This window comes from Amblyomma mixtum, chromosome 6, assembly GCF_055824585.1.
Source record: "Amblyomma mixtum isolate Tamu chromosome 6, ASM5582458v1, whole genome shotgun sequence".
NCBI classification, from domain to species: Eukaryota; Metazoa; Arthropoda; class Arachnida; order Ixodida; family Ixodidae; genus Amblyomma; species Amblyomma mixtum.
Genome location: NC_143017.1, coordinates 146,510,187 through 146,654,365, shown reverse-complemented (window position 1 = coordinate 146,654,365; position 144,179 = coordinate 146,510,187). Strand labels below are relative to the sequence as shown.

At 46.6% G+C, this 144,179-nt stretch overlaps 2 protein-coding genes and 1 pseudogene across 5 annotated transcripts; 1 reads left to right on the top strand and 2 right to left on the bottom strand.

Moving 5' to 3' along the window:
• Positions 1 to 12,465: 12,465 nt before the first annotated feature.
• LOC149340696 (uncharacterized) lies at positions 12,466 to 19,791 on the bottom strand (annotated as a pseudogene). The gene is made up of 2 exons (XR_016283642.1): positions 18,210 to 19,791; positions 12,466 to 15,520 (listed from the first exon to the last, which is right to left on the bottom strand). The product of XR_016283642.1 is annotated as an uncharacterized LOC149340696 (transcript).
• A 5,105-nt stretch (positions 19,792 to 24,896) lies between these two features.
• LOC149340695 (uncharacterized) lies at positions 24,897 to 39,737 on the top strand. The gene is made up of 6 exons (XM_089549531.1): positions 24,897 to 25,862; positions 30,926 to 31,367; positions 32,213 to 32,482; positions 36,268 to 36,460; positions 37,446 to 37,852; positions 39,242 to 39,737. The coding sequence occupies exons 1-6, from the start codon at positions 25,819 to 25,821 to the stop codon at positions 39,563 to 39,565; spliced, it is 1,680 nt and encodes a 559-aa protein (XP_089405657.1). The 5' UTR covers positions 24,897 to 25,818; the 3' UTR covers positions 39,566 to 39,737.
• A 4,105-nt stretch (positions 39,738 to 43,842) lies between these two features.
• Positions 43,843 to 140,601, bottom strand: LOC149340694 (ATP-binding cassette subfamily G member 4-like). Of its 3 annotated transcripts, XM_089549515.1 has the most exons (15): positions 140,516 to 140,601; positions 132,312 to 132,352; positions 120,921 to 121,127; positions 82,256 to 82,516; positions 81,071 to 81,188; positions 76,986 to 77,172; positions 75,140 to 75,285; positions 72,481 to 72,604; positions 71,505 to 71,619; positions 70,670 to 70,815; positions 67,681 to 67,782; positions 64,131 to 64,299; positions 61,642 to 61,742; positions 57,318 to 57,473; positions 43,843 to 53,507 (listed from the first exon to the last, which is right to left on the bottom strand). In XM_089549515.1, exons 1-15 carry the CDS (start codon positions 140,539 to 140,541, stop codon positions 53,160 to 53,162), a joined length of 2,247 nt encoding a protein of 748 aa, XP_089405641.1. In that variant the 5' UTR covers positions 140,542 to 140,601; the 3' UTR covers positions 43,843 to 53,159. The 3 variants fall into 3 exon arrangements, with proteins under 3 accessions (XP_089405641.1, XP_089405642.1, XP_089405643.1); XM_089549516.1 differs by lacking the exons at positions 132,312 to 132,352; positions 140,516 to 140,601 and adding an exon at positions 121,620 to 121,844; XM_089549517.1 differs by lacking the exons at positions 132,312 to 132,352; positions 140,516 to 140,601 and adding an exon at positions 121,530 to 121,621.
• Between the last annotated feature and the right edge of the window lie 3,578 nt (positions 140,602 to 144,179).

Genomic DNA, 144,179 nt, shown 5'->3' with positions numbered 1-144,179 from the left:
CGCGAGGCGTCGCGACCAATGTGTTTCCTTCTTCTGCCGCTAGGTGCGCTGTAGTGAACACGTGATGCTGGAGCGGCGGTATACAAGGGGGTGCGCCTGCCTCTGCTAGGCGTACACGGGATAGAGATGCCTCCTGGAGACAGGGCTGCTCGTTGGAATGAGAAGCAAAAGTTGCGGCGTGCTATAGACTGATGAAGAGCGTGAAGAACGTCTAGCCAAGCGGCGTGCTCGATATGCAACTCGGCGACAATATGCTTCGCATCTGACTAGGCTTAACCTAAGCTAAGCCTCAGCCATTTTTTTTGAGCAGCGTCCGCTCCGGCGGACGCAGTTGTTGCTGCGACGCGCGTCTTTTCTTTCCTTTTTCTCTTTCCTCTGCTCTTATAACTCTCCTGTATCTGCACGTGGCAGCGGTGGTGGCTTGGCTCGAGCCAGTAGCAGGCCCATGCAATTTCCTTTTCATCCTTCTCTCAGTCACAACAACAATAAAGAGCTTTTTGCGTTGCTGCCACCGAAGCGTCTGTCTGCTGCTTAGAACAGAACATCTGGCGACGAGGATGGGATCCGGCGCGCAGTAAACCGCCGCCGGCCAGCAGCAGTCACGAGGCTGAACCGCCTACGGTGCAAGGCGACACGGAGCCCTTGCAGCCACGATTTCAGCGCAAGAACGCCGGAGGAGCGCAAGAACTCCGGAGGAGGGCAGGAACGCCGGAGGAGCGCAGGAACGCCGGAGGAGCGCAGGAACGCAGATAAGTGAAATTTACTCATTATGACAGAACCTGGGCATGGTCCTCAGCTCGGCAGAATGCCCGAATTCAACCCGAAAATCGACAACATACGCTCGTATTTTGAACGCTTCGAGAACTTCGTAGACACAAATGATGTCTCTGCAGACAAGAAACTGAAGTTGTTTCTGAACGTACTCGGTGCGCAAGCATAAGAAGAGCTAAAGAAGATAATTGTGCCTCATTTGCCTTCTCAGAAGACTTTCTAAGAAGTTAAACAGCTGAAACTCATTTCAGCCCAGCTCATTCAATTATCGCAGAGCGTTGTAAATTTAATCGCCGAATGCAGCAAGAAAATGAAAGCGTCAAAGATTTCATCACTGAACTGAAGCATCTTGCAAGAGATTGCAATTTCGGCACGTTTTTAAATGATGCCTTAAGGGACAGGGTTGTAGCTGGTTTGCGTGACGAGGAAACGCAACTGGCTCTTTTTGCACAGCCTGACTTGACGTTCGAGCTGGCGTGCCAAACGGCGCTAGATAAAGAGCTAGCGGCACAACAGGCGAAGCAAATGCATGAGTTTGACACAAAACAGTGCAGCGTCAGCGTCATTCAGGGCGAACGTCGCCGTAATAAGGAAAAGAAATCGAGGACGGTTGCATGGCCAAAAGATAAACGCGAGGAAGAGCGGCGAAGTGCTTGCAAGCATTGCGGAAAGCGTCATGCGGGAGAAAAATGTTGGTATCGCAACCACACCTGCAGAAATTGCAACAAAAAAGGGCATTTGCAAGCCGTCTGCAAAAGCTGAGCCAAAGCAAAAGCTGTCAGATACGTCGACACTACGGACGACGAATCCGAAGACTTGAGTTGTTAGACAGTGTTCTTCTCGGGCAAAAGTTCAAGGGGCTACAACGTCCACGCCAAACTGAAGGCGTTGGGAGTGGTAAACTCCTATCAGGAGTTGCGGGAGGCCCACCTCGTGAACCAATATACGCGGCTATCGCAGACGGTTCCTGGGCGCCGCCTGCTAAACCGCTTACACATCCAACGCACATGCATACCAGAGGGGACGGAGAACAGCCCGGTGCTGTGGCGCCACATGCTCTTGGTCGCTCCGCTCCCTCGTAACATAGACATGGCTTCACATGAAGGCAGACGACAAACGCGGGTTCGCACGCTTGAGAGGCAGTATGGATATAAAGAGGGCGTCTACTACGTGGACATCACAGGGCCGTCGCCCACGGGATTCTTCACGGCTGCCGTAGTCTACCGGGGTATGAATGTCGATGGCCTATCTTTTCGGGCCCCAAATTCAACGCGAGCGGAGGAAGTCGCAATAGCTCTCGCTGCCGCCGATCCAAAATCGAGAACAGTTATCACGGACTCTCGCCGGGCCTGTGAACATTATCTTGCAGGCGAAATATCCCCTCTTGCCTCCCAAATTCTAAGACGCGCTCCCGCCGATCCAACTCGCACAAAAGTGATCTGGGCTCCTGGCCACCAGGGTCTACGAGGCAATGAGGCCGCTGATGCGGCCGCCCGATCGCGCTCACACACCGGGCTCCTCATCCTAGCTCTCCTGGCTCAGAAGCTCATAAACCGCTTCTGAGGTTCCGCGAAATCCTAATTCATTATTGCGACAGCTACCGTCTCTACCCAGTACCTGCCAAGGGGCTGAGTAAGGCGGAGGAGCGAACTCTGCGGCGCCTGCAGACAGGAACTCTTCTCTGTCCTGCCATAGCAAAACACTTCGATCCGAACACAGATGGGCGCTGCCCGCACTGTGGAGAGATCTGCGATATCTTTCACATGGTGTGGGCATGTACTCGGAATCCTCACCTTCCCCCACCCCCACCCGAGAGGCATGGGAGACTGCCCTCCTCAACTGCTCCACGCTGGAGTCTCAAAGGGCTCTGGTCAAGCGGGCGCGAGACGGGGCCTCGTCGTGCGGTGTCCCGGACTAAGGATACCGACCATGTAGCAGGGTTTCTTGACCCTCAAACTCTCATTTGAAAATTAAAGTTTTTCACCACCACCACCTGAACATTGAAGGGAAGACTGTTTCGATGATAAGTGACACAGGTGCAGCGGTCACGATCGTACCAGAGCAGTTCTATAAGCAGTGTTTCCCGCATGTGTGGAATCCAGTGTGTCGTTGCGCACTTACACCGGAGAAAAGCTGAAGGTAATTGGAAAAGCAAACGTCTTAGTCAAGCAGGACGCAAGCGAAATCTCTTTGCCTGTAGTGGTAGTGAAGGGAAACGGAACGCCGATGCCCGCTCTCATGGGAAGAGACTGGCTGGAAAAACTGCCGATAAACTGGAAATCAGTATACAGCCTGTCCACGGATAAGTCATTGGAGCAGAGGGTAGAAGCCTTACGGAAAAAGTATTCCGAGGTTTTCAAGAGCACCCCGGGAGTCGTCAAAAACTTCGAAGCTCGCATCTTTGTAAAGGAAGGGGCTCAACCAGTGTTCTCAAAAGCACGGCCAATACCATTTGCCATCAAATAGGAAGTAGCAAAGGAGCTGGAAAAGCTCGAGCAAGCCGGAATACTAAAGAGGGTCACGAAAAGTGACTGGGCAACGCCTCTGGTAGTGGTCGCGAAGAAAGGCGGCGCAGGATTAAGGTTATGCGGCGACTACAAAGTCACGGTTAATCCTCTTCTAAAAACTGACCATTACCCTTTGCCATTGCCGGAAGATTTGTATTCCATGCTCGCAGGAGGTAAAATCTTTTGCGTCCTGGATCTATCACAAGCCTATCAGCAAGTGCCGCTTGCTGAAGAAAGCAAAGCGCTGTTAACCGTAAACACTCATCTCGGATTATTCCAGTTTCAGCGCCTACCATTCGGCATCTCTAGCGCACCCGCTATCTTTCAGTCGTTAATGGACGAAGTCTTAAAAGGGATTCCAAAAGTGGGTTGCTATATCGACGTCGTCGTCGTAGGCGACAATACAGACGACTATAAAGAAACTGTGGAAAAGGTACTTCTACGACTGGCAAAGCACAATATCACAAAGAAATGTGAATTTTTCAAGCAGTCCGTCGTTTATCGTGGACACAAAGTGACAGCTGATGGCATTTTCCAACATCAACAAAGATAAAAGCCATCACGGAAGCACCTCAGCCAAGCAACGTAACTGAGCTACGAGCCTTCTTGGGTCTGCTGAATTTCTACGCCAAATTCATCAAAGATTTAGCCATAGTAGCTGCACCAATGTATGATCTGCTAAAAAAAGACGAGTTGGGCGTGGACGGACGAATGTTCAAAATCATCGTGGAAGCCAAGCAGCGTCTCGCAGACAGTCAAGTTCTGACTTTTTACGACGGGAAAAAGCCAATCGGTTTAAGCTTCGACGCGTCGGCCTACGGTCTTGGGGCAGTAATTTTTCACGTCATGCCTGATGGTTCGGAAAGACCCATTTCATTTGCCTCCAGAACATTGGTTGGTTTATGACGTTTAACGTCCCAAAGCGACTAAGGCTATGAGAGACGCCGTAGTGGAGGGCTCCGGAAATTTCGACCACCTGGGGTTCTTTAACGTGCACTGATATCGCACAGTACACGGGCCTCTAGAATTTCTCCTCCAAAGAAATTCAGCCGCCGCGGCCGGGATCGAACCCGCGTCTTTCGGGCCAGCAGCAGAGCACCATAGCCACTGAGCCACCGCGGCGGCCTCCAGAACATTGAGTGCAGCGGAGCGCAACTATGCGCAAGGCGAGAAGGAAGCCCTAGCATTAATTTTTGGTCTGAGCAGGTTTCATAGATACCTGTACGGTCAAATTCATGCTGTATACAGACCACCAACCACTGTTGGGGATCTTGGCATCAGATAAACCAATTCCTTCTTTGGCTGCAGCTAGGATTCAGGGTTGGGCTATCATCTTAGCAGCTTATCAGTACACACTGCGCTACAAGAACGGCAAAAACATGGAGGTTGCCGACGCTCTTTCAAGGCTTCCACTTCTGGTCAAGCATAAAGACGACACTGAAGAATGTCTTGCAGTATTTGAGTCAACACCTCTCACTGCGAGCCAGGTTGCTGCTGCGACTAAAAGGGATCGCATTCTTTCCAAAGTCGTGCAGTTCACCTTATCTGGCTGACCCGCGCACCACGATGATAAATTTCAGCCCTTTTACGTTCGTCGAAACGAACTATCGTATGAGCAAGGCTGCATCACGTGGGGCGAGCGAGTGATCATTCCGGACGAACTTCGAGAAGCAGTATTAACATTGCTACATGAAGAACACCCTGGAATGCAAAGAATGAAAATGCTTGCTAGGTCGTTTGTTTCGTGGCCGTTGATTGACAAGAACATTGAAGACACTGTCCGTCAGTGTACAGTGTGCCAAACGACCATGCCTGCGAAGGCACCAGGGACATTGCATCCATGGACTTATCCAACTCGTGTTTGGCAGAGTCCATGTCGATTTCGCCATGAAGGATGGCTCGAACTTGTTCCTTCTAGTAGACTCTTACTCAAAGTGGATAGAAGTAAAATGCCTCCGCACTACGACGACGTCGAAAATGATCGACTGTCTCATGGAGATATTTTCAGCGTATGGCTACCCGGAGGAACTGACCAGTGATAATGGACCTCAGTTTACTGCGCAGGAGTTCTCCAATTTCCCCTCTTCTCACGGGATTCACCACACGCGTACGCCACCCTACCACGCTTCATCGAACCGGGCAGCAGAAAGGCTAGTTCAGACGACAAAGGCCACTTTACTCAAGCAAGTGCTTCACGATAACATAACAGGGCAGAACAGAACTCTGCACCAACGACTTAACGACTTCTTGCTTGCTTACAGGAACACCCCGAACTCCGTAACAGGAAGAACACCGGCTGAGCTGTTCCTGAAACGACAACCCCTAGTGAAGCTTTCGCTCCTGAAGCCAAGTTTTGTGCAGGACATGCGCAGCCGCCAAGCCAGAGACGCCACTCATCGCAACGAGGGCCAAGGAAGTGACCCTCAGATGGAAGCCGGTGATGCAGTTCTCGTCAAGACTACGAGAGGGGAAACCCTGTCATGGGAGGAAGCGGTCGTAATGCAACGTGTAAGCGACTCTACGTTTGTAGCCAAAGTCGGTGACCAGTTTCGTTTTGTGCATACCGACCACTTGAGACCCAGCTGGACATCGGGTGCAAAGTCATCACTCCATCCGGACGTCGCAAAAGAAGCGCATCCTGAGTCCACTCCAAGTGCCGCTGTTCAGCGAGACTTGCCATCAGCTCCCTCGGAAAAAGATTCCCGTGCTGGCTCCGTGATCAGTGGTCCCACTGCGGACAAGCTTGAGGATGTTCGCTTAGATGACGCCACTTCAAATGAGGAACCGGCATCGCAGCCTGAGGCAAGACACATGGCAGCAGAGCCTTCAAGTTCCACTGCATCAACCATGGCTACACCCGAAGAGGCTCATTCGCGAAGAAGTAATCGAACAAGACGTCCTCCTGATCGCTATCAAGCCTCCAGTTATGAACGCGGAAAGAAACGCGTGTAGCTTTGATTAAGGAGGAAGGAATGTTCTCTATCAGCCAGTCGGTCTGATAACATTGTACCAGAAATGCCGTGTGCCTGACCGGCATGCAGCGTTACCTATAAAAGGACGCTGCTACCTCGAATAAAGAGCTTTTTGCGTTGCTGCTACCGAAGCGTCTGTCTGCTGCTTAGAACAGAACACTTATAATCAGGCGGTTCTTGGCTAGCCATTCATCAGGTTCCATAGTTGGCTCCAAGCTGCATTTTGGGCCTTTCCGCAGCAGTGACGACACCTTGGCCGGGACATGGGCTCCAGCCAGACAGTCCAGGTTATCTTGCTGTGGCTCAGTGGTTCTCTCTTATGAAAGCGTGGTAGCACTTTGTTCAGCGTATGCCTCCACCAGTATTCCGTTGTTTGCGCTGTCTGTCGCCGTATGTCTTGTCATTTGATTGCAGCCAACCATTCCGGGTTCCTTGAGAAGCACAGGACACGAAGCGTGTCCTGATAAAACCAAACCTGACGCCATAGTTGGGATCGCAGAATCTTGCAAATGCGCTCGGCATGTCTAATTGAAGGTCGGGTGAGGCCAAACAAGGCATTAACTTCACCAGGGATGAAGCCTTTCTTCAGGAGTAGGCCCAGAAGTCTTGCACGGCACGATGTACTTACGATACCCGTAATGAGCGCCGTTGCTTGACAGAATTAGTGTGGGCAGAAAAAATAAAAGCTGTTGCTTGACAGGAAGATAGAAGAACACAAAGTGAAGAGCGTGAGGTACACGAAATGTAGTTTGGCAGGATGCATTTTTGGGCAAGTTGGCTAATGGCAATAGAAAGAAGGGTTGCGCACATGGGACATTCTAACCATACAAGAAGACGGGACAGGCACAAACTAACAGCAGGAGTTTATTCAAGGAAACAGACATTCATACATATGCTTGCCAGTAGAAGCACAAAAAGGACAGAATTAGAAACTATTAGTACCCCACTTGGGGGGCCAGTAAGCCCCGAAACTCGGGAAAGCCCGAAGGTCAATAACTAGTAACGGTTAGTACACCTGACAAAATCGCAGCACAACACCTAGCCCTACAAAGGAGGTGGGGGAGGGGCACACGCAAAAAGACCTTGTGGTAACGTGAGGTGTAATCAGCGGATATAGAATGAAACGTCAAGCCTTTGAAGGCTGGATGTAAGCGTCTCACATATTACGTCAGGGGCGAACGCCGGAGGTGCGACGCCGCGAAAATCGTGAAAGGGTTCCCGCTACGGGTGAGTACCTTGGAGTACCTTGGAGTAAGAGCCGAAGCACCAGACGGTAGGCTCGAAAACTCTGTCCTCTTAGTACTGTCGGACAGTAGGGATGGTGGAACCTGGCTTAGGGGAGGGGATCTTGGTCGTCGCCCCTGATAGGTTTTAACCTTTCTCGGAGGGTCGGAGAGTCCGGAAGACGTTCTCTGTAGTGTAGAAGTATGCCTAGAGGCCAAGGGCCACACTATTGGCGAATAGCGAGTGCTCGCACTCTACGGAGGCCTGAAAAGTAGCTCGACTCTCTCAGGATCCTTTCGAAAATCCCACGCTGTCTCCATTCCCGCCCAAAGTCCCCGCAACCTCACCCTGATATCCCACATCTCACCCTTTCCATACTTTACCAGGGCAGATCATGGGGTCTGCCTGGGCCCTCATCCTGGCATATGCTTTTGCTGCTACATGCAGCAATTTTCCCGCATTCTTTTACTTTCGCCTACGGGTGCAAGAGGATTTGTCCTCAATTGGAAGGATTCTTTTATGTTTCGATTGATTTAAGCCTGCTGTGTGCATGTGATGCCGGCTAGGGCATTTATTTTATCATTTTTAGGCCAGACCCAAACTATAAAGGTCAGAATATTTTTGCATCTAGTTCAGTTGAATAACTAAATAAATTGGAAAAATCAACCTCTTAGATATTGCGTTTCCGGACGCAGATTCCAGAGCCAAATTGTAGAGCGTCCCAGAGAACGTCTTATTCATCAGATTTTCTTTTGTTGTGTGCTGCAGATTGGTTTAAGCAAGGAGGTTATATTAATATAACCTCCTTGGGTTTAAGCCTGTTGTGTGCATGTGATGCCGGCTGGGGCATCTATTTTATCATTTTTAGGACAGACCCAAACTGTAAAGGTCAGAATATTTTTGTATCCTGTTCAGTTGAATAACTAAATAAATTGGAAAAATCAACTTCTTAGATATTGCGTTTCCGGGCTCAGATTCCAGAGCCAAATTGTAGAGCGTCCCAGAGAACGTCTTATTCATCAGCTTTTCTTTTGTTGTGTGCTGCATATTTTCCGCGTTGAGAAGAGACAGTAAAAAAATACAACATCCCACGTGACCATGCACTAGTGCACCACGAGATCAGTGCTCTGAAACGCGAAATTTGTTAACGCAGCCGCGTTTGATGGTGCCGCAAATGAAACAATGAAGTGGGCGCTGGCGGAAAAATTGAAAGTAACACCTGTGACTGACCCCCGGCAGCGGTAAACAGTCCGAAACACTACACAGCGTTCCTAGGCGTCGGTACGGCGTTCTGTCTGTCTGGCGGAGAAAAAAATTGGTGTGGTTGAGCTCTAGTTTAAACCTGGTTGGTTGCGAAAGCTTAGCTTCTCATTCTCATCGTTTTCGCAAGAGTTCTTCTCGTTGTTCCTCTGTTTCCCGGGCCCGTTTTTTCCGATTGGCTTCATTCCGTTTAGCTTGCCTAATCCCAGGTTCTGAACTCGATGCAGCTCGTTTAGCTGCTTCGGCTTCTCGTCGTTTCCGCAGTCGTTCTTCTCGTTGTTCTTCCGTTTCTTGGGCACGTTGTAACCTCTTTCTTGCATTCTTCCTAGCTTGCTTGGGTGTCGCCTTAGAGTTGAACTGTTCAGAAGCAGTAGAGCAACTCTTCGTCGGTGACTCCCATGGCGAGACTCCTCGAGGAGCGCGGCACTAGCCGCGCGACTAGGACGGCGGCGCTGGCATCGAGGCACCCTACGCGCGACCGGCTCCTCCTGGTTGCAGTGGAAAGAGCAAGCTGACGTCACGCGTCGCCATAGCAACGGAGAGGTTGACGTCACACCATCTGTTAGGCGCGGCGGCGGCTCCTCGAGGAGCAGAGGTGTCCACAAACCACGCGACGAGCGGTTAGACCTGGCGCAGTATTGCTTTAGCAATAAAACCAACTGAATCCAAGTTCGGTTTATGGTTTGAGGATTTAACGTCCCAAAGTGACTCAGGCATGAGGGCCGCCGTAGTGAAGGGCTCCGGAAATTTCGACCACCTGGGGGTTCTTTAAAGGGAAACTGCATAGGTTTTAGAAATCAACGAGCTTAAGAGGGTCGAATGCGTGAAACTTGCAGATAAAGCATGCAAAGTCTTTTTGGGCTACCACCTGAAATAGTGAAGTAATCGCCGATTAAAATCCGGACGCCCTTCAAGCTTCTCCGCAGCGCACAACGCCAAGTGGGGGGCGCAAGATGACGTCATCGAAGGTATCGGCACATTTCCAACGCACAAACGCCTGTTTAGAAGGAAAAAAACCAACGCCACCGAAGGCGAACCCCGCCGAGAGTTGTTTGGCAGCGTCTAACGAGTCAGGGCAGGGTGTGGCTAACGACAGCGCTAATTTGAAAGCATACCTTCCGTGACGTCACACTGAGTTTCTCTGCACTCCTCCGGTGCATCGAGGAGAAGCGCAAAGTTGAATCCTCAATTACGTCACTATATTTAGTGCTAGTGTAAAAACACTTGACATGCTTTACCTACAGCCTATGTAGATTTGAATTCTTGAATATCCCGAAATTCTCAAAGAAGTGCTGCAGTTGCTCTTTAACGCGCGCTGGCATCAGTACACGGTCCTCTAAAATTTCGCCTTCGTCGAAATTCGACTGCCGTGGCCGGGATCCAACCCGCGTCTTTCCGGTCAGCAGCCGAGCGCCATAACCACTGAGCCACCGCGGCGGCCTCTCGGAAGCAAAGGCGGGGGAGGGGGTATCTGTTACATCCGGCGTCGTCACTTTGGCGAAAGCGGTTGTTGCGAATCTTTCCTCTCAAAACCTTTCATCCTCTGTCTGCATGTGGCAGCGATTGTGGCTCAGCTCGAGACAGTCGGCACGCCCATGTACTTTCCCTTTCATGCTTCCTACAGTCGCAACAACAACCGGGTCGACTCGGTCGAGTTGTTCGACTGAGCAGTGGAGGCGCCGGGCCGCCTCTAGCGATCCCTACCACAGACAGCGTCACGAAGCCGCGAGAAATAAGTCGCGAAAGCGGGCTCGTCTAGTTCATGAAGCCGATGAAGGACGGGAGGTAAGTACGTTTGGCGAAGCAGCGGCCCACAGACAACAAGAGTATCTCAAGCGGAAAAGCGCAGCGGATGCTGCTAACGTCTCCACGTCGACATCAGCCACTGGTTCGGTTGCCTTTCGCTCGTATAACCTGGTGCATCAACCTGGCTCGTATAACCTGGCTCATCGCAGTATCGCTCTCACATATCTCGATGGACACCTGAACCGCGCCGTAAGGTAGAGAAGGAAGGTGGGAGTGAAAGATGAAAGAGAGAAAGAGGTGCCGTAGTGGAGGACTCCGGAATAATTTCGGCCACCTGGGGATCTTTAACGTGCGCTGACATCGCACGCAGAGCATGAACGCGAGTTCTTTGTAGAACGCCGATGCATGTGCTGAACAGAACACTGGTTGTGTTCGATGCAGCGCAGAGTTGCACACATCCAAAGCTCCCAGCCGGGCCTGGTAATAACAAAAATTTGAAACCAGAACGCTCGGTCGGACAAAGCCAAAGCTCCGGCCGGGCATGGTAATAAAACATTGAAGCCAGCGTTGTCATATCACCGGAGCTATCGCTCGACATTCAGTTCAACAGTGTTGAACCCGTTTTCACTCCCTCGATCCTTCCTCCCTTCCCTCAAGTCGTGGTTGTGGTGTCCGCCGTGTAGTGAGACAGTTTATGCGGCATTCCTTCCCACACACAAAAAGAATAAAACTTTCAGATCACTGCCGCGACCCGCACTGGAGGAATGCGAAAGCATAGACGCCTCCTCGACACTCTTTTCTCCACTATATTGAATTGTTTTATGTCTCTACATATATTCTTGTTCGTTTTTGGTGTGATTTTGACATTTGTGGCAGTTTTGACGTACGACCTCCAATTCGGCTTTAACTAATTGCTCCAACATCAACCAAATTTGCTCCATAATGAAATTTTTCATCCTCTATCTGATACAATCAAACTTTTTTCCATATCTCTTTATAGGACAACAGGAACGTGCGGACAAAATTGCGGACACTTTTGGTGATGCGTACATAGCCATATAACACTTTCGCATTAAAAACTAATACCATCAGCGCGCCCTCTGTTTTTCGCACCGAACGCTGCCGAACGCTACTACCTACAGTGGTCAACGTGACTGTTTCCACCTACACTAATGTAAGAGTTTACTCTGCTGGCGAATAACAACAGTAAACGAAACCAACTTTTTTGTACTTTACTATATCAAACTAGCAGAGGCATCCAAATTCTACAAGGTATTCTAGAGGCACGTGTACTGTGCGATATCAGTGCACATTAAAGAACCCCAGGTGGTCGAAATTTCCAGAGCCCTCCACTATGGCGTCTCTTATAGCCTTAAGTCGCTTTGGGACGTTAAACCCCATAAACCAAACCAAACCAAACCATCTTCAAGATATAATTTTATCCTGTGTTATGCTTCTCGTGTAGGTAACAAGAAAAGCTTTAACAGCCTATTTTTTGTCACTGTGTGGTGGTCGCCGCAAACGTATGTTGCATCTGACTATTGTGGTGTGCACTCGACTTAGAGACTCCCTACCTGCTAACTGGAAAGGCAGCAACGTCACACATTCATTATGAACATGCTCTGTAAAGCATGCTCCAACAATTGCACATGTAAAATGTCTGACGGCAGATATACGACCCTCATGCATGCAGTCAGTTGCATAAATTTTTCCCCCTACTTTGTCTTTTTTTTTTCTCCACTCTCTACACAATCCCTCTTATTTCTGCCAGCCACCATTCAGGTACACAACTTGAATCCAGCAATATCCGCAGCTGGTATTATTCTGTTTGCTTTTTTTTAACTAAACCACTACTGCCACCATCACTATTGCCACATACAGAGTGTAGTAAAGCAAATAAATTATCCTCGAAAAGAGAGGTCAAGTGGAAGGCACGTTGCAACTCCTATTACTGAACTATGCAACTGCTCATAACAGGCAGGATGTGCAAGAGTGAACTGATGAAATTTATTGGTGTCAAAGGCACAAAAACATGACATTAGTACAGCAGCAAAAAAGGAACCCAGCTCCTTGGCTGCAATGTCTTAAAAAACTAAAATCTCTTGAAGAATTTGCTATGAAATAAAACTTTCAGAGGTTTGACAATAAAGACCTGTACAGGAACCTGATTAAACAAAATTGAAACTTGCAAAGTTTCATTGTGAAATAAATGCAGCTACTAGCTTCTGAACAAATAACAGCCCTCAGTAACATTTCACTTCATTAAAATTGCAATAATACTGCAGCTTTAGCAGGCCAGATACTGCGCTAAAATAATGAAATATTTTACAGCAACAGCCACAGAAAGCAAACCTTTATCCTGCCATATCATATCATATACAAAAATGTGAGCTATGTTGTACTTTCTAGAACAATGTAACACAATAACACTCCAAAGAATGCAGCTACACACATTGTAGTTCTCTTGGAAAACAAAACATTGTTTATCACATACACAGAAATTCATTCTGTGGATTCAGGAACAAAATGCAATATTGCCCTGACAAATGCAGCTGCTCACACAGGAGTACTTGCTGACCAACAGGTTATTGGTCCTACAAAAAAGAATGTTAAGAATGTGCGAAAACTTCCATGGAAACATCAGAAACTTACCCACACAACCACTTTTCACAAAATATTCTATGCTCCGGGCCGACCAGGTGTACTATTTCAAGTTACTTCTATGGATTCATAAATACAAACTCTATCCAACTTCCTCAGGTAATTCATCTCGCTACTCAATCCGAAACCCTACACTTAGACTACCAGCTATAAGAACAAACTATGGATGACAAACATTAAACTTTCAAACAATTAAGATGTTGAACAGAACCGATTTCAATGTAGATTTCTACAAAAGATTTCCTGTATTCAAAAAAGAGTGTAAAAATGTTTTGGTTTCAAGCCGTTTTTCCTTTGCTGTGTAAATACATTGTGTGTTTTTGCATGCGTATTATCAACTAGAAAGAAGGAAGTCAGATAGAAAAAAAAATATTTTGTGCTTTCTCTGTTCCAAAGTTCATTATTTTAGCCTTGCTACTACCGTGTTTTTATGCATTTATTTACATTTCATTATCAGATGTGCAAATGTTTTGTTTGATTCACAAGTGCAGTGCCGCTTGCCGAAATGTATTAATTAATATTTTTATTTTTTGTGCTGAATTTGTATTGGGGGGCCGAGGCCCCGTCAGGCGTTGTTACGCCTTTAGCTTCGGCCCCCCCTTAGACACGTTCTAAGAAACAAATAAAGGGAAAAAAAAAAAACAAGCATTGTCTACCACACCAAAATGAAACTCATTTAGTGCTTCCAGGAATCAATGCCATACAATAACTGCTGCTTCAACAATGAGCTAGTAAAAACTGCAAGAAAGAAAAAACAAAATGCGAACAATGAAGCGTCCAAATGATCAAGCAGGTTGCATTCACTAATGTCATGTCATCAGGATAGAGATCACAGCATTATGATACTTCAGGTAAAGCACTGAACAATGTAGTCAGCATAGGCTGCATTCACTAATGTCATGTCATCAGGATAGAGATCACAGCATTATGATACTTCAGGTAAAGCACTGAACAATGTAGTCAGCATAGGCTGCATTCACTAATGTCATGTCATCAGGATAGAGATCACAGCATTATGATACGTCAGGTAAAGCACTGAACAATGTAGTCAGCGTCACGGTTGCAACTAAATGGAAATCAAAAGATGGGCAACATGACACTATCACATTCAAAGTGGCCAAAACCACTAATGACAAGCAGTGCAATAAGAATTCAGCAAATGCATGGCTACTGCACTTGAATGAAAAGCCCAAGAACAAAGAATGAAATATAACTGTGTTATTTCAAAGTGTTCAGTTTCTTGAGATCATGAGTTCAATAGCTGTGATTCGGTGCAGTATGAGGTTGACAAAACTGACATTACACTATTTCACAAAGAGTGAGAAGTTGGTGCATGGAGCACACATTCTGCTCTCTCAAAAAAGAATGAAAATCAACACTGATGCAAAGAAAATCGAAGGCAGTGTTGTGTCACTAGGAACGTGAAGGAATTAAGGCAGCAACACATCTGTGAGGTTCAAGTGCCGCACAATCGCACGCCAGCAGTCCCCATTGAGTTTCTCCACCTGTGTGCCATTTCCGGGATGGCACTTCACAGAGTTCTGAATGACTCCAGTAATTATGAGATAATTGTCCAGCAGGAAATGCTCAGCTGAAGCTAGGGCTAGTAATGCTTCAGCTTCTGTTTTCCCAGTAACTTTAATCAAATGAGCAAGCAGGCATGGCTTTCCGAAAAAAAGCTCAAAAGCTTCTGCATATTGCCTATCTGCCCGAGGCAGGATGACAAATTCAACTGCACAATTTAAAAAGCCCTTGTTCCTTCGCAGTGCTTCAAAGACAGTGAAACTGTTTTTGTCACAATGCAAGTTGCGAGTTAGAGCGAATTCCACGATCCGCTTGTTCTGCCACAGACCTTTGGCAAGCTTCTTCACGAATTCATAATTGAAACACACCAAGGAGGACAGAAAAAACTTAGTCGCCACCTTGTTGTGAGCCAGAAAGTAGCAGACATCTTCTGCTGTTTTGTCCTCCCTGATGATCCTGATGCCAATTATCACCTCAATTATGTTCCTATTACCTGCAAGGGCATGCAGAACATTGTGGACAAAATTTCCACTGTCCTTTTCAATATCTAGGTACAAGCATTTAATGGACCGATTGGCCTTCAGCATTTCACAAAGAAGAGTGCCTCTTTCACCAAGGTTCCCTTCAAAACGCGCTCTGAGAGTATGAACGTGCTTGTTGCAGGCGACTGCATCAACGAGTAGCCGAAGGTCCTTCTCTGGAAGGTGCCGAACATCCGGCAGGCACAGCTCTTTAGGGAGCGCTGAAGGGGATGTCAGCGCGGCCAATAAGCCAGGCACATCAGCCGCAACCCAGGGTAGCAGCTGCACACGGTCATAGCACTCGCTTTGCACCAGCTGCTTCGCCAAAGATTCCCTAGAAAAAATTGCAGGAGAAAATTTTAGGCCTCATATGCTCACCAAGCAGAGTGAAAATTCTTACAGGAGATGGAATTCATTTAGTCTCTCTAAATGCCTTCAGACACCACACATATTGGCCATGTTCAACATAGCACTGATGCCACGCTACATGCCAAGCAAAGGCAGCTGAGACATTCCTTACATCACAGAAATGGGTCGATCCGTTACGCCCTTGTCAAACGGGCATTTGTGATCCTGATCAAAGTAATTGGATCAAACTTCCAGCATTGCTAAAGAGCCCATTTCATTCCTGATCCAATCGAACAACACTCGCCAAGAAGCTAGTTCTAAAAATGAAATTTTTTCAGACTTGATGATGGACTTGCACTACTGCATTTGCTGCATTTGCACAGGAAACATTCTAATGCAAACTAATTTGAGGTCAAACTGCTAGGTTGTGCATGGCTTGAAGATTAAACAAATAAACAGACAGTCACAGGCTGGAACCTTGGAAAATGGTGCATTTTAAAATTAGAAACATTTGCACAAAATGCAGGAGATGATGCTGCTCTGTGTTCACGGTTTTCTGTCCTCTCTTCTCTACTTCTATTCCTGTTTGACAGAAAAACACTGACAAAGTGCATTTGTATTACTTTTCCTTGATCAGAAACTCAACTTGTTAGCTACAACTTTTACTACAGGTGAATACAGGACCTCCTGGCATGCAGCAGGTCAAATGAATCAATCAGGATTGAGTGAAGCCACGTACAAGCACACATGTAAAGCGCACTCACAACATCAATTGGTATCACGCTCAGTCAGAACTGAAAGTGCCCGTAGGACAAAGTGTACTAGTGACTCACTTTGTAAACACAAATAATAATTTGCTAATGGTCGTGTCGGCTTAAGTGCCAAGGCAGCCTCCACAAATACCCTATTTACCCAAATGTAATGTGCTTTTTTTTCACTGATAATAAAAGTGAAACGTCAACCCCCAGTGTTATACCAGTATCATTTTGACATGGGTTCGATCCTCGACACGGCGGTTGAATTTCTATGGAGGTGAAATTCTAGGGGCCCGTGTACTGTGCGATGTCAGTGCATATTAAAGAACCCCAGGTGGTCGAAAGAACCCCAGGTGGTTGAATTTCTATGGAGGTGAAATTCTAGGGGCCCGTGTACTGTGCGATGTCAGTGCACATTAAAGAACCCCAGGTGGTCGAAAGAACCCCAGGTGGTTGAAATTCTATGGAGGTGAAATTCTAGGGGCCCGTGTACTGTGCGATGTCAGTGCACATTAAAGAACCCCAGGTGGTCGAAAGAACCCCAGGTGGTTGAATTTCTATGGAGGTGAAATTCTAGGGGCCCGTGTACTGTGCGATGTCAGTGCACATTAAAGAACCCCAGGTGGTCGAAAGAACCCCAGGTGGTTGAATTTCTATGGAGGTGAAATTCTAGGGGCCCGTGTACTGTGCGATGTCAGTGCACATTAAAGAACCCCAGGTGGTCGAAAGAACCCCAGGTGGTTGAATTTCTATGGAGGTGAAATTCTAGGGGCCCGTGTACTGTGCGATGTCAGTGCACATTAAAGAACCCCAGGTGGTCGAAATTTCTGAAGCCCTTCACCACGGCGTCCCTCATAGCCTGAGTTGCTCTGGGACGTTAAACCCCCATAAACCATAAACCATTTTTTCAGTATCCATGCTGGCAAAATGAAACTTCAAGTTGCAATTGCGGTTATACTACACTCAGCTAAGTATGGTGCTAATTCAGTGAACACAGGTAGTGCACTGATAATCTCAAAGCTTAAAAAGCAAAAATCATGAAAGCCATGTGCATTATTAGAGTATTGTTTGCAGTTTTAGATAAAGAAACAAGTTCGTTACCTTTAATAACAGGTTTGGAACATTATCAAAAGTGCCATCCGAAATCTAACTTTTACAGGTTCGGGCTTTTGTGCACTTTGCCACTTCTCTGAAAAAGCACTTCAAAAACATCAAGGTGCAACAGAAAGCACTTTTTCATCATCTTTACTAGCCACTTTTGTTGCACTTTTTTAAGAAGATGTATCGGCATTAGCTTGCTGAACTACTTTTAATCTTGACCCGAACAACATGTCTCTACATCTTTTGTGACTGCACATCACAAAACACATCAAGAATTACTTTTCAATGAATTTTACATCTTTCAGTAAGGTGAAACCTGTGCCATCCAGTAATATCATTCCTGTTTTAAAATGGCATTTACATGTTTACAATACACTAGTAGTAGCCCAATTATTTCTAACTAAGCATAGTTCATAGGTTGGCATGGCATAACAACAAACTTGCACTGTGAAGAGTAATTTTCCCCAGGACAGATGAGACATGTGCACACATCAGAGCACACTTTGTATGTGTGCATACAATGCTGCCCTTGTATGCATTATGCACTTCACAAAGAAAAATATGTTCACATACCACTTAAGTGTGGCTCTCTGGACATCAAGGACCATGAAAGGTAAAAATACACACTGAGGAAAAAGCAATCACTATGCTGAGTTTCACCAAAGTGCCATAAAAATAGGAGAAATGACGTATTTGAACAGTGCCACTCTGCTGTCTAGCTGCCTTTCACCCTAGCTGCACCACCTTTTGACAGTGATAGCTGTCATTCAGTTGCATACCAATCAGAAAACGAAAGCAAATCTGTAAAACTCTCTATACCTTTCTTTTTTTGAAGCTTTGAAGTCTTTAAATGTCAGCTTCTTTAAGGTCTTGTTCGTGGTGAGAACTTTGCAAAGCGCTGAAATTCCACTCATGGGCAACCGCTCGCCTGAGATGTGAAGGTGCTGCAATGTCGTGTTTACCAGTAGAGCTTCTCCCAACTGCTCCATGCTGGCGGAAGAAATAGCAATATTAGCAAGATACAGATCACGAAGGCTGCAGTTTCTGTGCAGTGCTGTTGTCAAAGCTTGTGCACAGCTTGCGTTAATAGTGCACTCCAAGACCCGCAGTTCCTCCAAGGTAGTGCTGACCTCCATAGCAGCAAACAAAGGTTCAGGTGTGCACCTTTTTTTTGCGATGAACATGGTCAGCACTGTCAATGATGCGTTGACCTTGACAGCGTCAGCTATGGCTGAAACCTGCCTCTTATCTGCAATTGGATAGACGCACAGCTCTTTCAGGGCAGTAGACGATCGCAAAAGTTGCGCCACTGAGACCATGCTAGGGAAGTGCACCATGTCATAGTCCAGGCAAAGCTACAGCGACTCGCATTTGCTGAGGCACTGCAAGGCGTAGTTGACGTTTCTAGGCAGCTTCGCTTCGCTGATCTTTAGTGTCTTGAGGGTGCTCGAATTCTGCCGCAACAGCTTTTCCAATTCAGCTGCAAGCTTAAACGTGATTTTCGGGGTGCTGAGCTTGAGCTTTTCAAGGCCACTGATTGCGTCGATCCCTTCCAGTGAGTAGCAATGGGCAGTGAGGTCATCATCTGTCGAATCAGGTCCTAAATATTCCATCGTGAATTGCAGGCAGCGCATATGGCGAACGGGCCCGCTTTTTGGCTGAGGGTGCAAACGGATCGGAAATGACTCGTAGTAAGTTTTTGGGGAAAACACTCTAAACATGTCGATGCACTTGTGATGCTCAAGGAGCCACGACAGTAGAAATGCAGCTTCGCGGGAAGTAGTTCTTACCGACCTCTCAAAGTCGCCATCAGCATGTCGAATTGACTGCAGATGAAGCTTGCCTGGTTCGGGTTCAACAATCTCGAATGCGAGTCCATGCAACACTTTGTTCCACGCACAAAGTTCCGCGCTCAGCCAACACCGCTGCCCCGGTCCCACCGCAGTGCAATCTCGTTCGAAGTCCAACTGGTCCTTCCAAGCGTCTGTTGTCACTTCAGCGTTATTGTGCACACGAAGGTGGACATCGAAGACAATGCCTGACTCGGGTAACGACCCTGAGGAATCGTCATGCATGCTATTCGACGCTGACATTTTCAACGCTTCTGCAGAACCATTCAGCACTTTGTTGCCACACTGAAGACGCACGTGCGTTTTGTCCACGCACAAATTGAGGTGCTGAAGCAGAAGGCGTGCGCTTAGAGCCGCCGAGAGCGACGAGCAAAGCGGCCAGGTTGCGGAGGCAGAGGAACATTGAACGCGAACGATGTGAATCAAATAGCGGACGCCACACAAAACTTACGACGCACCGCAAACTCGAACTTCAACGACTCAGCAAGCAGCTGAGCTTGCCGTACCTCGAAAGCATCATTGTGCGCCACGGGTTTTAATTTTTTTTTGCTCTCCCTTTTCTCCCACTGAACACTGCCTGGCGCTGCCTCTGCTCAATTTCGGTTTCGGTTCCGTTTTCGTCGTTCGGGCACTTATGTTGTCGGTGTTCTGACTTCGTGCCGGAAACAATACTAATTTAACAGATTCCACCAGCACAAAGCAATGTTTACCATGCACTTACCTGTAATAACACGCAAATATTCTTTTTAAAAAATGCCGATGATTACGTTACTTCTATGCGAAAATTTCAGCGTAGCTCATCAGCTGTTTGAGCGTTTCGATAGACTGAGGCAAAGAATTCAGGCAAGACATGTATGTACAGTTACAGACAACTTATTTTTCACACATATTTCTTCTTCAAGAAACACTCCACTAACAGTTCTTGATTGTCATGTGGAAAGCTTTGTGGTCGGAGAAATAGATGGATATATGCTCGACTTGCTGCACCAATGCCTGGTTCTCAAAGACGAGGTCTATGCAGTATTCCGCGAAGTTGTCACAGCCGTGGGAGGCATTACGAGCGAGAGGAACAGGATGTTCTCCCGCATAAGTGGTAAGAAATTCTTGTTTGTCTTTTATACCTTCATTAAAGTCCTCACCTACAATGCCACCGTGGCAGTTAATGGTTGATCACGAGAGTTCGCTCACCGTTGTCAGCGCTAACACATACAGCCCACATCTCTCTCTCATCCCCCCATGTACCTATAAGCGCGATTCAGGCGTCCATTGACCCAGGGAGCCAGTTATGAGCACTTCCTTTAATTAATATGATCGGAGTGTAAAAAATGGCTGAGGCTTAGGTAAGGTTAAGCCTAGTCAGATGCGAAGCATATTGATGGCTAGGCTTGGTAATACATGGCTTTCCTTGGTTGACGTTCATCCCGCTCTTCATCGGTCTTTGTGGCACGCTGAAGCTTTCGCTTCTCGTTCAAATCAGCCCTGCTTCTATAGTAGGATACAACTTAAAAAAACAGCAGTTGCTAACACTGGGCCGCGCTCCGCGGCGTCTTGTATTACTCCGCTGGCCAATTGCAACTGTAAACGAAATCAGCTTTTTAACGTTTGACTATATCAAACAATGCAAGTATCAAAATTCTAGCGCTCATAATTTTTTTATTTTGATAAGCTTTTTGTTTACGTAACAAGAAGCTTTTAAGCAACGGACTACTTTTTTGTCGTGGAGGAATTCTGTACGCGAAGGCTTAATTTGGGCGGAGCTTCACTGCAGACTTAAGTTGTATCCGACTATAGGCGGCATCCCAACACCTGGCCGCCTCGTAAGTGCCCGGAGAGCGAGGCAAGCTCAGCTTTATACCGCTGCTGTAGCGTCACGTGGTCAGCTGCAGCGCCTCTGATGTGGAGCCTCCACTGCCTCCACCGCCGCGGCCGACCGCGCGAGCCGGCAGCCCATCTCTCCTCTGCTGTGACGTCATGTTGTCACGTGGTCAGCCGCCGCGCCTCTGATGTGGAGCCTCCACCGCCGCGGCCGACCGCGCGAGCCGGCAGCCCATCTCTCCGTCATGTTGTCACGTGGTGTCACGTGGTCACGCTAAAGGTCAATGGTAGCTCCACCGCCGCGCTCGACGGGCTGTAGTGTAGCTCTAGTAATATGCTTCGCATAAAACTTCAACGCCAACGCCAATGAACACAATGAACGCCGACGGCTCAGCGCCGCGTTTCTGGCACATCGTTGTCAATGCCAACTGCATGTCACTGCCGCCACGTAGCTTAAAGCACGATTGAGGCGTCCAGTGTTCCAAGAGGGCAGTTATGCTATAGTGTACTATAGTTATACGCCTGTAAAACGTTGTCAACGTCAACGCCAATGAACACAACACCGACGGTCTGTGGCTTCTGTGCCGCGTTTCTAGCACAACGTTGCCGACGCATGCAGCGCACAGCTGTCACTACCGCCACGTACCTTAAAACACGATAGGTGTCCACTGTTCCAAGAGGGCAATTATGCGCCTTCCCTCCGGTTCAGGTGTCCACCGAGATGTGTGAGACAGATACTGCGCCATTTCCTTCCCTCAAAAACCAATTTATCAATTTCACCCTCTGCTTTCCAAGCTCCCGCTCCATTGTCTTCGCAGCAGCGCGACTAAGGTGTCCACTTCTGGTTACAACGGACGACGGCGACGCCGCGATACGTAGAAACGGGCGCCAAAGAGCTGCGCTCTAAAATGCAAAATAAAACAGCTGACCGAGCCTGCATTGGTGAGAGAAAATAGGATGTCCTCTCGGACTAAGCGCCCGTTGTTTCGGGCTCAGATTTCGAACACAGGATGCATCTGGCGGTCAGTTATGTTTTATATTACGTTTGGGCGGAGTACCTGCCTAATTCTGCCAAAGTTGACCGGAAATGTCCATCGGCGGCGACAGCGAACCAAAACAGCGGGCTTTCGCAGCAATGATGCCGGGAGCGCCGTCACGCGCCCTCCGGACGAATGAGTACACTACCGACCGTTTTAACTCTACGGTTATAATGAACTAGAACGTACACCGTACTGCCGTCACGGCCGGCTAGAGGAACGCATAGAGTTAATGAGGAACAGCGGCGGTATACTCTCTAGCGACGGCGCGTGCTTTGTGCGGCCGCGGTCGGACTGGCAGTGGCGAGGCGGCGCCGCGCCTCGAGTCCAGCCCCGAAAGAGCGCGCGCTCCTATCCAGACCGGCCATGGTGCCGTACAATACCTACTGGACTGTTTTATGGTTTGTGCGTAGGTAGGTAGGTAAAAACTTTATTGATGAACCAAGTAAGGGAAGGAAGTAGGGGAGGTTTGGTTGGCTTGGTTCTTAATCCCGACTGGCGGTCATCAGTGCATGACCTCTGGCGACCTTCCCCGCTCATTCCGCCAGCCTCTTCCGTGAGGCCGGCTCTGAGCTAGAGACCGCGATCTCCGAACCTTCTAGGTATGTGAGGTTCCAGCGAGATGGCAGAGGAGGCGCTGCCCGGGTATAATGCAAGATATGCCGATGAAGGAAACGTTCTGGACTGGAGTTGCCTCCATATAGTCTGTTACATCGTGAGGGTAGTATGGTGTGGTGGCGGATATATGAGCATTTTCACTCTGTAGTGTAGCGCGATTTCATTGTAGGTGATTAGTATTTCCCTCGCGCAATCCCTCTCGGCTGTTTGGCCTGCTCGGTTGACGTACGCTCGAGCATCAGAGTGCGCCTCCTCGCTTCCAGAGTTTCCTGCGTGGGCTGGCACCCGGACTATATAGTTGAATCGGTCTGCGGTCGTGGGGGCTTGACTGGAGAATGTTGTAGGTGGCAGAATAGATCTGTCCCTTTGCGAAATTCCTGATTGCGGTTTTGGAGTAGCTCATTATGAGCGTTGCAGTGGAAGATGCTATGGTCAGTGCTATGGCCGCCCCTTAGGCTTGTTTATGTTTGAGGTCGTGTGACACCACGCTTAGGGCGTAGGCTGGGTTGCATGTATATTCTACCGCGTCTACGTACTGGGTCTTCGTTGTCAGGGTGTTTTTATACGACGAGGGTGGAAGTACGGGAGAGTTGGTTGTTCAGTGCAGCATGGTCACAGCGCGAAAACGACATCACGAAAGGGAGAACAGGACACACACAGCGCTGTATGTGTCCTGTTCTCCCTTTAGTGATGTCGTTTTCGCGCTGTGACCGCCTAATATTTTTATACAAGGCTTTGGCGCGTGCTTCGCGTCTTTCCCGGTTGTGGGTATGGGGTACGTTCTTCGGTAGTGGGTGGACGATTAGGTTTTCCTTGATTTGTTTATGAATATTGTGGGTATTGTCCGGAGGGGTGTTCGTTGGTTGAATGTTTAATGCGGCTAGAATGTGTCTGTCCGTGTTTGTGGAGGATAGTCTGTCCAACTGTGCACTGCGGTGGGCTTCAGTCAGTGCTTGTAGAGTCGCTTTGGGATGTTAAACTCCCATAAGACAAACCATAAACCAAACCAGCAGTTATATATTACCGTTTTTTCGGGCCTCACATGACCTAAAGGTTAGCTACACGTCCCAACCATCGCTCGGTTCATGAAACCGAAACAGCATGACAGAAGAAATTTAATATATTTAGCTGTCGTAGGCGAATACCAATGGCTGCTCCATGTGTACCAATATATGACGCATCGTTTGAAAGAAGAAAACACGCAAGTTGGTAGCAGAGACTGACGCTGTTTTATGGTATCGAGAAGAACTGAGTGCATAAGGAGTATTTTAATGTCGAATGAATGGTTGCGAGCGTAAAGACGACTATAGAGAACGCAGAAGAAAACCTGCGTAATTACTTTTCCCAGCCTTAGTTCTCATTTGGCGGTTAAGTTTTGCATCGACTGCATCGAGCTATAAGTTTGAGCTAGATACAAGCCCCTCATAGCCCAAGTACCACTGGTATTATTAATGTAGGAATCCAATAAAAATCTATTTTGCGGCGTCCTCGGTTTTTCTGTCCTGGGACTAAGTCCAAGCTGACCTGCACTAAAGTGCACCAATGTCTTTTAAGCGCAGGCCGGACACATAAAATGCGTAAAAAAAAATCTCTGCCTCTCCCGTAAACGAGAGTAGAGTAAGCATGAAATGTTTACGGGCCTAATGTCATCTCGGTGGACACCCGAACCGCACCGTACAGGAAGGGAGGAACGCCACCACCCGTTCAGCGCGATGCCTTGCCATTTGAACGCAAGGTTTTTTGAGGAAAGGAAATGGCGCAGTAATTCTCTGCCATCTCGGTGGACACCCGAACCGCGCCGTAAAGGAAGGGAGGAACGCCACCACCCGTTCGGCGCGATGCCTTGCTCTTTGAACGCAGCGCTTCTCCCCCGGATCACGTACGACAACGAAGTGCAACATGGCATTTATGTGCTTTTTGCACGCGCTATTAGAAATCGGAAATTATAATTCCGTGCATTATCAAACCCACAGCTCCACTGATATCTTGATAAACATTGAGAAGGCACTGGCAGCAGTTATTTTTTGTCTCGTTTGGCTTGCATGCCGGTCGCGTAGGAGGGCCTAGAGAGTCTCGTTAAATCTCGCTAAGTCTCGTACGGTGCCCGGATGTTCTCGTTTCAGAGCCCGGATGACTGGAATTCAGTGCCCGGATGACTGGAATTCAGTGCCTGGATGACTGGATTTCAGTGCCCGGATGACTGGAATTCAGTGCCCGGATGAGTGGATATCAGTGCCCGGATGAGTGGATTTCAGTGCCCGGATGAGTGGATTTCAGTGCCCGGATGTTGGCGCTCGGTCTCGGCGTGACGTCACCACACTGCCGACAACGGGAGCTAAAAGCATTTCATGCTTAATAGCGTTCACTGACGTGCAGCATACATGGTCGTGTAGGTATGAGGGTTCAACCAACTTACACGCCCCTTCATTATGAAAGGGAGCAATCAGTTTGAACAAAAAGATTAATCTTTTCTTTTCTTTCCCTAAAGCTGAAAATGACTTTAGACATTACACGCCAAGAGGAGAACTATTTAAAAAACAGGAAAAAATGTGCTTGTCGTACATAATTATGAAGTAATCATTAATTGAATGTTCCATTAGATTTTGTTCCCTTTCATATTGGAGGGACCTGTGCGCTGATGTTATCCTAATGTTATCCATGTTGTCCTAGTGGGCTGAGGAGAAGGATAAAGACAGGGAAGTCGTACAGTATCCAAAGGACAAAAAGGTAGCACCGATATAGGAAACAAGGACTTCTGTGGGACTTTATAACGCAATAATGCGTATTCTCTTCCTTTCGATAGCGCAGAAAATCTGACCAGATCGCAGCTCCCATATGTAAGCTCCGGCCGAGTGTCCACAAAATTTGTGAAGATCAGAACGTAATGTGTGTTTCGCACGCGCGCGCACGCAGAACGAGAGCGGCGTGTGCACTACCGAGACTTGCCACCGCGTGGTGGCGTTTGCGGCGCAGAACACGGACGCCGAGTTCAATCCCTGCGTGGACTTCCACAGGCACGCCTGCGGACACTGGTTCGCCGGCAGAACGGCGCGTCGGAGCTACGCCGACGAGAATTGGCTCAACTTCACCGCGGCCGCACACGAGGCCATGGGACAACTGCCGCTCACTGCGCCCCCTGGCCGCCAAGAATCGTGAGCAGGCCCCTGGGCACGAAGTCCTCCATGCCTGATCAGCGAACGGTTCAAATCGCGTCGCCATTGCGCTCTGTCTGTTTGAGTGCAACGCGTTTGCTCCACTGAAATCGATTCAGTTTGCCAGGTAGTCACAGCATGCATGGTTTTCTGGACAAAGTCGCAGCTTTGCAATGACCTAGGATCGAGCCATTACAACGTAGAAGCCTAGAATGAGTTTCGCAGTACAGTCAACACAAAGGGTAAAATAAACGCTTATGTTTGGAAGTAAAGAAAGCACGAGTTGAAGGGGGGGGGGGGGGGGGGGGGCATGGGCTACGAAGGGTGCCGTAGCTGAGAGCTCCGAATTAATTCCGACCCATCTTGGGTTGCCAATGTATCTTAACATCGTGCAGCACACGGGCGCGTTTGCCAGCATATAATATCAATCTACAGAAAATATCGTGGAAAGAGCACTATCTGAAAGGGACGCCTCAAGTACGTATGCAACACGCCTTCAAAATAACAGAACTATGTGGAAATATAACGATAGAGAAAACAAATATTCACGGCGATCCGGGAGTCACAGCAAAAGTAAAAATTCAATCACTAGAAAAAAAGAGGCACTAGCGCTATGAGGTTTTTACAGAAATTCGCAGAAAAGCGCACGAATTTTTCTCCGTTACAAAATTTTCTTGCCAGAGCAGTTACATTTGCCCCCGAAAGGTGGCACTTTAGCTTTTCTCTCGTTTGGTTTGGTTTATTGGGGTTTAACGTCCCAAAGCGACTCAGGCTATGAGGGACGCCGCAGCGAAGGTCTCCGGAAATTTCGACCGCCTGGGGTTCTTTGACGTGCACTGACATCGCACAGTGCACGGACCTCTAGAATTTCGCCTCCATCGAAATTCGGTCGCCGCGGCCGGGATCGAACCCTCGTCTTTCGGGCCAGCAGCCGAGCGCCGTAACCACTGCACCACCGCGGCGAGTCCTTTCTCATGTGTCATGGTTGCGTCAGTACGAATAAATTGCACAGCTCCCGCTTTCGGTGTCAAATGTAATAAAATGTTTTTGTTGCTTAAAAAAATCTCGCATTTTGCTGTGCGTTTCTGTGAAAACCGCATCACGCTGTCGTCTCTACTTGTAGAATTGTTCACGTTTTGCTTCTGTGCCTTTTTAATCACATTTCATACCATGTAGGGAAGGGTCATCATCATCGCCATCAGCCTAGCTACGTCCACTGCAGCACAAAGACATCTCGCATATCCCTCAAATAAACCCAATCCTGCAGTGTGCCAGCTGTGGCCGTCTCATCCTTGCAAATTTCCTAATCTCATCTGCCCACCTGACCCTCTGACGTTTTCTGCTACGCGTGCCCTCTCTTGAAATCCACTCCTTGACCGTTGGTTACCTTGCCTTCGCATTACATGTCCTGCCCATTTCTTCTTCTTGCTTTCGACTAGGACGTGATTAACTAGAGTTTTGTCCGCGACCTATTCTGCTATATTCCTGTCTCTTAACGTTGCGCCTACCGTCTTCCTTTCCACAGTTCGTTCCATAGTTCAATTTAAATTCAACCCTTTTTGTTAGCTTCCATTTTTCTGGCCTTTTTGTGAGCACCGGTGAGGTGCAGCTGTTATATATGTTTCATTGTAGACAATTTGGTTTATAGTTGGTTCATAAATTAATAAGACGCAAACGTGCGAAACGAACAAAGACGACAGAAGGAGACACATGCGCTGACTATTACTAACTTGTAGTAGCGCGTGCGTTGTCTCCCTCTGTCGTCATTGTTCGTTCCGCTGCATTGCCTCCTGTTAATATACATTCCTCTTGCTGACTTGGCATACTGACTTAATTTTCCTGCTACTCTCTTTTCTCCTTCATCTTTATATCCCCTCACCCCTTTGCCCCCGTACAGGGTAGGAAACCGGTTTATTCTTCCGGTTAACGTCCCTGCCTTTCCTATTCCTACTCATCCTCCTCCTCTTGATGGAAATTGGTAAACTACGATTCATCACCCGAGAACGCCTGCTAAGTGCACTCCGCCCCATTCTTATTCTTCTAATTATTTCACTTTCATGGCTCGTATCTGCGTTCGCTACCTATGATAAGTATATGTACTCTCTGACAACTTCCACTGCTTCCCTGCCTATCTTAAACTGGGTTACCCTTCCCAGACTATTGCACATTTCTTTAGACTTCTTCATACTAACCCACCGTTCTGCTTTGCCTGCCTGGATCTTCGATTGCACTTTGCAGTTAGTCCCCTCAGTTACTTAGCAAGGCATCAGCGAATCGAAAATTACTAAGGTATTTTCCATTAGCTTTTATAAAGAAAGCCAGCGGTCACCGAAACCAGGGAAGGTATACGGGATTTTTCTTAATGTGCTTACACTAGGGCTTCCACTCCACCGAAAAGTCTGTGGATGGCAGGTGGGCCACGTAGGTCACGTAGCCTTGTGACGTCCACAACCTGCCCATCGGATTCGAGGCCTCATTGTACTATGGTGACTACTACTATTGCCGAGCGTCCCCACGCTCTGCACTATGCCAGGATGTGCGCACAATATGAAGGGAAGTAAATATAGTGAGACGAAATAGAGGAAACCGCGTGCGCAGTTAAAAGAAATATATGGTTCAATTCACGATACCGAAAAACGTATAGGCTAGCTGAGAACAACTTGACTACGAACGACAGCGCTGCAGAGATTATCGACAGCGCGACAGAGATTAGCGCTACAGCGCTACAAGCGCACAGGATTATCGTCTAGTTCAGACTGGTGGAACTGATGTTCACAGCCCCCCCCTCCCCCCCTTTTACTGGTCCTGTACGCTCATTCTGAGCTTGTGAAGCTCATCAGCACCCTCCGTACAGAACATCGTACTGTATAAGTATATTGCAAAATGACATTTGTTGCGCTAGCATTTCTGTACAGGTGTGATTTACTCCTTATTTTGGTCCAATTTGTGGCGTTAGCGGAGATTGAACTCCACGGAGTGCTCATCCCGAGCTTGATCTCATCGATGCGCTCCATATAGAACGATCTTATTACTGTATAAGTAAATCGCAAAACAATATTTCAAGCGCAAACGTTTCTGTACAGGTGTGGTTGTCACTCTTTATTTTGGTCCTCTTTGTGAGGTTAGTGGAGCATGAATTCCACGGAGAGATATATCGAAGCTTTTTCACACTCTTGCACTCTCCTGCACTTAGCACATGTTTTTAAGCGGAGTTTGCAAGATCTTCGCGTTTGTCATTGCGGTCACTTCAATGATAATGAATGTTAATGCCTACCTTGTATGCATATGCAAATAAAATTGCTTTGTTGAAGAAAAATCAGCCGATGGTAATCAATTTCGAGACCGGAAATGAAGACAATAGGCCGAGCGATGGCTCGATCCCTGGGTACACGCTTTACTATTTTTCTTAAATACCTATTGGGCATCTGTGGACTGCGTTGGATGAAGCTTTTCAAAACTTACTTTTTAAGACGGGAGAGATTTCAGCAGTAGATCGGTGACAGTCCATACCGGACGAGATTTAGCGAGGTTTCCTGAGATTGCGGTAAGTAGCAGAATCTACGAGAATATGCCGGGTATCTGTCACTGTAAGAGGTCGGCTGAAACTAGGTGCTCCAACTAGCTTTCCCTTCTCAGTCAGACCTAATCAGATCAACATATGTCATGCTAAACTGATTCAGACATGCTACTTTCGATAAACTAGCTCATGCACAGCGGACAGTTCGGCGAGCCGCGTTCAATGAAACCAAATTCAGCTGGTTTGCCTCGCAAATGTAGCTTCGTCTATGTGTATATCTGTAGCGTATGTGTGCGCGGTGTGTGTGAGAGAGAGAGAGAGAGAATAAACTTGAATTATATCAAAGATAAACCTGCGAGGGAGAGATGCTCATTCCAGGAGCCATCTATCTGGCCTTCCCCTCCATCCTTGCCCGGTCGATCAGCTTGAGCTGTCACCGCCTCATGCGGTCAGAAGGGAGGTTGAAGTGGGTGAGTGAATGGATGGGACACATGGCATCTTGGCATTCCCGGTTGCAGTGATACAGTATAGCTCCACAGGTGGTAGAGTACGAAGGGAAGAGGGTGGGCTGGAACAAGTGGGCAAACTGAGAAGGGCATACGAATGAGTTCGTTTGAAGTTGTCGCCAATGAGTGCTTTGTTAGTGGGAGTGTGGAGTGGGGAGAAGGGTATACGGTGCGGCTTCTCCTACAGTACTGTCTGACGGTGTGGTAGTCGGCTAATTTGGGTGTGAGCAGACGGTTATTGGTTGGAACGGAAAAGCAAATGCACCTCCCGCACGTCAAGTGTCGAAAAACTGCGGAATTATCCAGCACCGCAATGGGAAAGGAGTGGGGAGGGCGGATAGTGAAATGATCATAATGTGAACAGCCAATGTGAACGCGGGGAAGCTAAGAGGTATGGTTAAGCCCAATACTCTATGGTGTGAGTGGGTCCGACCCCTCGTGTTCTGGTCTGAGGTGTCTCAATACGCGCGAAAAATAACCGTTATGAGGAAAGGAACACGCAGTATCTCTCACTCTCGGTGGACACCTCAACTGTGCCATGAGGGAAGGCATGAAGGAGAGACGGGAAAACATCCGAAGACTGCAGTACCCCCTGCGGTGTGCGAATATGAAACGGGGCGTCAAGAAAGGAGAAATGCAGTCACTGTGTTTGCTTGCACACCTCATTAACGTCCTGTGGGCACTGATGTGGAAGGAAGGCACATAAGAGGACGTTATGAAACGACAAAAGGCATGGAAATCGCCTCACTCTGAGTGACACCACCGTGACACCCGTGCGCTGTACGATGTCGGTGCACGTTAAATATACCAGAGTGGTCGAAATAACTCCGCGCAGCCTTCCACTACGGCACCTCTTTCTCTCTTGTATTGCTCCCTCCTTCCTCCTCTCCCTCAAGGTGCGGTTGAATTCTCTGCCGAGAAGTGAGAATACTGCTCCATTTCCTCCACTTAATTATAATAATTAGGGCCACTATTTAACGGCCCAGGTTCGTGTATTCATTACACCAATTATGCACCGAATGGTCGCCGCGCTTTCGCAGTCCGCACGCCCTGCACGACATCCAGATGGCCCGCTTCTATGCGAGCTGCCTCAGTTTCGCCCGCAAACGCCCAAGCATGCGTTCCTCGGATGTGCTCGCGCGCATGGGCCTCAACGAGAGCTCCTGGATTGGCTTCTCGAGCCTGCAGCAGCTCTTTGACCACGTCATGTCCGCCAGCTTCGATACGGGTCTGGCAGGCGTGGTTCGCGTCGGCAAGAGCGCGGCGGACGGGCGCTTGATCGTGGACGTCGGCGAGAGCCTGTACTCGACGCTCGGGGACCAGACCACCTCGTTTCTGAGTGTCACGCTTCGGGAGCTCGGGTGGCGCAAGAATTCCTCGCTAGTAGCCGCCATCGGGAGCCTGGACGCCGGTGTAGAGGCGGCGAGGAAAGGGGGAAAGGTCAATGTCTCTTCACCTTCCAGCGCCATCAACGTCACGGAGGTACGATACGCAGAGTTCTCGGCAATCTTCACGTCGTGCCGTAAGAAGGCGAACGAATGAATGGAAGAACTAATGACAAGCACAGACAATTTCAAAAGTGGGGTTTAGTGAGTACTGACGAAACGGGCAGGTAAATATAAGATGCCCTACCCGTTGCCATGACTATATACGGTTGTATGCGCACACGTAGTGATGTCACGTGCAATATACCTAACCTACCGTGAACCTCTGCCATTCAGGGGTTCTTCTGCACGCCACTCCAATGTCAAGAACCTTTCAGCCTTCATTGATTTTTGACAACTTACCGGCTGATCAATCGTGGCGATAATATGACCGTAGGGCTGTATTTTTGTTATTCGAAACCTGTACAGTAGGCTCTAATGTATGAAATTTAGGCAAGATCTCAAGATCGCTGATCATTCCTAGACTAAAAATAATGGGCCAACTGCATGATATTTTGCGTCCTTTTTCTATGCTATCGGAAGTACCTAATAAGCGCGTTTCTTAAATTTTGTAGCGCACGTAGTCCTTTCCGATAAACTCGGCCGCAGGTCGAAAAGCGATAGTGTTTCAATTCTGCAATGAGAAGAGCGACTGGTGGCAGTGGTAATTAATGAGAGTAAAATATTTCTTTATGCCAGAAGGTGCCTATTAATGCTTTCTTTCCAGACCAAATTTATAGGTGAAATATCTTCTACCAGTATTAAAGATGTCTCAACTTTCCCTGCGTAAAACAAACTGCGAGCCTAACGTCTTGCTAAATATTGTGTACTGAGAGGGAGATGCATGGAGCTGTCACTGGTCACACTCTTTGCAATCAAGTTTTGTTTTTTGTTGTGTCCAAGAACGGAGCGCCCCTGACTCCAATCCTGACCTGGGCCGACGCTTTGAACCACCCCTTCTCGTCACCCAATGGATCCAACAACACTATGGGTGCCTTTGTCACCGCCCGGGCCCAGGAGGCCATGAAAGGCGTGATTGCCATTCTGGCCCAGGCTGACCTGAAGGTGGCAGGCCTGTACTCGCTGCTGGTGATGCTGGCGCAAGTGATGAAGTACCCCTACCTGCTGGCGACCAACTTCGCCAGCTTCGAGGACGTATCTCTTTGCCTGCAGGTGCGCTCATCCTGGTTCCCGGTGTGGCATAAAATCAGATTCGCTTCCGCAACCTAGCGGTACCAAGTCCTGCTATACGGTGTTTTAAAGAGCGTTTAGCGAGCGGCTACGTCTGTACCGGCACAGTCAATGAAACTTTTTTTTTTACTGCAACAGTCTTACCGTAATGGCGTAGAAGGTTTTCTGGTGTCCGTATTTTTGCCTTAAAAGGGCCCTACGTGCCTAGTAATCACTCAAAGCAAACCACCAGTGCGCCGGATGAATAATTAATTACAAACGATTCTGCCCCGGCACTTTCGCCCTCCCTCCGCGAGTGCTCAAGAGTACCTCGACGTTACGGCCTACCGGCCTACCTGGACTACCCCATTTCTGATGACGGCGGCGTCGCCGGCAAGCACTGTTTGTTCCTGAGGAGAACCAGCGGTTTCGGTGACGTCACAGTAATTGGGGCAAGTCCACCTTGACTTCACTCGATTCAGATTGAAATGCCAAGCGCCTACTCGTACAGTGTTTAAAACTATAATAAATTATGTTCCACTCCACGCCTGTGACTGAAACTTACTAGAAGGCATCTCCATACATCCACGAAACGAATCACATCGTTTCTTTGTCTCTGCCTCTAAGTTTGCGGGGAATAGTGTGGTCGGTGCTTTCGTACCGACCGCCGTCGCTCAGCGACGCATCTTCAGCAGGCTATTCTGTTGAGCGGCTTCTTGTATGGATGACAAGGGAATAGTTATGGAGAAAGCAAAGGTACATTCTTCTCACCAAGGACTCCGGAACATTGTGCGTGCGTGCGTGCGTGCGGGGGAGCAGGACTCCGAGTTTGTTTTCTTATGCATTTATTTTCTTATTTTTTACTGTTCGATTGCGCATTTGTTAATTGTAGAACCTAAACTGAAATGGGCAGCTTTATAAAGATGCACACGCGAGGAGTGATTGACTGCATTAAAAATGTCTGCGTGCAGTCTGTTTCGGCTCTGCTAAACATACTCATGAACAGTGGGTAATCAATCAACGACTTCTGTTGAGACTGGATTTCTTTATGCTGCTCAATTTAAATGCTTTATTACTGGCTACGAAGCCATCTAGCTCAATCACACTGTGCTTTGCATTAAAGGGAAGCTGAAGAGTTTTTCGAATTCATTAAAATGCTCACGTGTGGATGTGGGAACTTTATAAATCATGCGGGTGAATTTTTTTTACAGATTCATAACATAGGAGCGACGTAATCGCCGTTTAAAATTACGCGGTAGCTCCGCCCCCCGAGGTCCGCCGAGCGCTGCTGATGACCCTGACGATGCGAGCAAAAACCGGAAACCGCGGAGTGGTGACGTAAACGTTGGTGTTCCGTCGCCTCGCAGCCTCCGCGGCCGTGCTTGTTTCTGCGTGCGTGCCATCATAAGCTGCCTCGAGCTGCCGTGTGTTTGTTTATTTGTGCGTTTTTATGTTTGTGGTGAGGTACAGAAAGGTGTGCAGCATCGAATGAAGCGGTGGACCGATCATGCCGGCGTTCTGCGCAGCCATCGGCTGCACGAACATCCGCGGCCGCGACGATGTGGTCTTTCATTATTTCCCTAAAAAAAAAAGCTCTCCGCGAAGTGAGTCGCTGCTGTGAAGCGAAGGGATTTCAAGCCGTCAAAGGCAACAGTGCTATGCTCTGGCCACTTTCGTGATTAGAACTATCACCAGAGCCTGTCGACAATGCATTCACTGCGCCTGTCAACAGTCAGCTCGACTGAAACCCGGTGAAATACCGTCTGTTTTCTGATAATTTTATTAATTCCTGGCAGCATCAGCAGTCTTCTTCATTCCCCTCAGGAAAGCAGCGGACGGAGGAACACCTGTTTTGGAAGAAGAATGTTTACAATGACATCACTCAACTGCCAGGAATACATTTCTAATAACGCATGTAGTCGTAAAGAATTACCGACTGCCGCATGGCTTCATACATTAATAACAATATTATATAATTGTGTGCCAAGTGTGCTACAGCCAGCCTTGCGATTCGTCCTGCTCGGTTGCAGCACGAGTCCATCTAGTTAGTGAAAAATCCCTGGCCGCTAGATCTGAGAACAAGCACGATAAAGGCGGCGCAAACGGATGAAAGTATTCTTACAAGGACTTGTAACATGAACCAATTCGCCTAAACAAGGATTTTAATTTACTGTTAGCTCCCATCTTGGCACGCAAAACGGAAGGCGCACGTTTGTCACCTAGACGAGTTTTGTCGCAAAGCGCTGCGAACTTGTATGTTATGAATCGAGCCGGCATGCAGCTACTATGAAGTGGTGCAAGCATAAAATTTGCGTGCGAGCCTGATAGCTTCTTGCGCATGCCAATGATCTTTGTGGATTACAAGCAGATTTGCAGCAGCACTGATAAGCGGCAACACAAAAATGCCGACGATCGCATCCCGCTTACATTGTATTAGGAAAATTACGTCGGGCAGTGCTATACTGCATTTGCTCGCCTCAAAATTCATCCTTTGCATCTCTGAATGTAATTTGTCAAGAAAAGTATACTTACCAAAGTCATTTCCAACACCTGGAGATGCTGACACTTCGCTTTCGTTCGAGTCAAAATCACATCTTGCGCCAGCATCGTTTCTTTCTTGGAGAGGTTTGCTCTTTGCAATCGATTCTAACATGTAGGGGATGACGCCAAGATAATCCGGGTAGTCTTCGATGTGTTCCATCGTCGTATAAGCAAAATAACAACCTCGAACCGCCGAGCGCCGCGGTTCATGTGCAGCGGCGGCGGCCGAGCCGACTGAGCCAGCGCCATTGTTGACGCCACGAGGCGCCCAACCATTCACAGGCGGCAACGAGGCGCGCGAGCTCGCCCGAGGCAGCTGCTGCACTTCTCGCCAAAATAAAATAGGTTTGCGCTTTCCTTTGCCTAATTTCGACGAGAAATTCGAATTACGAGGGTCGAGAACTGTAAAGTGCATCTCTCCACTAAATTTTTCTGGGAAACCTTTCAGCATCCCTTTAATAACGTCCTAGAATTCCCGAAAGACGCGGGTTCGATCCCGGCCGCGGCGGTTGAATTTCTGTGGAGGAGAAATTCAAGAGGCCCGTGTACTGTGCGATGTCACTGCACGTTAAAGAACCCCAGGTGGTCGAAATTTCCGGAGCCCTTCACTATGGCGTCTCTCATAGCCTGAGTCGCTTTGGGACGTTAAACCCCAATAAACCAACCAACCAACCGTCCTAGAATTGAAGCGTTTGTCAGAAATCTGATCTGAATGCAAACAGTTGGAGACTGGGGGGTAGCACTGCGCCCCTCTGGAGATGTTGAGGGAGCGACCGCTGTCCATTGCCCCCCCCCCCCCCCCCCTTTTTTTTTCTGGAGTATCTGCTTCTCACTCACTATGGACACCTGAATCGCACCGAGAACAAATGACGGAGTGAAAGGGGAGCAGGGAGAGACTGTGTAGTAGACAGCTGGGTACTAATTTCAACGACCTGTTGTTCTTTAAAGTGCCGTGACGTCGAATATAGAACCCAAACGGGCGCGTACATATTTCGCCTCCATCGAAATGAGGTCGCAGCAGCTGGTAATCTATCCGTAGACCATGAGTTAGTCACTGAGCCACAGTGACTAACCCAATGCCATAGTGGCAAGATTCCCCAGAAAACCAAAAACCTCTTAGAGACGTCTAGCTAGACGTCTCTGAGAGGTTTTTGGTTTGCTGGTAAGTTCCTTCGCAAGAGTTTGGTGAATAGAGACCCACAATCACAAATAGCACGCTTTCACGTGGTTCTCTGCTGTGTCGACAGGCCACCGGCGAGCACATGGAGGACCACTTCACCTCATGGCTGGCCCGTTCCCTCGAAGACGACGGTGTACCAACTTATTTGGATGCCATGGTTGCCGCTCTAAACCGGGCTATCGAAAGGAGCACGTGGCTCAACGATAACCTCGCAGTGAACCTCGCCGGCGTCTCCGAAAGACTTGTGGTTAAGAGGGCAGGTAATTCAATTCACTTTGTTTTCCAGCTAATATGTGCAAATTCTCCACAGGTGCAATTTGTAGTGTTTCGATGCCTCTGTAACAGTAACACAAGAAAATTGCAAATTGTGTCGGTTAACATCCCGAAGCGGCACATGGGCCAAGAGGGACGCCGTAGTGAAGGGCTCTGGATTAGTTTCGACCACCACGGGTTCTTTAACGTGCGCTGACATCGCAAAGTACATGAGCGCCTTTTGCGTTGCGCGTCCATCGAAACACGTTCGCCACGGCTGGGTTGAACCCGGTTCCTCGGGCAAAGTAGCCGAACTATCTAGCTACTGAGCCACTACAGCCTGAACGCGTATAGTAATGAAAGATAAAACGCGAAGCCGTCCGGAGACGTTCCACAAGTAACTTCTGGAGCTGCATGGCGGTGCGCTAATAGCGCTAAGTTAAAGGCTCGCACTAAATAGCAGCAGCCATAAATGAGAAACGAGGCGCCAATAGGCGGATTTTCTTCGCCTTGAAAGTGTGGTCCAGCCATATACATGCATTTGTTCCAGCGGCTTCCGCCATGTTGGTTCTATATCACGCTATAAGACTTCTTCTTTAATTTCCCTTTTTTACTTCTTGAAGCGGGTTCATACGTTCACGAATTTTGTGAACGTATGAACTTCGCGCGCAAATAGCAACCCTAATTAACGCAGGTAATCTTTTTCAAATAAAATACATGGCCTTCCGAATACGTAAATCGAAGTGGCTATTTTTCCCCGAGAACGCAGTATGTGGAATCAATCTGTCGGTGTACAGTTTTTCTTGCTTTGCATAATTTTCCTGCTGAGAGAATACGCCTTTCTATAAGGGATTCATGATATGCAAGTAGCTACGACTTTCACGTCTGTTTCCAGCCTAGAGGGATCCAAAACGTGTTCCACTTTTCGGGGCACCTTTAGTGTGACCCGTGCAAGAAAGCAGCTGGTTTCTCTCTCTCTCTTTGTTTATAAAGGCATCGTGAGCGGGGACTGTGTGCGTGAAGACGCCGTGGTACCAGGGCAGGCAACCGAAGTAGGTTACGATGACGACTTTTTGGCCAACATCCTACTGGTCCACAAGATGGCGGCATCCTGCCTCCGCGTCGACGCGGTCGCCAATAGAACCGCAGCCTCCATCCTTCCACAGCTGGAAGGACTAATCACGCGTGGGCCTGCGGACGCTCTGGTCGTCCCTACCGCGGTGGCCACGCCGGATTTGCTTTACGCCGATGCCAGGGAGCCGAGCCTGGACTACTCGACCCTGGGCGTGATGCTTCTCATCGAGTGGGCTCACGCTGTCTCCGATCGCAGGCCAGAGCTCAAGAAGCGTCTGCACGAGTACGCCCAGTGCATCCGCAAGGATGCTGCCAGCCTACTCCTGGTGAGCACAGTCGCGTCTTCCAAAGGATGAGAATAGGTAAACAGACCCTAAAACGTCGCCAAAAAGTACATCGTCCCAACATAGTATCCCCCGTGGCACTTCAAACCTCTGAATGACTGAGGAGAAAATCTATCCATATATATTTACCGGATGTTCTGATCAATAATCACTATGCTGCACGGGTTCCACACGAGTTGCACAGCCGCATGTACTCTACGTACATGTACTCTACGTAAGGCTCTCACCTTCCGGCCACGTGTAGCGTCCGAGAGGCGTTTCAAAGCGACTGCCCGCGTCTGACCGCCAGTCCTCTGAAAATGTTGCTTGAAGCGCGTGTCTCTGGGTGCTCAAGTGATCACCGCATGAACGGGGGGTGGTCACGTGATCGCAGACTATCCGAAGGTCCGGCGTAGCGGAAGACGGGCCAGTAACAGCCCTCGTTGTAAAGGTATATGAATAAGCCGAAACTTGCTACCAGGCACGTGCTTAGTAACGGAGGGCTCCAAAATTGTTCAACTTCCTATACAATCCATTAACATGCACTAAAATAGTACGCGAATGCCTTTGCATTTCGCTTCTGCCTAAACGCCCGTAGATTCAATGCATCAGCAGCACCAGCGGCCTGCATGACTACGCCCACTGCAGGACAAAGGCATCTCCCACATCTCGCCAGCGGCGGGTACCTTATATAACCCCACAAACTTCCTAATATAATCATATCGAGACACCTAACTTTCTGCCTCCTGCTAGGCTAGCGTTAACTCTGAATCCAGTTCGTTACCCTTGCTTACCATCGGCCATATTGCCTTTGTATTACATGCCCTGCTCATGCCCATTTTTTCTTCTTCTTGATTTTGGCTACGATGTCACTAACTCTCGTTTGTTCCCTGCTCTCTTCCGATCTCTTAAGGTTACACCTATCATTTTCCTTTCCACAGCTCGCTGCGTTCCTCAGTTTAAGTTAAACATCTTTCTTCAGCCTCCATGCTTCTGCCCCATAAGTGAATACCGATTAGCCACAGCTCATATATTTTTCTTTTGAGGGATGCAGGTAAACTACCATTTATGATCAGAGTCCCCCCCCCCCCCCCGCCCCCAGGTCGGTTATGGGGGCCCACTGCTCCTTTTGCGTCGACCCCACCCCCGTCACCTCGCGGGTGAGAGGTGCGACCTGGGTTCGATCTCCACAGCCGACCCGTATATATATATATATATATATATATATATATATATATATATATATATATATATATATATACCTCCGTCCGAAACTGTTGGTAATAAGTAATAAACAAAGATAATCGGACTGTTGTGAGCCTTTCATTCTATATAGATATCGCAATAATCATCATTTCAGAGGTGACATACGGGTATGTCTGCCTGTTGCAGGCGAATAACGTAACCGACGCCAGCCTTCGCACCATGGTGTTCCTGCCTTGGGCCCTGGACCTAGCCCTGGCCGCTGCCAGGTCTCAGTGGCGGGCCGACAATAAGGCGCGGAACCTCCAAGGCACGACCTCTGCTGGAGATATCCCACTCGTCGAGAACGCCGCCACCGATCGGCTCCGGGTGCAGCTGTTCTTCCGGCGCTTCTGCCAGACCACGTGCGGGGACAAAGAGGCGGCCAAGGTCTGCGCCTACGGCGTGTTGCGCTCGGGCCAGTTCGCCAAGGCCTTCCAGTGCACATGGCCCGACACGGACGCCGACTGCTGATAGGCGCGCGATACGTGTTCACGCGTGGGCTGCATTCGCGTAGGGACCTTATGCGGGCTTCATTGAAGAAAACGCATGGCTGAGAAAGTAAAGCAAACTTTTGATTACGACCGGTATTCTCTACAGACAATGTGAGAAAAAGGGTGTATACGCTCGAACTGATCGAGCGATTATTACTGCGGTGATTGATGAAATGATTGTTTAAATGAAATATGCTTTGAAAAGCAATGTTTTGTTTTGTGGATGTGCGTGCGCATTTAGCACACCTGCCTATAGGGGGCCACGTACGTGGTATGCATAAAGGCTGGGGCTAAACAAAGCTTTGAGACAACAGCCCTTATTGAATTCCTAAACTGTTTTTAACCTCCTTTTTGGCAGCGCATAGATGCAGCTTGAGGTCCGCTTGTAGTAACAGCTGCAACATATAACAGGGAAGTCGATTAGTTTCCCACAGAAGCAAAACTGATATTGTGAACATAGAATTAATGTGCCGTAACCATAATGTATTTACCATGATTTAAAAATTTAGCTGAAATAATTTAATGAAAGAAATATACCAGCGCTTACATTTGCTACAGGTAGGACGCAGAGTTCAGTGATAGCTGTTCTGCGGCCGTTGGCATCTCTTTTCTTTGGGCAACACGAGAGGCAACGACGTGACCGTTGTGTCGCGTGATTGCGCGTTCTCGTCCTGTAGAAATTTCTTCCACCATGATTTCACGTACATATCACGCGATGTGTCAAACCGGATGTGGTAACGCTGCTTTTACTGTAAAACCTGTCTCGATTGACAAGGGCTGCACAGAACAAACTGTCAGACAGTTGGCGCCAGTTATAAGTTTTTACCTGGAGAATGATATGCAGCCAAAACTAGGATATTCCGGATTACTGGCTATATCGAACACGCGTACCTCGAAAATCCTGTGCAAAGTGTACGCAAGTCGCATAGTATATGGAAATCTAATTTTGCCGGTCATTTGATTTTTCCAGGTGAACCTCGTTATAACGAAGTTGGAAGGAGCCCCGCGATTACTTCGTTATAGCCGTAGCCTGTGTTGACCGAGCTTCCAAGGGGAATCGTCATTCCTTTGTTATATCTATTATTTCGTTACAAACCGTTTTGTTATAACCAGGTTCGACTGTTTATCAAAATGTGTGCCGCGCCCCTACAAGTAGCACTTCTAACAGCGCTCCAGCGATCACATCGCGTGCGATGTCTGCGCGGCCTTGGGCACCTGCTGGTAGCGCTATCGCTGTGAAACAGCGTGATGAATAGGGTGGCCTTCGATCTCTTGTACTCTTTTTCCAAGACCCACCATTGTCATGTGGTCAAGCCAATCAAACTGAAGCTTAGCGGCGCACCCCTTGCCTGGCGTACTTTATGCCAGAGGCAGCTTAATTTTTATGTGAATATTCTCTTTATGGTGTACAGGTATACATGATTACACACATATGTCGTGGTAGGCAGTGGTGGCCAGCACCGTTCTCAGTGGCTTTGTTGCGAAGCAGGTTAATTGCGCCTAGCAACGCGAGCGGTGCGGTGCCAGCACGCTGGCGGGCGGCGCGTTGCGACAAGAGTGAATGTCACTAGGTCAGGTGCAATGTGTCATTGCATTTAAGGTATTTCCATTTTTGATAAATCTTTTATTATTGTGCCCGAACTATTTCGCGATCCCGTTCGTTTTCGATATATCCGGTTTCAACTGCAGTAGCTCAGTTTATGCACGCACAGATATTGCGGGGATACAGCGGCCGCAACTGGCAAAGGACAGGGTTAGAAGGAAAGACATGGGAGAGGCCTTTGTCCTGCAGTGGGCGTACTCAGGCTGACGATGATATTGTTTTCATGTGTAAGGCATACACCATAAATGATAGTTCTATAACATTACAGGTGCACAAACCAGGCAATTAAGCCGAATGAATCTCTTTGTAACGAAGTCGACGGGGTTGCGCGGTTTCTTCAGCGGGCGGTACGTGTTCTTGGTTGCATCTGTCGCATATGGCAACCGCCTTATACCTGCCGCTGTTTAAGCAGCTATAGAGGGCAACGTAACTGGCGTTTAGTGTGCCGCAGATTCGCGTTATGGGCGCGCGCCTGTTCCTTCCGCGGCCCGCGTGGACTTCAGCGCCTAGAAAACGGCCTTCGGTTGGTTTATGGGGTTTAACGTCCCAAAGCGACTAAGGCTATGAGAGACGCCGTAGTGGAGGGCTCCGGAAATTTCGACCACCTGGGGTTCTTTAACGTGCACTGACATCGCACAGTACACGGGCCTCGAATTTCTCCTCCAAAGAAATTCAACCGCCTTCGGAGAAATAATGTCGCAGAGCGAATAATGGAAACAGCCATTCAGAATATTTGCCTTTATTTTCTAGATCATGAAGCCGATACGGACAACGGCCGGCGCGGTAGGCTCAGTGGTTATGGCGCTCGGCTGCTGACCCGAAAGTGCGGTTTCGGGATCGATCCCGACCGCGGCGGTCAAATTTCGATGTAGGCGAAATTCTAGAGGCCCGTGTACTATGCGATGTCAGTGCACGTTAAAAAACCCCAAATGGCCGAAATTTACGGCGCCCTTCACTACGGCGTCCCTGCCTGAGTCGCTTTGGGACGTTAAACCCCATAAACCAGACCAGCTTTTAAAAGACGTGCAGCGGCAATTCTGTTGCGAGTATACCCTTTGGTTGGCTTCGCTGCAGAGAACACAGGCATGCGGGCCACAGCACTCCACCGCGAGACAAGAATGTCTTGTGGCGAATGCGCACGCCAACCAAAATGCTTTGATGATGACTGCCTTCTGGTTTGAGGTTTAGTTTTCCGCCGCTTGGCTCTGTGAAACTACAGCAGGACGTCGATACAGTCAAGCACAAAAAGAGCACTGTCGAACGGTTTTAACTGCGTTAAAGGCGGGAAAAGTTGACCCCGCGTTACGCGCGTGCTTGAAAAAGCGCGAGCTGTTCGCGGTAATTTCAGTTTGCTGCTTCGCATATGAGTACCGTACAAATCGAAACACTCGGGGCAAAATGGGAAGTCGGGTTCACTACTGCGGTTCGTTATATAGGAGAATATTACTTCGTAATAGGGGTTTTGTGGGAGCTTCCAAGAGGCCATAATAGCCATACTTCAGCTATATTTGTTTCGTTTAAGGTTTGACTGTGAACCAGTCAAGCAAGTATCTACGCCATAGATACTTGCGCCTTTTTTGCGCTGTTCACCAGTATGAATGCATACCAACTCGCCCAGATCTCAGCCTTCTACGCCATAGGTATCCTAAGAAGTTTGGCAAGCAAATGCACCAGCCATTAAATGGGGACTATAAGGGGAATAAGTTCACCTGCACATAATCACGTGAACTCTTCGCTTGCCACGATTGGCTCGTCTTTAATTTTGTCGTGCAAAGAGCTATTGCGAGGATAAATACAGCGAAATGGGAAATCAAACGGCCAGGGCTTCCCAGCCGGTGTGGGGGAAGTGCCGGAGCGCAGGAATTGAAGAAGCGTCAGCCAATTAAACGCAAGGAATCTGAAAGATGAGGCCACAGTGGTTTCATAGACCGAAGGATGGCAAAGCGGACTTCGTAATAAACTATAGCACCCTACAATAAGTGGTGTGGTGGCGCCATCTGCTGCTACATATTTTATTCAAGGGCCATTTGATTGGCAGGTCGAGCCAGTCATGCAAGCACTTTTGTTCTCATTCGTTTTCTCCAATTCCTATTTCCACTATTTCATTTAAAAAAGAGCCTGAATGCAATGAACAGCTATATGGCAACAGCAGTGTTTTATCTGCTGCTGCCTATGCACAGACAAATATCCTCTGGTGTAACCCGGTCGTGCGCAACTAATTACCTATTTCATTTTGCCATAATTCATTAAGAAAGCTATAGTAGGATAAAACTTTGGTAACCATGCACCATGGCTACTCCGCTTACTAATCACAACAGTAAATGGAAAAAGCTTTTTAATATCTGACTGTGTTTAACGAGCCAGAGGCAACAGAATTCTTGAGGTTGTAATTTTGTCTGGTGGTTACTTCTTGTTTAGGCAACACGAAAAGTTTTAACAACATACTACTTTTTGTTGTGGAGGAATTCTGTGCGGTGATCCTGAATGCGGGCAGAGCCTCACTGCAGACTTAAACTGTATCCGACTCTGTATGGTGGCATTTCATCATAGATCCATCCCATTGGCCAGCAGCGCTACACTTCAGCTTTGTTCCCTTACCCTAAAACTTCCTGTATTCTCTTCAACAAAAATCGATTTTTGCAGAATAGACAAAATGCGATTCAACACCTTTAATAAAACACCACACCAAGCACCCATATAGAAAGCACTATATATACATACAAACACAACATAAGCAACCCATTCGTAAACAAGCGAACTTTTACACTCATTGCGATACTTGTCATTGCTGCGATCCAGCACAGCAGTTTTCTTGATCACAGCCATGAGAATGTCTATAATAACTATAGACAAACAAAAGAGGAACTATAGATGCAGGGCATGAAAGAAAAGGCAACCTTTGGCTGGAGCTAGTCATGATGAGTTTTTCCAATAGTGCTATGCACGAGTGAGAGAGAAAAAAAGCATTTTGGATAAATCTTAACCAGAACCAGAATAAATCTTGGCAGAAGCACCAGCTCATCATGAAGCACTCTTAGAGTGGTGTCTGCAAATGCTGTTTTTATTAGTGCCAAACCGCACCTGTTGAAATATAATGGAAACTGGCACAACACTCCACTTACGACAAACTGTGCACAGTGTACTTAAAACATCCCACAGGCAGGAAAATACAGCCTGAAGTAGGGCTGTGAGAGAAATGTTAGTTGAAAAAGCTCACCACTGAACGGGAATAAAAGCTTAACAAGTGGGCATGGGCACTGACTTAATTTACACCACATGGTAAAGCAGCAATGTGTTGTATGCTATGCATTTTTATGTGGATATACGTTATTTCTTCCACAACATTAGTTTAGGCAACCAAATCTTCAAGTGTCAATTAAATAAAAAGCAAAGAAACAGGTTTACTTCACGGCAAGTATATTTGAAAAATTTCCTAAGCTATGACTACAATGTTCCTTAGTGCTTTCCAATGTTCTGTTTGTTGATTCTTGTTTTTTTTTTTTTATAAGAACAGCACAGCTAATGAATACAAGAATACATGCGCAACCAACCCCTATAGAAAATATGGATGCCTGATCAACAGTTTTTCTCAATGCAAAAGAAAAGCGAGTACCACAAGGACTCATAACGAGGCTGTTTAATGTGTATTACCCTACAGACTGTTAAAAAAAAAAGAAAATGTTACAGGGATCTGAACAAGTTAAAAATTCAGCGCAGGGCATTAGACTGGTGCGAACAGCGTAAAATGTGGTCACAGTTCCAACGTATGCTATGGTACCATTAAGATGCATCAAGCCCGTTATATGCAACATCATTTGACAACAGGCAGAAGTGCCCTTTCTGAAACAGCTGTTACCACAGAACAGGGATACATACACAGCACCATGACAGCAACTTAAACGTAGTATTGCTTCTCAACTGCAGGTTTTTATAAGTCCATGCGCTCAGAGCGATTGCTTTATCATGACCACAGGGCAAAAGCAAAGTTTGTGATGCTTTCACTTCAGCTTTGGTTCTTATAGGTAACCAAGCCTTAGGTTCTAACAGAAGACAAACAAATATGACTTATTTGTTGCTTTTGATGACAGTATTCTCTTGGAACAGGCTACTGGCGCATATGCATCACACCTGCACTCGTTATTAAGGTGAACGACTGAAAAAAAATTGACAGTCGTAATCGTCTCTAAATTTTTTTGGCAGGTGGCAGGTGGTGCTTGCAGGTGTTGTTACGTTGCTAGCCACCCTCAGGGATCTTCCTGTGGCAGCCATCTTCCGGTTGTTCTTTCCTCTGCTCTTGCCATGGCAGGTGGCGTTTTGCTCTGCTACTACCTGCCAACATGCAACCTGTCACCTGGTTTGTTACGTCGACGATGACGTGGAATGGGTGCCTAAGAGCTGCACTCTAAAAACTGGAGAGGACACTTAGGCTCCAAGGGTATGATGCGATAGCGTTAATGATTTAATGTCTATATATGCGACATTGGTAATTCTTGACTTTATATTCCTAGATCACTGGGAGTCCTCATACCCCTCCTGGAGCAGTGGTGCAGCGGTTAAGTGATGTGCCACTGATCTGCGATGGCAGGTGCTCCCAGCGGTGGAGCTTGTGCAATCCAGGTTACTCTTCCTGAGGACCCTATCGCAATCAGTCATTAATTTAACTGGCACTTGCCCCGGTGGTCAGTTTGCTCACAACACAGTGGGCAGGTTGTGATGATGCCACATGGTCACGTGACCTACGTGGCCCATCTAGGTTGCTGGAGAGGCCGGTTGCTCCAGCAGCTCTGGCTAAGAGCTTGAAAGTCGCCAATGCCGGTGCCAACGCTGAACGCACCGGGCTGAAATGCCGGGAAGCCGAGAAAATGGCTGAAATGAAAGCACTCACTTGGATTGCATGACCACAGGTACCATGATCACAGATGGCATCCTCACAGACTGCCTTACCACATACGCATGGCTAAGTATGGCATGGCCACAACCACATACTGCACGACCATATAGAGCACAACCATACGCTTGCCCACAGATGGCACCTAGCCAGTCCCTCATAGGCCAGGCCAGGTCCACTCCCCTAGCCAATCTCGATAACATTTTCATTGACGTCAACGAACCATGACATTTTGCTTACAACATCTATACCATAGACAATGAGATTGTTTACTGCAATGAAAGTCCTATATTAGAATAAACTGCCTCAAACCAATGTACATGTCCAGCCTAATACAGGCTTCAGTAACTATCTTGCTATATATTAGCCATTCAAGCAAGTAGCACAGGCTATGTAGCAATGCAAAAAGGTATACTCTCACCTCTAGTAGCAACAACCTGCGCCCATGCTCACAACCACATAAAATCATGTCACACAGCTACCATGCAAGCACATCCTAATTAACAAGTGGGGAAGACACGTGCACTGGCTTGCAGCAATACAGTGGTGCTGAATCACCGAATGTAAATGACAGCCACCGCAGAGCTGGCCGTGACACACTGCTACAGTGAGTGGGTAAAAAGTTACGAAGTCCGGCTAACTGCAGCCCTACAGAACTCCCCTAGTATTACAGCTGTGCTTTCTGTGTAAAAATAGTCTTCGTTGCTTTGCACGAAGCACTGCTGCAGAACATTTCACAGATATTGTAAAACTATATATGAGTAATAAGCCTATAATTGGACAGACAAAAATGAAATGTTGCGTTCACAAGCACAGCACCTACTCAGAATACTTCCAGAGTAAACAACCACATGTGCCAATACATAAAGCAGTGATGATGACAGCTAGCTGAAAAAAAAAAATGTGCACATGAAACTGAACCTTTGCACAGTTATGCATACAGTAAGATAAACACGATAACAGACCAGACAAGCAATGCACTTCTAAAAACAATTAAACACACTCAATATGTACAGTGCAGTGACAATTAAATGAAATGGGCACAAAATTTCAGCAGGCCCAGCTGTTTCCTACTGTGATACAATAGAGTCAGGACAATGAACGCTAAACAGCAACAAGCGAGAGGGCCAGTGCACATTGCTAAGTCAAGCTCATGAAATGCAGCGAACTAATGTCGGTCAGGAAACTAGCATTAGAATTAAGCTTGCATATTGGATGTATGGAGGCAATGAAAAAAATGCTAACAGAGTGGAGCCTACGTGCCCTGGCGTTCCCATTTCTTTTCATCACGCCTCTACTCTTTCTTTTTTATCACTTCGGTAAAAGCACGTAGGCACCACATTGTTCCCATTTTTTTGCATTGCGATTGTATATAAGTATTATGGGGAACAAAAAAAAAGGTATGATTCACAGAATATTTAAAAATTTAAAAGCTCTTTGGCGCTACCAAGCAAAGAACATACCAGACACCAAAACAAAAATTTCACAGCTTTGACGAAACTATCAGGGAATGTAACTATATTTTGACATAAGAACTGCATTTATGAACAAAGAAAAACTGACATTTCTAAGAACTTTAAACACAACAGACACTCAAAAGTCAAAATGCCAAGTCTGTTTTATAGAACAAAATGAGTAGGGTGCAGAAAATTTGCGGCAATCACTAATGTTTTTATGCACACCCATCTGAGCAGGACCTTGAGATACAAATGGGTTATGCGCTTACCAACTCACTATAGTGAAGAACCTTAGCTCACCTGCCAGTGAAGAGGTTAATTTCGTATTCATAAGAAAACGGCATTTCAGCACTTAAATATGTAGAATCACATGCAGCTGTTGCAGATTCCTCGATTTGTTATTGCTGACTAATATTGAGAAGGCTCTACTAACACGTGTTATGTGACTAGTCATCATATTAAAGAGACACTGAAAGAATTTTCATGGGTTGCTTATTTTCTTTCGGAAGCTTGTTTTCTTCACAAGAAAAGCTTCAGTCTTGGCTGGAAGTTCAAATACAGCCTTGTCTAACTCATCTACAACCGTTAGATAAGTTACACATTGTATTGTCACAGCTGCAGAAATTTGCTTTAGTGTCCCCTGAAAGGACTTATATCGGGTCATTATGTTAAAAATGGTTCAAGTATTATAAACATTGTTTTGGACACACTGTTAAAAGCTAAAGATATACTTTAAGAATGACGAGTCATCAAATTTATGCAAACTGGCAGACAGCAGTAGCTGAAAGTATCGTAAAGTAATTACCAAAATATAGAGAATCATTGCTACTCATTGCCAAAAATGTACCGTGAAAAATTTTTTGCAGACACCAGAAATAATTTAAAAGTACATGGTGTCTAATGCTACATTAAATTAACAGATATTAACAATTTTGAACCCTTATAAAGCACTCTCCTAGCTGGCATGTCCACGGTGAGGAAAAGTTGGCAAAAGGTTTATCAGAAAGGTTTAAAGAAAACCAACACAAAAGACAGCTGAGACACTTGAATCCATCCTACTTCATGTTCGTTAGTCAAATTCAGAAATACAAAGAAACTGTGCCAGAATGCCAATGAGAGATGTCTTTTTAAGTTTGCTGTCTAGGAAACTTGGAGAACATGCACTCCTGACAAGTCTTAAAGGGTAACCCTGGGGTTTTTTTGATGTCTACAGACTCTCTTGAAACTCTCACGGTAGGTTCTCCACAGTCTTCTATTTCTTTTAGCCAATTGAATTTCATAGCTGGGTGGAATTTTGTTTCAGCGCAGAGGAATTCTAAATTTTTCTGTTTTGTGGCCTCAATTGAGCGATTTAAATGGGCGACCCTGGGTTTGTGATTCAACAAGCTGCACGCCCATCGGTTTTCACTCTGCGTTTGGTGAAGGAAAAAAATTCGAGCTTGCTTTTGGCCAATTCTCACAAATAATGATCGAAGCTGCCGCCAGTTCAGCCATTCAACAATTGGCATACAAGAGGTTTCATGAAAGTATTTGCGACATCATTTGTTGGTTGAAACCTACTTTAGTTTCGAATACCTAATTTTGCCTTTCGTCATTATTTTCGAAAACTGTTGATTGCAACTAAGACAGGGACATCCCAAGAATATAATGCAAGAGACAAGTCAAAATGTTTGAAAATCCTCTGCAGTTGCCCTTTAACTCTATATCCGAAAGAAAAAGAAGGCCTTGAGCACAACTAAATCTAAAGGGAGCAAAAATCAATGAGGTGTATTATAAAAACAGCCATCTTTAAGTTGAAAACTTAAGCACAGTACAGAAAAGCAAATCAACTAGTGGAGATCATCACATGTTTCGCTCAACACTTAGTAGTTCTAATAAAAATGCATAAGCCACTGCAAATCATGCATAATGCAATGAGTGGAATATGCAGGCTCACTGCACTAATGTTCAATGACTGACTGTACTGAATACATCAAATAGTAAAATTATTTGCACACAAAGTAAAGTACTTATTCCACTTTGAACCTCAAATGTAACATCAGGTTCAAATTCAAAATATAAGTGGCGCTAGATGAGTTTATTAATAATCAAAATTTTGTGCAGCTCCATCAGCACCCCCCATTACAGATATATCCCAGTGGTATTTATCATGTAAGTCTCATTAGGCTGCAAACTTACTACTGCCTAACAGACCATAAGCAGTAACATGCTCTACCATTGTGTCAAAGAAGACAGCAGTTAAGCATATGCTGCCAAATATAAGAGTCCTTCCTTCAAAAATCCTTCTAATGAGCCTTCCTATATGTAAAAATTAGAACAAGCAACGGTAAGCCTAAACTAGCTGGAGCTTGAACTCTGAATACATTTTCATAAAGCTAGCACTTCAGACTTTTGCCTACAACCCCTGACCCATTCAGATATCTCCAGGAGAAATGTCAGCAAGGAAAGCATTAAACACAGTTCAGGGAAACATTTTATCATTTCATATTGCCTTTGGTAGTGGTAAAGGACTCATGACAGGAAGCACTGAAATAGCAACCACAGCTAGATCATAAAAGTGAAATGACTGCCATCAAGCAGATTTAAGGAAAGTGAGGTGACTGATTATAATATGAAGCACAGTTAGTCAATGAACCGCGGGTAACAAGTAGTGTGACAAATAATCTGATCAACAGAAAATGTGTCAGATATATATCTGCTGCAGCTGAGACATGAGTGACACACTGAAACTGATCATGTTTTGTTTTGAAAGGTTATACCACATCTGTCTGTGCTTACCTGCACTAAGGCATGGCAAACCAGCGCTCAAGAGGGCAGCATGCAATTAGGACCAGATAATATCTCGGGCCCAGTACCAGACTCTGGATTTACAAAGTGCCACAGCAAAGAGAAAGAGAGTGAGATAAGAAAGATCACACCATCCTCTAATTCCACACACTTCACACAGTATACCATCCAGAAAAGCTGCATTAGGCATATACGTATAATAAAAAACTGTTCTTGTTTCTATAGTGGACGGCCATTTATGACTTCTCCAACATGTTCTCCTAGTGAAACTGAGTGACAAGACAAATTTTCTAGAACTCATGTTCACTCAATTCTTCAACATCAAAAAATGCCTCTCTGATCCATCCATACCAAATTTCCTCTTCCAACACCTCTGTTCCCTAACTTTATGATAAAGCTTTTCTTTAGAAACCAAAAACTACAGCAATTTGCTTTGTCCAAAGCACCCCTGTCTAGAAGTGAACACAGCATGCAGTAAACCGGGTATGCTAGGTGTTCCATGCCCTCACACGTTGCCTCACACATTGACACAGATGCACGCGCACACACTCCAATATCACCACTACAGAATTTATGACTGCAGTTGGAACAGCATTGTAGCAGGCTCCATTTACTTTTAACTGTACAATGAAGAGGCTTTAAGACAATCAGCCAATGCAAACAGGCATCTTTATACCTGCAGACGCTCACTAAACATACGATACAGGCGATCACTTCTTTTCCACACCAACTAATCTTTTTTGGTGAAATACACAACACAACAACCCCGAACAACCTCTTGTTCGTCCTTTGGTTAGCAGTGGCAACCACAACAGCCAAACGGGCACTAAAACTCCACTGGACATTCAATGGACGTCCGCAGGACGTCCCACACATCTCCAAGACATCCAAGGGAGCTTCGAGGCCCATTGGGAGCCCAACGGTAAAAAAAGTAATTTTGGTAAATTATAGGTAAAAAAAGATTAGACTATTTCATCCATCATGCTTCTCAGCAGCTGATGAAAAATAAAGTTTGCAGTTAACTGTGAAGTAACCGAGGAAAACTGGTTTTCTTGTGAAGGAAAATGCATAAATTTTATTAGGCTGCACTGCATGCACGAACACTGAAAGCAAAAAAATTGTAAGTTGAATCTATGCACTTTATAGACAAATGTTAGTGATGTGGCTGGCAGCAACAGCAGCTCAGAAACAGAAGTACAAAGCAGGTACAGTCTGGGACACAGATTCCAAGTGTCCCGCTACTTTTTTGCGCAGGCGTTTCTGAAGACTAGTGAAGTGAGCACATGAAAGAGCAAAGCCTGGTGCAGGTGACAGAAAAGAAAATAACGCCCTCCAAGGCACTTCATGCTTGCAAAGCATCATCTCTAGCCTCACAAAAGAAAAGAAAAAAATTTGCCCATCATAGTGAAAAACAAAGGTGAACCTGTGCATAAGAGCATGACAATTCCATTCTCTGAATCTCTCAAGCGAACAGCACCGCAGCCTCTGGTTAAGCAGCATCACCTGGCGGCAAATATTAATTTTATGATAAAAAATGCACAGTTAAATGCAGCTGTTCCCATCAGTTCTGTGACACAACGGATTAGTGCTACATTATGAATACGTAGAATTGCAGTTTGAATCTTCTGGCAGAAATAGTTTTAGTTCATTTTTTTTTAGTGAGAATTAACGACATACAAATTAATTATGATCTCTCCAGGGAATGTGTTTCCCTTTAGGTAGGGGTTGGGCTTACTGGTTGAAACTGAAAAAGAACGGTACAAGTGTGCCAAATTAATTTTTTAAAATCTAGTTTTAACTGAGCAGCTAGCTATCGATTAGGAGTTCAACTCTGTGAAATGCAAAGTAATGAAGCCAGGGACGTGGCAAGATGGTGGTAGCATTGGATTTACGGTAGTATACTACAGTTGTGTGCTTAAGGAATTGCTCTGCCACCTCTGCAGACCAGGAGGATCTGCCTCCTCTTGTTTGTTCACTGCTGTCACAAGCTTGGGAGAGTTACTTCGTTAAATATTTTTATCTCCTGCATACAAAGACACTGATGCAAAGCCATGCATAAGCCACATGAAAAAGTGGCAGGCCAATGACATGATGCTCCACCCTCTTGCTTAAGACATGCAACAGTCCAACTCACTTGCATTTTTGTCAGATGATTGCATCATTTAACATGTCTCATATCTTTTTTAACAGTGACAGCATTTCCTTTCACAAGCACAGCTGAAGTACAGCTGTATGTGCCCTGATTACTGGCCTATCTACTGCTGGTGCTGACATACGAGCTAAGATAAGCTCTAAACCACTTTTGACCGCACAGAAATATCTTGTTACATTACCGGAAACTGCCGGTAATTTATGTGCACAAAATAATATTCGCAATAAAAATAAATCGAGAACTGCATTTTGAAATAAGCAGCAAAGAAAATCTGCCAAATTTTCAAGAAACAAAAACCAAAATGTTCAGCCCTCACATTTTTCTTAGATACAGCGCTGCTTCTGAGCCATTATCACTGTTTAGGAAGCTTTGAGATGATCTGGGAGGTGATGCTGGAAGCTGGGGTTCTGTGCACTTGAGAGAATGGCATTACTCATGCATTACACTACAGGAAAAACGAGGACCAGTTATACCGAGAATGAATTTCGATGGGCAAAGAAGAGGTAGCTTTCGATACAAAACTGTCAAGAGCAATGCAGGTGGCCTAGTGTAGCCTGGCATGAAAGGTACATCACATAGCACATTGTAACTGTGCCAAGTCACAGCAAGAGGCCAATGCACCACACATTTTGAAAGTGATGAGGAGCGACGAGCAGATGAGTTGGCCTATACAAGTTTGCTCAGCAGCTAACGCTTCCTGTGCAGACGCCACTTGAGGATGAGAAAGGCAGCGAGCCGGAACAGCAGGTCCATGCCGAGCAGGATGAGGAACTTGTGAGAGATTTTGACGTCCTCCACGCCCAGTTCCCGGAGGATTGTTTTAGGTTCGCTGTGGAAGCAGAATTCCCCGTCCTCACAGTCGAGCTCCTCCCGGCCGTGGCCGTACAGAGCCTCAAGTAGGCCCTGCATGCCGTGGTAGAGGTGTGAGGTCTCCATGATCCAGCGGAAGGCCACTGAAATGTGCTGGCCCTGGACGAAGAAGCCGGAGAAGAGGAACGACGGCGACGCCACGGGCAGCACCAGGAATACTGCTGTCTGCATGCAGCCAGAGCAAAGCAGAGGCAGCACAACCGTTAAACAAAGGACGACACCCAACACTGGGAGCACTCACAGGGGCTATAAGTGCTGGAGCAGAAATGTGCTGGAGAGGCACCACTTCCTGGTGTAGTCCGAATAATACTGTATTTACTCGCATAATAGGTGCACTTTTTTTCCAGAAAATCCGGCTCAAAGTTAGGGGTGCGCCTATTACGCGGGGTAAAATTTCCGGAAATTTTTCGACGCACTCGTGTACGGGCCGCACCCTGTTTTCCCGAAGAAAATATTTAAAAAAAAAAGATCCGTTTAAGGGCCGCACCGAAACTTTCCACGACCCACGCGGGAATCGCCTTCGAAATGCACGCGCCGAGGCCTCCGCGATCGGCTCCGGCTGTGCGCAACGGGTGCTTGATCGCAGAGGCACGGCCGCTAGATACAAAGCGCAAAGCGAGGTGCGGCCCGCCACGTCGCACAGAAACGGCGTCTTGGGCCTAGTTCTCCGTGCGCCCGCCGCGGCGCCACTGCTCGGGGACAACTCCTCGCAGGGAAACGCCGCAACAGCTGCGTCGGTGCGCCCGTTGCTCACTCCTTGAGGCGTAAACAGTGCGCTTTCTGGTTGCTCATTAAATACTGCATTTTTCAGTAGTCATTGAAAACGCCGATTATGTCACAATCACCGCAGCAGGTAGGAAGTGTATGCCTGAACGCTGTCCATAACGGCCGCCTATACGATGCACGACCGGGCGAGCGGCTGTACCTCAGGATGTTGCATTAATGCGCCTGAAGCTTTCGATCTACTTTTAAGGCGTAAGCCTTTTATGGCTCATGACTCGCCAGCGTGTCCGTCCGTCCATGCGTCCGCGGCAGCTGTCATTAATGGTTACTTGAAAAGTCAGCAATGATAGTTAATGGTGTAGTAGTAGATGTACGAACAGTAATGATGATTAGTTAATGATACCCAGTAAACGCGCACACTGCGCATGCGCAGTGTCCCATGCGCAATCCTCAGGTGGTTTAACAACGGCGCATGTACACAGACGTCAAAAGTTTGCACAATGGTCGTATCACCCACAGCTCTCTCAGGTGCTCTCTGAACGTTGATCGAGGAAGGATGCAGCCCGCGCGTGCTCCAATGTCGCCCGCTACGAAGCGCGCTCGCGATGCCGTACGGAAGCGTTCAAGAGTCCCCAAACGATCTTCAACAGTCGCCAAGCAGAGGGCACCGACAGAGGCGGTTAAAGGCTTTCGCCTCTTCGCACTTTAGATCGTCAAAGAGCTCCCTGATTTTTATTCACTCCTCGCTACCCCATGTAGACGGTGAAAGAGACGGACACGTACAGCTGGTCACACGCAGTAAATTTCCGCTTCGTGTCACGTCGAATTTTGGCTCTTATATACACAAGTTATTGCAATTTATAAAAAAAGAAAAAAAACGATAATTATAGCTGAAGTTGTGGAACTTCATAAGCCCACCTGCAGCCGAGAAAACCACAAAGTACTTGACACTTTTATTGCATGGTCATACAAGAAAGCAAGGAACCATTCACTGACGAAGAACCTTCCTTGACCTTACTTTTTGTAGCCATTCTCTGTAAAATGCAAGGAACATGCCAGAGACCTGTCGCTTGGCGCCCACTTGTTCCTTTCCCTGACAGTCCTTGGCGAGCGATATTTTCAGCCACGCTTCTCGACGCTGTAGTTCAGAGGGAAACTCATGATATCTCACAGTTGACTGTTTTCTGGAGTTTGTGACGGACAGTGGCACACAGCAGATGCGCGGCATCGCGCCCCATACACGTCCCTGACCTGACCTCCACACACGCATGCACGAAAAGCCCAAAGAGTGCACGGCAGACACGAGGCAAACATTTATTCACGCGCACATGAAAAGTCCAAATCCAGCACCGCAGACGCGAGGCAAACGCGCTCACTCACGCGCACAGCAGAAAATCCAAAGAAAGCACTGCAGACATGAGGAACGTGAGTAGTAGTAGTAGTAGTGGTTTTTATTTTGCATTGAATATGGAAGGCAAACGCGGTTTTACACGACGCAAACGCGGTTTTACACGACGCAAACGCGGTTTTGCACGAGGCAAACGCGCTCGAACACGACGAAGCAAGGAGCGCTTCGGGAGTCCACTCCCGGGATCTGTCCCCGAACAGTGGCGCCTCCACCGAAAACAGCGGCCGCTACTGTAAACTCCGCCAGGACATGCTCGCCCATTGTCGGCGGCGCGACGTGGCTGGCCGCACCTCGCTTTGCGCTTTGCATCAAGCGGCCGTGACAGAGGCCACAGACGCCGCCCACGGAGGGCGCCCGAGGCCAAGGTCATCATCGTTTTCCTCCGCTGCGAGCTTTCGCTATCCATATCGCCATCAGCATCTCCAGCTCGTTTTTTTTGTTTTGTTTTTTTGTTGCTGTCAAGTGCTGGGATCTGCGGTAGCGCGATAGTTCATCGTGGTTTATGTCTTTGCCGCGGAGCGTTGCTGTTTTAGTTCGACGGGCAAGCACCTTAATAGCTACACGGCTGGGAGTTTGCTCTCGAACACGGCAAGCGAGCGGCAGGTTGGAAATTCGACGTGGCCAAGAAGTGCGGCAGTTGCGACCAACGTTTTGTTGCGACTGCGGCGTGCCTAAATTTTCGTACGCGACTCCAAGCGCCGAGGTTTTCGTGGGCCTAAGTCGGGAACGTTTCCGGCTGGAGACGAAGCTTTCCGAACAGACGTTTAAAGAGAGCATCCCTGAAAACTGTGTGCGGCTGTTCGACGCGATGTCGTTGTACGTGCTGTGGGTCCGCAGCAGCTGCGACGGCAGCAGCACTAGTAGGGACTAGTAGTCAGTTCAGCAAAAACTGTTAAAATAAAGATTGGGGGGCGGGGGGCGGCGAGGCGTCGGCTTGCAATCGTGTAAATACAGTATTGGTCACAGTGCCAAGTTCGGGGTGTGCCTATTATGCGCGGAAATAAAAAAATCTGATTTTTCGCGACCAAACTAGGGGTGCGCCTATTATGCGAGTAAATACGGTATTAAGAGTGCTTCAAGTGGCCTCGAGCCAGCCACATGCTGGAGGCATGCGATGGTCAGAAAAGCAACTGTCTCCACACAACTGTTGCTTATTTTGGAGGGGAGGAATAACCGCTAGCTTGACAGGACTGAAGAACGAGAAGAGGACAGGACAAGCGGTATTCTACCGCTCGTCCTGTCCTCTTCTCGTTCTTCTACCGCTCGTCCTGTCCTCTTCTCGTTCTTCAGTCCTGTCAAGCTAGCGGTTATTCCTCCCCTCCAACATGTCAGACCAACTGGCCCAAAGCTTCCCCTTGTTGAACTGTTGCTTACTTTATAAGCTGAATCAGAACTCTAAAAAAACTCATTTTTTTTCTAAATTCAGATGTCTGAGAGAAAGCCTTACCACACAAATTTAATATTATTTTTGTCCTGTTTATATAAATAATATCACGTAACCATACAGCATTTTGTTTCTCTGCAAATCAATTTTAAAGTTGCCTGTTTCCGACATTACTTCACGTGACTAATACTGAAAACAAATCAACAGCTGCACCACAAACACAAGCTGCCCTAAGAAAACCTCTCCATGCTTGCAAGAAGAATAAGGATCAGGATTTCTTTTGGTCACCTCAGGCATTTAATAAATGACAATGCTTACAGTCACTCGTTAAGTCTCTAGTTAAGTCTTTCAAAGCAACCACAAGAGAGTGTTAAAGCTACTTTCTTTCTGTCATTGCCTCAATTCTTTCTAGTCACAGAATATTTGACTGCGCATTTCAGTTTGTAATGCTGCACACTACCTGAATGCTGCTGAGTGCTGAGACCATGAGAGCCAGTCCTTGGGAGACAGAGCCCACTTGAATGACAAGCATAATCACAGAGGCGGCCCGCCACATTTCTCGTGGTTGTCCTGTTGACCAGTACAGCACCGCTGTCATAGCCAGCGGACCACAGATCTGTGCAGGAGACGGACATGTGCTTTAATGAGCAAACACAAGTAAAAAACAGCATAACATTAAAGCACTAGCTCAAAATTCCTTTCGTGTAGATTTCAATGTTGACCCAAGGACAATCCTGGCTAATTAAGCATTTTGTAAGCAAAAAGATTACCTATTCACAAGGGTTTCCTGTATTTTATATAATTAATGCATCTAGTGTACCATAATCCTGCTAAAAAGCATAGATTTAGGCATTTTTCATCAGCTTGTATGTTAGCAGCCACATTCTCATTTTTGATGCTATTGCTGCTATGTGTGACTGGCATCGGTAGGAAGGGATTGAAAAATGATTCATTTACCTTATCTACATGAATATAACGTGAGAGGGGAGTTAGATAACTCAGAAGAATTTAAAAATAGATCTCATAGTTCCACTTCTTCTAAAGAGAGACTGCATGAACATTTCAGATTTGCATGCCAAATTCGAGCGAAGCCAAGCCTCCGGCACCTCAACCCTTTCCCAACCACCCCACAGGGCATTGATCACCAGTGATTGAGGAATAATAATAATACTGCTTTATTCACCTGAATGTACAAAATGATTTTCCAGCCTAATTAAGTAAGCAAGGTTCGCTTGTGGGCAAGACTGGGCAGTCAAGCGAAAAGCAGTGCTTACAGATCATACAAAGCACTATTAAGTGAAAATAGTAAAACTAATTGAAATGCTATTTTCTCAGACAAGAACCGACAGTTTTTGTACAATTCAAAATACACTCATCCTAGTAGTCATAAAAAGTAAATTTACTGGCATGAAACACAAACCTGAAATCTAAAAATGGAAGTGTGCTTAATGCGTTTAAATAACAGAGCCTATGAGCCCACATACCATTTTTTTTGTTACCGTACTGATCAATTGCTCTCACCAATGTGAATGACTATATCAAAGCTCTTGGCATGCTGTGCTCTGATAGATAGATTAGTAACTGAAAAGATTTTTGTAGTATGGCATTTTGAAACCCACAGTGAAACCAATGCTGCGTCATGATCGCTGACAGCGATGGCTGCCCAAGCAGGTCCATCGCAAGTTTGGTATCATGACACATCTCGCGATTCTGCTGCATTGTCGATAGACACTTTGGACTTGGACAACAGCAGCAAGCTCATGACAATCCCAGGTCATCAGAACTCAGTATTCCTAGCATCGAGGGTCCCGAAACCAGCCCAAAACATAGGCAGGAGCTCACGTGTTTTTTTCACACATATGTGTCATTTTTGCTTGAGCTGAAAATCATTTTCTGATGTTTACGATGCAATATTTCGAATCTGCATCATTTGGCCACAATGTTCTGCTGCCTGCTCGGCAGACTTGTACAGTTTTCAACCTCTCAGAAAACCGGGCATTCACTGTGGCACTCCACAGGCCTCGGCATCTACTAAGAACCACTGATATTTTTTGGCTTTTTTTTTTCACTGCTCACGTGCTTGCAACAGAGGTCACCCCTTGAACTTGACAACACACCGGCTGTTTAGTCCCTCCCATACTCGAAGCACAGACAAGCGAAACGGACAAGTGGCGAAATTGCAAAAAGTACTATGAAGACGCAAAAATAGAGCTGGAAACAAATGTCCTTTGTACGACATGTGAAGTACTTGTGCTTCGCCATGTCACGGGACAACTTCACTGCATGTTACATAGGTCAACAACACTTCTGCAGCATCTTTTATTGCTTTAATGGGGAACATTTCCCAAAATTATGATTTTTTTAGACCATTTTTTATTTTGAGAAATTCGCCTTATTTTTATCAATTTTTTTCTCAATCTTCACTAAAATTTTGTGTTTTATCTCGAAACACAAAATTGTGTTTTATCTATGAAAATCTTGAATCATGGTTCACCGTTGTCTCAAGGCTCGCCACCATTCTGGGTTGCAGTGCAACAGACGAAGTGCCACGGTGATCCGGCTAAACTTTCTTGTTCTTGTAAATAATAAGCCCTGGGATATGGGAGTGTCAAAAATGAATCCTCCTTGAGGATTGCTGACCTGTACCAAGTTGCTGGTAGGAGTAATAACTGCAATACAAGCTAGTTCGCAGCCGCATAGCAGCTGCCGTCGTTGCAGCGCGACTGACCCGATCTGCTTGCACGCCAGTTCCGCTGCTAAGGCGTCGCTGAAATCGATCATATATATTTCTTTCAATATGAAACAATTAGGTTGTCAGTAAGGCAGTGCCATAAGTAGACCATACATCATAGCGTTGGTCAATTCAAAAGCTCCGTCCACTGTAGCTTCGATAGGAAACAAGTTAGGCCTAGCAAGACTAGGGACTACAGAAAGCCGTCGTCCGCCGTGCTCGCGGGCGACACCATTGCTGTAAACGCGCGGAATCCGGGGCTCCGAGCATTGCGAACGTGTCACCTAAGTACATCAACGATGTGGCAGGGACCGGACATTTTTCGGCGTAACGGTGGTAAAATGCGTAGCTTGAACGACGTGGGACGTTGCTGTTGTACACTGTTGCTGCGCCTTTGGACGAGATCGATAAAAGCGCCATCACGCAGCACTATACACACTGCCTATTTTTATGTGTTGCTCTTGGAACGTGATTTAGTGTGAAGAAAGTACGTTCTTGAAGCGGGCCAGCTCGTGCACTTTTCGCACTCTACCTTCTCGGTTAACAACGTAAGCCGAGGTCACCATGCTCGGTTTGCGATAACCGCGTTTAGTGGTGTAACTGCAGGTAGCCCGCCCGTGTGATAAGGATTGTCTGTCTGCAACTTGTTTGCGTTTTCGGTGCTCAAAAATTTTTTGCAAAAAATTTACCCCACGTAATGATCGCACCCCTAAATTTGCGTCATTTTTTTGGAAAAAGAAGTGCGATCATTATGCTAGTAAATACAGTAATTTAACTAATCAACTCATAGCTGCTTTCTACTTCTGTCCGCATGTGTACCAACAGAAGGATTTAATTGTTTGTCATCTAACCAAGAAAGTCATAAAACCAAGCTGTTAAACTGAAATTTGGGTTCAAAGCTGGCATATAGTACTAACTGACAGGAGATTTCCACCTGGCAAAATGAACTCCTCACAGCTATAGTGATAATAGCGGGCCAATGAAGCACTAAAACACTCGTCAAATGATGACTGATAAGTGTGTTATAGCAAAAGATAAAAGATGCACCAATACACAAGGAAGGAAAGTCTATTTCACTGCTAAACACAACAAAAAAACCTTAGAAGATATCTCCGGGAGTTTGTGAGGTTACTACTAATAAAAATCACAGTTAGGAATTAATGCAAGAAGAGGGAAGTAGCCCCTTTTACACTTGTGCGAATTTGCTGGCATGCATATAGGTTTAGAGTGTCATTGAAATGGCACTAACACCATAGTGATGAGAATGTTATTAGCTGAGCGTTTTTACGGCCAGCGGAGCGGAGCGGACGAGCGCGGATGCCACTGCGCATGCGCAGTGCGCTGGGGCGGCGAGCGCGTTTACGGCGCCCCGCTGGGAGGCCTTCCTCAGCGGAGCGCGCGAGCGTGCGTAAGCGCGCGCGGGCGTGTATGGGTATTCAAGATGGCGGCCGCCAGCACGACCGCTGGCAACGCTGTTTCGTCGGTTACGACCGCGGCGCAGGCCCGTTTGCAAGCCTTAAGTCTCGACAGGAGTAGCGGATCTTGCAATATGCTTTTCGGCATCTTGGAAACGGATATAAGCAGAACAGAAGCAACTAAAAAAGCGCGCGAAAGAACAACTGACCTGGCGGTTAGCACTTGGCTTCATTTTCGTAGCGTCGCAGTCGCAAACATTTTAACACAAATATTCCTCTACTGCATCCAAAACACCCCTATTTTAAACTAATATAGAGAAAACAAAAGAAAATTACATTTATTCCGCAGTTATAGCATAATAAAAACAAGCGCGACGCGTATTCATATTACGCTAGCTCCAATTCTGACCACGAGATGGCGCAACAGAGCGCGCCGATCTTTTCCGCTCGGGCGGGTTCCGGACCCGCCGAGCTAAAAGTCTTTTCTCGCTCGACGCTCCGCTGGTGTATCCGCTGGGCCGCTCAGCGCCGCTGGCCGCAAACCCGCTCGGCTAAAAGTCTCTATTTTCATTAAACTGACTTGCGAAAAATGAAGAGCTGGGAAAAGAGAGCTTGTGAAGTACGGTTTTCATACTTACCGTGAATGGAAGCTCAGTGATAATCCTGGCAATGTAGTACATGAATGGGCTGTACCAACAGTTACGGTGCTCCCTGAGCAGCACACTCAACTCAGTTGGAACTGGAAATAACAAAAAAAATATATATATTAGGAATCATGAAAGGGTGAAAAGAAAAAGAAATATGAAGATAAGATTAATGAGCAAAAAGAAAGTGTGACCAGGCATGAAATACCAGTCAAATAGAGTCCCTTTGACTTGAGCAAAGTAACATGAAAGAGCACCTTGGCAGGAACTTTTTCTGGCTTGTCAAAGCAAGTTGAGGAACAACCCATATAGAAATTGACAGCAACAGAATACTATTACTTAACCGTTGAATCACTAGCAACTGTCGTTGAATCTGTTCATAACTGAGCGTCGCATTTTATACTTTCCAATTATCACCGTACCTGTAGTGTCACTGCTATGAAAAGTACTTTATCATTATCACTGCTTTCATGCAGCAGATTAATTTCTCATTTGTGCCTGTTTTATAAGATCTACAATAACAGTCCTGTCCTAAAGAGCCGGCTACTAACCCCCCACTACGTATGTTCCAGGCCGCATTGATCATGTTCCTTCATGCCATATTAAACATTGTTATTATTCATTTGCCCCCAGCACTTCTGAGAGTTGGAACCACCTACCCAGTTATATGTAGCTGACATTACTGACTTTAATACTTTGACTACCATATTATGTAATCTCTCTTTACAAATTCTGTTAACTTTCCTTGAGTTTGTTCTCGCTGTCATTTTTTTTCTTCGCATCAAGTGTTTTTTTTTTTGCCTTGTTAATCGCTACCTTTTTTTTTCCTCTCTTTTTTTCCACCTTACACCAGCTATTGTTCTTCTTGCTACACTGTACATGCATGTATGTCCTCCCACTCCCCTCTACAATGCCTTCGGGCCCTGCGGGTATATAAATAAATTAACAAATAAATAAATAAGGATACAAGGCACCTTGTGCATAGTCACAACAGTAATCACAGTGTACGGCAAAACACCTGCAGTCTCTTCCAGAACACTCCATAATGTGTCCGAATATGCCACATAGTTTGTGAACTGCCAGACCTATTGTGTTGTGTGACTGCAGTTAAGAGACAGTGTAAGCATTTCACTAATAAGCTCGCCGTATGCATTATCTAGTGCAAGGTTCCCTAGGACCCTGAACTTTTTTTTTTTTGAACAGGAAAAGAAAGGGGGGGGGGGGGGTCAAGACATTATTTATTTATTGCTTTCAACTGGAATTCTTTCAATTGGATTTCTTTTTTTTTTGTATTTATATTTTTCTTGCTCTGCACTGTCTGAAGATGCATATTTGTTTAACCCTGTGAAGGTTTTTGCCGTATATGTACGGCGGCGGTTTTCTGTCCCGCAAGGTCTTTGCCGTACGGGTACGGTTTCGATCTTCCGTTTGAAATTTTGCGCCAAAAGAACAATGCGTGCTCACTGGGGGGTGCTGCCACCTCTTAGGACTTACAAGAAGTGTTTGAATTTTGTGCTGCCTTCTTACGAAGATAAGCAGAACTTATGTCTAGCTTTAGCCTCGGCTTTAGCGCGGCGGCACAGACTGCGGCAACACCTCTTTTGTAGTTTTGGTTTCGCCGCGTGATCGCAACGGAGTCGTGCGAAATTTGAGTTTTCTTTTTGTCAGCACTATCTTGCAGGGGCTGCCGAAGTTGATTTCTATCTTTATTGGCGCTGCTCTTAGCTTGCTTATCACCGTTGCTCGCGAGGTATTCTCGCCCTCTGTGGCAACGCGCCTACGCGGTTTCGATTCCGCCGCGGGATCGCAACGGAGTCGCGGGAAACGTGTTTTCTCTTTGTGGGCACTGTTTTGCAGAGGCGGCGAAAGTTGATTTCTATCTTTATTGGTGCTGCTCTTAGCTTGCTTATCACCGTTGCTATTCTATTCTATTGAACATTTTCCAGTTGTGAGTGATGCTGTCACCAAGGTACTGTTCCTAATTTTTTTTTACTAGTATTTATTCTCGATTATATACATTTTGTGGATTCAAGATCCGCAATAAAGTAATTTGACCACCTGGGAAAGTTTTCTTAAAAATAATTCGACCCTCAAAGGGTTAATGTATACAAAAAATTAAATGAGCAGGTTAATGAAGATGCACCGCAAGTGTCAAATGAAACATGAACAGGATGACAATGAGAACACAAGCACATAAAATAATTAGTTACTGCAGAACAAACACAGGCTGGGTTCACTAAATTGGAACCAAATAAAGTATCAAATTGGTTCCAAATGAAATTTCCAATGGTATTTTTAAAGCAGGAAGTTCCAAATGGCACCTTCTGTTGTGGTCCGACTCAGGTGCCACCTCGCCAAGTGGTCCCTCTTGCAAGAGATCCCTATCCAATAACCCATTTCAAGTAGGGGCCCCACTTGTGAAATTTCCACCTGGGATATTATAGTGGCAACTTGTGTTTTGCTGCACACACTGGGGAACTCACAGATTAGGACGGTTGGCATGGCTGACTGGAACAGTGCGATGGTGAGACACAGTAGGAAAAGGCCAGCGTTGCTCATCACCCGGGTGGCACTGTTCCCCACATCATAGAACAATGCCGTCAGCATCACTGCAAAGGACACGTACGACACGAGGCGTAGCAGGGTCGCCACCTGGAAGACAAAGAGCCAACCTCACATGTTTGCACAAATAAGCAATGCTGAAAGCTGAAATTTTCACACACTGTCAACTCTCAATAGTTCAAACTCACCAGGGGGCAAAAGAACTGCTTGAATTATGCAAAGTTCGACCTAGAAGGGGAGTTTTCTATATGCTTGACGTTGACAGGACCAAAGTATTAGTCTGAATAAACTGGAAGTTTGAACTAATGAGAGTTCATTGCAATTCATTTACTGCAATAAGTTCCCTTCTCAGTTTTCTTTAGTCAGAAAGGTCACTTGTTTAAGCAACAGACCACAGCTGACAGTGATATACCGCTGAAGGTTCTAAAAGCATGCTATGGAAGTTCAACAAGAATAAAGAATTCATGAAAGGGTGCTCGAATTGGGCCAGTGAAATTACTGTATAAACACATGTAAGGGCCGCACTTTTTTTTCCAGATTCAAGGGCCAATTTTCGGGGTGCAGCACATACACATGATGCACGAAAAAAAAAAATTTTTAAAGTAAGAACACACCAATGAGCGGCATTTATTCTACGTTCAATCGTCACTCGCGGAGTATTTCAACTCCGAGCTGGTGCTGTGCTCTGGTGCACGCTCATCCCCCAACACGTCCCACACGAAGCCGTGCAGATGTCTGCTGCCAACATGTCGCCATTGTTCTGTGCTTCCATCATATAGCAGAGCAGCTCTTCTTCCAGTTCGGGAAACTCACACGGCTTGCCTTGAAAAGCGCGCTTTTGCAGCTTGTGTTTATCAGTGCATCTTTTTGGTTGCACCATCATCGGACGCACTTCTCAGCCATGCTGAATTTCCTGCCCGCCGCATGCTTACGTGTTCGAGAGCTGACTCCCAGCTATTAAGGTGCCTGCCCATAGTGCTAAAACTGCAACAGCTAAAACTAAAACTGCGCCAGCACATGAAAGCCACAACTATGGCAAACGCTAACATGCCAAAAAAAAGGATTAGATTGGATAACGGGCGGATATTACACCAAAGTCCTAGCCAACTTTGAGACACTGCGGCAGAGTCTGTTCCGCCGTGTCATCACCACTACCTAATGTTTCAGCCTATTCCAATTTTCAAGCCGGCGCTGAAGCTGGCAATACTGATGTCGATGTGGATAGAGCTCGCGGCAGAGAAAAAAAGTTGACAATGATGATGATGACCCGTGATCTTGGGCACCATCTGTGGATGGCACTTGGAAGCTCCTGTGCATGTGCGCGGCCTCTGCGATCAATCGCACCACACCGTTGGCATCGATTGTTTCTCACAGCCGGAGCTGATCGCGGACGCCACGGTGCTTCGGTGATGGAAAGTTCGAGTGCGGGCCTTTACACAGATATTTTTTTTTTTGAAACATAAACAGGGTGCGGCCCTTACACGCATTTATATGTATGGTACATAGATTTGATACAAGTAACAGTAAACCCTTTGAGAAAATGCTCAGAATGAAATAAAAATAGCAAAATACACGACACGACGGTAAGTTTTTACAGTGTGTGTCACGTGAATAAGCAAATGCATTTTAATATCTGCCTAATTCATGGTAAAATGGGGAAAAATTACCGTACACAAATCACTATACGAACCCTAAGAATTCTCACAATATACAGCAGACTCAATAATCTGCACACAAAAGAGACCAAAAATTTGCTGAAACTATGAGGAGTGTAAATACAGATCTAGGGGCTTTCAAGATAACGTTATGCTTATGGGGCAAAAATGTCAGTAAAATTACACGAGTTCGAATCAACAAAACCCAGAAAACCAAAAACCTCTTGGAGACGTCTAGCGAGACGTCTCTGAGAGGTTTTTGGTTTGCTGGGAAGTATGCTGCAGCACCAATGCATGTAGCAAATGGCCTCACATGCTCACAAATGCATGTTAAGTATGTTTTCCTTGCTGCTTTGCAATGTATCTAGCAATCATGCAATCCTACTTGAAGAAAAGCACATGGCATTATATGATTCAGTTTGTAATATCTGTAATGTGTCCTATGACTATGGATTTCTGTATCAAGGCACATTAAAATAGCCTTTCAACCAGGACCCATCCGTAAGGTCCCCAATGCTTCCTGCACCATGAAAATGTTTTTGCATAATTTCAAAATTGTCCGAAAAAAGACCAGGTTGCAGGCAGCATCCAGAATAAGTTGTTCAGCTAGCTGTACACAAAGCAAGAGCTACAAGTGAACTACATACACTATAGGCCGTGAGAGATGGGCAGCAGAAAACAAGGCAGTAAGTATAAGATACTGACATATAAAAACTGTACAAAAGTAATAGTGATTAACTTCAAGAAATGCAACTTCGCAAACCTGTGTACTCGCACACGCAACCCCCTCTGCTCAACCTTTTATTTAACAGCTTTTCAGTAAAGGAGAATACAACATACAAATAAAACCTTGTGTGATGAGTTGTCAGAGCTGAAGTATAATGGCACTAGTGAAGTTCGCGGTGCTGTACTTTGTTTTGCAACTTCCGGTTTGCGTTAGTGGACTGCCCATTACGTTCTTTCTCTTGTGCCCTCCGCACAACTGCAGAGGAGGGGGGTGAGTCGTACTTAACCCAGCAGGATAAGGGGGGCGCCGGATAGCGGAGGATTACGGGAAAGGTCAAACTCCCTTCAGGGACGGATTCATTAGGTCGCATCCTGTGTGCATGTGTGTGTGGCGAGGCGGACCCGCATCGCAGTGCGTGGCTTTGGTCCCATGTCTGCAGCGGCGTGCGTTGACAGCTTGAAGCGCGGTCAACAGGATATTGCCACGCTAGCTGCAGGCATGGGGAGCGACGATGCTGAACAGATGGGTTGAAGTGACTTTCCTTGAACTTGGGTCAACCGGACGTTGGGAAAGTGAGAGTGTTCGCGAAGCTCGCTGCAGGAAAGCATTATTCTCCAAAATCGTGATGGTAGAAAGTGTACATATGTGTACAGTGTATGCTGTGATGAGTTACCTTCTTTCCCCAATCATTGATTGGTTGTGTTATCCTTTCCGAATTGTTGATTGGTGATGTTTTCCTTTCCCCCAAAATCTATTGGGTGGATGTTTGTGCAGTTAACTGATTGGTTATTCTCCCCACCGAGGGCGGGGACATAGGGTTTAAAACCAGCTGTTTCGGCAGGACCGAGGGCTGGTTTCGTCACGTCGAGCCAGTCAAGTGTAAATATGTTTTCTCCTTGCTTGTATCTTCCTTTGTGCTTTTAATCATTATAAAAAGTTAACCTCTCCAGAAGTGTCCTCTTACAATGTGATTGAGCAATTCGAATCTGCAAGACATCAAGCACCCTCCAACAATTATCATCAACCCAATTTCCCTCTACGAGATCAAGAGGGGACATCAACTGCACTGAAAGAATTAATTACACATACCTTGTTTCTGATAACGCAAGAGAAACACCTTTTGACAAGGACCAAGAACTGGACGAAGTAGTTCACTTGCACCTTGTGCAGCTCCATCTCTTCCGCTTTTTCCTGCAGAGAGGACAGAAATAGAAGTTCAAACTTGTGAAGTGCAGTTGCATTTCAGTGCAATCTTTGAAATGTAGGGAGCTGAATGCTTCATTTCACTTGAAATTACACCAAAATTACACCATATGACAGTAGATGTTTGGTCCTGTGGCTATCTGGTTGAAATTTTTGGCCATAGTAACACTATGACCAGTTATATGGCTGCCGGTTAACTGTAATGAATAGAAATGTGCAAAAATAAAACACTTCAATATCTCCCTGATTAGCACAAATGTGCAGAACCTGTCTTGGTGTACCTTAGTTTTTTCAGTGCACCCCCACAACTCTGCCAAGTAGCCAAGCTGCTGCTCTGCTGAACTTTCATCAAAGAGTTAGCACAAAGTGCCTCATTTATCAATCCTTTAGTTTCCAGCAACCAATAATTCCACGCAAACACATAAAAGAGAATTAATCCAGAAAAGTAGCAACGACCAGAACGCCAAGCTTGCTATAGCATCTATTGCTGTATGATGCAGTTTTACATGCACTGCAGCTAGCATCTATTGCTCAGCACTACAGTACACAATGTCCAACATTATTAGCGTATCCCAAAGTGCCACTGCCTGTTGCCAGTTGTTTTGCTCACACTGATCTCTCCACAAACTCACTGCATACACATTCACAGCCCTCCCGCAGCTCTATTGCCGTGCACAACTAAGATATTTGAATTGCAACACACTCTGCCAACACCACATGGCAATCACCAAGATGCAAGTCGTACACATGGGTTTCTGCAATCTCCTCCTGGTTCCTTGCAGTGACCGCCCATAAGACATCTTTTTGTTCATGCCATTAGGCTACTGTTCAAATAGCCCCTGTAACCTACACAGTTGTGTTGTGTGTTCATTCATTTTACTTTTTCATCAATGCCAAAGGCATATATCTAAAGGCACTGCACTACTAGTACACCAAATAATATTGTACCTGCATCACTCTAAAAGAGTCAAGCGAATATCTTTTGTTATCTCACACTGCTGACCAAATATAATCCAAGATGGAGAGGCTGAATATGAAAAATCTGAGTACAAGGAAATGCAATCTTAAAAAATAATTCATGTGTCACAACCTGAAAAGAACAATGCACACTTTTTTGAAACAAAAGGAGATACTGTAATGCGTAAGAAAGCAAAATACGAAAAAGAACAACACACAGTGTCAATTACAACACACAGTGTCAAGCACCAACTAGCAAGAGGCTCAGAATCACTCATTGAGGACAGGCACAGAAGCATCATGTGACAGTGAGTTCCAGTCTGCGATCTTGTTAGGGGAAAATGAATACTCACTGATATTTCTACAAGTGAAAATAGGTTCAATACAGTGTTTATGCTTATGACGTGGCTTTATGGTTGAGTGTGTATGTACACTTGGGAACCTGTGCCTGGTTTCAAAAAATATAAGCTACTGAGAGATTTCATTCAAGAAATTTTCCTGTAGTATTCACTCAAGCATTCCAGCTTTGTGTTAGGCAATGCAGTGGATGGAGAATCAATTAGCATTTGTAACGATTATTAAAGGACCCAGTGACCAGCCTTTGAACTGTTACTTTCTTTTCTTTATATCCACCATCTTGTGGGGAGTCCAACATATACTAATGTACTCTAGAGGACTTACTATAGCATTGTACACCTCATTGTTTCTTAGTTCACTTGATCTGCCTGGTGAGAGTTTTATGAAGCCTAATTTTTTATGAGCTGAAGAGCATACATCATCAACATGCGCTGTTCATTTCAATCTAGATATAATTGCCATGCCTAAATATTTATAATCCTCTACTTGTATAACCTGGTTGCAAGTTATGTCATATTACATACAGTTTTTTTTCAAAGTTTATGATCCTGTCCCGCTATGTTAGGACATACATGCTTTACAATTTAGTGCAGGGGTTCTCAAACATTTTTGCCTCAGGGAAACCAAGTGTGTTCAATGTGTGCGAAGGAACCCCTCCCTCCCTCCCTCCCTCCCTCCCTCCCTCCCCTTTCACAGCGTCCAGTGAGAGTTGCTTGTGAATGGATCCTTTATGCTTTTTTTGCTGCTTCCTTCACTTTTGTAAGCATTTGTGTTTTCTCGCTTTCAGCGATCAGTTTTTTTATTCAGTGCCAATCTCTCACCATGCTCTGACCTGTAGCCCTGAGACAATTAAGATTAAGAATGCAGAAAACTATGCCACAAAACAAACATTCCACCACATTCACGCACTTGGCTGGCTGGGCTATGCACAGAATCATGGGACATCTCCTCTGGCTTTTATTGGCTCTCTGCCACTCCGCGCTTAGGCATCAGCGTGGTTTCGGTGCTTTTTTTCTAATTTCAATAGATACTGGTCTTCCAAGCAAATGGGCTTGCCAGGGGCAAAACTTCGGCCCAGCGGAACCAATGTCTTCAAATCGCCCAGAAAAACCCTGATGGCACGCTCTTTTTTTTGTCCTGGCTGGGCTCAGCTAGTGTGGGCATGCATGACTGTACGAAACGCATGTCGCATTGTGTGCCATACCCATTTCACACCATGTTGCCAGTGTTCTGAACGCACACTGGCGCAGCTGGGTGCAGCAGTGTACACTTCTTGCAGGTGTACGCGAAGCAGACAAAGTAACTGCTGCGCATACACCTGCAAGAAGTGTACCAGAAAGGGGGGACATTCCTGTGTGGGTGCTCATGAAACCCACAAAAGCAGCCCGCGGAATGCGTAGGTTCCGCAGAACGTGCAGTTAGAGACACCCTCATTTGATATGCAAAGTCGTGCTACATTGTAAATGCATACAATGGAAAAGAAGACACCTTCAGAGGATTTGTTTTGAAAGGTAGCTCGGCTGCGGTAGGACTGAAAGCAAGTGCTAGCACTTGGACTCACCTTCTTGTTCATGATCTTGCCTCCATACTCTGTCAACACGGGATGGTCCAACCTCTTCTCATTGACTTCCTCCACAGTATCGGGTGTGAATGACTTGGCCAACTGCTTGTTCAGGTTGCCATACTCGCCAGATGCTATTTCCGTGACTGCACGCACATGCACAACAAGCAGCTGAAGTGGCCGCCTTCCGTTTTTTACCATGAAAAGTGTGCCACACGAAGTGCACAGTTCAGGAGAAAAAGCATTCTTGCACCGTTTTTGGTACATGGTTTTGAATAGAGCACCAGGGATTTTTTCAAGCAAGGATAATTATAAACACGAAAATTATTGTTATATTAGTCAAATATGGCATCTTTAACAGCCATTATGTAATCATGTGAAGAAACACATAGAAGAAAGAGGGAGAGAGTCAAAATATAAAGAATAAAGTAAGGCAGGTTATCTTGCCAGTAGCAGGAAATGTAAGCAGGACATCTGATACAAAAAGGAATTCAGCTGCGCTGCATATATCTTGAACCATTGTTATACCACTGTCAAAGCTCACACAACCGTTTCACTCTCTGGTCTGATCACACAGCTGACCAAGCTTAAGTTCCAAAGGCAGCCATTTGAAAGCAACCACCAAAACTTTTTTTTTTTTTAGCGACTTTCGAGGCCCAAACCCAAGAGGAAAGCCAGATATTGAACTTTCTTGCCAGATTACATTTGGCTTTAACTGGCTGCTTAAAAAAGACCTGGAAGATTGTCACCTTTGAACATTTTTATGTGCGCACCAGACTGCACAGAATTGACACCATGAAAATAAATCTATAGGCAAGGTAGCATGCAGACTCACTGAAGTCGGCCGGATTGTGGTAGATAGGGCAGTGCAGGTTCTGGGCAGACAAAAAGGACAGCAGCTTGTCCACAGGCCCATTGTAGATGCACATTCCCTCTGAGATCATGTAGAGCTGTGCATTGTCCCATGAATTAAACAATGAAAAAAGAGGAAAGAAAGCACACAGAAATCAAGAGCTGAGCAGGAAACATGACTGTGTTGCAGAGTAAAACACTAAACAGAGAGAAAAACAGTGTCTGCTTACACCTTGCACAGAAGCGTTGCTACTTTGATTACCTTTGATTAGTAACGATGTCAAAATTACGTGAATGTCAACACATATATATGCTCATTATGCAAATCAATGGGGTTGTTTTATTTTAATCCCATGCTGCTGACAATTAGGCGTTTCAAAAAATCTTGGAAAGCAGAAAAAAGGCATAAATGTAATCTCTAAGCCCAACTCATTACGTTCAGTTCATTATGCAAGTAAATACAGCGAAAACTACCATACCTGACCTTACAGCACCCTGCACTAAAAGTATCTGTGTCACTGTAGTGGCCACTAAGGTAATGAATCCACACATAGCATTACATCGTCTGTACTGCAATTTTACATCAGAAAAAAAAAAAAAAACTGCAGCAGTTAAACCTGGTTGTGAGCAACGCATACCTCCCATCAAAAGTTTATGGGATACAACGCTGAAAAAGAAATTAAATTTCTTTGCATCAAGGGTGCATTGCTTCAGATTTATTGATACATTGTGTAATTTGCACAGTCAGAATTAGGCTAAATACATACCAGGCTACATGCAAAGGTGGCGATGAAATTAGATTTTTTTCGCTAACAATGCACTCTGTAAACTTTTGACAGCACTATAGTAAACATTAAAACGCCATTTTACGGCAAACAGTTCCACAGAGCAACATTTAGTCCGATATGTATATCAGATCTGAAAAAGCTATGAGTATTATTATCAAATCATTGTCTCACCCTGTCAAAGTGTGAGAAGAGCTTGGCACTCGGATTGTGTATGGAACACAGCACCGTGTGGCCTGCTGCAGCCAGCGATTTCATCACCTTCACACACCGGAGCGCCGACATACTGTCCAAGCCACTAGAAATAACCATAGCACACATGCACATGTCAGCTAACTTCACACCACATAATCTTTTAAAGGGACAGTGAGGAGAGCACTATTAATATTTTTTTTATAGCAAAATCCGATAGTTCGGCATGTCATGGCTTTGTTGCCACTTGGCCGGCAGCGAAAGATGCATTTATTTCTAAGAAATTTGGATTCGAAGTTGAAAAACTTTTTCCCGCCGCTCTGATTCAAACTTGGGATTCTCCTATGACGATACAGGACTGAGTGACGTGAAACATGACGTGAACATGACCTAACGCAGACTCCGTGATTTCTGACGGCTAGCAGTGCGGCCTAGCAGCAGCCGAAAAGAAAGCTACCGCCGGCCGCACATTGAAGGCATCGATCGGCTAATGTGGCCGTTGCTACAGTCGCTTCGCTTACGTTTGCACTGGCGTTTTGCCAGCATTACGATGGATCTCGTTCTCGAAGTCTTCAACGAAGTTCTCGCAAATAGACACCTTTAGAATACCGTGTACCTTGTTACCGCTAGCGGAATACCGGGAGCCCCCCTAACGGCGGTGAGCAGACGCTGATTGGTCCCTTCAGGCGCGCGCGTAGCTGCCGGGCACGTGGCGCCATCTGGCGACATCAAGAAAATTTGCGCATGCATTGTCTGCGCCTCAGTGATTTGTGGCCTCTCGGGTCCTAGAGTTGCTAGAACCATTGGTTCTAGCAACACTGCTTTGTCCTATGACGTCATCACGCTTGTACTTGCGAGTTTGGCCTGTGGCGGCGATACCTGTATTTTGGTTCTTGCTCTTTTGTACGTTACAAGAGCTTTGTTGTCAGTATGAGTGGCGTTTTTGTAATCAGGAACTGGTATTCTGTCGATACAAGCCAACTTCAATTTCTCCTCAGTGTCCCTTTAAGGGACACACACACAGGACTGAATGAACTTGGTCTGTATCAATAGATAACCAAACCCTAATGGCAAAAGGGCTCCTTTCATCGAAAAAAGCTTTTAAAAGCTGGAAAAGCCAGAAAAAAAAAATCAAGTACAGGTATTGCTACCACGCAGCCATTTTTGCAACCAAACTGCCACGGCATCGAGATAGATTTTCATGCGGATCTCTGAGGCTAGACTATAGCACCATTCCCTGTCAAGGATGATTATTTAGTCCTTTTCTGTCTTGACGTCCTGAGTTTGAATCTAGCAAGTGAAAAAAAAAAAGGCGTCATTTTTAAATGCAGTTCTCTTAGCAGTAAATGTGTTGTTTGCTGCCAAATAAACTTGAACACATCCACAAAGGCCCACAAGATCAATTTTTGCTGACATAAATTGGACGGAGCTATACTCAGTACTGTTGACTTTGTAGGTTTAAAGGGACACGTGTCCCTTTAAACCTACAAAGTCAACAGCCATGCATTATTCGGGGAGAAAACAATACATTATAGGAATACTCATAAATCACAAACATTCTGTCCAGATGTTGCGTTGTCAAGCATATAAAAGAACTCATAGATATTGTTGAATACTTATCGAAAAGGCTAGTTTTGTTTCTCAGTCCTTGAATGTGAAACACTATTCCTGTTTGGAGCGAAACTTCACACTACATGGTAATGCATCTGACATGTAAATACAAGCACTCATTGCACCATTTGTACTAATAAACTGCTTTTCAAAAAATTTATGACACAATGGGTCCAGGAAGCCACATGCATGAAAAAACTAAATTCGAAATATGAAACACAACATATGAAACAGCATCCCGAGCTACATTACACCGCTACATTTTTACAAGCTGCTCCTCTATGCAGAACAGAACAAACCTTTAATATCAACTTCTCGCCATTTCAGCATCATCAGACAAGCCCTTAATATGTTCACAACTTCTTTGTATCTGAGTTCATACAATCATCATTTCAACTGAAAGCATTTCAGCATGAAAATGCTATCTCATGCGACATGCAGAGGCAATGTCTAGAGCAGCTGCTGTCAGTCAAGTGCTGTTAACCAGAAAACAGCACTTGGTTTAAAGAGGCCCTGAAAGGGGCTTTCAGTAAAGGTGAGGTATCATTGGCATGTTAAAGAACGCTGCTTCACGAATATCCTCCAGCGTGTAGTCAAAATTTTAATTTCAGCATCTTCATGCCTTTCCCCTTTCCTCTCGCCACTCTTTGCAAGCTCAAAGGACAGCGCTGCTCCACCTGCCCCATAATAGACCTGCATGGGAATTTCCCTGGGAGGAAGTACAGAGCTTCCCGATCTGCCGGAGTGATGCTGAAATAATCCAACCAATTGCCCTTTCTAAACAGAATTACTCAAGAGCGCAAGATGGAGGAGGGTGAGAGCATGAAAAAGTCACCAGAAAGGACTCGCCAGTTTGAGCGTGTGAGTGTAGGTTCTCTGCTGCGTGTAGAAATGTATTATTTGGCTCAGGTATCAATGATGAGAGAATGAAGTGATTGAGCGAGTTTATGTACACTCCTCAGAAGGTGTTTTAAGGCCCCGCTATGCCTCTGCACTAGTTATTCATCTAGCAAGAGGCCATGAGCAGTACCTGGTGGGCTCATCGAGGAAGATGACAGGTGGGTTGCTGATCAGCTCCTGGGAGATGGCAAGGCGCTTGCGCTGGCCCCCCGACAAGTTGCTGGTACGCGTGTGCTGACATGTGTCCAGGCCCCACCTTGACACCGCTTCGTCCACCTGCACATGGCCAGAAACCACATCAATGACAGCACTGTTACTCCAAATACTGTGTATACCATCGTCTTCATTGTCCCAACAACATCTACTGCAGGACAAAAGCATCTTTCACTGATCTCCAATTAACCTTGTCCTGCACCGGCCTCAGCCACTTTGCTATCCACATACTTCGTAATCTCATCCTCCCGCATGTCTGCTATGTTTGCCTTCTCTATGTCTATGTTTGCTATGTTTGCCTTCCTCTCGCTATGTCTGCCTTCTGCCCTACTATGTTTGCCTTCTCTTGAAATTTGAGCCATTACACAAAGAGCACATTGATTACCTTCTCTTCCCATTACATGCTCTGCCCATGTGTACTTATTCTCTTAGTCAGATCAATGCTTCACATTTGTTCCCTGATATACTTTGCTCTCTTCCTGGCCCTTAGCATCCTATCTATCATCTTCATTCCATAACTCACTGCACCGTTAACAGCGAAAGCTGTTAAGACCACGTTTTCATTTGTGTGTCAGTAGCGGCGAGCACATAATGACATCATGTGTGATGTCATGCAAAGCACCCAACTGCCCCAAAAATGACGTCACTTGTGACCTCAGGTGCTGTCATTACTCCAACCCCTCCCCCTCGCTGCTTTTGTCACTCGAGACACCTGTCTTTTATGGGTGTGTAACCAAATGTGCACGACACACACCTATCCCCCCCCCCCCTTCCTCCACATTCCATGATTGGTTACTGTGCCTGGTGACTCCAACACTCAGCAAAAAGCATTCACTGCCACTTAACCATGGTGCTAATATGAACTCGGTAGCATGAACACAACAAACATCCTACGCACAGAGTTTCTAAGTACACTGCCTCACACCAGTGTTTCACCCCACCCCAAACTGTCACTGAAATTTGCATTACCACAAGAGCAAACATACAAATAAATTTTGTCCTAGCTATTTTCTTCTCACTGTTCGGATCTGCGATCGATATTGCCCGTGAATGTCGATATATTTTTTTCCTACTTCTAATAGCATGCAATACGAAAGCGTAATGGTCAATGCCTTGAAAATTCTTGCAAATTTTTGCAAATTCTTGCCCATTTTCTGCCAGAGTTTCCAGGTCCTACTTATACTTTTTGAACTTCACAGTCATTAAAAACTGTCACAGTTAAAAATGCCTATAAATCAAAAAAGGCCTTCCAATAATTTTTATATTATGAAACAGCCTTTTTAGCAAATATATGAAGGCTGAAAAAATTTTAATGCCCACTGTTTCATGAAATATTTTTGCAGTAACATACCACACTTTCGTCTGCCATACTGTGACATGCTGGTGAGCTAACACTTGATTTGGCATGCAGCACTAACTTGAAATAGCACTGAAAATGACTGCTGAAAAGGATGGTACGGCGTACAGTGTAAGGTGTTGTATTTTTTAAAGGTTACAAATGTTTAAGTGTTTAAACATATTGTTTGTTCATTTATAATGTACATAAAGAATTGCCAAGCAGTGCAGAGAGGTTCAAATGTATGTCACCCACTAGTTTGAGCCTAGGCACTTCGCAAAGTGTTGTTGAGTTATGATACCAGACACTAATTAGTCTAAAACAGACCAAATGCTTGTCAATATCGATCAAGTTTCCAGCAATCTGTGCCTTATCAGCTTGCTTTCATAAGTCGCTGCTAGAAAACAATAAGGGTGACAGTGCTCACCAGCTGCTCGCGCTTGGAGCGGTTGAGGGACGGCATGCGTAGCTGGACACTCATGGTGAGCGCTTCGCGCACAGTTAGTTCTGGGAGGAGGCAGTCATCTTGCATGACGTAGCAGCTCTGCTGGTTGAACAGCTCTGTGTCCCGCACCCAGCCATTGACTTGCACTTCCCCCTGGTATCCCTTATCGCTGCAATGCAAGCACATCCATTAGGCCAGAAATGCAAGGACGGCTGTTGGAGACAGAGTTTCTTACTATTACCTAGAGGGAAAGCTGGCGGCGCTGCACTTCAGCCACCATGGACGCTCAAAGCATCATGGGGCGGTGAGCTACTTGTTGCGAGACAGTCGTAGTTTTTCAGGAACACGGAGTGTCATTACTAAAAGGTTTCATTCCAAAAACGCTGTTCGTGTGTGCGCAGACGACTTTCGCGCGAACGCAGTGTGCAAAAGCCATAGTAGTGAAATCGCGACGACACACGATGCCAATAAAAGGTTTTACGCTTCCGAAATGCGATTAAAAAACCTCTTAAAGTATCTAAGCAACAACATTTTTTTTGGAAACATATTTACTTTTAAAAGTGCGTCTGTTAATTACGAAATATTAGTTTTTTTAGTGTTCACTACTTGGCCAATAGGAGAGCGAGTCGTCTCTTATTTTGGGCAAACTTTGCACTTAAATGCTTTTCTGCTCGTTTGTTGCGATCATTAGACAAGATATTGAATATTAGGACGTTTGTAGTTATCAAACAGCTTTATTTTTCTATTATTTTTTGGCCAAAAGTTGCAGTTCCGCAACAAGTAGCTCACCGCCCCATGATGCTTTGAGCGCCCATGGTGGCTGAAGTGGTCTCGAGGGGTCGCCATGCAAACTCCCATAGACGGGCTGCCAGCTTTCCCTCTAGGTAATAGTAAGAAACTCTATGGTTGAAGAGCATGGCACTTGTATTTCATCAGGTAAAACTGATAGCAAAACCTTATTAGGAGAAGTAACAAGCCTTTTGCACCCTATTGGAAGTACTCTGCTTATGCCACTTTTCAATTTGGTCACTGTTCGCTTTTGCATTCCATTTGGATGTACAAGAACAAAATATACCACTCTAACCATTGTACATTGCCATTGTGTACTGCCCCCCATAGTAACTAACAGGAAGCATGCGCAGCTTGAGGTAAAATCTAGCTGAAGCAGGGGTACCTGTGCTGAATTGAAACCATGGATGATACTTCGGCCATCTTGTACCTGTAACGCACGCATTTTCATTGGCATATCATTTGAGCGATAGCTGATCTGAGCAGAAGCGGGACAGTGCTACACTGCTACCCTCATTGCCGTTCAGTTCTCAACAGCAGTTAAGTTAACCGAGAATGGCGGTCTCATTTCATTGGGCCAACAAACAAATGGCAGTTGATAGACATACAATATCTGCCAAGTTGGTGATATTTCTTGCTACCATATGTTCTAAAATTGCAAAAAAGGTTGCTATCCACATTAGTAAGGATCGAAATTTACAACCTTCACAAAGCAGGTGTGTGTAGGTATGCAAACAAGCAAACTAGCATAAAAAGAAAGAGATTGCAGCCAATCATTGTGGTGAAATATTTTCCCACTGGACTTTGGTTCTCTGTGGTCACCAGCTGAGGCATATGCAAAGCACAAAGTTGGCACAGAAATTGCAATTTAGTAAAATAAATATGAAACAAGAGTTTTTAACAATAGGCAACAAAATGAGCCACATGTGCTGCAGTCATATGCAGCCAGTTCAATGGCAGTTGGAAAGCTGAGTTGTCGTTCAGTTACCCAAACCAAGCTGCCGCGGTGGCTCAGTGGCTATGGTGCTCGGCTGCTGACCCGAAAGACGCGGGTTCGATCCCCGCCGCGGCGGTCGAATTTCCTTAGAGGCGAAATTCTAGAGGCCCGTGTACTGTGCGATGTCAGTGCACGTATAAAGAACCCCAGGTGGTCGAAATTTCCGGAGCCCTCCACTACGGCGTCCCTCATAGCCTGAGTCGCTTTGGGACGATAAACCCCATAAACCAACCAGTTTACCAGAACCAGACAGTGGCAGTGTTAACAGGAGCCTTAATTGGGTGAAACTAACATGTAATAGCTTATACTCACTGCAACCAATGACAGCACGCCTGCCAGAGGTATGTTTGTGAAAGGTGCTAAGTATGGGGGCAATCAGACACACTGGACACATTGCCATACATAGGTCACTTACAGACATGAGCATTTTTCTTTTGCTTCTCCTTTCTGCCTTCACTATATATGTGTAATCTGAGTGAAGTGTAGCCTGAAGTGTAGTGAAGTGTAGAGTGAAGTGAAGTACTAATTCAGCATTGGAGGTCTCTCAAGAACCCCCAAGAGGCTGAAGTTTGTTCATCAAAGTATTCTATACAAGAGGTCAAAAACTCCAACAGCACTGTAGAAACACTTTCAAAATACTCCGGATGTCACTGCAATGCAGAAAATGATGTCAACTAATCCAATGACAAGTGCAACCTGTTGGTGTCTCCGTCACAGTAAAAGACCAAACAAAATAACAGCAAACAAGCAGTAACCAGCGTCAGCAGTAACAAGCAAATAACCAAACAAGCAGTAATATTGTGCTTATTTTGTATTTGGACCCCTCACTAGCCGTAAAGGCTATGGGTCCAACCAAATGTTTGTGCACTGTTCCTTAGAATAAATGAAGAAAAATTCAAAAAAAAAAATCTTAAAAATAGTCAAGGTAAGGAACTGCAACTGGAAAGATTAACGGGAACGACAGCAGGCCGCCAGATCATGGAAAGTCTCGGCATTTGTTACCACGTACAACAAGGCCAGAAAGTCGCCATTCCAAACGCGATCAGACAAACGCTAAGAGTCGACCCGATTCCACGAAACGTCCACCCGGAACACAACCGGGGAAGAAGAGTGGCCAGGGCCAGAGCTCTCCTGCACAGCCATGGAGACGATACGGGGACAAGGTTCGTTGACGCCGCGGAATACGCAGAACACTCGCGATTCGCGGTTGCGGTCGTCGATTCGTGCGGCAAAACGCGCATAACGTCAAGTGTAGCGTGCGAACGCGCAGAAGAGGCGGAGGAAGCGGCGGTGGCACTCGCCCTCACGGATCCGACGTGCACCGTGGTTCTCTGCGACTCGCGTCAGACGGTTAGAAACTTCGCCAAAGGATGGATCTCACAAAGAGCGGCCCAAATCCTGAGGAACCGGCAAGTCCAGCAGGAGGTAGAATTCCAAACCAGAATTCAATGGTTCCCGGCGCACATGGGAGAAGTATCGAGGACGTATCGCAACCGCAACGAGACGGCACACGCCAAGGCGCGCGAGCTCGCGAACCGCGCCGGCGACCGTCGTCCGTGGAATAGCACCAAAGACTGCTTGACCAGCTACAACGAAATTACCAAGGCCCTCTGCCTGGCCCGCCGAACCTTCCCTCCGCCCAGCGACAAGCTGGACAGGGCGCACGCGGTGACCCTCAGACAACTGCTGACGCTCACGTACCCCAACCCGGAACTATACCACAGGCTTTACCCCGGTACATACCCGACAAATATATGCCAGGTCTGCAACGCCAATGTAGCCACTTTAACTCACATGCTCTGGGACTGTAACGAAAACCTTCACGGTGCTAATTCCGGAACCCTCCCGCCGCGGTTGGCAGCTGCCTTGCGCAGCCCCAGCCTCGGGGACCAACTCTGGGCCGTCCAGCAGGCCCACGAGGCGACGGCGAGGCAGCGCCTCGACGTCCCCACGTGGGAGACCTAAGGCCCCGTCGGCGAAAGCTCTGCAGGACTATGAATAAAGTTGTTACCAACCAACCAAAAAGGAACTGCAGAAGCTCATTCCTCAATTTCTGGCTCGTGCATGGTGTTTTAAACTTTGCTAAAACCCATACACTGCATGTCGAAAGGTAAAAAAAAATAGAGAGAGAGAGATGGCACAGCCCTAGCTATTTATTCCTCAACTCCAACCTCAGCATGCAGAGAGCAGATTTGAAAATTAGCAGGTTGGAATCCAAGTCCCGATGGTCACAGGTATCAGCAAACATTGCACCTCTAATGCTGAAGAAAACTGCACTCACTAGTGGCCAGATAAAACGTTCATGAGTGTTGTCTTGCCCGCACCAGAGGGACCCATGATGGCCGTCAATGTGCCAGGCTCTGCCCTCCCATACATGCGGCTGATCAGCGCTCTCTTTTCTGCAACGGTGAAGAAAAGTGGTTAGCTCACAGTAGCTCTGAAACTAAAACAATGGAGACCATATACCAAGTACAATTGATGCACATGGTCTGATCTTTCAGACCAGACACTGGTGGGACCACTGTCTCCAAGATTTTAAAAGCAATCACTAGTTTCTTCAGAGCTCACGAAGCCTACAATAGCCTACCGCATAAAGAACATTAACACCATTACAGACCCCCAATATGCTGACCGGCACATGTAACCAAATGACCAGTAACACATACACTCCTGTCAGGTACATAACAGCTGCTTGCATTATTGCCGACTGCCCAACTTGTGCTCCTAAGGGCCGCAACCTTGTTGGCAACGTACTCCTATATGTTCCCATTAACATTTTGGAGGTCTGTATGGATTGTACACATATCACGTGTGGCCTTGTAGCCATGCGAGCCACAACATTGCATGAATTAAGATAACGGAAATGACACTCCAGATAGATTTTATGAGGGAACACTGAAGGTGCTAGCAGATAACCAGTTTGAATGTGTCCCTCATTCTCACAGCACTATGACGTCAGGATATGCTTGGTAGTATAATGAAGAAAATAACCAAAATAATGCAATATACAAGAATATCTCACTGTATTGTGCGCTTGCAGGCCACAGGAAGCCTGTGTAATTTGTTTCATGACGCGCAATAAGGCAGTAATATGTTCCAATGAAAATAGAAAGCACAGCAGTGTAGATCAACCCCGGAAGCCAGAACTGTATATTACAACAAAATTGCAAGGACCATTATTTCAACCCATTAAACGCACCTGAAACAAAAACTGAGCTAAAGTTCTGACAGGCACAGTAACCACTAAACATACTGTGGTACCATTTATTGAATCTTCAAAAAATTTTTCTTTGTTTTCATACCATGTATAACTATAAATGGCAATGATACTTATTAATTTAATTATAGTTTTATTAATTTTTTTCTGCTATTCACAGTACTGATAATGCTTACTAACAAAAAATACCACTTGAAGAACCAAGAACTGATAGTGTGCTTAATTATACAACACACCAAGCCCACATACCTTTCTTCCTGACAGGCACTGAGTATGTGATGTTCTTCCAGTCCAGGTACACAGCATTACAGCGCGACTGCCTGAAGAGGTCGCTGGATCGCGCCACACCATTTTCGATGTCCACCACAGGGCTGCCCCCATTCTGGAAGGAGACCACGAATTCCTGAGGCAGTAGCTGCGATTCATCCACGGACTCTTTGTCCAACGACTCCGACGCCACTGTGCGCTGTGGCTTTTCTTCTGACCCGTTGGAGAGAGCCAGTTTGTAGCCTGCATGAGATCAGCAGGAAGAACTGCAACACCAAGCACAGACCTAAAGTTGAATAAAATAATATGAAGGCTTACACTTCAGCAGTTAATGTCTACATATTGGTGAGATAATTTGTCACCACCCTCTCCGACTAAAGTTCACAAAAATTGAAGAAACATTTACTGGCTGTAGCAACAACAGGAGGACTTGTAAAAGTTGAAAAAAATGTTCTCTGGTATGTCAACACGGATGAGAGAGAAGAAACCTGTTGCTGTGCCTAAATACTTTTCTTTCAAATGCATATACAACACAACCCTGCTAATTACTTACAGTCAAGTCCACTTATAACAAGACTGGTTATAACAATATATCGGATATAACAATGGTCAGTCATGGCACCATCAGCTTTGCCATGTGTTCTATGGTAAAATAAACTGCTTATAGCAATGCTGTCAAGGCACATTATTTGCAATTGAGTGTCAACCATTATAGAAAAGAAAAGAAATGCTACAACCACACCAGCAAAACCATACTTACAACACAAAAGCGCACACGTGTGGGGCCTACCAATGCACTAAGCTGGCGCAGCAATGCCACGAAAGCAAAAGAGGCAGGCGTCATCGTGTCAGGAGAGCTGCTGCATTGCTGCATTGGCTACACGTGCCATGCATACCCCCAATCAGTCGGTGCAGTGCGCGTGCATGTAGCCAGCGCGGTCTTTCTATTGTCAGCTGTCACCGCACCCTTAGTTCTGCATGCTTCTTGAATTTCCCATAAGAATCACTTCCGGAAAGACGGCTTGATTCCTGTGACGTGGAGGTGCGCGTGAAGCTCCCGTTGGCACAGTGATGGCGGTGCTTTGGTCATTGGTGAACATTGTTCCGGTTCCCTGAGGTTCGAATTAACCTGCTTTTACAGGCATTAGAACAGTCAAACCCCTCCGGGTATTTACTGTCAATAAATGCTCTGAAGTTTGTCGTCTTTTCTTTTTTTCGGCACAACCCTGTTATAACAATTATTGGTTATAACAATGGTATTTGCATGGCACTTGAATATTGTTATAAGTGGGCTTGACTGTATAACAGCCTCACTACCATCTGCTTTTTATCAGAACTTTGCAATCCTTTTATCGACTACACATTATCTCTAATACAATCTTGCATAGGGAGCCATCGCAACTTGCTGCCAACAAGGAAGGTTTTCCTTGGTGTAGGTGAAATTTGCATCCTGCATTTTAATCTTGCTGAAGCATTATGAGCACTGTCTAGGGAACCAAGTGCTATAACTAGTGATGCAAGTATAGCATGTCTGTTAAATGCAGTTGAACCCGCAGATATAGAACCAGAAAAAAAAAATACCTGTGAGTTTGATATAACGTGTAATTAGATGTAAATGTAGCAGTAAATTTAACACCAAACATACTGAGATGGCAAAAATGTATTTCTTTGATGCCTTACTATGTGCAGATTACTGAGCAGAACAGACGCGAATTTTTTATGCTTCTCATCTTCACTGCCTCAGATAGCACATTTTTCAACATGTCCAACATTTTTGGACAAAATATTTGAATACTGAAATATTGTAAGGTATTGTTATGAAAACATTGCATTCCTCTGATGTGTAGCAAAATATCTTTCCTTTGGAGAATTCTATCATTTGCATCCAGCAGTTAAGACAGCCATAGAGAACCAATGAGGAGCGGTTTTGACGACAGCAAGAATGTTAATAGAGAAAAAATTCAAGCCTGCCAATGCGAGATCAGCGGATATACTATCGATTGTTACAGTGAAACCTCACAATATGTGAAAAAAATTGCGTTCATAAACTTGCCATTCAAAAATGCTTTTGCCCAGAATTGTTGGGTATGATTGATGGACTTTGAACAGCTGAGACTGCAGCCTTCTAGAGAAACGCAATAGACAAACCCTGCTCAGCACATGGGCACAGCTAAAGATTCTCTCAAGTCTTCATCACAATTCGCATCAGTGGTGTCTTAGTTATTCGCAATGTTGCCAATGCTGTCTTCGTCCGCAAGGTCACTCACAGTCTCAACGTCGTCGTCAGCGGAGTCAAACTCGCATACAATTGCCCCATCACAAATAGCACCAACAAATTCGGACAGCTGGTTTCACAAATCAACAAGGCATGTGACAGCTTCATCAAGCTCAGCCGACAAACAAGTTGCCCCGTCTTCTCCCAGAAAGCAAAGATGAGTGTGGGGAGCAGTTCTGTATAGTTTCGTTTTTGACATCATTGCATGACCCACTGACAGGGCGCCTAAGAGGTCGATTTTTTAAATTTCTTCGTTCTGCTGGAGCCGTTCGATCAGATGTTTCCTAAAACCAACCTTAATCGCCCGCATCATCCCCTGGTCCAAGGGTTGAACTTGAAAGAAACACCAACGCTGCATTCGGCGGCAGGCAGCTAAGAGCAATGTCGCTAGAACTAGCACGGCAGCGGTGGGTGCACAGACTGGCATACAGGTTTCTCTACAAGGGAGCAAAGTTCGTGGTAGTACCTTTAATGTCTTCTGGGTAGCAGGGAACAATATGTTACAAAATTTATGCCCCCCTACCCCATGTCTGTTGGCGCCAACTGCCCTCCTTGCTCCCCCCACTGTGCACGTACGGCTATTTGCACAGACGTAGCGATCTCGGCCTATCATCAAAGCCTTCAGCCATTGCAAAAAAGTTCGCTGGTCATCCACGCTCTTCGATTGGACCTGTAGGTCGTTTAGGTTACCTGAACCGGAAACGCATTCTGCAAGCATCGCAAAGACTTGCTTGCAATGCTTGTTCACTCGATCCATCCATGTTGGCGGCGAGCAACTTCGAATTTCTTCTCACCTCATTCAACTCGCATTATAATTTCCAGTTTTATGAAAAAGGGGATGTTCTGCCGTTTCGCGGCTGCAATCGTGCGCACACGCAGACAACGAAAATCAAGCGAAACTGCCGATGGCAACACGTACGACGCACCATACTTGCGAACTGCATGACAATGCGCGCACAAGCACAAGTGACGCAATGCGCTAGAATCGTGTATTCTGGTTGGCTGGGAATGCGCCCACCGCCTTCGTCACAAAAAATCCGCGTCATCATTGGTCTGCTTGTGTTACATAGCGCCATTAGTACCCACATGTCTATGCGGGAAAGCCAGCTTTCGGAGATGTGCTGAGGGAAAGCCAGCTTCTTGAGTTGACCGGTGTTGACCGAAGTTCGATCTATCGATCGGATGTGACGGCTAATTTTTGTACTGTACAGCCGTATATTTTCCCACACACAGACGTTGTAGCTTCACGGTGCTCAAAAAATTATTCGATATAAAGGATAAGTCGATCTAACAGAGTTCCAATATATAATCTGGTTCCAATTCCTATACTTAAGAAAATGGGTTCCCATTGTTCCGAATGGCCGGACAGAATTTTTGCCATACCACATATATATTTTGTTTAATTCAATTATAGATTCATGTTTCCCTTCAAAGCTCACCACATAACAATTCGCAAAAGGTGCCGCTTTAGATTAAGGAAAATCTAAAAATCGGGAACAATATGACAGTTATGCGATATATGTTGTTTTTTTTGGCTTGTTGAGAATACAAGATTTCATGTACTCACAACAGGCTTTTAAAAATCTTCTCTGCTCTATCTACCACGTACGTATTTACTGCATTACAAGTATTAAGGGAGTTTAGACACTTAAATTTTGGGTGCGTGTTTTCTTCTTTGTAATGGGGCGTAAGGCATTATTTTACATGGATTACCACTTGGTATCCTTCTACGACCGCTAAACAATTTATAATCAAATTTCCTTCCCGTGCTGTTTCGGTTTCGGTTTGAACAGCCGAATGATGGCTGTGTCGTCAGAGGGAGGTTGTAGGTGACGTGAGGCATGAAAAAGTTATATGTTGTCATTCCGGCTCTTGAGGAAGGCTGGCTTCAGCACTGTAGTGAATTAAAACGATGAAGCAGCGATTATATCGCAGTTTTTCCACACCTCACGAGACCTATAACCTTTATTTGACGTCACGGTCATCGTTCGGCTGTTGAAACCAAACAGCATGCCAGAAAAATTCGATTAAAAATTATTTAGCGATCGTACGTGAACACCACATGGCGATTCATTTATAGTAGTGTCTTCCGCATCATTATAGAGGAGAAAACACTCTACCAAAATTAGGTGTCACGCGCATGCCCACTTTGTGGACAACTCGCCCAGCGTAATAATGAAATATGCACTCGCACATAAAACAAAACCTTAACGGCATCAATTTCTTCAATTATAGCACGCACAAATTAAGAATAAGCCGTCAAGCCTTTCCGGAAGTGGGCTAACAACGAGTAAAAATAAAACATGCACCCAGCCTCAACTGTAGGTGCTAAGCCTAACGATTTCTCATTGCTCTTCATAGTTTTCCACCAATTTTTATCGAAATTGCCATCAACTGAGTTGAACAACAGACAGTTCCGCAATTAAACGCGCGCTGTAGAATGCTTCTCCCAGCTAAACTGGTGAATTGTTCAAGCTCAAATTTCGCACACAGCCGCCGTGGTGGCTCAGTGGTTATGGCCCTCGGCTACTGATCCGAAGGACGCGGGTTAATTCCCGGCCGCGGCGGTCGCATTTTGATGAAGGTGAAATACTAGTGGACCTTGTACTGTGCGATGTCAGTGCGTGTTAGAGAACCCCAGGTGGTCGAAATTATCCAGAGCTCTCCACTACAGCGTCCCTCATAGCCTAAGTCGCGTTGGGACGTTAAGCCCCGTAAAAAAAAAAAAAAAATCCAATTTTGCACAGATATGACCTTTCGTCGGCAGAATTGTTTTATGCTACATTTGTTTGGGGTGGTTGCCTGAATCGATCAAAAAGTAGGATATTCGCGCCATCTGCAGCGACGATGAAGCAAAACAAGCAAGGATGTCAACAATTGCACTGGTGGCGCCATCCCGTTTGTCGGCCGTGGTCATGGAGGAAGAAAAAATTTTTTCTTTTTCAGTTTTTTTTTACTTCCATGGCCGTGGTATAGTGTACTGCCGTGGAAAATAACCGCCAAACATAACCTATAACCAACCAGTTAATGTAGCCGCCAAAGAAGGTGGCCGATGGTTGTTTTGCGGGAGGTTTGAAGGCGCCTTTGCAACTGCTTTATCAATTATCACAAAAATCTAGTTTCTCCAAAACTGCACTAAACTTCAAATCTTTCGTGATAAGGCGTCTTCAAACCTCCCGCAAAACAACCCCCACCCCAGTGATTTGCCGAATCTCCACACTTCATCTCCACGGCCGACAAACGAGATGGCGCCGCCGATAGAATCGCTAAGATAACGGCTTGTTTCGTTTAAAGGGGTCGTGAAACGTTTTCCGAAAATTTTGAACGACGTGTGCATTTGGAATTCTGACCCTTCATTCTATAGTATACTTTGGTTCGTTTCATCGTCTGGGTTGAGTGAATAGCGAAAAAAACTAAATTTCGGTTTCCCAGCGCGCGTCCCCCTCAACTCACAGCAAACGTCATTTTAAGAAGCCAATCAGAGGCTTCTGTCGTCAACACAACATGGCGGCTTAGCGAGGCCTGTTTAGCCATAGTTGACCGAGGTTACAGCACGCATATTGACTCGAATGTGGCACCGTCGTCTGCTCAGAATGGAGTCTGATAGCTGTCAAGCTGACACATGTGCGAAAACTTGGACGGCGCGCCGCACCAGTCGCCGCTTGCGAACTGCCGCCTACAGCAAGCAGGGACACGGAGCGGCAAGCATCTTTGCGCCACTAGACTCATGCCCGGCCCACATCCGGTGTAACACTTTGCCACCGAACACCAGCGCCTGCGCGCTGCTTGGCTACTGAAGTTCGCACCAGAAAAGACAAAATAGCGATGTTATCAGAAAGACTGCCGGCTGTACTCGGGCGGCCACAAAGCATGCCTGCCCACGTAGATAGCTTTCGGCAACGGCGCTGGACGCGGGCGCGCCGGGCGACGAACTGCACTGCTCTCTGGCTGCCCTGGTCGTCGCTAGGCCTGTTTCGCACCGAAGCCGCGGTGGACAGCGCTCGGAAGTAGCCTGGGTTATAATAAAATGCCTGCTTTTGGCATCGCTTTACTGTCAACAGCATCGTCTCACAACAAAACATATGGTCATTGTTGCGGTGCGCTCGGCAGCGGAGCTATATAGCGGACGCCAGGCGCGCAAGCCGGACCGCAACGGCCGCGGGCAGCGGCAGCGCGACGGTTGTGGCAAGAAATTTGCTCGTATTACAGTTGCTGCTTCTACCAGCAACTCGGCATTGTACAACGATGCTAAAAAATGATCTATTTTCCACACTTCTTGCTCCCAAAGTTTATTATTTACGTGAAGAAAAATATTTAGCTCATTTTTATGACGCCAGCGGACGGGATCCAGGTTTGCCGGCCGGCCTGCAGACTCGCTGTATTTCACATTCGCACGAGAAAAGACAAAACAGCGCCATGCTATCAGAAAGGCTGCCTGTTATATTCGAGCAGTGGCAGCATGCCGAGCTTTCGGCAACGCGTCGCCGCCTGCGGACGCGCCGGGCGATGAAGCTGCGATCGATCGCTTGCCGGCGGCCCTGGTAGTCGCTAGGCCTACCTGGTTTTGCATCGATACTGTCGATACCGCAGCTGAATGAGCTTCGGAACTGGTCAGCGCTGTAAAAGGTACTACTCTCGTCACCCCTTTAGCTGTGAACCTGTCCCATAATAAAATAAAGATATGCTCGATTTCCGCGACGCCAGCGGAGCTAGCAAATGTCAGCTATGCGAGCGGCGACCAGGCAGTAAATAAAGCGGTCATATGGGATGAAATTTGCTTGTATCGCCGAATTAAATACTGCCAGCAACTCGGCATCAGCCAACGATCCTCAAAAATGATTCATTTTTGGCATTCATCTATTCCAGTGCTTGTTATGAGCGTGAACAAATAATACTAGCGTGTTTTTCTGACGCCGGTGGCCGGCATCCAGGCTGACAGGCCGGCCCCGAGAAACGCGCCCCCACGTCATTATGACGCTAGCGCTCTGCGCTCTCGCATTCTGCCCCTTGTCAGTGCGACGCGCCGCGTGCGGCCTGTCATTGACATCGGTTGGGCGCAGGCGGCGAGCTGCTGTCAGTCGTTGTTACGCCGCTCGCAACGGCACGTCGCGCGCTCGGCAAGTAGCAGTCATGCCGAGAGCCCGCGACACCTCTGCCTGCGGGAGCCCCGACCGTGAACCTCCGAACCCGGTCGTGGACTCGACTCTTCATCTCTATCGCAAGGGGTGGGTTGACTCGCAGCCCCATCTGCAAATTATGCCTAACACTCTTCACGCTTCTGGAATATATTTTTCTGCAGCAAAGAACAGAAGCGCGGAGCCGATGCGCGCCGCGATAGCTGACCCGTTCGTATCGAGTTCATGTAAACAGAGAGTCGTCGAGATGGGCTGGCCTTGCTCAGCTCGATTCTCTGACTCAAACCACCGCTGTCAAGGAACACCACCTAGATAGGTTCACGTAAGCAAGGCTATGTCGAGCCGCTGCATGGAGGAAGGAAAGAACTAAGGAGAGGCCCTGACGTCACTTTTTGTGAAGCCGCCCCGCAACCGGAAGTTGGCTCGGCTCTCCTCACTATCTTCTTTCTCCACCGAGCTACGCGGCGGGGAACGCGCGCGGCTCGCAAGCGCTTCGTAAAAGAAAGGTATAAAAAAAACCGCGCCGCTCGCCGCTACACTCCTACACCTCCCTCCCCGCAAACACGCACCTAGCCACAGACCGGCGCACAGATGCGGTGAACCTTTTCCGACGCCGTACACCCGCCGTGTGGCCTTCGAAACGCGAGCTCAGCATCGCCGAGAGCGGCTTCATGTTTCTGTACTGCTTGGTGAGGTGCGAAAGTTCGCTGATCAAAACAATCAACGCTTCTTCGCGTGTCGAAGCGCGGTTCCGGAGTGCCACCTTCTCGCGAGATTCATTTCAATCCATCGATCGCTCCGCGTAACCAAGTTTGACGAACAAAATATCAAATGAGCGGTTATTTGCTGCATTTAAAAGCAATCTTAGATGCGTGCATAACGTCACGACGCCAGGCATGTAGACTTTAACACGCAAGGCCGAACACACCGTGCCGAAAGCCCGTCCACCGCCACCGAGAAACACTCGGGCCCCTAGCAACAACGACGCTAACGACGTCGTACGCCGTTGCTAGTGGCCCGAGTTTTCTTAGCAACAACGACAACGTTGCTAGTGGCCCGACTTTTTAAGCCTAAATTTTGACGTCACTTCCGCCACATTCTTGTCAATGCATTGGGAATACTATAGAGGCTAGAAGTTTTGACTAGTGTCGTGAGCAGGCGCCCTCGCCAGCCGCCACGCCGAAACCTGTTTCGATGCTAGCGTAGGTGGCGCTGTTCGCGGCAGGCGAGTTAGGCGAGCCGAGAAGACCGATGCCGCCGCCGCAGCTCCTCGTGTCGCTCGTCGAGTCTTTCTCGTTTGTTTCCGCTTCGCTCACTTCGTTTCTGATTGCCTGGCATGCTTGTGCGCAACGCATGACAACGCATTTGATAAAATGCGTGTCTACCTAGCCTTCAAGCAGTTCAGCGATGAGGTTTTGAAAGGACTTTTTTTTTACAAGGATAAGCTCGACAAAATTTTCCGTACTACTGAGCCAACAGAAGGATTGGTGAAGCTCATGGAACGCTTGATATTTGTCATGGCATCAAGGGTGCCCTCCAAAGGGCTTCGCCCAGAGTAAGCAAGTCCGAGCTTTCTGAAGAATTTTTAGCTTTTTTGAATGAATGGGAACGGTACGCCGCTCAGCACGGCGATGGATTTCTCAGTGCAGGGACTGCCCTCGGACTTCGTGTGACGCTGAAAAGCACACTGTCACTTATGATTTATGTGACGCGTCATCACTATAAAATACAAATATCTCCTGACAGCCAATTTGATCCACGACAAATTCGAGAATTTATTTGGAATTGTAAGACAATCATTCGGCTGCAATGACCACCTCTCCAGAACAATTTTTGCTTATAGTAAATAACCTTGCCTTCTACAACTTGGCAAGGTCGCCAAGGAATGGAAATTCACCAGCTGAGGTTGTGAGTTCTCTTGATGTAAGGAAAGAAAAGGTGGCACAGATAACGAGCCTAATCGATGATCTCTTGGACGAGGGAAATCTCGCACATGCTTCAGCAGTGCTGCAAGAGCAGGACAGCATGTTTGACCATAAAGGCGGCGTAGAAAAGAAAAGCGACTGCCGACTCACTTTTTATATGTCGCTGGCTGCGTTGTCAGGAAATCACTGAAAATATTCCCGTGCCCCTTCGCATGTGCATCTTGGCTATCTTGCCCCTAGAGGCTGATGAAAATGCATGCGAATGCCTCACTGACGAGGCAGGATGACCATGGAGGTTTGGTGAACGCTTCAAAGCGCATTGAAGTGCTAATAACTGCACTAGAAAATGCATTCACTGCCTTTTTCAGCAGAAACAAGCTGCATATGCTGGTAGCATGATGTCTTTTTTACATTTTTTACAAGGGCGTGAACTCCAAGAAATTGGCTCCAGCGAACACTCCCGCGCTCTTACAAGGGATATGAATAAGTTTTATGTATTGACAAGGTAGCATTTTTTACTAAGGCAATGAGGAAAGATAAGGCGTCCAATAGCGGGAAGCAAAAGCTGCTCGAGGCGGTGCCAATGCAACTGCGTCAGTGAAATGTTCCTGTAAACAAAAATTCCGTTAATGTGTTCTGTTCCCTTATTTATGTGATTATATTAATGTATTCGGAGCTGTAACGACCATCCGCGAGTGGTGCCTTCCACACGTGAGGCCGTAATTTCGCTCGGTCGCTATACGAGGCAAGCTCAAACTCTTGGATAACGAGCCTTTCTTGTTTTTGCGCATGTCGTGTTGTGCTCGTTCCTTTCCCTTCGTCGCTGTCTTGCTGCACACCTTTTATTTATTCCTTTTTCCGCGAAAATGGGTCAACCAAAGCATAGAAGAGCAAAAATATAACTGCTCGCGGCTTCAACAGGCTGTGTCCACCTGAAGAAGTAGCTTCGAAAGTGGTTTGCTGAGAATACCGCTTCTGACCGATGCCGCATGCCCCGCAGAACATATGGACACTCGTATTATATTTTATGCTTTGGCCAGACGAATATCACAGCCGTTACAGCGAGATGCGCGCAGCGAAACGCGTTTCCCGGCATTGCTGCCGAGCGCGCGCACAACGCACCTGCCAGCGGCAGCGCCATCTGTGAGCCGTCATTGCAAATCATTTCCACAGCGCCCGCGCGTTCACGACACTAGTCAAACCTTCTAGCCTCTATAGGAATACGAAGGGCCTCTCCTCAGTGGGCTTCTTCGATTAACAGCGCTCGGGCAGCCCGCTGGCGGCCCGCAAGTTCGTCTCTGACAGGAAAACGCATCATGGTCACGTGGGCTGGCGGCCACCGGAACCAGCCGGTCGGCAATCACGGCGGCAAGCAAGTCGCGGATCACGGAGGGCAGATGCTCTCTCTAGCTTCGCGTTCTGCGTCTCATTGCTACGCACGCGTACGATAGAAATAGGCTGCTTGGTATCGAAAACAACGACTTGCAGTTATTGAGGGCTGCGTGCCGCAGACTGCAGAACATGCAGCTGATCAAGCTCGCAAATCGGCAACGACAACGCGAGCGTGTGCCTTCGGTGCACTGTGTAAGCTTCAAGAAATCCTCAAAAGCATGCGATGAGCAATCGCAATCTAACGTGTTTCAGTCGACACCACATAGGACGGAAAAACTGCCCGTGCGTTGTTTATAAAACGTACGTTGTGATTTCTACGCTCGTAACCTGCTTCCTGTAAGCTGTAAGCAGAAAAGAATCGGGATACGTTCGTTCAACTGTAGTCTGTCGGCCGCCGGCTTTTGCTGCGGGCAAGGAGCACATAATCTCGGCAAAATTTGCGCATATCAGCTTGTTGAACGCCCACCTAGAACAAGCGGGTGCGCTGCATAAATTTAGCTGCGTATCATTTCTGTAATAATAATGCTTTATAGCAGAGAACTGGCACTGAAATGAAAGGCGCTACAATAAAGCCCCGCGTGTCGGCGCCTCACGTTGCGCGTGTGTTTGCATGACGATCAGCGCTAGAGCTCATTTTTATCTATTTTTTTAAAATGAGCCAAACGCGAGGAGGTGCATGCCTGCGGTACTTCTCAGATATTTTGAGCATATGTAGCAGAAGGCTGAAGCTGAAGTGTACAACACTTGTCCGTGACGACAGAATCAGCACTTGGTCGGCGCGACAGTTCTGTGTGGCCACATATATATGCCCGCAGAGATGTCTCGAGCAATGTGCTCGTGAGGGCTTTTAATAAAGGACATGTTTCAGTCAAGCGTTTTTCAAAGCATATCCACTTTTGCACTGCGCCAAACGCAGTGCAAAAGTATATATGCGCGCGTCTGAACGCGTACTCGGAACTGGAATCCGGCTGCTCTCGTGAAAGGCCTCGAACACCATCGCAATATCCGCCGGGCGCACGAAATTAACAGCCGAAATATTTTGTGAATCAGAAGTATGCGATCGTAATATGAAGTGAGCAATTGTGCTTTCGAGGTGGTGAGACGATCGAAATATGATCGCGCATACGCACGCAAAACGTATCAATAAACAGCGAGAACTACCGCAAAAGGTATCATTGCAGGCGACACAGTCGATATGCACCGTGGCCTAGTCGAAACAAGCGCCTGCATCGCGCAAAACATCGCATGAAGAACCGCGGTCCTTCTAGTCCTTATAAAAATGGCCGCGCGAGCTTCCCGCGACCATACACCTCTCTGTCGTCTGCTAGCTGCCCGAGAGCTGCCAGCACAAAATTGTCCTGGCGAGTCTGGCCGCCGGCTGGCAGCCCGAAACCGCCCAGCCAGAGAAAAACGAACGCGTTCCGGGCAGCCACCGGAAGTGGGCGGAGCAACCCGAGAAAATCGAGCGCGCTCGGGCAGCCCGCAAGCAACCCGCGGGCTGCCAGAGGCGGATAATCGAAGAAGCCCAGTGTTCCTTCCTCCATGAGCCGCTGATACTGAAGCCAAGGAGGATGGAGAAGCAGAACCGAAACCGAAACTGCTCCCAGGTCAGTGATTGATGTATGACCACGCGCTGCAGTTTAACAGAGTGCAATTACACGTGAAAATAATTGGAAAACCTTGTTTCACTTCCTGAATTTCTCATAAAGCTATTATTTTAGGGCAAACGAAAGTTGAAGATATCTCTACGTTTCTGAAGATCTTAAAATGACGTAGTCGAGTAGTGTGTGCCAGCCGACGGCGGCGCATGGTCGTTTCATGAAGTCAGCAAAAAGCGATTGGAGGATTAGTGGCTGAAAAGCAGAGATGTGGCATAAGGTTAGAATAGTAGGAAACCGTAGGCAAAGGTTATGGAGAATCTTAATGAGAATTGCCAACACAGTAAACAAAAAAATATTAAATAAAGAAAAGCTGAGCATGGTGGCGATTGCCACCACCCCGTTTCAAAGGGGGCGCTCCTATCCATCCATCCATCCATCCATCCAGCTCAAAAAGGCAGCGATTTCGAACGGGCTTTATTATATGCAGACTCAATATTGAGTCGAAATATTTCGGAATTATCATGTCTAATGTTTATGGAAGCAGTAAAAATTAAAATCGGGCAGCTTCATTTTCTTTTCACAACCCCTTTAATCGTTGCAGAAGACGACCCGAATATCCGACTTTTTTGATCGATTCTGTCAAGTACCCCATACAAATGTGCCATAAAACAGTTCTGCAGACCAAATGCCACTTCTGTGCAAAATTTGAGCTCGAACAATTCACCAGTTTAGCACAAACATCCTACGGCGCGTGTTTAATTACGGAACACGATGTATAAACATAGCACCAAAGTACACCTTCACTCGCAGTGACTACTATACCGTTTTTTTTTTCTTTTTGAAATACAAGCTTCGTGGTATTTTTTCAGGTTTCTCCTGGAAGGTGCGCTCGGGCTTCTGATAAGCAAGCTATAGCTGTTAAAATGGTTTGCATCACACTTGTAGAACAATTGTACAATATTGCTACTTACACGTGAAAATTTGCACCGGAATGCATCTAAGGTTATGACATTTAAATCTGGCATCACTGAGCTGCAACCACATTCGTGTGTGCATATTAAAGGCACAGTTTGGCTAGGCAACCCCTTTCTTGCCAGGTTGTCATTTTCATATTTTATTACAGCTCATACTACGACATGCTTTACATTTACATGAATATCTATGCACATGGTCACCATGCATGCTGTCATTATGCATGCTACAATATGCCGTCATCTAGCCATGCTGTCAGCCTTTACTGAAAAAGTGATGTACGCACTACCCAGCTCGGTGTGCCACCATATTTTTTTCGTAAACATACCTTTACGGCATCCGGCACTGCTTCGAGCATATGCCTTCGGCATACCAGATATTTGACAAACAACAGGAAAATATACTGAACATCGAATTCGTCCAACCTTAACACACAGCTATTGACGCATGCATCGAATACATCGCTACGAAATACAGCAGGGATCAACAAAAATTTGTGCCCTGTTTTGCATAAACAAATATGAATACGTAGGCTGCTTGTCTTACACATTATTCCTTTTCAGTTAACGGCGATACATTCGCACACGCTGCATGGTAAACAAAAAAGCGTGCAGAGCTAGATATGTAGTCCAAACGATTTCAGTGCACGTTAAAGAACCCCAGGTGGTCGAAATTTCCGGAGCCCTCCACTACGGCGTCTCTCATAGCCTTAGTCGCTTTGGGACGTTAAACCCCATAAACCAACCAACCAACCAACACAGTAAAAATAAAAAAAAAAATAATTGTGTTCAGGCAATGTATATTTCGAATGGTTTGCAGTTGGCTCTCCTACTGTGCCTTCAGCATTTCATTGGTCGCTCACACCCACAAATATTTTTTTTTCTTTATTTCACCCACAAATATAATCTACGGCGTGGCGACCTCTCGGAGCTAGTGCATTCACCACTGGCAAGCGCTATCTGCCTGCGCCAGCGCGCCTGCTACAACGCAGACAAAAACAATAATAATCAGAGCAGCTAGTGTACTTCTGTCTGCCAGCTCGTTCTCCATAAAAAAATGGACACGCAAGATAGGACGCAGCCGCGAGCGCCTGGCTGCATCACCTCGAAGCGTCGGTTCCAAGAATACAGAATAAAACCAAGCCTGCCCGCGCTGAGCCACACATAGCAACAGCCGAAGATCTGCTGGAATGCAGCAGCATCCTAGGCGTTTAGAGCGCGGACGACATGTCATTCGGGTAACTAGCCATCATAACTGCTCAACCAGTAAGAAAAAACGCATGCGAGCACAGTATTAGCTATAGCACGCGAAAGGTATGCTTCTTTTTTTCTTCTAATTTCTATGACCACAACGCGTGCACGGGGGAAAAAAAGCCTTCCTCATGCAGCATCAAGCGCTGACCCTGTTTATTCAGAAAACACTGACTCATCACATAGCCTAAACTTCGACCTTAGGCAGTCGCACACGTCACAGCGCGAGGCAGCCAACAAATGAATGAAAACCAACGTCGAGCTTTCCCGCAAACCTTCCTGTCGAAAGGTCGAGGTGTGCGCGACACACATACAATACTTTAGCGCTCGAACGAGATCTCGTGCTCATTAAAAGCTCCGGAGGACAAATCACAATGCCACACAACGATAACAATGTTCGGTTACCTGCACACAGGTGAAAGCAATCCGCGTGCAAAATCCATTGCCGAGATGAGCCAGAGGCGGCGGAGAATAACGGATCGGTGTTTGCGTGCGGGTACGCGTAAACAACAGTGAAACGCTTTCGCGTTCTAAACGAAAGCAAGCACTGCAGACATACCTTAAAGAGGCCCGTCGTGAGGCACAGGAATAAGGGAACTACGCAGGACCAACCCAGGTATTTGCTGGTATCGAAAGGAGCTCCCAAGCGGCAGACATGAAAGGCCGCAGGAACCAAACACACGCACGTCAGGAAAATCGGGCAAGTAGGGCGAGAGCGCGAAATGACGAGAGAGAGAAAACACCGAAGCGAGGCGAGGCTGGGAGAGGCCTGAAACACACGCGGCTCGCGGCAGCGCATGCGCCCTGCGGCGCTCCGATGCGCGCCGGCGTGCTCGCGCGGAACCCGAGCATCCGCTGGAGCAGTAGCGCCATCTCAAAAGCTCCGGCCGAAACCTGGGCTTTCGGCACTCGGATGGAGCCACCCTGCACGCGGGTTTTTCGACCCTCCCTGGAATGCCGCTGGAAGTCGTTGCCATGCGAAAGAAAGGCTGAGTGCCAGGTTCCGCTCAACTGAGAGAGATCGCTTGCAGACGCGTCTAAACCTCCGGTCGGGTACTGGAGGATGACAGATAGCTTTGCTAGAGAAAACAAGCTGAAGTTCACGGGGCTTTCAGTGGGCATATTGATGTTGTACAGAAAAATTATTTCTGTTAGGGAATGTCATATAACGCCGCAGCATAAGTGAATTAGAGCAGATTACCGTATTGAAGGAAATGTGCCTATTTAACGCATTATGGATGTCAATTGGGTCACTTCTAAATCTAAATTCCGCTCAAATGGTTGAAAGGTGTTTTTGAGCGGCATAGACTTATTGCACCAAACGATTTTTTTTTTTTTCACCTGCATCCCGATACAACCAACCCGACGAAGAAGCAAAAAAAGCGCATGCCTCCGAGAGTCTTACCAGCCAACCGCCTTTTCACCCTCACAAATTTTTTTTGGAACCAAATTCAACCTCGACTGTCTTAAATGAGTCAATGTTTCACAACTGTTTACCTGTAGAAGGCACCTTGGCCAATCCTCCACAGTGGGTATGTGCCACTCCAACAGAGGACAACAACACCAGCACCGGCACACAGTTCCGGCGCAAATCATGTAGTACGACTTGTGATTTTATATAGGCTGAATTAAAAAGTAATTGCACGCCTTCCCAATGCTGAATTCCATTAGATGGAGTGAACTTTTTTCCCGAAAACTGCGAAGATCGAGCTGCGGCTAGAAAACAGAAAAATTAGTATAGATAAGCTTACCGGCTTAGCGCATTGTTCAGCAAAGGGTGGTTGGAATTGGCGGCGTTTCCTACAGGTAAGGCCAGTCTGGCGCATGCATGTAAGGAGGACGGTAGCGCTGACACAAGCATATTGCCGCGAATCTTGAAAACTGCCGGCACACCGCTTTATCACTTTGGGATGCAAGAAGCGACAAGATTTATCTCGATTGATTGCATCCAGGCGGCGCCAAGTCTACGTTGTTCCAGAATGTTCTGGTAACTTTACACGCTTTATCTCGAAAGTTCGCTATCAGCTTAAAATTCAGCACGGCCGAGAGCGGCGGGCATTTGGATCGACGACCACCGAGCAGGATTGTGGCTACGCCGCCGCCGACTCATTCAGTTACAACCTACTATCAAGATAATCATCGCCTTTACCCTCACCCATGTAAAGGCCTCAAGAAGGCGGATGAGCGGCTCTTAATCCGCCTTCTCACCAATACATCGCTGTGTCCGGCAGCACTAAAACATTTTGACCCCTCCTTTAGCGGCAGCTGCCCACACTGTAGTGCAGTGTCTTCTGACACTTATCACATGGTGTGGGCCTGCCCTTCCAACCCCGCTATTCCCCCCATCCCCAACCAACCCAGGAGGACTGCGAGGTGACCCTGCTCAGCTGCCACGACTTACAGGCCCAACAAGCCTTAGTCGGGCGCGCCCGGGAGGGGACACCGCCACTGGGGTCCCAAACTAGGGACCTCCGCCTAGTGCTTGTAAGGACCAGTCCCTTACGGGCTGATCCAAACATACTTCCTGTCCCTTCTAAATAAATGTTTTCGCCACCACCACCACCACCCACGTGCAGAGAGAGGAGAGTTGAAAGATATGAGAGGAAAGAGCGAAAGTACAGACGGGCGTCGCAACAATCGCGTCCGCCGAAGCGACGACGCTGGCTGTAACAGATACCCCTCCCCAAAGGTGCCACAGTTACAGTGAAACAGTGAAAGTTGTATGAGCTTCGTACAAACTATATATTAGCTGCAATTTGGGGGCCCGGCCATTCATAGTCACACAAGCTCCTTGCCCTCTCCTTGTCAAGTTTCCTCCTTCCCGTTCCAAAAAAAAAAGAACAAAATCAGGAGTATTGATAAAAAATTCGCTTGAGATACCTCTCTTAAATACATTCCACTCTTTTGAAGTTCTTCTACTGTTTTTTAAACGTGCGAAATGACAGCAGGAAACGTTCGAGCTACTACATCGATACCTACAAGGAGAAGGGGCAGGTATGCCTCTGGAGAGAATTCAGTGCGCAGAATTTCCACGGAGACCTCTCTTCCTTTCTTATTTTTTTTTTTCGCTTGTGTGTGCGTGTACTAAGCGTCGCCGTTGCACACGAAGTTGTGCCTGTGTGGCCCATCCGCTCGACCTCATTCTGCCTTGCTTATCAGTCCTCTTGCGACACCCCAAGCAAGAAGGCGCACAAGGCTGAGATACAGAGGAAGTCGAACGACCCGCAGACCTACACGTCTGGCGGAAGCCGCTTTTCTTTCTTCGTTTCTTTTCACTTACGCATATAACGAGCTGATTATGCACCAAGGCCAAGGCTAAGCCGGGGACGACTGCACAGTCGCCTCGACGGGTATGCCTGAGTGATTTAACGCGAAAAGTAGCGGCCGCGGCTTGTCGCATTGACGGTGCCCTTCACCGTTTTACTTGGTTTAACATCTTTCAATACTATCTATCCTTCGGAGACTGGCGCGCGGCCAGGCAGACGGAGTGAGGTAATCAAACGAGCCGCTATTTCTAGACGCAACTCATGACACCCCACGCGACCCTTCTCGGGATGCTTCGGAATGTGACACTGCTGGCATGCGAAAAAATTGTGTCACGGTGTGGACGCCCCCTCAATGAGTGGGACGAGTCGGTCTGTTGACCGATATCAGTCAATCGAAATACGCCGTGAATATAGGTTTGGCTTATAGGGTTTAACGTCTCAAAGCGACTCAGGCTTTGAGAGACGCCGTAGAGAAGGGCTCCGGAAATTTCGATCGCCTGGGGTTCTTTAACGTGCACTGACATCGCACAGCACACGGGCCTCTAGAATTTCGCCTCCATCGAAATTAGACCACTGCGGCCGGGATCGAACACGCGTTTTTCAGGTCAGCAGCCGAGCACCATAACCACTGAGCCACCGCGGCGGCGCAGTGAATATAGTAGTAGTAGCAACAGTAGTAGTAGCAGTAGTAGCAGCCGCAGTAGTAGTAGTAGCAGCAGCAGCAACAGCAGCAGCAGCAGCAGCAGCAGCAGCAGCAGTAGTAGTAGTAGTAGTAGTAGTAGTAGTAGTAGTAGTAGTAGTAGTAGTAGTAGTAGAAAACGCTTTATTTCAGAACACAATTAACTGTTCAATATATACTTCGCCCGCCGCACCAGACCGTGATCCTCTTCACAAGAAACCAGCCAAGTATGCAGGAAAAGGCGATTGCAAAGTACACACTACGTTTTCGTAATTCGAAAACGTGATCTTATTAGCGATCCTAACCATGTGAACTCCAGCTTAGCTGTCTGTTTTTCAGCAAAATATTGTAACTCCGGCATGCGAAAATAAAATTTACATTCTGAATATATGAATTTGCGATTCATTATTCCATTGTTGAAGCAAGCTATTCGTGTTCGGAAATATTAACATCTCTCTGCCCCTTCACCCCTTTTCTCCCCCTGTAGTAAGCAATTACGTTGGATACCAAGAAGCCTTCGTGTCCCCCAGCCAAGACGGAACGGCGAAGTTATTCGTTCTGCAGAAGCTGTTCGAGTAGAAATACGGCCGACAGCGAGCTCTAAGCTGCTCATGCGCAGAGAGGTGGCCGTGACACGGTCGAGCCTCCGCGGCGTGTTTTATGGAAAAGGGGGGCGGCCGGATGTCTGACAAACAGCGCATCCACGTCGTGCAGCTGTGCGCATCTCGCTCCGCAGGCAGCAGCTGTGATTACGCACCAAAGACTCACGTAGTGGCAAAGGCATGACGTCGACGGCCGCGCAACGACGCGCACGAAGCGCTGCGCGCAACGCTTTGAGCGCATCGTTGCGCGTGGTTCATACACCGCTTTCGCGGTGAGGAGGAAAACAGTCTCGAACTCTGCGCGCGCAGCGCCTCTCCTCTCCTTTGGTATGCACGGCGGAACTGGAACAGGTCCAGTGGTAATTGAAACTCCCCTGGACATCCTATGGACGTCCTCAACGTCCACAGAACGTCCAAGGGAGTTTAGTGCCCACTGAGTTGAGCTGAAAATTACTGCTTTCATGTGGAAGAGTTCAGAGTCTAGGGATCACGTTCATCGGATATCACTTGTGTTTAGATGCATATTTGTTTTTAACAGGTAAAAGCGCTGTCCATGAAGCTGTTTGCTTGTACTTTCCGCGTCCTCGGGGCATCTAGTGACGCCATTCTTAACATACTGTATAAAGAATAGTGAGCAAGTTTGGGGTTATTCAACCCGTACATTCGAGCCGACCTGCTTGTGACAGCTTTGCTATCCCCGCGGGTCACTGGTTATGTCAGAGTGATTAAAATATCGGGCGTTTATTATCAACCCGCCACTGTGGCTCAGTTCATATTGCGTTTGGCTGCTAAGAACGAGGTCGCGGGGGCGCTGCATTTCGGTGCAAACGAGGTGTGAAAGCGCCCATGTGCTGTGCGATGTGTAAAGACAGAAATTTATCCGGAGCCTTCCATATGAGCAGTCGGAACGACGTATCGTGGACCTCGCGAGTGCGCACTGTGTTTACTGCAAACGGTGTTTTACCGAACTATATGTGTATTTTAGGTCCCCTGACGCATGCGGTGGCTATGCAGAGATGCAGACACAAGTGCACTCTACGAATCGATCTAACCATGTTCTTCTAGATCCATGCGCTCCGGTACCCCAAAAGGGTGGTTGTGAGCGCACTGTTTACAATTGTAAGTCCGAAACTTTGGCTGGAGATCAACGATGCTCCACAGTGTGCCCTTACTGACTATATCTGGTCTGCTGTTCAGCTATCACTGTCGCCCATCTTCGCTTGGAAGGAAGGGTGAAAAAATTCGGGGGACACTTAACGCCCCCTTAACAGGATGACGAAATTACGTTAATGGGGCCCTTTAGCAGCGTGGGGTACTCTTTGCGTATCGCTTCGCAGACGCGGCTAGTGTTTAGTTTTAAGTTTTATTTTGATGTATTTTTATTTTTAATTTACATATTACAAGACACACAAGACCTCCCTCTAATAAGCCAACGTTCCGCAGTGGCCGAGTGGTAGCGCGTCCTGCTCACGACCCAAGGGGCAGCGGTACGAGCCCCGGCTCGACCATTTTTATTTTCATAGTAATTGCTTTCTTTCTTCACAGGCACTACGTAATGGTGGCGGAATGACGTCACAACGGTGTAGAACAATGAGGAATTGTGATGTGATGTCATCACTGTTGTACAATGTGATCGTTGGGTGTCTGAGTTACCGCGCGAGGTCATTTGGTTGTGACGTCACGACCTCTTCGACCAACCTGGATTTTCCCGACACGCCAACGCCATCGCGTCAAATGTTTGGGAATTTTACAGCAAGAACTGTTATAGTGGCTCAAATCAAGACGCACCGGTCGTGGCGACGTCCATATCACGCGCAGACGGGAAGAAGGCCCGCGCATGCGATGGCCTGCACTCGCTCGCCATTCACGGCGCGTATGCTGGCAGACTCGCGCCGGTTGGACCCTTCCCTTGAACTCTTTTTGTTAGCCTTCACGTTTCTGTTCCGTAGGTGAGTACCCGCAAGGTACAGATGTTAAATACTTTTCTCTTGAGGGATATCCGTAAACTGACGTCAGCGGCAGGAGTGGCGAAGTGCCTGCCACCCAAAGTTCCATACTTTGTAGCCGCTGGCCCTGACACTCTACCTTCCGTTACCGATCAGTTAAAGTCTGCTACTGATGTGGAACAAATGAATCACAAATACAACAACAGCACGCTGCTAAGTTATTCAGTAACACTCTGAGGTGGTCGACCGGATGACATAAGTAAATTTCTGCTTTCGAAGCTCTGATGATATGAAATGACATTCCTCTGATGGCGGTGTTGTTTGTTCGCATAAATGTCCACACTCTATAAAACCAGCAACACGCACGTTCAGCCATTATTTTAGGAAATGGGCTTTAGAGCCTCACACAGGCTGAACATAAAAAAATCGGCCAGTCATCAAAACCTACACTGCCCCAACGTTAACGATATAAGGCAGAAGACAATTGAAGTCGAGCTCCTCTAACACTATGGTTTGTTATTCTGGTCGGGCAACAATCCCGCCGTCACTGTGAAGAAGGAAGAAATGCCCTAGCTAATTCCTCCCCCGATTCTGACACCACGAGATGGAGAGCGAATGGTAGTCATCGATGAGAGATGTTCGCAACAGATAATAATATCTAGAAATGCTGCACGACTCTAGCCTTGTGGGGCAGGATTCTGAAGAAACAGAGGCCCACGCGAACAGGAGGCCACGCAGTGTTCTGTATAGATGGCCAGCCGCAGTGGTTAGCAACGCGAGTATACTCCGCTCTCTGACATGATCGCTGCCGTTCTCAATACTTACGGCAGAGCATGAAATATTAGGAGCTCAATGCTCACGGCGGGAGCCTGTTTCGATGCGCACGAAAAGAGCCGGAGGTTATTGCTTTAAGTGACAGCGTGGCGTCACTAATGAAGTTACTGCTATCAGTCAATGGGATTTCTCCGCACTGGTGGCGTCACTGATGACGTCACTGCCTGCCAGCCAATATGGACTTTTCTGGATGACACGGGTTTTGCTTCAGTGAGGGTTCTATGCTATCGCATGAAAAAAATCGTTCAATTTCTCTGCACTGCCAGGCAATACAGATGGGGTGGCCTTACTCGGCCGATGGAAATAATGAGGATTTCATGTGATGACGTATGCTTTGAAGTGGAGACACAACGCGCTCAAAAAAAAAAAAAAATACCGGACTTCTCATCGTGCTTCTCACATTTCCTCGAGACAAAGAAGAGAAAAGCAGCGGTGGTACTCCCCCCACCCCTTCGATCATTTAACTACAGACGGCGCTTTTCCGAGATGTGGCGGTGGTGAAAAACAATTTAATACTCAAGGAGAGTTTGGGGGTCAGAAGACCCCGCTATAGGCCGCACCTCGGTCGCCCAGACGTTCTCTTTACAAGTGAGATCGGAACGGGAAAATCCAATCGCAAACATAAAGACGCAAAAATATCTGAAGGCGAGGAAATTCTCTAAGAAACGAGAATAGTGCATCAGAATGTGATGTCATTCGTCAAAGGCATTACGAGATTTGTCAGTGTCAGCGATATTTGCGGGTGCCGAGCTAACAGATGTTGCTGTCTATGATAGTCTGTACGAGTCTACGGCCTACACCTTCGGGCAAGGCGAAACCTGGGGCGCCAGTGAGAGTGCCGAATCTCCCTTCAAGTGTTTACAGGAGCGCATGTGTTTGTTATTTGGGGACACTTCACGGTCCACAGCAATTGCAGGGACCTCGGTAAGGGCCGAAGACAAGTTGTTGTTCCCGTGTAGCAAAGTGCTATTAACAATGGCATAGGTCACCTTCACCACAGGAAAAAAAAAGACACACGGTATTAAAAGCAGGGACAAAGGTCGAGAGGGTTATCGACATAAAGCACTGACCGATGAAAAAAGTGCGTGTCGGGGGAGGGGGGGATGATGCAAGTGGCGAGGTATTGTTGAGTGTTCGGAAGACTACTGATATGCAAACATTCACCTGTATTTATCGCCTCTGGCCGGCACCCACTTGGAAAATTTAGCCCGCTTGACTGAGGTTCATGTCATTCTGAAATGAGTGAAACAATGCAGAGAGGGGACTGTTTCCGGCAATGCAGGGAAGGAACTATCTACTTCAATCTGCCGCTCCCTGAATTGTGAGGCTAGCAAGCAGTTTATGAAAATCAGCCGACGATATTGGTTGGAAGGGGTTCTTTAAGGGGAAAATAGCTTTTTTCTTTACTTGTATCCGACTAAAGCGTAACATTGCAGGGTGTGGCAGGTGAAAGATTCCCCACGGCTCAATTGGATTAACCGCGCGGTCATGAAAATCGGTGGAGGCCATTGGCTGGAAGCTTTCTTTGAGGGGCATCCAGCGCTTCGTTCTTGAGTTGTCCCCGAGTATAAACCTTTCCATCGTGCGAGGGGTACGTCGAAATTCCTCCTCTCTGGGCCATTGCAAACCGGCTCCGCTGCGGCTTCTACCGTCTTCGTGCTGCAAAGTGCACACAACAGCCCAGCGAGCAGTGTGGCGAACGCCAGGGAGTCCTCATTGAAAAGGTCTATAGGATAATTACATACGCTTTTTCTAGTATATGCGTCACCCCTCATGTTTCAACTTTCGTTATACCGTTCCTAAAATTTAGGGAACACAGAGCGTGTTCCATGCTTTTTAATGACAAGACAAGCAATGAGACACTCCAGAGGAGTTGGAGTGTCTCATTACTTTTTAGTGCGATGTCATTAGAACCCCATGTACGGAAAAACTGCCCGGTGTTCGGTGTTCTCTGAAGCCTCCGAAAACCACCTGCCAGCTGCCACGGCTGGCGGGTGGTAAAGTGGAGAGAAGAAACTGCTCCTCTCCATTTGTAGGAGGAAAGAGGGACGGGCCAAAAGGGTTGGCAACTGTGGAAGTGGAAGGAGATTCTGACGCGGTTCGAGGGAAGGGCAACCTGAGGGTGATTGCAACGGGAACACTTCGGCGGGCGGCTACCGTGGAAGGTGGAGGTTGAGGAGGGAGGTGAGCTGAGAGGAGCATCAGAGAGGATTATAGCAGAGCGACGCGCGCACACCGGATGCAATTCTTCCGTTGAAGTGGTTGGGTGCGAGACTCCTCCAGGACCAAGTGTCGATAGATACTGGAGGCCAGACATGGAATGGAGCACCAAGAGTGCAATGGAGTCAAGTGTAAAGACGTACAACGAAAATTAAGTGCGCAGTAAAGATGGATGTAAAGTAATGTATGTGCACTTATCTTACAACAGCTGCGGCTTACCGGCACTCACCTATGGGGCAGAAACATGGAGGCTAACGAAAAGGGTTCAGCTTAAAGGGCCACTGACCAGGGTCCGGACATTTTTGAAAAACAAGCCCACTGCATAGATCAGGCATCGAAGATAACCTCTGCAAAATACTAGAGCCATGCGCGGCCCGAAAAGCTGCGAAAATTCAAATCAAAGCCCGCTCGTTCTTTCCTTCAACAAAAACGTCCCCGCCCCACTACTCTGAACCCCCTTGACGTCATGGGGGTTACTTTCGCTAAAGGCACTCGCACTATTGGCGCATCGTTCTGACTGACGGGAGAAGGTTGGACGTAGCCTTGGCGTCGCGTCGTCTGCACAACGCTTTCCGCAGCGCCTTCTGTTCTGGCACATGCCTACAAACCCGCATGAAGGAACAACAACAACAACAAAAACTGCGGAGGGGAGCGTACGGCGACGGCCTTGAACCCTAGCCATAAAAAGTAAAAAATAATAAAACTTGAACAGTGACCGTCGTCGGCGCGTTAAGCCACGGGGCCAGAAATTGAAAAATGAAAAGAAAAGGCGCATTGACTGTCTCACTTCTGGGTGGACACCTCCACCTCGCCGCGGAGACGAGAAACGGGGAGAGGAGGGTGGGTCGGAAACAACCGAAGAACGAAGCGGCTTTTCCTCGTCAAAGGACCCCCTTCAGCCAATGGCATCGGCCGATTCTGATGACTCTGCTAGCGTGACAATGCAGGGAGCGGCGCGGCAATGCAGGGAAGCGGCTATCCGAGACCATGGAGCGAGGGGACTATCCCTTTTCATCTGCCGCTCCCTGCATTGTCACGCTAGAAAGGGTCATGAGAATCGGCCGACGCCATTGGCTGGAAGGGGGGGGGGGGGGTCCTCTGACGGGGAAAAGCCGCTTCGTTCTTGAGTTGTATCCGGCTATGGCATTATTAGGGTTATTGGGGGCCAAACCCCAGCGTTGTTGGTCTTTTCAAGTCTCGTTGTGAGAAGTAACAACCACAATCATAAAGAAAAATTGATGGCTAGCGGATGTCTGGTTTCAAGCTAACTGAACATGCAAATAAATTACTTGTGAAATCGATGCTCTAACTGTCGCTGGTGTGGGTGAATTCAATTAGTCGGCACAATTCGGTCATACAGTCAGAGTCGCAATGCTAACGCATACCCTTCCTCATCAATCGCATTCATTGTCTGTTACTTTATTTTTTTGGTAGGTTAGCCAGGAAAGATATATGCCTTTTGTGACTTTCGCTGCTTTTGTCTTCTTAACTGCGCTGAGAGTGGGGCACAGAACGAGATAAATAATGGAAGAACGAGAATGGGATAGTTTGTGAAATCTGGGCGCAGGCGAAGAGAGGCGCTATAGCATACGAGCGCGGAAGCAGGAAAAGAAGACTGCGTGCTCTCGAAAGCACTCTTCGCCTCGTGTAGCTCCAGTTATTTAGATATTGGATAGCAGCTTTTAAGCCGTACAAGGCGGTTACTGGAAAGCCCAGCGCTTGCGTAGGCGGTGGTAACGGAGCACCTGATCGAAGACACTTGAGGAACCACCCATCCAACAGCGGTTGCGCTTCGTTGCGCAACTAGCGGGGCTATCAGTTCCAGCGCTTGCGAGTCTACGGCAAAGCACTCCATCTCTGTCTTGCCCTGTAAGCGGCATCGACTGAAACTCGTATCATATGACATTCATCCTCATAATCATACGAAAGCCTTTCCTGCACGTTTGATATGAGCCTGCCTAGGTGTGTAGCGCCCTTACTGCTAAGAGCTTGAACTAAAGATACAATCCTATGGTCCGATCGCTGACGGCGCCGTCGTGGATTCGAGCGGCAGTGGCGGGAGAAAGACTTGAACCCCGAGATACTGGAAGGCAACCGCCGCACACTCTAAACACGATTATGCCTATATGGGAGTAAAAAGGGAACTGAGCTGTCCTCTAGCGGCATATCTGTTATAGAAGGGAGTGCCTAGAGTGGACAGCTCACTCTCTTTTTACTCCTTTCTGTTTAGAGTGCGTGCACAACAAGGAATTCATTCGGAGGAAGATGCCGCTAACTAGGGCGGCTGCCACCAACGACTAAATGCTCAAGCATTTGGCCACCGATATATTGTCAGTGGCCGCGATCTTTCACTGCCTACCAAGTAACGCAAGGCCCGACAAGAGCAAAACGTTCTGATATTCTTTCAGAAAGACCACCCAAGCCACAGCATCGAAGGCCTCGCTGTTCCGTACTCGCACTTTTTGCAGGTTCCACCTAGGTACATGACAGAATTCACCCGCAATCGCGCTCCTCTAACACTAAAACTCCCCTCTATCGTAAGACAGCAACGGTCACCCCGTAGTCACTGTGCTGTTTGAAGAAGACGGCCTCCTTGACCAGCAAATTTGGAAGTGCAAGCAATGCTACAGAAAGTGTCAAGCGATCAGAGCGAAATTCGCAACTGGTACGTATTAACGCTCAACTTATAGGGGCGGAACAGTGAAAGTCTCTGACCTTGTGGAACAGGATTCCGAGGAAGCAAAGAGATCCACAAAAAGTGGAGGCTGACGCAGTGCTGTGGAGCTGACCCGTCGCAGTGGTCGACAGCAGTTAGTCTCCGGCCTGGGATCGCTCCGATTCTTAATCATACGCAGAGGAGGACGAAATGTCAGGAGCTCGGTGTTCACGGCGGGCACTTATCTCGTAGTGAAAGAGAGCAGCTCGCGGTTATCGCATTCGTTGAGCCCTTCTGGGCGGCACATTTGAGGCCAACAACAGGAGCAAGGAATTGGCTATCAGACGCCGAGAGGTCAAAGTAAAGTGAGTGCTTGAACTAGACGCCCACAGCACGTATTATATAAGACGTTCTACTTGAAAGACGCGAGTTCGATCCCGGCCGCGGAGGATGAATTTCGATAGAGGCGAAATTCTAGAGATCCGTGTACTGCGCGATGTCAGTGCACGTTAAAGAACCCCAAGTGGTCAAAATTTCCGGAGCCCTTCACTACGGCGTCCTTCATAGCCTGAGTCGCTTTGGGACGTTAATCTCCATGAAAAAAAAATAAATAAATAAAAGATGTTCAAAATTACTTTTGTACTTTTTAAAACCAAGCGATGAGTTGTGCAGCAAAACGGTTTTCATGCGAATGTTTGGAGCCTGGGTGTACACAAACTGAGAGGATTAACGTTGCCGTGAACCTCAGATTAACTGAAGTAAATAACAAGCTTTTTAGCCACTGCCGCTAGCAAGCAAGTTTAAACTAATACAGGTGGTCGCATTCCCATAGGCTTTACTCCATTTGGTACAAGAGGCTGCCGCGGTGGCTCAGTGGTTATGACGCTCGGCTGCTGACCCAAAAGACGCGGGTTCGATCCCGGCCGCGGCGGCCGAATTTCGATGGAGGTGAAATTCTATAAATCCGTGTACTGTGCGATGTCAGCGCACGTTGAAGAACCCCAGGTGGTCGAAATTTCCGGAGCCCTCCACTACGGCGCCCCTCATAGCCTGAGTAGCTTGGGACGTTAAACCCCAATAAAACAAAAACAAACAAAATCATTGGTACAATTCTTTTAACATACGTGTGTTCCTAGATATTTGCCTCTAATGTTTCAACTCAATCCGAGTAATTAAATTACGCACTCAGAGTGAGGTCAATCGACGCGACAGTCCTAAGTCAGATGAAGCTGTTTCATATGGCGTTTGTTTCATTTCATTAGCCAGTATTGAAAGGGGAACCGTTATTAGCTGCACTTGTTCTCCTGCGTCATGTAGAAAGAACGCCGATCAAAGTTTGTCGTTAAAAAAAAAAAAGGCAGACATTTCGGCTTCAGCATGGAAGCCTTGACAAACAAACGGAAAGCGTGAAGCATGCAGCTTAAGCAATCGCCCCAGGTACCTTGCTTGCATAGGCGGAAGATTGCTGAAGTTGCGATTTACGGTGTTATCTGTTGTCTGAATTATCGGGAGTCAGATATAAGAGTGACAGCCAGTTGAATTTTCTCTATCGATAACGGATGACAGTTCCCATTATCGCTCACGTTCCAGAGAGCAAGCTGTGGCACGAGCTGGTGGACGTTAAGGACAGACTGAAGAAAAAGAAGTTTCCTGGTGTCCTCTATAAAACTGCCTGCAAAGACTGCAACTATTTTTACATAGGCAAGCGCGGGAACTTCGAGAGACGATTGAGGGACCGCAAGAAAGACGTCACAAATAAGAAGGTTGCATCTAACGCCCTCGCGGAACACGAGCTAGCCGCGGCATACAAGATCGTCTGTGAATAAGCATAAGTTATCGGGAGAGAGAAGAATTGGCTGTCATGCAGGTATCTGGAGTACCTGATAATCCAGACAATAGATAACACCCATAGTCGCAACGACGGTAATCTTCTGCCTACTTACGCAAGGTGCCTGGGGCGATTACTGCGAGCTACTTAAAGGGACCATGAAAAGAATTAAAAGCCGCTTGTAAATGTTAGAAGTTATGCTCAAAAGCACTGACACCAAGTATGAGTCTCCGGAACTGAGCCGGCAATTTATTATGGCTTTTTAAAAATCGCGTTTTTTAAAATTCGCGGGCCGTTTGGTGTCTTCGTAGGGAACGATTTTGAAACCAAAACCGGGAAAACAGACGTCACTAGTCCCATGACGTCGGTAGGCCACCACACGCTGTCATTCGCTCGAGCCGCGGCAGCTACGACGTCACGGGCACACTTCCGGTAGCGGTGAAAATCGTCTGCTCGAGCCGCCGCGCGACCCCCTCGGGCAAGCGCGGGCCAGGGCATTGCCTTCACGCATATGTTTTCAATTTACCTCTGCCGCCTCTTTCTGCCGGGAGTTCGGAAGCGAAGAAAGCGCCGAGACCGGAGACGCTGCCGACGCACGCTGCTCCTCGGGAGTGCGACAACCGGAAGTCGTAAACCGAACGTCAGCGAACGACGTATCCATGGGCGGAGCCCAGTCCCGGAGCTGTTTTCTTTATTTTTTCTTGGTGCTCCGCGCGTATGAGTTGAGGGGGGAGAGGAGGAGCGTGATTTTTAATCGTCTATAACTTCGTTGTTATTCATGCTAGCTCGAAAATTCTTTCGCTGGGGTGACGAGTGATGGATTGCCTATCTTTACGTAATCTCAATTAATTTGTTTCATAGTCCCTTTAAGATTCATACTTCACGATTTCCGTTTAGTGAACAAGGCTTCCGTGCGGAAGTCGAAACGTCTTTTTCGAAGCGAGAGCTTCACTATGGACCTCGGGCTGTCTTCGCGGTGTTTGCGGTTTTAACCTTTCGAGCCATTTAGGTGTTACACCAAAGTGGCCCATAAGGTCATAGGTCACGCCAAGGTCATAGATCAAGGTCAAGTCAAGGTCAAACAAAAAATTGCTGGTGGTTTATCTTTAGTTAAACCTGGTGTGCAAGCGAAAGCTTTATTCCCCTGGCTGCGCTGAGTGCTGCTTGTGATTGAAGCAATGCGGAGACTCATAGTTTGGCTTAGGGGAACGAAGCTTTCGCTTACACACCAGGTTTAACTAAACAAAAACCATCAGCAATTTTTTAGCAACTTTTGGTCGGCGTTCCTTTTTCTTTCGATATGAGCCTACTACCCGACCAGACGAGATGCCATCAAACCTTATAGATTTCAAGCGAACAGCTCCGTCATGCGGGAAGGAGTTTTGCAACGATCGCCGCCGCTTTGCAGACATAATTACGCGGATTAGTAAGTTGAAATTTTGGAGGCGAATATCTCGGACATGCGCTCGCACGAACATTTCTACCGAATGGATTATTCTAGAGATACTAGCGCCTTTAAATTTTTAATATGAACATAACGCAAGCCACAATGTCCAGAAGTTTGTTACACTATTTCAGTTAATTAGGTTGCTGACGACAATAATCACCATCTCATTTTGTGTCCGCCTGGTTGCGCAACATTCGTGAGAAGACAGCTTTCGTGTACTGCTCATCGTTTGTTTAAAAAAAAAAAATATCCAGAAAATGTAATTATGTACACTCTGGGAATGTGCGACATTTCTGTTCGGAAAATATATTTCCGTTATCCCGCGCTACAAGCATAGAATAAAAGGAATGGCCTTATCAATTCATGTGAATATACGGGAATAGAATAAAAGGAATGACCTTATCAATTCATGTGAATAAACAAGGGCGGTGACCCTCGCTCTGAAGACAATGCTACAAAGATAAAAATGCGAGGACCCCATCCCGAAACTCTCATGAGCGCGCCGACCCTATGCCTGCCTCGACGTTAGACCACTGATAGCACGTTAGCACGTACTCTAGAGTACCAGTGCTATAATCCACACGTACTGTAGAGAAAAAAATGAAGTTGAAACGGGGAGAGTCAAATGCGAGCACGAAACGCCGAAATGAGTCCTCAAATAGAAGAAATACAGGCGTCACTGATAATCAGTTTTGTAAGAGCTGTTATCATACGTCGCAAGTGATAACACGTTTGGCGCGAAGCGAATGAGAAAAGCACGCCCAATATCCGAGAACGTTAACGTCAAGCTTAATCTCAGCTTGACTGCTGGCAGCGGTTTTCGCAGGCGCGGAGCTAACAGAAGCTGCCAGTTTCTGGTTGGTTTATTCGTTTACTGGGTTTTAACGTCCCAAAGCGACTCAGGCTAAGAGGGACGCCGTAGTGAAGGGCTGCGGAAATTTCGACTACATCGCACAGTACACGGGCCTCTAGAATTTCGCCTCCATCGAAATTCGGCCGCCGCGGCCGGGATTGAACCCGCGTCTTTCAGCAGCCGAGCGCCGTGACCACTGAGCCACCGCGGCGCCAGTTTCTGAGACCGGGTTCTGAGCAACAGAAGATGACAGTTTCTGAGGAGTCCACCTTTTAGCAAAACAAGGACATCGCCACAGGAAGCAGTGAACTGCCCTTCAAGCGTATGTGGGTACTCAAGTGCTTGTCATCAGTGGACACTGTCTTTTCGCGTGCCACAACCACCACAGGACTCTTTTATCAGTGATCTGAGAAGAATAATTAGACGTGATCCAGAACTAAGTAAGTATTGAACACTATCGCACACAAGAAGCAATAGACGCAGGAGGATTGGACAGGTTATCAGCGACACGCGCCGATCGTTTACAAATGGCGTGCAGTGATGAAATTGGGATTACACTAGGAAGACTGCTGATAACCCAATACTAATTTGAATTTATCTCGTCTTGCCAAGGAAGGGTGTCAGGCAGGGAGACGCGATCTCGCCAATGCTATTCACCGCCTGTTTATGGGAGGTATTCTGAAACCTGGATTGAAAACAGTTGGGGATAAGAATTAATGAGGAACACGTGAGTAGTTTGCGATTCAGTGATGACGTTAACTTGCTAAGTCGCTCAAGAGATGAAATGCAAAGCATAATCAATGACTTAGACAGGCAGAGAGGAACGGTGGGTCTAACAATTAACATGAAGAAAACCAAAATATTGTTCAACAGTCTCGCAAGGTATAATAGCAGTTCACAATTGGTAGCGAGGCGCTAGAAGTAAGCGAATACGTCTACTTAGGGCGGGTAGTGACCAAGAGAAATGTATATAACAGCTGTATCTTAGCGGTACTCACCTATAGGGTAGAAACGTGGAGGCTAACAAAAAGGGCTCAGCTTAAGTTAAGGACAATGCAGCAAGCTATGGAACGAAAAATTATAGGTGTAACGGTACGAGACCGGAAGAGGGCAGAGTGGGTGATGGAACAAACGCGGTTTAATGACATCCTAGTCGAAATCAAGAAGAAGAAATGGGCTTGGGCAGGGCATGTAATGCGAAGGCAAGATAACCTCTGGTCCTTAAAGGCAACGGAGTGGATTCCAAGAGAAGGTAAGCGTAGTAGGCGGCGGCAGAAAGGTAGGTGGACGGATGAGATTAAGAAGTTCGCGGAGATACGGAAGCCGCAACTGGCGAAGGACAGGGTTAATTGAACAGGCATGGGAGAGGCCTTCGCCCTGCAGTGGGCGCAGTCAGGCTGATGATGATGCCAACTAGAACCACAGGGCTTAAGTCACGCCTTATGAAATGAGCGGGAAGTGGGGTCTTCATAAAATAGTGTCTACAAAAAGGCACGCTTCAAATTAAGTAAAACAAAGTTTGACGAGTTCGTGTACGCTTCTGCTGCGCACACCTGTCCGTATTGCTTGCGTCGTCCTGCCCGTCCTTCGATCGTGTTCCTTTCGCGATATTTCTCCATCATGAGCGCTTCGAATCTATTTGAACATTGATCTGCATATCTCTACGGTTGTATGGGAGTGCATTTCTCTCTATGCCTGTACCTGTCCTTGGGTGAAGGCTCGAATTCGTAACTGTGCTCAAGGCTGCGAGTCGCGCGGCCTGCGGCGCCGCCGACTGTGAAAGACGGAGCTACGCGTTTCGGCGGTCGGCGAAACGAACACTACCGGGAAGAGGACACTACGCGGCGCAGGTTTCGCGCTGGCGGCGCTGGGAGTTGGAGAGAAATAATAAACGATTTTTCGGACTTTGGACGCAGAACGTGCATCTCTGCACGCTGCGTACATGCTAACACTACAAGAGCGATCTATACAGTGCGACACTCCAGAACGTCTGCAGTACCTTTCCGGAGTTGATCTGTCAAAATAAGTACTGCAGATGTCTGCGTGCACTGCTTTCACCCGCACAATGGCGCCGCAGTTCCGTTCTCCAGTAGCTCTCCAGCGCTCTGGACGCCGGCTGCATTTATCTTGTTCTTGGGCACGCGCACAGCAAATACGCTTGTTGGCCTCCAGGCGTTGTTTACTTCAGGGAACGTAAAGCACGTGTTAAGCTTTGAAGTGATGAGAAAATTAGGCGTGCTGGTTCCATCTCTTAGTCTGATGGAATCTCCTGAGCAGGTAGAAGCAAAATGAAAGGGAACACGGGAACGCGTGGCTTTCGTAGTTTGTGAAGCGCTGCCGAGAATGGACGGCAAAGCCACATGCCCAGTAAGCATGGTCGGTTACTCTTTCCGCGCATGCGCCTGGTGCCGCTAGCTCTTGTCGGCTATCGACGGCAGTGGTTCACGAAGCGCGGAGGCCACGCGCTCCCGTGTTCCCTCTCATATTGCGTCTACCTGTGCGTCCCTCTGCAAGCACGTTACTGCAGAACGCATCCTCTTCTGACTATTGTTGTTTGTCGACGTATAAGCCTGCATACTTTTTCGCATTGGTTTGGGTCTGCGGTCGGTGGTGCTGCTGCTTCTTTCTTTCCTTCTTTCTTTCTTTCTCTTTATTTATTTATTTCTTTCTTTCTTTCTTTCTTTCTTTCTTTCTTTCTTTCTTTCTTTCTTTCTTTCTTTCTTTCTTTCTTTCTTTCTTTCTTTCTTCGTGCTTAATGACACATTAGCGTGTGACGATATTTCTCTAATGCAGCTACGCTATTTAACCCTATCAGACCAAATTCATGATTCAAAACATGTTTTCCGGTCTAAATAGTATATAGAGTTCTCAAGAAAGCCACTTATTTTGTTTTCGAATAAAAAACGTCAATGTTTCATTTTTACAAGCCCTTACGAAATTTCATACAAGCTGTCAAAATAATTGGAAACTGATATTAACACCAGGATTTATGAAGTCAACACCCTAGGAAACGTGGAATCGTTTTGTATCTCGAAGATGCGCGTGACGTATGAAATTCAGCAAAAAAAAGTAGACATTAGTACGGGTGGCAAAATCTGTCAGCAACAAATTGGCGGAAGGCGGGCTACCAAACTCACTGTTTTATGAAGTTTCTTGCTGCATTCCATAACTGGTATAAAGAAAAAACGTCTTATTTGCAAAGCGAAAGATGCTGAATTCTCGTCGGACAAAGAAACTAGCGATAGCTGGATCGAACTCCGAGAAAAAGCTGAGAGTTCGCAATGTACACAATTCTGCACAGAGCATCTTAAAGGGTTAACTGTTCTTCAATGCGCTTTGCTCTAAACAGGAATACGCCTGTATGGGAGTAACAAGGGAGTAATCTGCCCTTTCTAGCGGGAGTGCACTAGAAGACATCTTCCTCCCTTCTTTGCTTCTTTGTGTTTAGAGTGCGTGAACGAGGCGTGGAAGAAGAGAACTAATGAAATAAATAGCAAACGGTACATAGAGGTCGGCCAGAGTGGCCGCACACGAAGTTTGAAGTTTGTTTTATTTACATCATAGATGTGGGTAGGTCCGGGTAAAAAGTGTTCGCAGATCACTTGAGGGACCCCCGGACCCCCCTTTACATGGCATACAGCAACAAACATCGGAAGATGGTCAAACGCTAGAGACAAAAACTTTTTACACAGACCCAGTTATACATACAATACATTTTATACATCATAAAAAAAGAATATACTTAACAACGTTTTGTTGCTTATTTAAACGCAGCTTTAATTTCGCGCAAGCTGCTTTTGGAAATATCGATATTCATGGATTGTAATTGGTTTAATAAGTATGGCATATTGTATCGTAGCATCTGATTGCCGTAGTTGGTGCGACAAAAAGGAATAGACCATTTTTTCTGTATTGCGCAGGGTATAAGCCGGTACAGTTTGAGTGAGGCAGGTAAAGTCTAGAAACGCTCGATTATTATATTGTAGAGATTTCTTGTACCTGGTTGCTAAGTAATATCGGTACAAGCTATGGACTGGTATAATCTGGTAGTGTGAAAATAAGTGATCAGTAGGGGCATGGTAGTCAACAATGGCAATGTAACGGACAGCTTTCTTTTGCAGCATGTAAATTTTACGCATATTTGTTTCTGTTGTAGTGCCCCACACCAAAAAACAGTAGTTTAAATGTGACAAAAACAGGCCCGCTTTCGTTCAGCGCGACAGTGGAGGAAAGAAGTCTATACAGCCTGTCTTACGAAGTGGTTTTTTCGCTTACATTTTCCAAATCAGATACAGCGCGATTATCCTTTGACCCCAAACAACGGTTATTGAACAAACCCAGCACTTGTGCAGGCGGTGGTAATAAAACGTCTAAAAATAATAATAAAAAACACTTAAGAAGAGCTATCCAATAGGGTAACCGTGCAGGCTAGATGGCGTGGACCAAGCATAATGTAGAAGGTTACATGAAGGTTACATTATGTTATAGCTGTTCAATACGCTGATAAACCTATATCCTTGCGTAACATTGCGCGAAAAGCGCGATTATCAGTACGAGCGTGTACGAATTCTACGCCTTTGCCTCATATTTTCAGCGTTGGCGATTCCAGTTTCACAAACGGTGGAATGGTTTAGATGAAGCGCAACGTTTGCAGAACAGCTAGTTAAGTAATAAGCTGCTGCACTAATTGCGATATCGGCTTATATCTTTCGCTTTACATGAACAGTGTATCTTCATAAGCTAGACCGCTTATCCAACGTTTTTAAAGACGCAGGTATGAAGAATTTGTACTCGAGCAGACCGTCCAGTTTCAGTGTTCACAAGGTGTATATACCAGTATGTACCAAGTGTTTCAGAGAAGACTAAGCAATTCTCAAAAAGTAGGTTTTCTGAGGCAAAAATATGACTTTTCCGCACAGCATACTAGTGTTAGCGGGCACCAGAAAACCGGTGAATCGCTTTAAGTAGTAAGCTTGTCAACTAATTTTTAATAATTAACTTTTTAACTATTACAGCTAGGCACCTAGTTGCAATTAGAGATTTGTAACCGGTCGTTAGTAACAGCCATATCAGTTTTTAGAATGTAGAGAATGCCATTTTCCTTGGCGCTGTGGCTTGACGAAGTTGGCTTTTTTGATTAATTACATGCACTTTAAAGGTTGCTTTGGCTGCATGCTTTTAGAAAGTGCACGTATTTTGGCAAGGTGTAGCCAAATTTTGTCGAGCCACAGAGACGAGGATAACCGTGTTTTCGAACTGATATGGCTATTACTAATGAGCGCCTATAAATATCTATTTGCAACCATTTGTTAGGTGTGATAGTTAAAAAGCTAATTATCAGAAATTATTTAGCCAGCTTACTACTGAAGACAGGTATCCGGCTTTCCAGTGTCCGCCAACACTGGTAATACTATGAAGCCAAAGTCACATTTTTGACCCTAAAAGCCTATTTTTGGAAACTGCTTAATCATCACTGAAACACCTGGTTTAAGAACTCGTCTAATCCCGTTATCTGAATAATCGATATTCTTATTGTAGCGTAAGGATATGGGCAGGCCGCCAGCACTTTCTGGCCCTGAAGGCCACTGTAGGGGACGATGCAATCTTATCACAACAAAAATCACAGCCTTCCTCCTGGCACAAGGCTGTCAACTGACCTTTCTTTGCGTGCGCGCTCTGTGAGGCAGTTTTCCTCGTTGCGTAAGAGTGAAGATTACTCACTAGGCTTCCACCGCACGGCACCGAGCACGCAAGTAAGTGTTCGCCTATTCCGCGTGCATCTTCATCACGCAATGCCACCCTCTGGTTGGAAGAAAGAGAGAAAGGCTCAGAGATGCTCATTCTTTGCGTGATGCAGGAAGTTAGGCCTTCAGTGGTGCGCTTGCGAATAGCCCCCAGCGAGCTGTGCTGGAATCGCCGCTACTGTAACATTGGCTTCTTAGTGCGGAGCGTTTTTCTGACGAAGCCATGCTTAGAAGTATAGCTGCGGTAAATGTCAGCTGCTTATTTTTGTCATTTTTTTTTCTTGCTTGAGGGAACCTAATTAATCCGGAGCCCTTCACTACGGCATCCCTCGCAGCTAAAGTGTCGCTACGGGACGTTAAATAAAAAAAATTTACACTTTACAATTTTATAACAGCAGTAATTGATTGCTGTGATAGGTTTTAAAGAAAACACCTTCGCTTCTCAAACGACTCACTCAAACAAACTCATACGGCTTCACTTATATACTCACGGGAACTGCCTCACACAAAGGTGCACTCGCACTTACAGGGCCTCACTCGCACGCTTGAGGGCGAGTGAGGCGAAAATGCTGCCGTTTTGGGAGAGTCTGGCGAAATGTGATCATTTTCCGCATGTGGACGACAGTCGATTGAGCGTCGTTACCGTTCTCAGTGCTTCACCTTCACGAAGCGTGACGGCCTAGCCCGGTGCGTAGCGGCGCATACAAGGACATACCACAGTTGCTGCCGCCGTACCTTTTCCAAGGGTGAAGCGTCCTTGCAAACTCTTTGTTATTTCTCGAGTGCTGTCGCAATGATGAAAACAAAGCCAGTCTAGCTATTTTAGGCGATATAATCACCATGAGAGTCATCAGCACCAATGTTGTCGTCTACTACACCCTAAACACGAATACGCCTGTATGGGAGTAAGCTGTCATCTACTGAGAACAATTTTTCTACTGAGAACAACCTCCGTTCCGCATTTATTTCGACAGCCGAACCATAGTTACACCCGACATAGAAGTCCCACTTAACCCTGGTATTTCCTGTACACTTACACAGACCACTGAGAACAGAAAAAAGTTAGCAAGTTCGCGGCCAATATATCCACACCTCTGCCTGCCTCTGCAATGCAGCTATGTTGTCAGCAAGGAACAGTAAGGGATAAAAATGAGAACAGCGCCCGCTGGAAATGCAGCTGTCTGACCTCCATTGACAGCAAAATATATGGAACGAGCGTACGACAGATGCAGCCGCATACACTGTGCTCCTTATAGGACGAAGTTGACGTGCCAGCCGAACCGCGTTCATTTCACTTTTCACATCAAGTTGCCGTTTTCTATAGCGCAACCGTGATGCGGTGATGAGTTGTTCCTGTTGAGCGTCAGACACGCTGTATTTTCATTGGAACTACACGAAAGAATACACGCCTGCAGCCGATTTTGGCGCACGACAAGAGATCAGAGCTGGCCAACTTAGAGCGGTCCCTCACTAAGATGTCGCAGCGTCCCATAAGACTAATTATACCGACTAATTAAGTAGGAAGATGACGCATGAGAGCCGTACATTTACCGGACAATGCTTTATTCTTGAGTGTGTCTTGTTTGGTACAAAGCGATAGAACACGAAAACTATACCTGGAAGAATTTCGTTAAGACCTGACAACGGCCATACTCTGTACCCTGATTGTACTTTTCGCGCTTTGAACGTCAGTCTACAGTTTCTAGTCGAACCTTTAGCATTTTTGCATGCAGTAATGTCTAACGTTTATTTCGATGAGCGGAATTGCTCACCGCAAAAGTTGTCTATTAGATTGTTTAATTGTTAACTTGTTCTACCTTCCTTAGCTTTGAAGTTAATCCCCTAGAAAAGAAACACTGCCTAAACATAACGGCCGCGTTTCTGCTCACGTTGAAATATCGAACACTTCGTCGTCTTGAAACTCAGCGCGACACACAAGACACCGACGAGCACTGAATAAACCTAAAGGGAACATACCAAACAAATCGACGTCCACAACAAGAAGCAATAATCAGCGCTCACCAACGTAGGGGCTGCCATCGATGCTCATCCTGGAGGAATTCCTGCGTGGGGATTCGGCCGACGGCGACGGCCTGCTGTCATCCCTCGTCGACTGGCCTTCTTTGCGAGCGCCGACGTCCGATGGGCCGCCGAGGAGAAGACTGTCCTCCTGCCGCGATCCGGGCATCGCTGGTAACCGCCTGTAGACGGCGTGGCGGTATGTCTTCCCTGCAGAACAGCCGTCGAGAGATTCACTCACTGAAACACCTCCCGCACACACTGCCGCAGCTTACGGAACTTTCACAGAAACCAAACAAAATGTAGCCGCCGCCGCTGCCGCCACCAACTCCGTGCTACGAGCTCCCATGCACAGAGCCGCGACACGAACGGGAACAGCAGATGATTGCACCTGACACGAAGCGATCGCGATTCAGCGCAAGGTTCAAAGCCGGAAAGAGTCGCTGAGAATGACACAAGAAGCCGTGGCTTCGTCTCGCCTATTGTCTTCCGCCGGCAATTCGAGTGCCACGTGATGGGGCAGAGGTTGTTAACAAAAGAACGAGCCGCCCTCTTCGTTGCAGCGGCGTCAAGGGGAATTTGAGACTCCAGGCCGAGCGCACATGCACTCACCCTGATGCGCTGCTCTGAGCGTGCAGTCAGCTGCCCCTGACTCACAGATGGCTTCTTCTCATCTTGCGAAATGTCGGGAACGCGACTTACCACGAGAGCGTGACGCAGTGTTTGGCTGCTTGTCTCTGCAGCGCTCCTTCGTTCGTTCGCTCGCCTGCTCTTCTCCGTACCGCGGCGCGGCGTCCGGGCAGCGAGCGGAAACGCGGCCTATTCTCACAGACGCCGGCGCGCCAAGGCAGCAGCTGGGTTAGGCAAACGTGGACTGCGCGCTCGGAAACAGCAACCAACTTCACCGCCGGCGGAGACTGAATCCATCCTCCCTCTCGCCCACATCTTTCTACTTCCTCTCACTCTCTCAGTTCAGGGCGCGTAGGTACACGTGCACCCGGACGAGAAAGCGTGCCGCCGTCGCTCCCGGTGCAGGCGCACTCGCGCCGCTAGCTCACCTCCCCCTCCTCCCGTCTCCTCCCCCTTGCATGCATGCATGCAACGGCCAGATGCGTCCTCCGCTCTCGTTAGGCAGGGCCTGGCTCTGCTGCTTTGTTTCGTCCGTGAGCCCGCTCAGACATCGCCGCCGGCTCACGGAGGCGAGGCGTCAACGTACGCGCTGCATCGGCGGCCGTCGAGCCAGGCTTGGCCCTCCGGAGGTTCGGGCAAGGACGGGTTGTCGGCCCTGCGCACTGCCCTTGACGGGCGGCAAACAACAGAATGGAAGCAGTAACTGAAACGTGCAATGAGAAGGCCAGAGGTGAAGAAGAAAACGAAGAAAAGCTAGGACGCGGCCGGAGGAGGCCGGTATGGAGCTGCCAGGAACTGGTCCTCGCGCCGTTGTCCGTGCTTTGTCCCTTACGTCGGCGTTGTGAAATATATGCTGGCGTCGTGGTCAGTAAAAGAAAGGACCTCTGGGACGCAAGGGTTGTCTGCAGCATACAGATGCCGTTTTTTCCAGAGCGAGAGTGGCGATACAACCCGGAAATTGACACACCATGTGGAGTCCTTGCCAGAAGTTTGTAGCCCACGAGATTGAGAGGAAGAGCCGCATGCTCAGCAGTGGTGTCATTATCTACGATTCTTGTCGGTATCGAGGATGCATCAGGCGAGGAGGCATGTTCCTCTAACTGTCACCACGAAGAAATGTTGCGCAAACAGATGACCTTAGGAGAGAACACGCAGATTTGCCCCTGTTTCCCCTATTTTTTTCTTCTATAAGTTCCGTTTTTTTAGCACAAATTTTGTCTTGCAATCGTCGTTCATAACTGGCCTAGCAGCTTGCGCTACTCATCTGACTGTCAGCTTGAGCATGACAACGCAACGGACATGTCTCCTTACCTGGTGCATTCTTGGTAACAACAAGCGCTAAGGGTAACTGCCGCTCAGGCCTCGTGGTCTCCTTAGGCTAAAAAATATTCACTGAGGCTCTACACTGACGCCTGCTTAGCGACGAAGTACCACAGGCAGAACTAGCTGTCGCACTGCCTTTGTAAGCATAAACCGACTGTCTATCCCCGTAGTATTCTTTGCGGTAATCAACCCTCACCTCATAGCAGTTGTTTGTACGAAATTCAGAGTACTTACTCGGTAACATATCTGGAAAGGTTTTAAATACCGCAGAGAAGAGGACACCTTCATTTATCAGAATAATAATCTTGGTGGCAGTCCGAAATTTTGAGTGTTGCAACGCTGCTCGAAAATTTCGCCGACAAAACATTTTTTCATGAGAACAAAAGAATGTTCGCAGCGGCGCCTTATGGTCGGAAGCCTGGTTCCAGATTTTTTTTAATTACTTTTTGTTCCCAACTCGAATTATTCTGTAACAGCAGTCAGATTGGCGGTTAGGTTCACTTCCTTATCAAAACTGACACACATGAAACTGCAGCAGCTGTCAGCGCCCACATAAGTCAGTGCCCCCTAGCGCACGCGCTGTTCTCATTCAAGGTTGTATGTGTTTTTTTTTTTTTGCGAAGAACGATCCCGCTAAAATGTGCCGGGCGTCCTACCCTCTAGCTGACCTTGAGAAGAGCTAACTCTCTCCTCTCATGCATGAACCCAAGACAGAAACTGCATTAAAAAGGTGAGTGGCAACGCGCTTATCATAATCTGAAGAGAGTACTGCCGGTCAGGAATGCAAATTGAACGCGCATATGTCATATCTTTGTGCTTTGCGGCGGGATATTTCTTACAACCGGTTTATGAGTAAAATATTTTGTTTCTTTTTTTTCAGAGGCGCTGTTCGCGTTTCATTCCGGTCTGACTATACATCATTCAACGCTAGGGGACGCATAATGAAAAGCCCTAGAAGAAATATTTAATGATCTATTTTTTACGCATTTTTTTCACGCCGATCAATGTTACTACACGCAGAAACTACCTTTAGGAGCGGTCGTGAAAGTGCTAGAGGTGGTATCCAAGCTATATTTACATAAATTTAGAAGTCATTAAAACGTACGCTTGCCTCGGTGCCACTGAGAGTGAATGTTTAACGGACTTCAACGGAATATTCAGCAGGCTGTACATCTTTGATGACTGATTGCCAACACGTTCGAGACTTATTGGCAATGACGCAATGCTACTTGATTAAAATTGCGGTTAGTTTTCCACCGACATGCAGCACCGAGCACCTGCTGTTGTTGACAGCAAAAAAAAAAAAGAAAAAAAAACACTGAACTTTGCATTTAAAAAGCCGCTGTGCACGTATTCTAGTGTTCAGTAGACAGATTTAAACCAACAATGAAAATTTGCTTTGCGCACTCCAGATTTACTTCAATGATTTAAATCTATGGATCATTCAAGTAGACATAGCTTGCAAATCTTTCCTTCTCATTAGAAATATAATCCAATAGAAAAAAATGCACATAACAAAATATGGAATTTAATCAAATTCAACTATACAAAAAGAAATGGAATCTCAATTGTTGGAAACAGACCACGTCGCTGGAAGCGTAGAGGTCTCAGCAGGCACTCTACTACGGTTTAGTCTGAACGTATTTTTAAAACACTCTGGGTGAAGTCCCGAGCCCAAAACTCGAGTTTTTTGCTCCGGCATTTGTCTGGCCTTCCAAATAGATTCACTAAAACGTAGTGCAATGGCCTCCGCTGTGCGGTCGTTGTTGTGTTCAGTCGGTTGTTGTGGTTGTTGTTGTTGGCCTCTGGTGGAGTGGCAAGTTGAACGCAGAATTTTTGTTTACATTGTTTTCGCACGCACTGTTGGCACCAGTGAAGCAAAAGTGTTTGAATGTCCACCCTAGCTATCCTGCACTCCGAAGATGTATGATCTAAGATGGAGAAAAATAAGGAAAGATCCGAAAAAAAAAATGCCACGAAGCGTTGCCCTTACGTTTAAAACCTCTTCAATAATTTTCGTCTCCCTCTCTTCCCCATATATCCCGGCCAAACCTCTCTCACGGGGGCGTGTCATTTCAAAGGAAACAAGGAGAGGAACGGAGAGGAAAAGGAAGACGGATGAAAGAGGGGAGCAGATAAATCAGGAAAGGTCGAGGAATGAAAGACTGAAAGTGAATAAGTGAGATAAAAAAAAACACGCTATGCACTGAAATGAATGATTTACGGCTACTCGCAAGCTGCGGTACTGTTTACGGGGCCCTTGTGCTGATGACCCCCCACTGCGGTGTCGTAAGGACTACGGCTTTCACCTGGTTTGATCCTGGTTTGATCCCGGACGCCGTTTGTCGATGAAACGGAAATGCGAGAAGTGTCATGTTCTGAGGTTCCGGTGCACATTATGTCAGGAAGTCGAAGCTTGTAATTTATTTATTTATTCGAGAATACTGTAGCCCTCATTTGAGGGCCATAACAGGAGAGGTTTTTCTTTTAATTTTCGAGGAACAAAAACCTCAGGCACCGAGAAGACACAAAAAACATAATCAAAACACGAATACAGGACCAGCAGTGACAGGAAGAGAGAGAGAAAAAAAAAACACCAACAAGGTACACGCGAATCACTCAACAAAGATGAGAGAAATCATAACAGCAGCAAGATCAGTTGTCAATTCCTCCGTTGCCTGTAATATAATTCCAAAAGGCTCTCAAACTCTTTGAGATTTTGAGCTGTGACAATGCATTCCGCAAGACCATTCCACATATCAATACATGAGGGGAAAAAAAGAGTTTTGAAAAGCAGATAGGTGGGATCTGTACGGCCGTATTGCGGCATTGTAATTTAAACGCACACTGTGTTTTAGAGGGGGGGGGGGGGGGGATATATGTTTCTTTGTTTATTTTAGTTGATTCCTGGTGATTTGGAAAAACAGTCTCAACCGTTGTTTTTCTCGTCGTGTTTCGAGCAGTTCCAGGTCGCAACATTTAAGCATGTGTGTTGCAGAATCGGTCTTCCGATAGCGCGAACATACATCCTCACACATCCTCAGCCGTCCGCTATAGCGTGACTCAAACTCCCACATTGTTCTCATCGGGTGCAAAGATGCATTAACAATTCAGACTTGTGTGTGCGGCCCTCATAGCTGCTGTTGTAAGAATATTTATTATAAGAATTTATGTGGTTATAAGAATATTTGGAGCGTACGCCAACAGCATCGATTGCGATGACGAATGTGCTTGTGCACTTAAGAGTCCGGAATTAAAAATTAGTGGGGTGGAGCAGTAGGAACGATGAAAGAAAGCAGCTGAAGCCGGCGCCAGTTTCTTGCTTCCAAACGGGTGACTGTTTGCGAAAAGATGTGAAGCGAGATGCATTTATTAGAAAACTATGAGCGCAACGGCTTCTACATGGACCTGCATAGTACATTTCCTGAGCAAGGTTCGGTTAATTTAATATGCCACTCATCTCTGCCAGAGCCTAAATAGCACAACAGAATGACGATGTTCTTTGCAGTTGTGGAAAAAAAATTAGTCTGGAGGGGGGGGGGGGGGGGGGGGGGGAAGAAACGCGTGCGTTTTTCCAGGCGATGGAGGTTGAAGTTATTGCGTATTATATTGCACAGCATTAGCCCCAAACGAAGGGTACGAAGAAATGTGGGACTGCAGGTTAATGGAATGCTTAGGAACGTACTTCATACCCGACAATTCTGGTCAAAAGCATTTTTGAACGGGAAAGAGCTTATGAACACAGTTTTTTTATATATTGCTTGTAAGATTTCACTATAATAATCAATATGTCCGCTGATCTCCTGTCGGCAGGCTAGCATCTTTTTGCTATTAACGTTTTTGCTATCGTCAAAAACGTTTCACATTGGTTTTCTATGGCAGTATTATCTGCTCGATGCGAGCAATGGAAAAACTTTAACAGAAAGGTTTGCTCCAATTTTCCCATATTCAAAATTTTGGTCCAAGAACAGTGGACATGGTTTACTGCAAACTATGAGCACTATAATTCGCATTCACTTTATTACCCTGTCAGTTCAAATTTCTATCAAGCTGTCTCTGCTGGATCACTGTTCAGAAGCATCTACATGCTAACCGACTGCCTTAAAACAGCCACATAGCCCAGCACACGACGTCAGACTACGTCATTCTCTGCATTTGCTCTGCTGCCACAGGCTGAACAGTCGCATCTCTCTCGTACGCCCGCATGCCGTCATTGTGAGCCTGACAGGGACAACGAACAATTTATATTACCGCCCGTCTACGCTAACAGCAAACGGAAGTCATTGACGGACTTGTTTTGCTACGGGTTTTATGTTTCGTCCTTGGACATGATTTCCTGCTTCGGGAACAGATGCTCGATCCACGGACCCGAAACCAGAGCCGCTTGCCTAATAGTACCTATTTTTCTCATTTGCTATAATGGTACCCGTAAATGGTTTTTTTCCGTAGCTTCGTGTTGCCTTGCCGATTCGCGTTTACCTAGTCCGTTCTTCTTTTTTGCTCACACATTTTTGCCTTGCCTTGTAGCTCATAACCGAAAGCAGACGTTCACATCTGTCTGGAAATTTTCCTGCTCCAAATATCGTTGTGCTTTCTACCCGTACACCAGCCTTGGAAATGTGACACGAAAGAGAAATATACGCGAGTACGTATATTTCGATATGCATGCGCTCAGACTCGCTCTTGATAGGAACAGGCTATGTGACGACATTCACACTGAGTATCGTAATCTGTTTAGAGCTTTAATAAGGCAACGTTGCTGCAGTACAGGGTATAGCTGACCTCGTGAGCGCAGTGGTGTGTTTTCCATCCGTATAGCCTTTATTGGGCTTCAGGGTTGGCTTTCTACTTTCTATACTCACTATAATGCTTTGGCAGACGCTTTGAGTGCGGTGATGAGAATAAATACACAACAGTAAAGAAATAAGCTCTGAGAGCCTCATTTCCTGCACATTTCTGGACAGCGGGGATAACTGTGCGTGTCTTTATAAGCATTATTTTAAGAGCCAAAAAATTAAAGAAGACAAGAAATTTACAGTGGGACTACACTAGCACCGTTTTCCTTCTCGCTCCAAAGTCCAAAAGTAAAAAAAAAATCAGAAAACTAACGCATGGACTTGTAATTAACTTTTCGTTTCTCGCGGCTGCGTGGTGGTTCCCTGGTAGGTGAAAGGATATTATGGTACGCTAATTGTGGTTTATAGGACTTACGTCTCAAAGTTGCACATGGGCTATGATGGCTGCGTAATGGAAAGCTCGAGATTAATTACGACAACCTGGGGACCTTCGACAAGCAATAGCATCGCAAAGCACATGGGCGTCTTTGCGCTCCATATCCTATGAAATGAAAATTCAATTCCGCGACCTCCGGCTCAGCAAAAGCATGACAGTTGTAAGTGTAGGTTCAGTTGATGAGCTTCTTTGCCAGTTTCAATCTCGTACTTCTTGCGCTTATAGTGTTATCTGTTTGCAGCTCCAGTTACATTTGAAGCTTTAAAACAAAATAGAATTGTCTAACTTGGCCCAGCCACTGATTTTGATTCCGTATTTTGAAGAGTAACGTTTAGGAAACGAAGTATACAGAGGAAGTTTGGGGGCCACTTAATTCCACTCTGCGGTGTGAACTGTGAGATGTGATACCACAGGGCCACTTGGCGCATGAGCTCGACGAACTTCCAGTCTAGTGACGTCACTTCCTGACTACGTTATGACTCGTGACTGCTAATATGACTCACACACACACATTTGGCACACGTAACATCACGGAACTCCTATATGTCAAAACGCCGGTGCATACTGCCTAGGCAGCCTAGTATGGTTGTGTGACATCGCGGTGTCAACACAAAATGGTCCAGGGAGCTAATTATGTGATCGCATAAAAACAAACCGCGAGAGTTTAGACGACTGGAGTGCCGAGAGTTTTGCACAACATGTTCTACTCGAAGGTAGTTCCTACTTCATCTCAAAAGTGGTAAGACACGCAGAAGGGTATTGACACTTTAAAACTAAGTGTATAAAAGCACTGCCTAAATGAACTAATACGGAGCTAAAAAAATAGGTGCGACTAACAAAACGTATGCTTCATTGATTGATTTGTAAATTTTTACATGCCAAAAAAATATACTGTGGATTGTGGTGCTCGGTGCAAGGCAAAAGCTCCAGACTGCTTTCGGGCACTTGGGGTTCTCCAGAATCACGGAACTGCGAGTGTACAAAGGCTATTTTGAACTTCTCCTGCACCGAATTGTGGCCTTTGCTACTAGAATGAACTCGCTAGTTAGCGTTCAGCAGCCAGAAGCCGTAGCCGCTTGTCAAACGCGTCATCTTGACATGCGTCAATATTTATCTCGAAAAAGAGCGTGTATCTTGCGATTACGTAGGCTTCCTTGTACTCGTTTCGCACCCTGCAAGCCTTACGGAAGAGCATCCGGCGCGCGTTCCAGGCAGTGTTTCTTCAGGTTCCGGCTGTTGGCGTGAGAAATGCGGAGCAGTTTGTTCCGTTGTATTTGGACACTCAGGTGAAGCCGCTTTCAGAGCATGTTGTAATTACCGTCTAATTGTCATGCACAGTTGTGGGTCAACACTTTCTAGGTTGCCTCCTACGCTTCCAGACTGCCTAGCAGGGGTTAGGTAGGTCATATCCATGCTTCGTTTTATTTTGGTCTTCGTCTCTGAATTGAACTGACAATTTTTTTTTTTCAAGAGAGATACCACGTACAGTGCACGCCACCCTTGTGTACAGAGCGCGAACGCTGTGCTCCAGAGTCATTTTTGACGTCTAGCGGGGGTTGCTAGGTTCGAGACCATGTAGATGCTGGTGAGCAAGCGAGTCCACACATAGAGACAAGCCTTGCTGCTTTGTCGCCCGCAGGAGCAAACTAGAGCCAAAGCTTATTAAGCTCCTTCATCTTGCGGTACCTACTTGACACCACAGTGATCCTGCTCCTTCGCTAGGCGCTGTTGTCGCGGTAGTTTCGGCGCGACCCCGAGAGAGAGAGAGAGAGAGAGAGAGAGAGAGAGAGAGAGAGAGAGAGAGAGAGAGAGAGAGAGAGAAATAGAGAGGGAGATGAATTTATTGAAAACGTTGGCTCCAGGCTTAACAGGGGTACAGGACGTAGGACAAGGCTAGGTGTGAAGCACTATGGAGGTACAGAATGAGAAGCTCCACAGTGAGTTCAACGTCTCTTTCGCGGCAGTTTGCGACTGAATCCAGTTTTCATAGGACTTCACCGCCGTGACGTCAGCCCTAGAGAGTCACCTTGCCGCCAACTCAGCGGCCTTTGTAGCACTTTCCTTACCAATATTTCAGCCGCAAACCTGACACTCAGTCTTTGGCCCTGCAGCGCGTCTAAGTCTAGCAATCAAGAACACAACGAAAGCAACACACGGTATACTGGCTCGTGAACTGAAGCTGACGACTGAAATGACCTTAACGTATCGGCCATTATTTTTACACCATCCCCGCGCCCGACTAGCGGTGCTTCGCGCTCCGGAGAAGCTAAATCATTTGCCCCCATCTGGTGGCAAGGCAGCGAGGCCTGTCTCCATGTGTAGACGCGCATGCTCACAAGCATCTCGATCCCAGAAGGCACCGTTAGACGACGCTGGATGACTCCGTAGGTCACCGCTCTCGTGTTCTACATAAGGATGACGTGCTCTGTACTAAACGCGAGAATAGGACAGCAAAAAAGAGCTGAAGATCAAGACCTACTGCCAAGAAGGGTAGTATAAAGGCACCACGTGAAGTTCTGCTAACGTTGGCTAATTCATTTTGCCAACGGCGTACAAGGCAGCGACTTTCGACTTTGGCATTAAGCGCTATGAAACAGGAAGGCACAGAGGCAGTCACAGCTCAGCGTTTGTCAACGCACACAGAGGCAGCCACCGAAAGCATGACGCGGTCCTGCAGCGGCTTGCTGAGCAGGAAGCGAAGAGGCAATCAATCTTTCGCCGCATCAACAAGACTGTCACAACACTCAGCGCAGGGCACGTCCTCACTGCATGGAAGTGGCCGGACTGCAAACGGCGATTTCCGTGCTTTTCCACCCACTTGGGTGAATGCGCAAGCGTGTGCGACCGAGCGTATTAAGAGAAAAAAAAAATATAGATCACGTGGTGCAGCTGGCTCGTCAATAATCAACAAAGGGGACAATGCCAGTGTGGTATGAGCTTGCAGATGGACCTCAGTGGCACGGTACGACACGGTTAGGTACGGTACGGTATGGAATGGCATGGTATGGTATGGTATGGTATGGTATGATATGGTATGGTATGGTATGGTATGGTATGGTATGATATGGTATGGTATGGTATGGTATGGTATGGTATGGTATGGTATGGTATGGTTAACATCAGGATTGTTGCATGTGGAATATGACGAATGTGGTATAAGGCTTCGAATAAATTTGAACCAAACGGAGTTGTTTAACCTGTGGAAAACAGCTAAAAGGACACGGCTGTTTCTCTATTTGCCTTCTTTTTTTACATTTCGCCTCCCTTTGCCCGTATATGCCGGAACTTCAGAAATATGAAAAAAATTAAAATACTTTTCCATTCAAAACGTTAATATCACTTCGCAATTCAGAACAAATTCTAGAGGCCCGTGTACTGTGCGATGTCAGTGCACGTTAAAGAACCCCAGGTGGTCGAAATTTCCGGAGCCCTTCACTACGGCGTCTCTCATAGCCTTAGTCGCTTTGGGACGTTAAACCCCATAAACCAAACCAAACCATCAGAACCATTCTTTTATTTGTGGAAATGTTTATATCAACAGCGACTTTTGAGCCATCCTACAATGTAGGTTTAGTTTAATTTATTGAGGTTTAACGTCCCAAAGCAACTCAGGCTATGAGAGACGCCCTACAATGTAGGATACTAGAAAATTTGCCTACCTGCTACGTTCGGTAAAGCATGAAACATTAGAAATCGACTTAGAAATCACATTTCTCATCACGCGCGGCGGTATTTTTTTGACGATGCGCTAAAAAGTGGTTGGTTTTATTGCAGAATTATAACGTAGTCTGTTGGGTCAAATTTCAAAATGGCGCCCAGAGAAGACTGGGGACCTTTCTGAACGCGCACACAGCATAAAACTGAACGCACACAACGTAGCCAACGCACAGAAAAAGCTGAACCCTCTTTAGACTACGCTAGCGGGTGGAAACTTTTATGCAATAAAATTTTATAGTTACTGCGCAGAAAAGCGGTGTCCTATACGTGCAGGACGCTATAGGCATATATGGGTTAAAATGTGGCAGCCACTGGAGGGATTCGATCCCGTGACTTCGTGCGCAGCAGCAGAAAGGCTAGAGAAACTAAGCGAAACGCGGCGGGAGCTCGCAGGCGACACAGCGTTGGATCAATGGCTGTGATTTCATGCTGCTGCCTTTGGACCTCCGCCTGCCGTGTACGGTGGGCCGCGACGAATGCTCTGATACTGACCTGTTGGCAGCAGGGTCGGCTCCAGACCGTGACGGCGGCGCCTGCAGGAAATACGGAGCCCGGGTCATCGTTTGACCCACTTGTTGGTTTCGAGGTCACAATAGACTTTCTCAAGTGAAGAAAAAAACGGGGAAAAGAATGCACAGCGTTCCGTGAAAAAGTATTCCATCTTTTTTATTTGTGCCTCTTTATGCATAAACGACTGCTCCCATATCGTCATCTCGGCTCTGTTCTCCCGTTCTCTGTACCCATACTAATAAAGTCATTTTTAGTCTGGTTTATTATTATTCGAGATCAGTGATTCATAAGTTAAATACGGGATGCATTATAATGCCTGTTAATGAGGAACAAGATTCCCAAGCAACCATACGCGCCTTGCCAGCCAGCAACTTAAAAGCTAACGAGGCTGTTCTGACTTTAGTAGGATACAACTTAAATCTGCAGTGAAGCTCCTAATGACTGCCACACAGAATTACTCCACGACAAAAAAAGTAGTCCATTAACGAAGTTATTTTTTGTGACCTAAACAAGGAACATATCACAAGACGAAATTATAACCTCAAGAATTTCGGTGTATCTAGCTTGCTTGATATTGTCGAACATTAAAAAGCTGGTTTACTGTTGCGGTTGGTCAGTGGACTAATACAGCACCAGGCAGGCCGTGACCCATTGTTACCATCTTCTGATTTTTTTTTAAAGCTGCATCTTGTAAAAAGCCTAAAATTATGCTTCAGTCGGGCGGGGGGTACGAAATCTGGGTAACTGCCCCCTCCCCCTCAAATTTATACAAGGGTCATAGGTCACAGGGGACAGTCACACAAACACCACACAGTTTCTTTCTCAAGACGGACGTAGCGTCGAAAAAGCTCCGTCATGCTCCGTCATTCATCAGCGCTGTTCCGCAGGTGCTGCATGGATGTGGGGCGACATGTTTATGCAAGGAAGTGGCATCATGGCGGGGTTTCTGTCAAGATCGAAGTGACGTCATCCTCGCGGCCTACGCCACTGGAAACAACGAGCAACAGCAGTGGACCGAACGAGGTGAAATCAAAATGAAACTTTAGATGATAAAGAACCTGGGGCCGCATTCTGCAAGTGTCCACTTCATTTCCGATTTCATTTGCCCGGGACGTGAATGTGACGAAAGCAACAGCAGGAAGGGAAGCAAACGACTAATCACGCACACAGCTCTGCTGGTCGCTGCGTCACCACTAGCCACCTTGAGCCACCCTCCTGTCGCCGCATCCAGTCCAGCTGAGTCACACAGACCACTGTGCGCCAATTTGCGGCACAAGCGGCACCTAGTTTCATTGTCGACACTGAATTAGTGGCGATAAACCTTGTCCGACTTATCAAACGCATCGCGTTCTCCGTCACTCGAGGGCGTCTGCGCCAGTCGGCCAGTGAGACATAGACCAGCGTTTATGCAAGCAGGTTGCATCATGGGAATGTTTTTGTAACGACCAGCGTGACGTCTGTACTAACTCCCTACGGCAATGGGAGCAGCGGCCAATGACAGAGGACCAAAATGAAATGGAACAAAAGTGGGTTCTTTTCAAAATACGGCCCCAGGTTCTCAACAGAAGGTATAGAGGCAGACACATTTCCACCTTGAGCAGCTATAGGTTTACGTGGACACGCCTGAGATCGTTGTTGCTGCCTTTTCGCTGCCGATGTGTTCTTTGGCTCCACGATATACAAAGAGAAAGCCTGTACTTCGAGGCCCACGGATGTTGAAGGATGCGTACGTGCTTCCGTAAAGCACTCTTTCAGTTCACCTCTCTTGACGCCAGCGCGGAAACATTGAAAAGAGAAGCTCTAAGTAAAATCGGTTCCAGGTGACTATTGCCAAAATTTGTTGATAATTCCGCAGTTTCTATAAGCTGTCGAACTGTATTATGAAAGGTCTAGCGCTTCTGAAGAGGACCAAGAAAGAGACGACAAAATACAGGAAACGCGCTCGCGTTCCTTCTTTTAATGCGAAAGCATTTCTAGGTAATGTCGGCGGGGTCATGTCACCAAGGAAGGGAAAACTTTATTTTGACTAATGCTTTTTCCTGCGGTTTGGGGGCACCAAAATATGCCCGCAGAACTTGTCCGCAGCAGTTGTGATGTTTTCAGAAGAGGTAGCATCAAATGAGTGGTTGTAATCGAAAGATGATGATGTGAGGATGCTGTGCAAGAAAATTATGTTGATAGGATGATTAGTTAATTAATTGGAGCCAAAAATGTCGAAAAAATGTCGAAATAGCATGGAAATCGATAAAGTGAGTGGACGGGAAAACAGCCGTGGACGGCAAAAGAGTGAAAATAAAGTTTGAAATGAATTGAAATGTATCTTATGAGTGTAAATTAATCGAACAAAATCTTGAATTGATAGATTAATTGGTTAATTAATTATCAGCAAAAACAATTGCACGGTTGAATAGGCCGGGCGGGGATATAGTAAGTGGACGGCAAAACAGCCACGGCACCAAATTTGAAAACCAAAATGGTTGATTGAGATAAAAGAAGGTATAAACAGAGTAAATAAATCGATCGTTAATTAAAACTTAAGATAATTACGCTAAATCAGTAGCTAAATTCATTAACAAACAAAAAGAAATTGATAAAGGGGGGGGGGCAAAGAGAGGCGACGAGTGCCGAAGAAGCGTCAGTGCTTTCGCATTCTCCCAATGCTGGTCGCCGCAGTGATCTCTTTTTTCCTCGTCTGAAGCTGGACTTCCTATTATACGATGAATGACCAACGAGCCGAGCTTTCCGCCTTGACTCACGCACGAACCAAGCCATACTTGCAATAAACCATCCGAAACTGATGACCAGGATAATTACTTGAACAGCCTCGATGAGAAGAGGCGCTTCCTTGATCGAACCGAGCATCTTTCAACCTGACCCATGAAACAGCTATGGAACAGTACTTTGATCAACGTCACATCAGCCTTTAACGTCAGCGTTTACGTAACCGCTTACGTCAACTATTTACGTTGCGGGTAAAAAGGTGGGGATGCGTTTTTATCTATGGGACTTTGCTCGAACTCCACCTGCTACTGGTTCTTTAGGTGTCGCAAATATAGCGTATTATCGTCACACCTGTCTGACTAAACGAACCACTGTCACTTTCCTCATGGCACAGCTATCGACTGTGGAAGCAAGTTGGGTATATCCCGCTTGTCGAACTTAATGACTTAGACTGTCAATCATTCTGACAGAATAATCCTTCTCGAACAGTTCATAAACCTCGTTACATAAAAAAAAAACAACAGCCAAAAACAAACAAAAACAAAACAAGAACAAATTCTTCGTAATACAAGCAAATGTACTCTCCTGACAGACTAACTTGATTGCTTCCATTAGCGCCTTTTTGACCTGAGACATGGGTCATCATCACTATCATGATCAGCCTGACTACGCCCACTGCAGGCAAAATTCTAACTTACACTCTAAACGGCCATAGTCACTGTTTTCCCCGGTCTCACTGGTGCCAATGGCTGCGCTCAACGATTGAACCACGTATGAAGCCTACGTGAATAGGCGTAATCACCGCTGTGTCACCCAAGGAAATATCATCCTACCTTCCGACGAAAAGAGCTCCCTGAGCCTATCCAGCCTGAAAGTGTTGGCAGCATGGATTATTTGTCAAGTGCGGATATTTTGCACAGCCATGGGTTCCAATATACTTGCTCGAAGAGCCACCGGCTCACAAAATCTGCATGTGTATGCCGGTCCTGTAGGAGGGCTTATAGAGTGTCTCGTTAAATCTCGTTAAATCTCGTACGGTGCCCGGATGTTCTCGTTTCAGTGCCCGGATGAGTGGAATTCAGTGCCCGGATGTTGGCTCTCGGTCTCGGCGTGACGTCACCCCACTGCCGACAACGGGAGCTAAAAGCATTTCATGCTTTAAAAAAAGCAGGCATGGCGGAGTGGTAGCATGCTCGTCTCGCACTCCAGAGACCGGGGTTCGATTCCCGAACTCGACCAATTTCCTACTCGGTTTTTAAGGCGCTGAATTGCTGTGCGTTAGGATGACTGTTTGAATCCTGCCCTGAAGGCTGCATTTCGACTGAGGCGAAATGCAAAAAAAGCCTTTCTACTAAGATTGAAGTGCAAGATTCAGAACCTGAAATTTCCGAAATTAATCCTAAGTTGTCCCATACGGTTCGTTTCTTAGCGTACAGTGCAGCTTTGGTACGTAAACTGTCCACAAATAACTTATGGACACCAATGCCCCTTGCCGCGAGTTAAAGAAAACGGGAAGTCACAGAAGTGCCCAACAAAAATTTGCATTCACACTTCTGCTAGAAGAGAGATTTCGGACAAGCGCAGGGAGCAAAAGTAATATGTTGTGGCACAAATCTCTCTAATCTTACGTAAACGAGTTCCGCAAATTGAGAAATTAAAAATCATTGAACAGAGTTAAAGCAGTCTTGCATGTGCGAATTTTTTTTACTTGATTACTTTACACCGCAGCCTTACTGAGACACTGGGTAAATCTACTCCGAAGCACTACTTTCTAGAACTTGACGACATCGGATTTTTGCCTCAAGCTTTATATGTGAATAATTACGGAGCCTATATTCGGTATGACGAGGGTTCTGCGATACCTGGGGTTAAAGGGTTAACTCTGGTAAGCACACCAGCGATGCAACGAGGCACGGGCTGTAGAAGTTTTCCGTAACGCCCATGAGCATCTTGACTTCATCATGAAACATGAGCAAATAAAGTTTATAGTACCAAGAACTTCGTATACCGCGTAGCGAATAGTAAATATTAAAACTTAGAAACTGCTAGAATACTATACCTACATAGCAATTGAAGCTTTTGCTTAAATATCCTCCTTTTTGTTCTTTTTTTCAAATGGACCTTACCTAACCAGTTCGACGAAAGAGCGAGCCACCATTTTGATTATCATCTTAAGAAGAAAAAGGAGTTTTTTTGTTCATATGTGATATGTACTGAAAGAATCGAAATGATTGTTGCTTTATGAGTCCTCAGAATTCCGCAGTGTTCCCAGCTGTACTTATTATTAATTTTGCCGTGATTAGTAGCTCCTGGAATCTCTTTTTTTGCATTAGGCTGCAAATGGGCTTATATCACATGGCAGGTAAATATTAATTGGCTTATTTGTGTAATGGAGTAAGCGCCCGAGTAAACTGGTTGCCGGTGCTTTCGCGCTCATGTGAGTGTTCTTCAAACAAAGGCTTTTAAATTTTCACAGCAATATTAGCGATTTCTTAGAGTAAAGTTGAAGTATATCTGAACAGTGTAAACTCTGCTTCTCATACTGCGAAGCTGAAGTTGTCAGAGCACGTACACAAAAGTTCACACGTAATAGCGTGGTCATTTTTAAGCAAATAATAAAGAACCAAAATATGTGTCTCCCCCCCCCCCCCACACACACACACACACTTGATGCTAAGAAATATTTTTCACAGTTATGTACATAAAAGGCTGTCATTTTAGAACGTTTACAACAGGCTCTGCCGAAATGGTGACGTTGTGAGTATATGGCTTAAACTGAGCTACCGTAGATCTGCGCGCACGCCTTCGGTTTATGAGCACCGTAATGATTAGGCGCATAGATTTCTCATTAGATGCCAAGCAAAGCTCGCGGTAGCAGTCCCAGTTGCAGCAGCTTGCGAACTTGAAGCAGAAAACGGACTTCTGTCATGCGAATACCAGAAAGACTGTGGCGACGCACTGTACACAACGAGGTTCTGCCCTCTTGCATTCCCATACCACTTTCTCTCGTCCCCTTTAACCCTTCTTGCTGAGGGCCTTTCCCTTCCTCCCAGTGAACCAGTACAACAAGGTGGCTATACGCGACATCTCTGCCTTCTAGTGAAGGAGTTTTTTTCTTTTTTCTCATTAATAGCCGTTGCCGCTAGTAAAACCTCTGCAATCAACAATGATGATTGTAACCTCTTTCAACAGGTTGTCGTGAATCCGTAGTTTTGGCAGCTCGATGCCTTAAAAACAGATCCTGATCTTCGTGGGTTGCATCGTCCCGAGTGTAGACATAGTTCTTTGAAGGCGGGCGACTAAGGAAAGAATTGACGCCATCGCTGTATTCTAAAAGAATGCCTAACAGGTAGTTTAGTTGCTCATTGAGCGTAAGGTTCGAAGAATCGGCCGGTTTTCTTTTGTACACAGTGCTAAACGTTTCTTTGCGAAGTCCTTGGATAAATACATGCATCAATACTTTGCAGACATATAAACTGCTTTATCAGTCTCCACAAGAATATAGAAACAGGAATGCGCCAATGATACGCATGAACCGAAGATGAGGAAGTTGCCCCTCACTCTTTGTTGCCTGCACAAGGAATGGCTGCTCCTTTTGTAACTTTTTTTAGCTCTTCTTAAATTCTTCCCAGTAATACCGGGCTTCGAATTCTTCCTTGTGTGGCCATTTCCCCACTTGGGTACGTGCCATTCACCAAGTTCAAAATAACAACAACAACAACAACAACAACAACAACAACAACAACAACAACAACAACAACAACAACAACAACAACAACAACAACAACAACAACAACAACAACAACAACAACAACAACAACAACAACAACAACAACAACAACAACAACAACAACAAAAGCCTTAAAGGTGATCCTTGGGATCCATCGCAGCGGTGCCGTATTAACGAGCAGCCTGATTAAACGTACCTCTAGAGTACTCTTTGCTTCCGCTATAGCAGCGCCGGCAATAAAAATATTTAAAAAAATTTCAGAACTCTTGGACCGCTGTTTTTTTTTGGGCGGCATTAAGAGACCCGATTTCTATTGAAAAAAAAAATTGGTAAGGCATTCTTCGGCATTTTGCTGTAACACTGCCTTGAAGATTCAGATGCAACTTCATTGTTTTCCTCAAGTGGTATGCTGAATTTGGGCAAGAATATGAAAACTACGCGAGAAGTGCTACCAGGTAAGCACAATATTCTTTCAGATTCAGCTGCACATGCAAATGCATTGTCTTTATGGAATGATACATTGTTATGTTTTCGAACTCCCCATGGGTGAGGGATAGAAGAGAAAGCAACTTGTGTTCTTGCTTGCTACAGTTTTGTGCGTTTTCTAGAACCGCCCAGAAAGGTCGAAAAAAAAAATCATTTTAAATACAAGTACGCATAGTAAGGGCGTTATTGACGCAGTTCAAGAGTGACAGCTCGGCCTTGCCAATTTAAAGATCAAGAAACAACCAAATACCTGCGAGCTAAAACACGAAATATTATGCTGTAAATTAACTGAAATTTTAAACACATTTAAAAGTAGTCGTTTTTTTTTTCGAAGTTTGGATGCTGCAATATCGTACTGCAGTGCTTTGCTCCTGTTTTTTGCCTAAATCTCTCCGTGCGCAGTACAACGTAAGAAACATCTTCGTTGTCAACTAGGAACTCAAAAAAAAAAAAAAACTGATTCCATGGAGCAGTGTCATGAAGGTATGCAAATGGATACGCAAAACAATGAGGCAGCTGATTAAGCAGCTACAAGCCAATATTTCTCTGCACAGATCTATGGTCACTCAAATGTTACAGAACAGTATATAAATAAAGTATATAAGTATATAAATACGCTAAACGATATCATATTTTAGGTTTGCATAGGCTGATTGCAGAGAAAATAACAAAAAAAAGTGAGGTTCACTTTCAATTTCTAAGCCTGATTGTGACCGCTTGTAACATATACTTCAGTTCACCAGTCGGAGCGGGCACACAGTTCTAAACACACGCTCCCGACACCAGAAGACTTGCACGTGGGGGATGGCGCACTGGGTTAGCCTGACCCGAAGACCATGAATTCCCTTCTCTATGGCGAATCTACAGGCTTCACAGATCTACAGGCTTCACAGAACTCTTACCGGAACTTCGCTAAGCTCCATAGCGAGTGGACCGTGAGGACACACGTTTTTAGTTTTCCAACGCACAAGCTCTAGGAAATCTAGAGGCCTGGTGACCAATCGTTAGTAGCTAAGTATTCAGCGGACGCGGAAATAATTGCGTACTTGGTCGCTTTACTGATTATTTATGACAACGGTCATTTGCCTACTGGTAGCTCAAGCCGAATTTTCATCGCTAATTGTGCCCACAGCTGCCCAAATATACCTGCAAAACAGCTGTAAAAGCATTACCCTTCAAGCGTATAGAGCCCTGTCACTTTTGACCCGCTAAAATTGAGAGGAGAAGTCGGTTGTGCGCTTCCCCTTACCATTTGGTTTCGCGCCGCGCAGCCATCTCAGTCGGGGCGCCTGGTGCCGCAGGTCGAGCTCTTTGCCGACAAGGCTTCACATGAAGCAAGGCGTCCAACTTCGGCCGGGTTCGGGGCGCTACTCACGCGCTTCAGGGCTAGCGCGTTGCGCCAGGGGCGCTTTCTCAAGTGGCGTCCAAGGCTGACAAGCGGGGAGGCCGTCGGCATCTCGCATACACGCACAGGAGGTGAATTCAGCGAGCGAGGGGGAAGGACGCCGCGTGCGGCTGCACGCCGAAGGAGTGACGCAACTGCACCAGGCAGCGGCTGCGCTTGGTTTCATCAAGCGCGGGGAGGAATAAGCACTGATCTCCGACAGAGAATGCAGGAACGGTCCCCTCTTTAAAAGCATGCAAGGCGAGGTTAACCGTCTTTAAGGCAAAGTTTTCGGAAGTGTTTCGCAAGAATTGAGACCGTCGTCCGACGTAAAGGTTGCCCAAACAAGAAAAACAAATGCTAGGGCAGCCATGAATCGAGCCGTTGGCCTCGCGTTCCTACACGAAAGCTGTTTTTGACGCACTGCCTGTTCAGCTTTGAGAACAACTCTATCCCTTATCCTCTTTGCCATAATTGTTCTTTGTAATGTAAGACCACAGAACAAGTAAATGCAGAATACGAACCTGCTAGCCGTCTCCATTTAGTATATGTTGTCTATTAAGGCGAGTGCCTATGAAAGAAAAACAGCGTCTCTTCCGAGGAACAACGTTCTGTCACGCCGCGCACATTCACATTAGTCTCGATAAAACTAAATTTACATTGAAGGCACCTTTCGAACGCCGTTACTGACTTCATTCCACAAGCAATGATTCCGTACATAACGGAAAGAAACATACTACAGAGAACGCAGTCCACTTCAGCAAGTGAAGTCATGAGTCCACCAGCATCTGGGTGTACTTAGGTGAACTACAAGGGTTAGGAGAGCTCAGGGTTGGATGTCGAAGGATGAAGACAAACTTGGGCTTCAAAGCATGTGAGTAGAGATTACTACGAAAAAAAAAGTCAGCTTTAAGCTCTTCTTTATCGTAGACGTCTCCTACTCGTAATGGGCGAGTTGTACCAGTGAAGCTGGGGTCGAGCTAAGCTATTTAGAGGTGGGATATATGAGGAGAGAAACAATTACCTCGCACTGTACGCCTATAAATAGCCCAAGCTGCTGCCCGTAAAGTAGGGGTACCCCAAGGCTAACCCTAGTTAGCCTCTCTTTCTTTTCTCTGCTTCCATCCTTCTCTGATCGCTTTTACTGCGTTAGCAGAAGTATATCCCTCTTTCAACGAAAACCCGTTGTATGTCTGGTCTGGTCTGTCTGTCTGGCCCGGAAGGCGCCTGCTCGGGAGTACCCTCCCGTGGGTGGACTCCCTGGGACACATCGTTAAGAAATGCACCTCCCACCTATGAACCTCCGTCCAGCACCCTCCTACCCACTCACCATCTACCCATCTCCACTCTCCAGAAGGCCGCCACCCGAATCCATACATGAAGCATTGTTTAATTTTCTGCTTGGACCGCGTTTTGGAAGAATTGAAATGAAGAGGGGGAAGTAAATTATTAAAAGCTGTAGGGACTTGGCAGCGCAGTGTCTGGTTACCGTACGAGTAATTAGACCGAATTTTAAGAACAAGTTTTTTTTTTTGCTTTCTGAAGCGGTACGTTATGAAAGAATTGTCAGGAATGAAAACGTCTAGTCAGTTTTTGTGAATAGGTTGAAATAATCGAAACAGATACATCTTATCGATGTCAGTGCACGTTAAAGAACCCCAGGTGGTCGAAATTTCCGGAGTCCTTCACTCCGGCGTCTCTGATAGCCTCAGTCGCTTTGGGACGTTAAACCCCAATAAACCAAACCAAACATCTTATCTGCTCCTCGGGTTAGTACTAATATGGACCTTCTGTTTAGGTGTGATTAATAGAAGTAAAAACAGCTGACGAATAGAACACAGAAAGACCACGCGCCCTTTGCACTTCTCTGCGTCCTCTCTATGATTTCCCTTAGTTCAATAGTAAGCGCCGTTCCAGCCACTCTCTGGGACTTGGAAAATAACAGCTGCCGCAAAATTCCAGCTGTGCTCCGATAACCAACAGTGTGGAGCCAGGGTATTCACACTGTTGGTTATCGGAGCACAGCTGGAATTTTGCGGCAGCTGTTATTTTCCAAGTTCCAGAGAGTGGCTGGAACGGCGCTTACTATTGAACTAAGGGAAATCATAGAGAGGACGCAGAGAAGTGCAAAGGGCGCGTGGTCTTTCTGTGTTCTATTCGTCAGCTGTTTTTACTTCTATTAATCACACCTAAACAGAAGGTCCATATTAGTACTAACCCGAGGAGCAGATAAGATGTTTGGTTTGGTTTATTGGGGTTTAACGTCCCAAAGCGACTGAGGCTATCAGAGATGCCGGAGTGAAGGACTCCGGAAATTTCGACCACCTGGGGTTCTTTAACGTGCACTGACATCGATAAGATATATCTGTTTCGATTATTTCAACCTATTCACAAAAACTGACTAGACGTGACTCGCAGCTTGCCCGGCTTTCCCTTACCCGTCAGGGTCAGTGGTTATTGACTCAAGCGGGTATCTCGCCCATTCCAATCTCCCCGTTTACCTCTCCTATTCCCACCCCCGCTCCCAATCTTCGTATCCTTCCCCTCCCGACCAACATGTCCCCCGTCCTGCACGCCGAACGTCGTCATGCGGCCGCACAGCACCATTCCCCTCTCTTTGATATCCAGGGTGTAGCTTACACGGATGCCTCTTTCGTGGCTCCTCGAGGTTCCTGCGGCTACGCCCTGTACCATCCACACCTCCCTGCTCCTGAAACCCACACCAGCGGGCCGTATCTACACCCTCCAGACGCATTGTCCCTCGAGGTTCTCGCCATTGCGCATGCCCTCCAGTCATTTGCCCTCCTTCCCTCTCTCCAAGAGTACACAGTCTATTCAGACTCACAAGCCGCTATACATCACATACAGAAACGCACCCTGACCCCTTCTCTCCAACAGGAGGTTGAACGAGCGGTCTCCGAACTGCAGCCTTCCATCGTTTTCCTCCGCTGGGTCCCTGGGCATTCAGGGATTGACGGCAATGAGCTGGCCCATCAGCTCGCCCGCGACACACTTTTCCGGGCACCGTTGATCCCCTGGCCCAAGCCCTCGGAGGACGGTGGGAGACTCACTCTTCGCCGCACCATAAAAGAGGTCTACCTTGAGCTCCGCCTCGACAAACGCCTTTACCCTCCCCCTCATCCATCTCTCACGGTGCCGGAGTCTCGCCTTCTTCGGCACATTCAGATGAATGCAGTTATCACCCCGTCCCGCCTCTTCCTCTATCGCTATCGATCGGACCCTTCCTGTCCCAACTGCCCCTGTATCTATGCGGACCTGGCCCATTGCCTCTTCCATTGCCCGGCTGCTCAGCAGTCGGGTTCCTTCCCCCCACCCTCTCTATCCATCACCACCTGGCTCGACTGGCTTGGCGCTGAAGGGGAAGAAGAACAGCGGCTTCTGGTCGCCCAGGCGGTCGAAATGCTCGGCCTATAAATTTTGTTCGAATAAAAGTATTTTACTACTACTACTACCCTGGCTCCCGCCTACAACCATCAATGTCAACGTAGCAGGACAAACTGCTGCGTCC

Bases quoted from the DNA above. Each gene is read 5' to 3' on its own strand.
- LOC149340695 (XM_089549531.1), top strand. From the start codon at position 25,819: ATGGGACAACTGCCGCTCACTGCGCCCCCTGGCCGCCAAGAATC. The intron at 36,461-37,445 runs GTAATTCAATTC...TTGTTTATAAAG, and splicing joins ACTTGTGGTTAAGAGGGCAG to GCATCGTGAGCGGGGACTGT. The intron at 37,853-39,241 runs GTGAGCACAGTC...TGCCTGTTGCAG, and splicing joins ATGCTGCCAGCCTACTCCTG to GCGAATAACGTAACCGACGC.
- LOC149340694 (XM_089549515.1), bottom strand. From the start codon at position 140,541: ATGGCTGCGCGGCGCGAAACCAAATG. The intron at 77,173-81,070 runs GTGAGTGCAGTT...CTTGCATTGCAG, and splicing joins AACGTTTTATCTGGCCACTA to CGATAAGGGATACCAGGGGG. The intron at 53,508-57,317 runs GTAGTGTGCAGC...GGCTGCATGCAG, and splicing joins CAGCACTCAGCAGCATTCAG to ACAGCAGTATTCCTGGTGCT.